This window comes from Phragmites australis, chromosome 23, assembly GCF_958298935.1.
Source record: "Phragmites australis chromosome 23, lpPhrAust1.1, whole genome shotgun sequence".
Taxonomy (NCBI): domain Eukaryota; kingdom Viridiplantae; phylum Streptophyta; class Magnoliopsida; order Poales; family Poaceae; genus Phragmites; species Phragmites australis.
Genome location: NC_084943.1, coordinates 18,747,665 through 18,886,962, shown reverse-complemented (window position 1 = coordinate 18,886,962; position 139,298 = coordinate 18,747,665). Strand labels below are relative to the sequence as shown.

Here is a 139,298-nt window from a genome sequence, read left to right as displayed (position 1 = left end):
TGAGATACCAAATTATGTATGAACAGAAAAGCCATTTACCAACACTCTTTGAAGTGCTCGATCAGCACATGAAGTCCTCATTAATTTATTTAATGGTGTTAGATATTATGTTTTAAAATTACCAATAGAGTCATAATCAGATATGTCCAATAAGCGTGTGCCGGTTGGACGTATCTGATTATGTTAGAATATATAAAAGTCTATATCTAACAATTACACTTATCCTTAGAAAATATATATCTAATACCAGTAGATTCCAGGTCTGATGACTAACATATTCTAAAACTAAATCTGATGGCTACCCTATGTGGTTTGTAAAAAAAACTAAGGTTAGGCTATTTACCTCTAACACTTATGAATTATGGCATGACTTCGCCATATCATTCGTTGAAAGAGTGACAGGCTACCTCTTGCCCTTCCAACGAGCGATAGGTAGGTGGCATCCAACATGGCCTTGTTTCCCCGTCCAAGGTCGTTGACACCACATGTCGCTCGTTTGAAAGGATCGAATGATCCAAGAGATAAGGTGAATTGAACCCTAATTAAAAAAAATTCAATCAAACTCTAGAACAAGTAAATAACCTTATCCTAGATAAATAGTAAAGCAACTATAATTACTAAAATTGATAGAATGCTAAGCAAGAAAACATGTAATCTATAACAAGAAGAGAGTTGCAAAACATTAGCTTGTAAGAAAGTAAATGAAAAAAAAAAGAGATAGGCAAGAAGATACTGAATTTTTTTCCAATGTATCAAGAAGTTGGCACTCCCATCCTAATCCTCGTTGGATCATTCACTAAGGATATCACTCCCCCTTGAGTCACCAAGACTCAAGTACTCTCTAGTGATAGCCACTTCTCCATCTCTAGATTAGTGGGCTTCAAACCAAGCACAAAGTTTCCTTTCAAAGCTCACACAAGAACTCTAAAAGCTCAGCAAGACACCTCCAATCATTAAGACCAGCTAGGTATTGTCAACCACCAAAAGTAACAAGCCAATAATTTCACTTAACCCAAATCAAGCCTAGACTATAGTCAGATGCACATTTGCTACTCTCCTTGCACTAATGATATCCTTATCTTCAATTATGAAATTTACAAATCACTCTAGTGCACTCCCTTGCCTCTTGATCACACACTAAATATTTCAACACTTCTGAATCGCAAGGTGCAGCACTGAGATGAAATGAGACTAGAGGTCCAAAACTAGCCATTGCCCAACCACTCATATTTTTCGTAAACGCCGGATGATCCAGCGTGCATAGACTCTAAACACCGGACCATCCGGTGTGAATCGTCCACCAAAAACTAGCCGTTACTAGCCACTACTTCACTAAATGCTCCGACGAAGCCTCCGATGTATACACCAAACCATCTAGCGTGTATAAGTCTATTTTCCAGTGAACAGAACCTTTGAACTTTACTTCGACGAAACATCTGATGTATGCACTGGACCATCTGACGTGTATAAGTCTGTCTTTTAGTGAACACAAAGAAATCCTCTAGACTTTACTTTGGCGAAGCCTCTGATGGTACGATGGATCATCTGACGCGTTCAACTCGAAATCCCTCTTTTGAAAAATACTTCGACGCTACCAACTTCTCTTCACTGGATCATCTGGTGTGTACAAGAGTACTGAGATAAAAGCTCTGACATGTACAACGCCTTTACCACCAGACCATCCAGCGGGTATAGAGTTTTCAGAACTTACCAATTGGAACCTTTTAAGTCCTATCTTCACTTTAACTCATTCATAGGCTTCTCTGAGCTATCTAGTGCAAGTATTTTACGAGTGTGCATCTAACTATATCTAGATTTAACTAGGTCAAACTACTACTCTTATCCCTTCTTTATAATACGATCAAAGAACAAAAGAGAGCATATACTACTCTAAGTGTCATTCATCTCCTTGTGACACTTAGAACTAGAAGGTCCTTAATCTTGACGTTTACATCCTTTGATTGCTCAACTATACAATTAAAGGACCAAGATCACGCAACAATAATGTGAACCAATCTTTTAATTATCCTTCAAAATAAACTTATTAGTCACAGTGATATGGTAGTCATTAATCACTGAAACACTTATCACTTACCTAAGAGTCTAGATGCTACACCATTGGAAAGGACAGGTAGTCTATATTGCTCTTCCAACGGGCGACGGGAGTACAGAATTGCAAAATTTTAAAACGAACATATATATTTATAATTTTTTGATTTAAAAAATAAAAAAGAAGATTAGTAAGGGTCTGTTTGGTACAGTTTTTTGGATCTAAATTATGTAGGGGAAGGTGATTCTCTGAAAAAAATAATTATATGGTTGAAATTGATTCTCTAGGGTAAATTTTATGGAGTAAGTAATTCTATAGTGGAAATGAACTAGTATAAATTGATTTTTTATCTTATAACATCTAGTTAATTTTAGAGAATAACTCTTACGAAATCGTATAAACTAAAAATTATACATTACTATTTAGTAAAGCTTTTTTTAATTTCAATCTAAGAACTGATTTCGAAACTATGCCAAATAAATCTTAATCTTGAGCGAGGCTAGGTTGAGATGGGTCGTCACAGTTTCACATCATCACATGGAGGTGTGGGGTGGGGTACGATGGGCAGTGCCAGGCCTTGGATCAGCCAAGCCCAGGATGAGCCTCGACAACATATCCAGTGTTCCTGCCCATTCATACGCTTCCGTACTCCCAGCTTCAAAACGTGGTGAAAATGGTCATGAAAAATTTAGATAATATTTTCTAAATTCAATCTAGAATGCAAAAAAAACAACTATAAACTTAAAAGTATGTATCGAGAAGAAAAAAATCTATTGAAAATTAAACCTGAAAAGAAAAAAGAAAAGAGAAAAAAAAAGAAGTGCTATTGTTCACTGACATTTATCTTTTTGTTTCTCCTAAAATACATTGTATTTGCAGTTCAAACTTTGGAAATATTTAATCATATCATCGACTATCTAACATAATTTTCTCAAATATTTTATAAATATTTCTACTATTTTTACAGTGTGTGAGCACAAGAACGCACAATATGTTTTTAGAGAGTTATATTTATATATAAGACGCGTATAATTCACTCACACCACATTCACATCCAACACTTAAACACGTAGATACCACGCTACAAACAAATACTTGTTAAAGATGCACTTATATATTCACCCTACTACTAAGAAAAAACCCCAGTAAAGCTCATGGGTCGATCCCAACGAGCAGACCAACCTCAGCACACGACATGTTCTCAAGCCTCCTCTAGAAGCATCATCATTTACCATCACTATACTCTCCAAAAAAAAAAAAAAAAAAAAAAAACCTATCACTCATGAATGTGCCATGCTGCCACTAGTATTTGGTTGGTTGCGTAAATTGAGTTCGTGCTTTAGCTTCAGATCCAATTCAGTTCAATGCTGTAAATCATCTCTGCCAGAACAATCTTTTTTCCTCACGAAAACAACAGAGCATCGCCGACCGTTGGAATAAACTAGTCGTGGTTCGCGGCCATTCCGAGGCAGCGTTCCTTGTTAACAACTACTACTGACGCGGACAAACAGGTCATGTGTTCCCTGCATAAACAAATCACAGTGTAACAAATCCACATGGCGCGCAGAATGATGGAGATTCTTCCATCAACAAACCACGATTTTTTTATTTTTTTATTTTGAAAATCAAACAATTTTAAAAATAGACATACATTTAAATTAATTACAGAATTAGCCTACTATCGCCCACCTTTACAACGGCCCATAAGTTTAAAAAATAAATATATCGCTCTTCCGATTGACCATATTTTTTGTTCTGCAATTTTTTCTGACACGCTTATTTTTGTGAATTTTTATTTTAAAAATATAAAAATAAAAAACTCAACAAATTACATTGCAAAAACTATTCCTGCAGATCGTGGATTGCCTAACTATTCAAGCATCGGCGTTGTTTCTAGAGATGGTCAAATGCAACGGCCTCAATCAAGAGATCAGCAGTATTAATCAACAACAAAGAACGTGGCAGTCACTAACCTTTGCTCCGAGAACCTTAAGCAAGGAACTGCGCATGGTAGTGACGTACATGTTCGTAGCACAGCATAGAAAGAGAAATCAGCAGATTGGATACAAAGACACATGTTCTTCCTTGTTCATGGTGACATGATGCACGGCACACACGTCCGTTCCATTCCATTCCTGCCAACAATGCAGGTGATGGATCAAGGCAAGAACGCAACAGACACCCAGATCTATCTGCAGATCAGTGAACAACGAGCAGCCTCCATGGATCTCCTGCCGACCAGGTGAAGAAAGAGATGGTTTGCTGCTCTAGATCTGCATGAATGTCAAGCAAAACCAGCACAGCCTTCCATCTCCATTTCAGAACAATAGCTCTGACCACCGATTAGCGAAGAAAACTCTGATTTTTTTTTTCAATCCAAGAACAGGACAGGCAGGAATCATTCAATCAAAAGAATAAGAGTATATCTTCATATTAAGGAGCCATGGAGGCACAAATCTCTGTTACTTTACACAGCACAAAGATCACAAATACAACAGCAGCAACAAACAAATCCATAGCTAGTAGTAAACAGCAGCAGTAGTAGTACCACTTCAACGACTTAAAGAAAGCTTATTTTTAACTCGGGGACGGCGGCCCGGCGGAGAAGCGACGAAAGATCCGGTCTTTCCCTGCTTCCGTCGGCGGATCCGGTGGAGGAGGAGGGAGGAGCGAGGCTCAAAGCTCAGCCGCGGCAGCGGGTGATGCGGGAGCAGCCGCGGTGGTAGGGGTTGGCCTGCGCGCCGGGGCGGCAGTTGTAGTAGCTGGCGCCGCGCCGGGAGCAGGGGACGGTGTCGCGGCGCAGTGCGCCGTAGCTGATGTACCGGCGCCCGTACAGCGCGCGCCGGTGGCCCTCCGCCGAAGCGGACCCGAGCTCTTCCTCCTCCTCCTCGGCCAGGCACTCGGCCACGGTGCCCCGGCACTCCCTCCTGCCGCCGCCGCCGCCAGAGAGGAAGCCCAAGTCCAGGTGGTCCCCGGCGCCGGCGCCGAGGGACGCCGCGGCGGAGGCAGATGCCGCCACGGCGAGGAGCAGGAGGATGGCCAAGGCGAGCTTAGCCATGGCGGGGGACTGCGGTGCTCGACGAAATGCTGGCGGCGGAGGGGCAGATGTAGGGGTAAAGCGCGTAGGGGAATGGGGAGCGGAGAAGCCTGAGCTGTCTTGGTGTGTTGTGGTGATGCGAGCCTTGCAGCACTGCTGTGCCCGTGTGCGCTCGTGAGGAGTAGAGAGATAGAAGGGGGAGGAGAGAGAGGGATTCGAGGAGAGATAAAGAGAGAGAAGCGTGTGGAGGTGGCGAGCAGGACGCGGCGCAGACGGCGCGGCGCGGCGCGGCACAACTGGACACAGCTCATCGACGAGTGTAGTCAAAGGACAGCGATATGTGGCATGGATTCAGTTCAGGTCGAGGGGCAATGGCGGCGCTGGCGCGAGCGTAACCACAGGAAGCGCCGCTAATCATCCAGATTGCAAAGGTGACCGACTGATTGATTGGTTAAGCTCTGTGTCAGACAACTCGGTGCCGGTGCAGGTGCAGGTTTGTCGTGTGGTTTAAGCTGTCAACCAGGGGCGGTAGGGCTGGTTGCCAGGGGAATGCATACACCTGGATTGTGTTTCAACTTTGAAGCGGATTCGGCATGGATTTTATGGGATTTGAACTCGTTTCTGTTGAATTATTAAGCAATTTTTGAATTAAACTAATACAGAAAAAATATTTTTTTAAGCAAGTTTGATCAAACAAATATTCCTACATATACTTAGATATGCTAGTACACTTAAATATCAGAATATTTCTAAACAGGTTATGAATCATCATTAAAATATTCTCCAACAGTCTAAGATATGCTGGTTTTTAAGACATAGTCAAAATAAAGTATGAATAGAAGGATTTCTAAGACATACGTTATGTTTGCAGCGAAGGTCGCATCGGTACTGCTGTTGACTTTAGTGGTACCGTTTGTGACACCTACCATAACGTAGTTGTTCGCTTGCTATAAAAGATGTAGCCGTATATTACGTGGTCGGTGTAGACGAAGTAGATGTATGAAGCTGCGCGTGAACAGATGGAGACAAACATGAGCAGTCGCGTGAAGAAGCGCTCTCCAAAAAGCTTATTCGGCTTCTCTCGATGTAGGATCTCAAAGACGGGGTTCCAGAGGCCTGCTCTCCCTAACTCCAGTGCACACCGAAACAGGGATGGAGAAGCATGTGTAGCAACATCAAAATAGTGAAATGATCGAGAAAACTTGGAAACAAATTTCTCTGTGCGCAGCACTCATCCTTATATAGGCGTAAGTAGGGAAGCCGAAGTGGTTCATCTCCTTGTAACTGATCGTAGGATTAAATGGGGTGACCCATTAATTTTGACAACCCCTTCATCTCCTTGTAATTGACGGGAGACGAAATGAAGGGCCTTGGTATTTTCATGGATTAAATGGGATGACCCATTAATTCCAATAATATCCCACCAGATCCCAAGGCACATTGAATTGCCTTCTGATCCACTGTAATGTTTGATATACCAGTGTTCCGATGGAGACCGGTTAAGATTGAACATCTACCTAGAACAAAAAATTACATTAATCTGCAACTGCACAATGGACTAAACCTTAAATTGACAGTTTTATGCAGATAAGTTTCACTTAAAGTCTTTACCAGTACTAGGCTGTCATAGGCTACCCCTCGGATTTAGTGCATATAAGTCGTACTCCTAGCCTTTCATGAGGTACTAGAGATTAGCCTATCACATAGACTGTGATTAGCAGACAGGCTTATATAGGTACAAGACTGTTTTGTAGGAAAGCATCTTTGTTTATAAAAGCCACATAACACATTAAGATAAAATTAACCTATCATATAGATTATGAGAGTATTGCATCACCAACAGGTTGGATTTGTAAAGATACTCTCCTCTAGTTAACCAATGGCTTGTTTTTCTTCTATGCTACTTCACGGGTTCTCCGTTCACGTAGTTTGAGTTGTCACCATAGTTAACTCACATGGGTCTTATACCCATCTCCCTTAATGCAGTGTTATCCCATTTCGTGACAGACCTTTTGTAAAGGGATCTGCCAAATTCTTAGTCATTTGGATGTAATCCAAAGCTATCACTCCGGGGTTCCTCAGTTTCCTGACAGATTTCACCCTTCTCTTCATGTGTCTGGATGACTTCATGTTATCTTTAGAACTGTTCACTTTAGCAATCACTGTTTGATTATCACATTTCATAAGAAAAACTGGTATCGGTTTTTCAACCACCGACATATCCATTATGAGTTCACGAAGCCATTCAGCTTCAACAATTGTTGTATCTAATGCTATGAGCTCTATTCCATTGCTGACCTCATTAAGATGGTCTGGTTGCAAGACTTCTATGAAATAGCATCACCTCCAAGAGTGAGTACATAACCATTAGTGACCTTGATCTCATCAGCATCAGAAATTCAGTTTGAATCACTATAGCCCTCCAGTACCCTTAGATACCCAGTATAGTAAATATGGCATAGTAAATACCATATCTCATTATGCCTTTTAGATAGCGCATAACTCTCTCAAGAGCATCCCCTGGATTGGAGATAAATCGGCTTAGTTTGCTCACAACAAACTAGATGCCAGGTCTAGTGGTGCTAGCTAAATACATAAGTGAGCCGATGATTTGAGAATATCTTAGTTGATCCCTGGCCATTCCCCGGTTCTTTCGAAGTAATACACTAGGGTCGTAAGGTGCTAGACAAGGTTTGCAGTCCATAAAGCCAAAACAACTCAAGACCTTTTCCACGTAGTGGGATTGCAAAAGTGTGATCCCACCATCTTCACCTTTCAACAGCTTTATGTTCAAAATAACATTCGCTACTCCCAGATCCTTCATTTCAAAATTATGAGATAAGAAAGTCTTGACCTCCTCGATGACATGAAGGTTGGTACCAAAGATCAGTATGTCATCAACATACAAGCACAGAATAACTCATTTGCCCCAACTATGGTGATAGTATACACACATGCCAGCTTCATTCGCAGCAAAACCTCAAGATGTGAGAGTTTTGTATATGCTTCTGAAATAGTCATATGAGTATCATCCACAAGATTTACAATAAAAATCATCACCAAAAGACTTTATGGTCCTTTGTCACTTTCTCCTTCTAGGAGCTTCACTGTTTTTCTCCTCAGTATTTTCCTCAAGCATTTGTTCAACATATTCCATTGGCAGGTTCAAAAGTTTGATCAGACTCCTAACTAGAACTTCTAGCCTTGTTTTTCATAGGAAAAATATCCTCAATGAATGTAGCATCTCTAGACTCTATAATTGTACTGACATGCATGTCAAGTATTCTAGATTTTACTAATAAAAATCTATAGACAATGCTATGGTGTGCATAGCCCAGAAAGACACAATTCATGGTTTTTTGTCCAAGTTTGCGTTTCTTGGTAATCGGTATATTGACTTTCGCTAAGCAACCCCAAATGCGCAAGTAAGAGAGTGATTGCCTTTTCTTCTCCTATTATTTGAATAGTGTTATCTCTTTATTCTTTGTAGGAACCATGTTTAGATATGATAAGAATAAATAAATTCATTAAAAAATTACTCTCCACTACGATCTAATCTAACCCTTTTGATTTTTCTTTTAAGTTGGTTTTTAACTTCTGCTTTATAAATTTTAAAGTAGTGAAAAGCTTCATCCTTTGAATTTAACATATACCCATAGCAATATCTATTAGAGTCATCAATTAAAATCATAAAATATCTCTTTCCACCTTTCGTCAATATATCATTCATCTCACAAGTAAAGAGAGCTATTTGTCTGGTTTTATGGTACAGGTCCAGGGGCCAAAATGAACTAGAACCGGAGTACGTGTATCCAGTGTGAACTTTTTTCTTTTTAAGATCATGTTTATTATTAAAACCACAAGTTATTACAACTGCATGGTTATTAGTCACACACCATTCTAGTTTTTGGTCTTTATAGTTTATTTACCTAGTTACTAACTTCCTATTTGGTAAAGCTTTAACTCTAAAAATTCTTAGAACTAATCATTTTTAGCTCAGAAATTCTGGGAACTGAGATTAAGGGTATTTAATTTAGGTTTTTGGTTCTTATTTTAGATTGAAAATAAATATTTAAACCTTTTTTATTTTATTCTACAAACTCCAAATCCTATATAGATCTCGGAGCTAGAGCTCACCTAAACAGAGTTTAAAGAAAAAACAGTGCTATCATAGAGAAAGGAGAGTAAAAGGACACCATATGGAATATGAGATGATTTTGAGTGCAACTTTGAGTCTCTTGCATGGCACGGAGTCATTGTAGACTCCTCTTTTTTCTCCAAGAGGTTGTAAACTTTTTGCACGAGTGTACATGAAAGTTTTTAAGACCGCGTTTTATAAAGCCAACTTTACATATTACTGCTCACGCACTGCACTATTTTTTTCCCTTTCGACAGAATTGTATATTTGCCATTCCTTCGATCCTGAACTACATATTTGCTGTTATCAATATATATATATATATATATATTAAAGCTCCGAGAATTGAAGTGACTGTCCAAGTTACTGTAGCTACTGTTCATGGCACTGTGCTACTGTCATGTTGGCTCTATTCCTGTACGTATGTATATGTACATATACATATATGTGTACATATACATGTATGTATGTATATACATACATATATATTTACATGTATAATATAATTTTTTGAAAATTCCAGAAAATAGTAAAAGGTATAATAGTTATATTGATAAATCGGTTGAAATAATCTAAAATGAACAGAAAAATGTCTAAAACTCAACAAAATATGAAACAAATTTTGTTAGGTTCGTAGTACTGTCGTCTACCTATTAAGATTATGTGCATGCATAAAAATAATATTATTTTCTCCATAATTAAATGAATCTTAAATATTAATAAATTTATAAATAAATATTGAGATGCCCAAAATTGATGAACATAATATCTTTACACTTCTTTTGTCATATTCTGTGTAAAAAAAACAGATGTGGCGTATGCGTGCCAATCCGCCTACTAAGAACTTAAACTGCAAAGAGTCGTCCCTTCTGTTTGCCGCTGCTTGGTCCTACCATTTAGAATTGTTACAGCTTGGGCACAAAAATAATTTGTGAAACTAAAAAGAAAAACCAGAGAGATGCAAAGACTGAATAGCCCATATCCTCATTCTCGATCATTAGCTGAGCTCTCTCTCTCTCTCGAACCCACTTTTGTGCACGATGTAAACTAGCTTAAGCCAATCATGCATGTGTCACATAGGATTCATATCCTATTATGGTTTAAATAACCTTGCAACTTACAAGCACATCTTGCATGTTCATATATCGCCTCCAATAGTCAGCTCTGGAATAACAAAGCACATCTTTCAGGAATTGGTCTTGCATAGAGGTGAATTTGTCTTGTCGAATGCGACAATCGATGGGCTAAAGCCCAAATAAAAAGTTCAAGGGCCTTGTTTTGGATGCCTCCAGCTATTTCCGCATAGATAATGGATTGGATTCTGAGATGTTTCCACCGCCCACAAGAGGATCAAAGCCCAAAATTTTGTGGTGATTTTTTATTTTTAAATAATTTTTAAATAAAAAATTACAAATATATACACCCGTTTTGAAAAATTGCATTTAAAAAAAAAACGACGATAAGAGTCTATATTTGTAATTTTTCAAAATATGCGCATATTGTAATTTTTTATTTTAAAAATCCATCAACATTACTGAGTTTTGGTTACTAATTCTTTAAAAGAGAAAAGAAAAACAAATAGCTAGTGTCCTCTGATGCAAAGGTCAGCAAAATCTAATATTACCAACCCTGTTGCTGATACTGCTGATTATCATACTAAGATGATGAACCGGTGTTGTTGGTTAAACCAAAAATGGTACTTTCCTTTTATATACAATTTTGGCAGCCCTATCACAGGGATAACGGTGGGCCCAAAATTAGAAATATGTCTCTGGCACAAGACATCAGGATGACGTGGCAGAAGAGAAGTTAAACTTGTGGGTGACTGGGGCCAAACATGCGAGTGACAATCAAATATTCAAATATTTGATTGAAGCTACCACATAGACCACAACATCATTCATTTATATAAAGATTTGTTTTTTTGTTCAGTAACATTTTTGGGAGTGGCAAGGGTGCTAAACAAGATATGATCCATTGCTGAGATCATTGGCCAGCTGACCCTACAAGTTTCTAAAGTTTCAACAAATCGAACAGCTTAAAAATATTTGAACGGTTATCACTGGAAGTAAATTGAAAATCCTGTATTTCTTTTTTTAACAGTGAACTCTATTTTCACAATTTTTTTAAGATACGGTCGAACGAGACCGCTCCGTACATACCTATTTTATACATACCTATACGAGCACTCGAGCTCAAATATAGGCTGACTCGAGCGCTCACACCATACGAGCGTGTTCTTACCAAACAGACTAGGGTCCGGATGCTAAAAACCCTGTATTTCTCGGGCAGTAATTTTGGTAAGCCCTGAACCTTATCGTTGTAGTCAATGGTCCTTGCACATTTTCAAACCTGTGACAACGATTGAATGCCAAGGCGGCCATGACTTTAACATCCAGTTGTTGTTGTGCATGAAAAATGGACACGACAGACAGGTAGAATAAGGTGGCTCGAGCGTCGAGGTGTTCATTGTTGATCACAGCTGGATTTTCATTTTACCCATGTGTTTTTTCTAAAATTATACGAGCAGCTCTGGCGTTCACTTAAGAAGAAGTGAGTGGGCACGCGAGTTTGAGAAAAGGTGTGATGCTCGATGGCACTTTTACCAACCGAGAAAGCGTGTGTGCTTACGGAAATATTGTGTTGTCAGTGTATCACCTCACACCATTCATTTGATAGATAGTTGCGAAATGAAATTCTTACCACCGCACTACCACAACCGTACAGGTGACTTTTGCTCATACTTATCCATTCAACAGCTCAATCCCATGTAAACTAATGAAAAAGTGACACATGGCATTTGTAGTTCATCCGGAAAAAGGGAAATCCTCTTGTATAAAATAAGGCTGGCATACAAATTAAATACCATTACAACTTTACCGTTTTGAAAAATATTATTATAAATGTTGAAATTAAGTCGGTGTCATTAAAATTTGTCTCTAATTTGAAATATACCATCATGTAAAAATTTAAAGAATAATACCCTCATCTTCTTCTCCTCCTGCACACAAATCAATAGCCAAGCTCCTCCTTCAGTGACTCTATATGTCTTCACTCGTCTCTCTCCCGCTACTCAAGCTCAGCACCTAAGGAGAATGGTGTCATACCCTGCGTCGATGGAGATGGAGCTCAACTACAACAGCCGGATCCAGCGAGCCCTTCACTCACCAACTCTTGTCATACTTGAGGAGAAGGGATGCCCGAGGGTGACCTGATCTGGAGGCACTGCACTCAGGCTATCTCTAGAAAATACTCTAAAACTTCATCTACTATAACACTATTATAGCATCCTCTAACACTATTATAATATTCCTTTTTTATCTCCAACAACTACCCTATTTCTTACATTTCATTACTCTTCTCCTCCCTCTTGACACACAATTATCCTCTCACTACAGTGTTGCCGTAGCTCTAGACCATCGGCAAATTTATCATTCCTCTCACTAGAGTGATGGACGCATGCATCACTATAGCACTCGAAAACGCCTCCGCTGGAGCGCGTTTGCAGGCTGCCCGATCAGCAAAAAGGATGGTACAGTGATGCGGGCGTCCATTTGCGGTAGCTGTTGGAGCTGTCCTCTGGACGGTTGCATCTAGTGGTGATGACCCTTGCATGAGCTGGAGGTGCCAATCGGAGGTGAGGGTGCACGGGTATTGCTGCCGTCCTCCATGCGGACAAGATTAAGATGACATGACAAGCTTGGTGTGGCGTGCCAGCAAGTAGCAAAGGTGGTGAAGCTCCGCCATAATGATGAGGAGGGCGAGGAGGAGGGACACATTGGAGAGGTGTTGGGGAGGGCAGCTAGCGAGCTCCTCTAGGCCGACGCGCGCGAGAGAGAGACACACAAGGGGGTCGCTAGAGGCAGGAGATTTTGTGGGGACAGCCACATAGGAACAATATAGATTCTACCCACAAATCCCAACATTAACTCGCTAACATACACAACATACATAAAACAATAATTTATCAAATTAGACACCACAATATCCAAAGTAAAAGATAAAATATGCTTAGATGCTTATCTTGTTGCTTCGGCGCTTTGCTCACGTACACTTCTGGTTTGGTGTCGGCCTCGACCGCTTGAACCGTTGACGTGTCACTCCTTAAATAATTGAAGAACGCATCGAATGAACAAATAAATGAACAAAAATGTACACTTATGATGCATGATTGTGAATGAGATGCAATGCGTCATATTACGAAAATGTTTGCAAAAGAACGCCGAAGCGATTGGGTTAGAAGAGGTTTAAACCTCCCACGAGACAACCTAAGGTCAAAGGGTACTGAGTGATTCGCGGTTAGAGTGGCCTAGATGTCTGTCAAACTGTGGGGGTCGAATAGAAAATAAAATGGTATTGAGTAGACCTGACGGTCAGACCGAACCTATGGCAGTCAGATCGGTCCTAGTGGCGGTCTGACTCATAACTATGGAGTTTGACTGAAAGTTTGATCGGTCAAGTCACAACTTGGCGATCAGACCCGCCCTAGTGACGGTCAGACCGTTGGGCTTGGCTAACGGCACCTCAGCATGGTCGTCAGCAAAGGCTCTGGCAATGCTTTCGATCAAGAAGTATACCAAAACACTCTACAAGACTAGAGGTGTTTCTTGGGTGGGTTGTGCAACATGCACGAGGCTAAACTCGAGGATCCTATGGATGAAGTCCATGACTTGGGTGGAGCTCGTGTCTAAACCAAATGGGGGCGAGTTAGAGCTCGGGAATGACGGGGCAATGGTAGGAGAAGTCTCACCTCGGCGTGAGGAAACTTTCTAGGGGTTGGCCAACTTCGGGGAAGCTTCAATTTGAAGATCGAGCTCCTGGGTGGTGATTGGCCTCGAGGTGGGAGAAATCTCGTGGAAGCATCTCCGATGAAGAGGACGACGGGACAGAGCTCGGGGAATTTTTCGGGAAGCTCGGGGAAGTCTTCTCCGTCAATTGTAACAGCGCAAATGGCTTAAGCATGTCATTAAGCATCATAAGCATCATTTGCATCTTGCTTAATTGTTTTGATGAATTATGAACATGCATTTTCAATTAAACATAATTTGTGAAAATCAATATTAATTGGTGCATTGTTAAGCAACTCACAATATTGCTATACAACATAGGGTTGGAAACAAGTTTAGAAATTAGTCCATGCAATATGAAAAATATAAATAAATTTTCCCAAATTATTGGAGATGGTTTTGAAGGCATAAAAATTACCACAAGTTAGAAAAGGTGGCATTTTTGGAGAATTTTAGTTTGAAATTGGCTTAGGCATTATGGGTCAAACTAGTTAAAATGGGTTTCACATGAATTGTAGTTTCACACAAAATTTGTCCCATAATTTTTTAACCACGGTAAGGTGTCCTTTTGAATTGAAGAAGTAGAGATGATATTTTTCTTTAGTCGGTCACTGTTCATCGGCCCCACCCGTCATCCTCTCTTTCTCTTGGTCTCTCCCTCTCTCACCGAGCTTTGTGTAGAGGGCGACGCTAGTTTTGTGGACTTTGGAGGCCAGCCACATCGCTGAACAAATTGGAGCACGGCACTGAGGCATGGCTGCTGTCCTTATCCTCTCCCTACCCTCGCTCTCTCTCTCTCTCTGCTCACTCCTCCCTCTCTCACTTGGCCTCAAGCACAGAGAGCAGAGTGCCACAACAGCGTCCGCCTCTAAATCCGCAGTGCCCGAGCATGACTCCGTCGAGCCCGAGTCACAAGAAGCAAGAGGGAGAACCCAAGGAGCATCACCGACCGCCTCTCACAAGGATTCCACCCTTCCTCGGCCGGATTCACCGCGCAGGCATCGTCTTCCTTGGCTCCGGTATCTCCACCCCGCACCTCAACGCCGAGCCGCTGACCCACTGCCTCTCTGGCCCATCTTCCTGCGTGGTGAGCTCATGCCCTCGTATAACTAGTGCGCGCGCCGTTTTCTTTTTTACCTGTCCCTGACGCGCTTCTCCGCGTGAGCCGACCGCCGCAACCACCTCGGCGCACGTTGCCGGCCGGGCCACCGTCGGGCCCGTCGGAAACTAGCCACGCCATTGAGTCCACATGCCTGCGTAGATGCTGTAGGAGTGCTCGACCGGGTCGATTACGCCACCGTTTGGCCGCCGGCGTGCTTGATCGAGCCGTCGCCGTTGATTGCCGCTGTTTGCCGTTGATGGCCGCCCTCCGGTCGTCGCCGGTGACCACAAGACCCTCAATCGAATCCCCCGTGTCACGCTGGTGCTGTCGGTGTCCTCCACTGATGCGCCGTGCTGCCGTTCGCTGCCGGCAAGTTCGCCCATGCCGCCGGCACTGTGTGCCCTGCGCGCGGGTCGATTTTGACCCGTGGTCAAATGTGCCCAGGCCCGCTATTAGCCTCAGTGGCTAGCCGGCTGGGTGTGCAAAGAGTATTGCGGGCATTTTAATAATTGGGAAATTCCAGGAAATGCAAATTAGAATATTCGTTCAACTATTAAATCGGCTGAGATTTGTAAAATGCATAGAAAATAGAATATTGCTCCAAAAATAGTGAAACTAATTTTGTTGGGTTTGTGTGAGCATAATCTACATGTTAAAAATACTTGGAGCTATGAAATATGTATCTAAATCTCATGTGTTAATAAAACGGGTTTGATCTTCATTAATCCATAATAAATTATTGTTAGCTCCAAAATTGATGAAATCGATATTGTAAATCTTGTTAATTTATGCCGTTCAGTAAAAATATACACACTCATGCTAAGCATAGTTAATTTTCTAATTAGAGCTAAGCTTTGTTTTAAGCTTAATTAATCCAGAAAATAGTAAATGTTTAACGATAAGTAAAGTTAAGGAAATTGTTAATGCTTTAAACTCATATCATGAAGCATTGCACCTCCTTCATGCTCATCATTGCACGCGTTCTTCATTTGTGAATAAAGGTCCAGAGCATGACGCGGGTGTGATCGAGGGTGACACCGAGGCACACCACTTGTGCAAGTTCTGTTTGGGAAGTATCGGGCAAACCCCAGAGCAGGCAAGCATCTAAGTATACTGCACCCTTTGTTCAATTTAAATAGAGTCTAAAATTAATAAATTATGCTTTATATATGTTTGCATGTGTTGAATCCAACGTCAGGCTGATATGGATAGAACCTATGTTGATGCATTATATCTACCTTGACTTATTGATAAATTCTTATCCTTGTAGCCTTGATGATATAGTTGTTGTCTAGCTTCAAGGTTTATTCGAAATGCTTAGCAATGCTTATGTCCTCGGTAGAAGTCGAGCAATGGTGCTGCCGTTGTTCGCAAGCTTAGGGCTTAATCACTGTTTACAGATACAAAGATGAGGTTGAGATGTGAAATTGAGGCGAGATGTGGGCGGTGTTAGGGGTATCTTCTGCCCAAGAGGAGTCCTCTGGGTAGTTCGGGAGAGGAGCACGAATGCCATAGACTGCTTGCATCGTTTAAGGCCGTCCGTCAGTACAGTTGGCTCTAGCACTTTCCGTAGTCACCACATTGTTATCTAATGGTAAGGTAAGCCGATTATTATATGCCGTGCCAACACTTGCCTTGCGGCTCTATGACACGTAAGAGAAAAAGAAAAGGAAAAGCTAGGTGGCAGGGAGCTAGAGATGTCCGGGACACGCTCGCAGTAACCCCGGTGCCATAGGGGCATTGCAAGTGGGTGGTTTCGGGTCTGAGAAAGGTTGACACGAGTACCCCGTTGTGTGTACTTTCGCGAGTAGCACAAGTCGAATAGTCCTTGAGTCGTGTGGGTAAAGTGGTACCCCCTGCAGGGTGTAAGAACAATTCGAATTGCCGTGCTCTCGGTCATGAGCATGCTATTGTTTCATTTGTATCGGTTGTAGAGTTTACGAATGTGGGATAAGGTTATGGTATGATGGATTTTGTTGGTAGTTTGTTGGTTAGATACTGTGGTTGCTATACATACATGTTCAAGTTGTGGTTTACAGGGTAGAAATGTAGTTGTTTTTGGAGTTAAGTATAGATGCTCACACATATGTGTCTAGGTTGCTTACCACATATATTTTACTTAACCTTGTGGTCTACTCTTGCTAACAGCTCAATGCATAATCCTTGGAGTCGAGCTACGTATATGTGCTCTTTATGGTCTAAGTCTTGCGAGTACATTCGTACTCATGCCTGAGCTTTCAGGTTCTACTGGTGAGGGTGAGGCGATGTTTGGCTACTTCGTGCCCGCCGATGCAGGTGGTGGGCAAGAGTAGTGCATCCTACTCTGATGAGGCGTAGCTTTTTGGGTGGAGCCTAAGGGCATATGACTCCACTCTCATTTTGTTGTTAAGGTTTTAATTTTTCGTTGCGTAGTTTCTCTTTGTGTAAACTGTTGCAAATGGTTGCATGCTTAAGAACTTGTAATGTAACTTTAATTACTCGCTCTTTCTTAAGCTATGTTGTGATGTAGATGTTGGAAAGGCATGTGTTCCGATCTTGGGTACAAAACACGTACCGGGACTACCGGGATGACATTCTGGTTAATCATTGAGGTGGTATTTTATGAATGATGATCCTCCTGATGATTAATTAGAATATTGTTTGGACGGTTCCTCACATCGATCTTCGGCCATCGTGGTGGTCAAGGTGGTTTCCTCTCTCTCGATTTGGTGAAGAGGAAGCGAATGAGGGAGTGAATGAATGGGAGAGCAAGTGAGAGTTGTTCGATAGGTTTAAGTGTGCCTCTGCGCTCTGACGGTCAGACCATGACCATAGGCAGGGCCCACGTGCTGAAAGTCTTATTTCTTTTTCCCGTTTCTTCCCTTTTCTTTTTCTTCTCTTTCCTAAATGACTTTTGCATATTCCTAATTATCTCTAAACAATTTTCACTCATAATATATATGGTGAAAATGCACATTGATCAATGACGTAATATTTTTTAAATATGTTTAAATACTTAAAACAAAACCAAAAATATAAAGCATCATGCGTATGCATGCTTAATGACTAGATTAGGATTTTAGGGTGTGACATTACTTGTCGGTGACACAGGAACCGGGGGTCCCCGAGTCCTGAGGCCAGGACAGCAGAGTGCCACGTGGCATCCTCCCTCGGGGATTATCTCCTCAAGGTCCGAGAAGACCAAGTTCCGGGAGAGGATGCTCGGGGTTATGAACAGTGGTCCCCGAGTTCCCGAGTTCCTCGATGACCCGAGAAGGCCAAGTTCCGGGGGAGGGTGCTCGGGGTCATGAACAGTAGTCCCTGAGCACCCGGGTTCCCCGATGACAAGAGAAGTCAGTTCCGGGATAGAGTGCTCGGGGCCGAGAATAGTGACCCCCGAGCACTCAAGTTCCTCGAGGACCCAAGCAGTCAAGTTCCAGGAGAGAGTGCTCGGGGCTATGAATAGTGGTCCCCGAGCACCCGAGTTCCCCGAGGACTAAGAGAGGGTATTCTCGAGAGAGAGTGCTCGGGGCTGTGAGCAGTAGTCCCCGATCACTCACAGTTCCCTGAGGGCCTGAGAAGTCTTTCGCCGGTGGTCCCCCCAAGGGCTCAGCGGTAAGGTGTCAATTGGTGAGAGGCTCGATGCCGCATTTAAGAAGGCGCGTGGCCTGTCACTTCCAACCACTCCCCCCACGCTTGTTGTCAGCCCCTGCCACGGTCTGACAGGGAGGCGTGGGGACATTTAATGCGCGAGTCCCATCGCGCGTCATCCGGCGCGCCTCGGGATAGCTCGCAGTGCTCGAGGCGCGATGCCTGCTGCCCTGCTGTGTCAGACTCGCTCTGACCAGGTGGGCACGCGAGGCTGCTCGGTCGCTGCCTGGCGGGCCCTCCCCGCTGCCCCCGCTGAAAAGGGGAATGATGACGACCAAGACCGGTCGGGAGCGCGTTTTCAACCCTCCCCGTCACCTCAAGCAACAGCCCATGATGGTTGCTTTCCATTTATGACGCCTTGGAACTTGCGCTGATCCTTTCTGGGCACGCCACCCGCCCCGACGGGTATAAAGGAGGGGCGGGCTCCCCGGAGAGGAGAGGAGAATGAAGGACGAGTCTTGGAGAAGACAGAGAAGAAGTCTGGAGAACACACCGAACAAGCTCAGAAGGCAAGCCGCCGAAGAACAAGGAGCACGAAGCTCTAGACTTAGACAAACATTCTTGTAACACAGCAGATCTTCAGAGAGACATCCTCAGAGCATTTATAGCATACACATAGGAGTAGGGTGTTACGCTCAGTGCGGCACGAACATGTCTAAAAATCCCCTGAGCATTTACTTTCTCCTGCATCTGATTATTCCGCTCCATCTGCATCTCATTTGCTCCTATTTATTTCACATACGAGGCGGGTTCAGAATCATCCCCTAACCGAATCTCAAAGGGGTCCCCCGGATCTCCGCTTGAGAAGTTCACCCTCCGACATTACTTATGTCCAATATATGCATGAAAAAACATGTATATCAATGGCATGTTTTAATCTAGTGGTCTATTGTAATGGCACCGAATTTTGACTTTATAATGTCATTTTCCAAGTGGTCAAAATCGTAACGGGATAGATCTAATCAACCTTACAAATTACCAATCAAACATCCCAGTGGAATATGTTCAATTACGCCAAAGAAATCCGTACATATAACAAGGCTCGCCTCCGAATTTACCTGTCAAACTTTCTTAATCTGAAGCTAGTTTAGACACAAATAAGCGCACCAGAGTAGTGCTAAGATTCCTAATCAACATAATTTATTGTATGTTTCACGTTGAAGTATCACTCGTGTAAAGATGCAATCATGCATAATATCCATGGTGGCACCAAAACACGAGCTAGCACATCTGGGAGACCAAGACATAAAATACAAAGGAGGGTTATGATGCAACATGGCTGTAGGGTCTTTGGTTCAACTTTACCTGGACATCCCAGCATGGCAAGCAAACCCTGCATTGAGATTGAAAATTGAGCGACAGTAAGTGGCCATTGCAAAGTATAAACGCCTCGGGGGTTTTTCGTTGCGTGAACACGGGCCAATGCTGAATTGGAAATACTAAGGTCACTCCTAAAGGCTTGGTTTTTTAGTGATGTTTAAAAGAAGAAAGATTAAAAATTTGATATCAAAAAATAAGCTTCTAATAGATACATATGTTTTTTAAAAAATTTTGAAGATCTTTTAAAACAATTTATTATTTCACAATCACCTATTATTGCTCAGAGAGCTAGTTTTTTTTTATAAGAAACAAGCTCATTTTTTTTTATTTTTAAATTATTTACTTAAATGGATATATAATTAATATCTAAGAAACTAGTAATAGGATTGGCCTTTGTGTTTGCTTGGATTGCAACTATATTTGCCACACATAAAGTTAGTCAAGTGTGGCTTGTCATTAAAAAATATGGCTAATAAATTCTTAGTCACAAGTGTAGCACAGTTAATAAAAAATTGAATGTATAATATGTGAATCATAAACTAACAAAATATGGCTTATTATAGTTATGATAATCAATCAAACAGTTACATAAAAATCTATAATGTAACCAAACTTATACGTGATAAGATTAAATCACCTCTGCTCGCTTGCTACCTGCCATGATTTTAAAAAAGACGTCTCTCTAAGCAGTTATAGATCCAGAATCATAAATTAGAGACTCTCACTCTTCCTCTTTTTCTCTTTCTCTCCTTTTTCTCCTTTCTCTTCCAAACCAAAAATTAAAAAAAGCTTGGAAGGCTCTAGATGCACCAAAAGGGTAGGGTGCTTGAGTCCCCTCCATCCCACGATGGATTCACCGTGCCCTCTAAACCCAGCAATGGTGAAAGAACCTCTGAAGCTAAATCCTCTGCTAACCTCGCCGGTGTTCGTTGACTGTTCAAATCACGGTTTTGAATGGCGTGGAGTGTAGGAAAATTGACAAGGAAATCACTTCCACATAATAAAACCCAAAATACCATGTATATACGCGTCAAATACCTCCCGTATTTACACGTCGCAAGTACAACGCACCGTTAAAACTAGGATGTCCAATCCAACCCCAGCTCCAAGAAGGGCTCCCAAAGCTGACCCTCCAGAATACCAAGAAATCTCACTCCTGTCCCCCTCTCTCTCCTCCCTCCCTCGCCATGGCCGGCCGCCTCCTCCTCCGTCTCCCTCTCCTGCTCCTGCTGCTTCTCCTACCCGCGCCGGCGCCGGCGGCTGCGTCTTCCCGCGCGGAGGCGTCTGCGGCGGCGGATTCTGGTCGTCGTCCGGGGCTGGAAGATGGGCTGCCGCCGTTCGCCGGCGCGCTCCGGCACAGCTGCCGCGTCTCCGCGGAGGGATACCCGGCCGAGGAGGTGCGTGTGTCTTCGAGTTCTGTTTGGTGCGGTGTGGGGATTGGTTGGGCGCAAAGATTTGTTCTTTCGGGAGGGCTCCTCCGCTCCTGCGTGAATAGGGCGGTTTGGGGGTACGGTTTTTGGTGGATCTCTCTCTCACCCTCTCCCTCCCTCTCTCTTTCTCTCTCTGCCGCGCGTAGAGCTTCAGTTGGGAGTCCGATGCTGATGCCAAGAATTTTCTGTTCTGTTCGTACTTCGTGATGCTCTTTTCATGTATTCTTTTTTCTCTTAACTGATTTTTTAACGGATTATCTAAGCGAGACTTGGGTCGAAATTTCATGTTCTTGAAGTTTTGCTGAGACGATTAAGTGAATAGGTGTACATTAATTTTCAGATTCCGTTTGGTAATTTCCTTCTATTCTTTTGCAAGCAATTTTACTTCTCTTGTATTTGGGAATAATATATTTTTGTTTATTTTTCATGTAAGCTTACTGTTAGTCAACGCTACGGTATCAACAAAGCTAGATGTGTAGCTTATGCTCTTGGCCCTTCATTTAATCGTTTTATTCGGGTTTGCCGAATCTATCTGTCTTTGCTAGTACTACCTCCGTTGTTTAGGACATGGACACGGTATCAATACATATGTTTATTTTTTATAATTATTTCTTAATAAAATTTGTTAAATATATAGTCATATGAAAGTATTTTTTAGATCTACTCATATCATGTGCATATGTCGAATCCTAAAAAATCTTGTCTATTAATGTCTAAGTTTTTGAAGTTTAATTGTACGCATTCTAAAATAACTAGTACTACCTTTGCTCCTGTTCTTAAATTTTTTAGCCTTCAAGACATTCTCGTTTTAGTATGTTTTGCATATTTGTTTGGTTAAGGTGCCAACTTTGGAACAGTTCAGATATATTTCTTGTAGCATTTGCATGTTTTTCAGTGGCTTAGCATCCACTTTTCTATAGCTTTAGCTTATAATGCTTATGGTCCTAGTTGGCATGACTCAAAAGGTAATCTAGTAGTAGTAATTGGAAATTCGGAAGTAATTTAGAGTCAGAGAAGTAGTGCTGCCATGGAGATGCTTGTATACATACGTTCTTCTGTCTAGGACCAGGGACAAGGAAAGATGTATTTCCCAGCTTCAGTAGAACTTAATCGTTTACGAATTGGATTGGGTGGCGCTAAACTTTGCTCTGCATTCAGGTTTGTGCTAGAGGCTTAAATGTGGCAAGTGAGTGTGTCTGGTGAAATTCGGAAACTGGTAAACCAACTTGTAATGTTCTGATAATAAATCTTCAACTATAGGGAGATACAATGGATAGTTTGCAACAGCTTAAGATGGTCAATCTGTTGTTTTGTAGGGATTTCTTACAAATGAGAATGTGAAACTACCTTGTAACTTTTTGCTGTGTTGGCTATTGCTGTGTTGGCTTGGAGTTTTATCTTGTAACTTTTTGCTGGGTCGGCTTGGCTATGTGGTGTTTGATATTAAGCTCGCCTGGAAAATTTTGGCAGGTTAATGGCGAGGAACTTCTCAGGGAGTTGGCTGGCAAGGAAGAGTACACTGCTGTCCTTTTCTATGCATCATGGTGCCCCTTCTCTCAAAGAATGAGACCAGTCTTTGATGATCTAAGCTCAATGTTTCCACGGATTAAGCACTTGGCTGTCGAAGAGTCCAGTGTCATGCCTGCGTAAGACTTGAATATGCTGTAATGTAGTTATTATCTTTCATGGGCATTAATATGGCCAGCATCCTTAACTAAAACCTCATTTCTTTCATGGTTTGCAGCATTTTGTCGAGATATGGTGTCCGTAGCCTGCCTTCTATAATCGTAGCACATGGATCATACACATTCTGGCCACTTGGTGCTGAAGATCTTGACTCACTGGTCGATTTTTACACTGCTGTAACAGGTACATTTCTTGATGCGTATATTCGAATCTGTGGTTACAATCTTGCAATACCTATTACTCGATATATGGTTTTGTAGTATCAAACACCAGTCATATCATACTGTATTGTTCTTTTGTATCTCTGTGGTCTGGGGACGTTAAACCCAGTCACCAATGTCTGCTTTTGACTTGCCCTCAAAAAAGAAAAGGTCTGCTTTTGACTTGTACAAAACCTTTCACAACTGCCTGGACAGATAGCTCGCTTGCTCACTTGTTCTAATCATGCAACTCAAAAGATGGGAAAAAAATTAAGGATAAAAATGTATAGCTATGTCCAGTGGCAGAGCTAGACACAAAAGTAAGAGGGGGCGATTTTTGTAGATGGGATATCAGTACCGCTTCCACTGCCTGGAGGTGGAATCCGAGCACCGCCGGGCACTCCCTCTACCCCACACAGCTGCTGGCTTCTCTTCCTATCGCCGGTCGGGATATGTGGGACGCGCGTACCTATGGCCACCAAATCCACATTGTTTTGAATATATAGATGGGAAAGAAGAAATCAAGTGATGTTAGTTTACTCAACCTAAGCGAGAGTTGTTTTGATGCAGGTCAAGAACCAGTCGCATATATTGGTCCACGGAAGTGGAGTACATCTCAAAGCACACACTATGCTAAGCTTGGGAATAGCTCAATTAGTGAAGCAGTGAAGAGAGAACCCTACCTAGCATTCAGTATCATGTTTATTTGCCTAAGGATATTCTTGTTCTTCTTCACCAAGTTCTTCGCTCTCATCAAAGGCTTCTGGATCCAGTACTTCCGGCACATCAACCTTGGAATCCTTGCCAAATTGACCCAGCTGCTTGAATGTGTGCCACATGCTGTGGATGTGAGGAAGATGTGGAGCAAGTGGAGGCTCATGGTTGGAGCTAAGAATGCCAGGGTTTGGGCGTCATCTCTAACTTCTTTGTCGTTGGGCGGGCAGTCTTCTCCCCGAGCTGCTGTTCTGGATTGATGCGCTCGACCCTTCAACGGCGTGGAGATAGTGTGCTGGTTCTTTGAATTGCACTGGATGCAGTAGCTCCTGTAACTCACATGAGCATGTAAAGACAGATAAGATCTCTGCTCAGAAAGATACATCTTGTTTGTAGAATGTAAATCTTAGGGGTACTGTTGAGCCTTTGTAAATCACATTGTAACATTAATCCTGAGTGTCCGTTGTCAAAGATCAGGCTGTCTCAACCTTTGAGCGACAGAAGAAACAGCATGAAAGCCCCCCCCCCCCCCCCCAAAAAAAAGAATATGCCCGATTTTCCCATGTAATCTGCAATGGGCATCTTGTAGTGCCATTTTCTGTGCCATCATTTGGCAGAGTACATTATCAACAGAAGAGCAGCATCTTTTCGCCATATGCCATTTCATTTTCTGCTTTGGTGCATGCATGCGTTGTGAGGGTTCCATTGACTCTATGCAGAAGGTCACAATTGCTCTTTCTATGCCATAACTTGCTTCGAAGGCCTCACATTTGTTTCTTCATAAATGGTGTGTTATGTTGAGATGTTATACGGCATTAATCGTCAGATCTACGGGAATAGCTAGCATGCTTTGGAATTACAGATGATATGGCCAGGATCTGCTGAACTATTTTACGAAATTCTTAGTGACCATGTTTTCTTTTATTTTGTACTATGCCATCAAGACAAACTAATTCTTTTAGTCACATTCATTGAAATCTATTGCTCTCCTGTTCAATATATCATTTGTTCAGTCCGTTGGTTTCCATGGGTGGAGACAGTACAATTTGACTGTCTTTTTAGATGATTTGACTGTCTTTGATGCCTATTTGGTGAAGACAGTACCATTTTTTTGGTCCCACCTCACCTTTGTGCGAATTTTTTATTTATATATATATTTAAATATTTGTAAAATTATATGACTATTTTAAAAAATTACAATAATAGATGTCTATTTCTAAAAAGTTTATATCTAAAAAGGCTACGTCTGAAAAGACTATAGTTGAAAATACTACTTTTGAAAAAGACTAGTTCTGAAAAAGGGTACTAATGAGAAAGCTAATTCGAAAAATATTAGGTCTGAAAATGGAGTACGTGTTTACTAATGTGACCAGTTCCAGTGGAAACCGTTAATTTTTTTTTATCATAGTTGGATGTGTGCGGGTAACACAAAGTTGATACTAATATTACATTAATGCAGATAGGAAAAATGCTTCTATTGGGTGTAACCAGGATGTCTCTCCCTTCGTTGATGTGCCGCTTCACACTCAGCCTCTTCTTGCCGGCGTAGTAGTGCTTCATGCTTTGTAGGTGTTCCTCACATTTTTGAAGCTCGGCCTCAAGCCTCCTTAGAATTTCCTATCGGAAACGATGTTCCTCCTCACGCCTCTGAAGTTCCTCAGTTTGTCACTTGTGTTCTTATTCTCGGCGTTGGCATTCTTGTTGGCGCTCATGCCATACCTCCTGCCGTAGTCATGCTTTCTCCATCCTCTCCTGTCTAGCAGTGCTTCCTCAAACCTAATCTCATAGTCGTTTCAGCCTCTCTGATGTAGCCTCCACAGTATGGTGGTATGATAAGGTCGATCCATTCCTTGAAATGACAATGTGTTACACCCGATTTTAACGAGCAAAATCAAATACGGCTTATATGTGTTCAGGGTGTTTAACACATAAGGACGTCATAGGTGAAATAACAAAAGCAGTACTTTTATAGAATAAATATTTAACTCTTACAGTAATTGATATATATTGTCTACTATATAGATACAGGTAGTGGAATAGAAGCACTGGTACTCAACAACATTACATGCAATCGATCAGGAGACATACACCTAGAACGTCACAACCTCATCTTGATAGTCTTTACCATCTTCACTCACTGAGCAACATCACACATATCGCATGGTATAAAAAAATAGCAAGTATGAACACATAACGTGCTCAACGAGTGTATAGGAAAAATAATGATATGCAAGCTTACATCAATGATAAGCTAACTCAAAGGTTTATTTGTATAAATGCAGACAATAAAAGATAGTTAAGTAAAAGTATTAAATTAAGTGAAGTTTAACCCAACTTCCCAACAACATCACCACTAAGGGTAAAATCTTGAGTAAAACCTTCACCAATCATACCATATAGTACCATCGTAACCACATCTATGACCATACCAAAACCATTCCACCACCAACTAATCATATGAGGATCCAAGTCTCTCACGCCCGTGAGCACGACTCATATATCAGATTTTATACTCTGCAGAGGTTGTCCAGTTTTTCCCACGAGATGTGACATCACCTGCAAGCAAGTAATTAAAGTCTCCATTTGCCAGTGTTGATCATGCACATTTTACAATACCTAAGGTGTGCGGCCAGGAGATCACTACAAGACCGTTACAAATTTTACTCCAAAATGTGCATGCCTGCTAAGATTTCACCGCTGTCAAAGTGGAGTTATATCACCTAGAAGCCATCTCTTGCGCCTTGTATCTCCAGAAAGAATCATTCTTTCCTTCCTACACCACCATTATCACTAGCCAAATTGTTCTAGCTCAATAGCCCTCCCCACATATCCACTCCCACCATTTGGCATACACAATCTAGAATCCACTAATTAATAGATCAGGCCCCCCAAAAGAGCTCGTGGTTGGTACGGTACTTCTTAGGTTGTCATTCCATAAACCGGTCCTTACTTAGGTTACTTAAACAAACACTAAGCTAACAGCATAAATATGATCATCATCAACACATCTTTGCTCAAGGCCTAAGGTTCCTATGAAAGGCATCATTGCTGTATAAGTTCATTAATCAAGTATAAGACACTTTCCAATATTCTTGACACCAGGGCTAAGCAATTATACCCGTAAAAGACATCTAACCATAAATCATTTAGGCTCCAAGGAACGATAAGAAAATATCTAGGTAAACCTTAACAAAGGTGACTACCCATCAAATTGACATTGCATGTAATTTTATAAAACAAAACAGTTTAAAACATAGGAGCAATATGATCAAGAAGTACACTTGTCTTTTATCCAATGCTGCTCAGTGATGTCAAAATCTTGGTCTTAAAGTTCCTCAAACTGATCCGAAATGTTGTCGACTAATCGCGAGAACTAACGACAAACAACACAAAAGAAAAAACTAAGAACAGCATAACAAACATCATTAAAATATTTTAAAAATACTATGGTTGGATAGGTATGATTTTAGAAAAATTTAGACGTTAGAATCGTCTAAATCAGAATTAGGATGAAGCAGGACATGCTTTCGAAAGACGAACTAGGTTGAAAAGAAAATATATGCAAGAATCGTCTACATCTACTACCTTAGTTATGCCTACATATATATAAATTCTATATCTAATACCTAATATATGTCTAAATAATACATCTAATTTCTAAAATATACGTACGAACATAATCTAATTGCTAAACTATGTCTAACTATAATTCTAAACCTAGATCTACATTCTAACCTAAATCTAGTGATGATTCTACCGAGTTTATAAAAAAATCATTCGTCTAAACTCTAATCTATGTCAAAACCTAGTACTACTAGTTATCCTACTGGGGTTGAAAAAAAAACAGATAAAAACCATACCCCTTCTTTCTGGTGGATTTCACCTCCAGTTAGTTTCTCCTCCCTCCCCTCCCCTCTACTCAGAGGCGGATCCAAAGGGTGGCACGGGTGGGCCATGGACCACCCTAATATTTTTCTGTGGCCCAAGGCCCATCGACGGATCCGTCCATTTTCGTTCGGCCCATTCATCCGTCTCCACTCTCCAGAGTCCAGACTGCAGCGCCGCCCACTTTCCCAGTCCTGGCGCCGTCGGCCGTCCGCAGTCTGCTCCGCAGCTCCGGAGTCCTGAGTCGGTGAGTCCTGTCCTGCCCCCGCCGTCCGGCCGTCCGCTGTCAGGCGTCAGCAGTTCGCTCCGCGCTCGGCGCTCAGCGCTCGCTGTTGCCGCCCGCCCTGAGGAGCCGTGAAGAAGCCGCTGCAGCCGAGGTTCATGACTGTTTTCTCTCCTCTCTTCAGAGCTCCGATTAGTTGATTAGCTTGATAGGAGAGAATGAATCGATAAAAGGCTTATGTGTAAGTCAGTTTAGTGCTCATGATGAGGATTGTTTTACATTATTTTGAGCCGGAATACAATGTCTTTTTTTTTCTTCAGATTTCAGATCTCAGTAATTCTATATTCTGATCAAATATAATGATATTTCCGGCGATCCTCACATTTGTTCAAATGAAGAGAGATATAGCAATTGTTGCATCGACACTTTCCAATTGACACATTTGTTCATATCAGCCTGAAGGCTCGCTGAAGCTGCAAACTAAGGTGATGATCGATTCAAGTGCTGACCAGTGAGTCTGTGAGTGTCTGAGTGATATGAACCAGCTCGACTGCTCGACCAGCTTGACTGCTCGAGGCGCTCTCCACCAAGCTCAAGGCCAAGAGCCCAAGACCATCCGGCCTGCGCTGAGCCGTATGAGCTATTCCCTTTGCTTTCAATCAGCTCGTTTTGCGCTCTGCCTGTATAAATTGCATGAGGCACCATCTCAGATTCCCCGTCACTCTCCGCCACCAGTTAAATAGATCTCCCAATCACAATTCACAAATGTATTATATGATTTACATAACCATCAATTTATGTCTGAATCTGATAAATTGAGTATTTTTATTGTAGAATTGTTGCAACATGAAGAGGAATGGAGACATTGCATCTCTTTTTCGGAAACATAGAGCAAAGAAGATTGCCTCTTCTTCATCTCCTTCTTCGGTTGGTGTTGTGGCAGAAGAGCAAACTCAAGAACAAGAAGGCACGCCAGAGCAAGAGAGAGTAATTGAAGAAATTGTGAATCTGATGCCATCTTCTCCACCATCTGTTCCACTTGAAGATGTCTCACCACTACCACCGATTTATGATATTAATCGCCTTCCACATGATCCCGGGGAAAGACTGCCCATTGTAAGTTATCCTATCAATGATCAAGATGCAATTCGAAGAGCATATAGTCTTAAAGGTCCATTCCAACCTTATGCGCATGATTTTGCAAAAAGAAAAATTGGAAATAGAGATCGACAATTCACTCCTTTATGGTTTCATAAATATCATTGGCTTGAATATAGTATCAAGAAGGAATCTGTATTTTGCTTTGTATGCTACTTGTTCAAAAACGAAAAAAGTAAGGGCAAGGGGACTGATGCATTTATTAAAGGTGGTTGGAGAAATTGGAATAGAGGAGAGGAAGCACTTGATAAACATGTGGGTGGTGTAACAAGTGTACACAATGCAGCTCAAGAGAGATACAACTTATTTATTAATCCTAGTGCGGCAATTGATAATCAAATTGTGAAGCTGAATAATGAGGATCTACGTCTTTACAAGATCAGATTGACTTATTCACTTAGATGCTTGAAGTTTCTTTTGCATCAAGGATTAGCATTCCGTGGACATGATGAAAATGAAGAGTCTAGCAATAGAGGAAACTTCCTTGAACTTTTGAATTGGCTTGCAGCAAATAGTGAAGAGGTGAATAAGTATGTTTTGAAGAATGCTCCAGGTAATTGCACCTTAACTTGCCCAGAGATACAAAAGCAAATTATTCAATGTTGTGCTATAGAAACTAGAAAGCAAATTATTGAAGAACTTGGTGATGAGCATTATGCTATTCTAGCTGATGAGTCTAGTGATGTATCACATAAAGAACAACTAGCTCTTTGCTTACGTTATGTTGATAGATTGGGAAGGCCATGTGAGCACTTTCTTGGAGTTGTTCATGTAGATGATACTACTTCTTTGTCACTTAAGGAAGCAATTCAAGCTTTACTTGTTAGTCACCATTTGACTATAACTCAAATCCGTGGTCAAGGGTATGATGGAGCTAGCAACATGAAAGGAGAGATTAAAGGGCTAAAAACATTGATCATGAAAGAGTCACCTTCTGCTTATTATGTCCATTGTTTTGCACATCAACTCCAACTAGTTCTTGTTGCTGTTGCCAAGGGAAATGATGATTGTGTGTGGTTTTTTGATCAAGTATCTCTCTTGCTGAGTATTATTGGAGTTTCTTGTAAGCGTCATGGCATGCTTCGAAATGTTAGACTTCAGAATATCTTGAAAGCACTTGAATGTGGTGAACTAGAAACTGGGAGTGGATTAAATCAAGAGATGGGGTTAGCTAGGCCCGGTGAGACTCGATGGGGCTCTCATTACAAAACTGTTGTTAACATTATTGCTATGTATCACATAATCTGTGAGGTACTCATAACTCTTGGAGAAGATACTTCACAAAGGGGTGATTGGCCAAAAATACATACTATGGTTGGAGTGTTTGAGTCATTTGACTTTATTTTCAGTGCACACTTGATGCTTGTCATTCTTGGATACACAAATGATTTGTCCCAGTGTTTGCAAAGAAGAGATCAAGATATTCTTAATGCAATGACACTTGTTAGTTTGGCAAAGAGTAGAATGCAACAATTGAGGTCTGATGGGTGGGATGCATTCATTCAAAGGGTCACTTTGTTTTGCAATAAACATGGCATCGAAGTTCCTGTAATGGAGGGTAATTATGTGCCTTATGGAAGATCAACACGGTTTGCTCGAAACCAAACAAATGATGACCACTTTAGAAGAGAAGTATATATTGGAGTGATTGATCAAATTAATCAAGAGCTTGACAATCGGTTTGATGAGGTTAATATGGAGTTGCTTTCTTGTATGTCGGCCTTGAATCCTGCCGACTCATTTGCCTCTTTTGATGCAGACAAGGTACATAGACTTGCTGAGTTTTACCCTAATGATATTTCAAGCACTGACTTGATAAGACTTGAAATGCAACTTGATAACTATATTGATGATATGAGGAGAGGTGATAGCTTCAAAGGCATAGACAACCTTGTGGACCTCTCAATTAAGCTTGTTGAAACAAAGAAACATAAAGTTTATGATTTGGTGTACTTGCTTCTCAAATTGGTATTGCTTCTACCGGTGGCGACGGCAAGTGTTGAAAGGGTATTTTCTGCAATGAGTTTAGTCAAGAGTAAGTTGAGAAATAGGATGGGTGATAGTCTTTTGGATGATTGTCTAGTCACGTTTATTGAGCGAGATATTTTCTCCAAAGTGAATGAAGATGATATAATCGAGACTTTTATGACTATTAGAAGGCGTAAGACCAACAAAAATTAGTATTGTAATCTTCTTTGAGACTTGTACCGTGTTTTTTATAGTCTTTAGATGGGTGATAGTCTTTTTAACGCAAATTTCAGACTTGTATGTTGGTAAAATTTCAGACTTGTATTGTGCTTTTGGTAAAATTCTATACTTATATGTTAGCACGTTATATTTGTGGTATTAAAAAAAGTTATATTAAGTTGGACCACCCTTAACCAAAATCCTAGATCCGCCACTGCCTCTACTCTCCTCCATCTCCTCATCTCCTCCCTCCCTCTCGGTTGGGTTGAAAGTAAATGAACGGCTAACATCATCAAGGTCGGCATAGCCGATTTAAATACCCAAACGGTCTTACCCACTATTTGAGCGATACCTTTTGGTGGGTCCGTCCGGCGTCCGGCGTCGCAACGAGAAAGATCTCGCATGTTTAGTGGGCAAAACTCTACGTCACTATATTTAATATTATCTTACCACCAAGGCTCACAAGGTCTTACCCGTTCATCGGGTGATACCTTATTCTCATCCAATGAATGAGCGATTATAGTCTATTATTATAATTTTTTAAGATGGACGTGTAATTTTACAATTTAATATATATATAAATAAAAAATCACCTTGGTGCTACACTGGGCCGAGCTGGGCATGGGCCAGCGGGACCTTCGAGTTGACGTGTGGGCGTAGCATTTATCAGTGTCCCGTGTCAAAATTCAGACTGTCACCTAGCTTTGAGCTGCACAAGACGCAGGAGAGCTCCCTTTTCTTTTTGCAGCATTATCTCTAAAAACGTTAGTTCACGTGTCACATCTTTCTCTACTTTCCTCTCATCTAATAAAAATTATTAAAATTTGAATATTTTATCAACTTTTATCATCCATTCCCATCTCTTCAGCGTCATGTTCCTGGCACCCCACCAGGCTCGAATCCGGTGTCCACCTATTTGTTAATAAGTGAACGCTAGAGCTCCTGGCATATTTAAAAAAAAAAGTTTCTAAGAATATGGCATTTCAAGCAATGCCTATGTTGCAATTTATATGGCCGTATTAGGACCATCCTCAGCATCAATAAAAAAAGTGTAGGATTGATGCCAATGGATTCAGCAAGAACTTATAAACAGACCACAGTCCACATAACAAGATATAAAATTTAATTTGCCGTAATGCTTTGATGGACATATTGACCTCTCTTGTCATCTACAAAGGAGTGCTAACAATAATGACAGGTGATACAAAATTACAGTGGAACTGAGTACAAACTAACAACAGCTATGCACCTTCTTGAATCAAAATGTGCCCAACTTCTCATGTCAGGGCTGTGACCGACATCACCTCCGTGCCAATCAGTTCTCGCCGAGGGTGTACCGGGCAAACCTCCGCACCTTAATGTTCTCCCCGAGGGAGGCGATCATCTCCTTCACGAGATCCTTCACTGTCTTGCTGTCGTCCTTGATGAAGGGCTGCTCCAGGAGGGCCATCACTCCGAGCCTCTTCGCTATCCGCCCTTCGACGATCTTCTCCCTGATGTTCTCAGGTTTGGACTGCAGGTCCTCCCTCTGCATCTCAATCTCCTTCTCCTGGCTGACAACACTCTCTGGGATGTCCTCCACTGAGACATAGTCAACCTGTGGGCATGCCACCACTTGCATCGCGAGGTCGTTCACCAGTTCCTTGAACTTCTCATTGCGAGCCACGAAGTCGGTCTCGGAGTTGACCTCAATCATGCATCCGATGCGGTTGTCGTGAATGTAGGAGCCAATCAGGCCTTCAGCTGCTATTCGAGAAGATTTCTTGTCTGCAGATGAGAGACCCTTCTTCCTGAGAAACTCTTGAGCCTTCTGAAGGTCACCACCGGTCTCAGCCAGCGCCTTCTTGCAGTCCATCATACCAGCACCGGTTTCATCTCGGAGTTGTTTTACCAATGCAGCTGAAACCGCCACAGCTGGCTTCCTGCAAAAATGTATGCCGAATATAAAAGCGGTGTTATCTCTAAAAAGCAAACAGAATCAACGTAGTTTTCAGTTAGAAATGCCTAAACACGCACTGATCCACATATTATGCACACACAAATAAACATTATCACACTCAAGCATGATGAGGCATGAGGGAGATTACTTCTCAGCAGTTTCTATTGTTTCAACAGGCTTGTCGTCGTTCGGAGGAGCAGATGGCGACGGCTTTGCTGCTGTCTGTGCTGCAACTTCAGCAGCAAAATCTTGGCTTTTCTTCTCCAACCCTTCACCGAGGTTGTACCGGACAAATCTTTTGACCTTCATGTTCTCTCCGATTGTGGCTATAGTTTGCTTGACCCATTCACTTATTGTGACCTTGTCATTCTTGATGAATGGTTGTTCAAACAATGCGAATTCTCCAAGCCTCTTCTTTACACGTCCTTCAACAATCTTAGACCGGATCTGTTCAGGCTTTGACAAGAGGTCCTCCCTCTGCATCTCCAGCTCTGTCTCCTTCTTCACAACCTCCACAGGGACGTCATCAATAGAGATGTACTGCACTTGAGGGCAAGCAGCAATTTGCATGGCAAGATCATCGACTAACTCTTTGAAGATGTCACCTCGGGATACAAAGTCGGTCTCACAATTCACTTCAATAAGGACCCCAATCCTGCTGTCATGTATGTAAGAACCTATTCTTCCATCAGCAGTCGCTCTGCCAGCCCTCTTGTCAGCAGCCGCCAGCCCCTTCTTCCGGAGGAATTCTTGTGCTTTCTCAATGTCACCCCCTGATTCTGCAAGAGCCTTTTTGCAGTCCATCATGCCTGCTCCAGTTGCCTCACGCAGTTGCTTGACAAGGGCAGGAGAAATAGTGGCTGCTCAAGTGCAAAAAAGACCATCAAAATCTTTCTTGTGCTGTCCTAGCAACAGTTTGGCAACGAATTGCAATATTCGGTGAACTTTTGCTTAGGAATGCAGTGTAGAGCATGTCCATAAAGAAGGAGAATGATGCAATTATATGAAATGAAAATTCGAATACAACAATTTTGTAGCATTGTTAATTTAAATCGCTTCATAAACAAGTTTGAGGACTATGTTCCAAAATTACATTGTAGAGTAAATGATAATTGATGGAAATAAACATTTGAACCAAGCAACTACTCATTTCAAGAAATGTAGTAATTGGCCAAGTTATAGGAGTTTATATGTCATCAGGAAGTCAGTCTTTCTTATTTTTAAACATTACTAGCAAGTAACGTATTTTTATTATAGAAAGTAATTTGTCGAGAGTATGCAGTTGACATGTCACAGAAAACGAAAATCAAAGCAAAATCGCAAATGTGGAGATGAATATGAAGTCCGGGAGGCTTCGGGTACTATGGATCCTCTGACTCCCGTGGAAAAAACGCTTGATCCTAAGAATAAAGTACTAGATGACGTGAAACTGAATTATTAATGATCTTCTACAGCCAATTAGGGGCAGAGCTTAAGGATTAGATAGGTGTTGAACCTTGGAGTAAACCAATGAGTGAAACAACAATGAAGAAAACAATAATTAACATGAGATGTCTGCACCAGTAATTGGCAAAAGCAGTTGCTTGAACAGTTTTCTTGCAATCTATTCGATCATCCCCTAGTCTAACTAGGCAGAGTTGCTTCTTCAAGAGGCTTTTGCAGACAAGGCGTGGCTTATCAGATTATTGCATGTCAAAGCCTTTAGGGGGTAAGGTCACTGACTTGCTGATAAAATTACTACCGACCTGTAGTGGTGCTTGCTTGTTCGACTCCAGCAGCAGCAGCCTCAGCACCAGTTTTCTCACTCGAGGCTGGTGCAGCCTCGGCGACAGCAGCTGGTTCTTTCTCCACACTGTCATTGGTTGCGTCATCCACTGACCCGCTACTTGCAGTTACAGGAACCTCTTCTACAGCTGAAGATTCTTCAAGATCAGCAGGTTTATCCTCAGTTTCTGGAACTGAAGAAACACTAGCGCTATCTGGGGCCCCATTGGAGGACAGTTCAACACCAATTGTGGGTGAGTTTTCAGATTCTACAGTTTGGTCACCAGCAGCGTCTGCCACAGAAGTAGAATCCTCAATTCCCTCCTGAGAAGAGGCCTCAGATACAGGGGCAGGAACATCAGTTGCTACTTCTGACACAGAGCTCAATGTTTCACCACTTTCCTCATCTGCCAGAGCAGCTTCCTCGACGCTAGAGGTGGCAGCTTCTATGGAAGAGCTACCCTCCTCTTTGCCTTCAGTTTCAGTTGCAGAAACTGAACTATCATCCTCAACTGATTCAGCCTTGCTTGTTTCGCTCTCCTTGTCCTGGCTTTGTTCACTGCCTACTTCATCATCAAGCACAGTGCCCACTGCTGCTCCAGCAGCTCCTTGTGCTTCTGGCACTTTTGTCCTTTCCCTCTGGTCCAAGAATGAAGAGATCTCCTTGTTCCTACGGAAAGCCAACTCAAACGCATTGGTCCCTCTGGACCAGTCCCGCTTAAGCTCCATGTTTAGAGTCTTCAAATCGTCTTCATCATCTTCCACCTCTTTCATCGTCAAAGTGACCTGACCTTGTGCCACATTCAATACTTTAACCCTTATCTGTTTACCAACTTCCATTGCAGATTGCCCAATAAGGGTAAACAATGCCACTGCTTCCTCTTCTCTGGGAAGGAAACCTTCACTCCCATCAGGCAGTGTCACAAATGTCCCTGATCTTGTTGTATTTTTCACGGTGCCATTCAGAGATTGCCCTTGTACAAACTTTGACTCGCCTGTTGCCTTGGATTCCTGCCTTTCCTTTGTTTGCCTTGGTGAGCTTCTGGTTGGAGTTGTGGCACTCCGCCCACCGCTTGCAGCCTTAGGTGTTTCATTTTTTGGCTTGACATAATCACCACCTTCCCGCATTGTCAGAGAGATGCGCCCTGTTTCCGTATTTGCCTCAAGCAATCTGACTGACACCTCTTGTCCAACAGTGAAGAGTGAAGATATATCTTTTACAAACCCATCACTTACTCGGGAGATGTGAACAAGGCCTTCCGTGAATGCTCCAATGTCAACAAAAACTCCAAATGGCTTGATAGACCTTACCTTCCCTGTAAAAGATGCACCAGGAACTAGATCCTCATCGTTCAGTGGAGGCATCTCACTCTTCCGTATGTTGCGTCCTAATTTAGGAGCGGAAGAAGCTTGGTCCGTGCTAGACTCAGCCTGCTCACTGGCTTCAGCAGTGACAGGTGCAGCCTCAGAGTTCTCATCGGAAGTTTCTCCTGTGGAAGATGGATTTTGGTCCTCAACTGTGACATCAGTCCCAACAGTTGCTGCTGATAAGGTTCTTGGCTTCTGGGCAGAGGACCAGCTTCTTCTTTTGTAAATACTGATCAAATGAAATGCTGTTTGTGGCTGCAGCAGTCTTCGAGATGATGGTGATACTATTCTTGAATACCTCGCTGAGCCATGGAATCTTCTTACTTGGATTTCCCGGGTGGCCCTGAAACTTCCAATGTGAAACAGGCTAATATTGCCGACAGAACAATGAATCACTTGCGTCATTTTGAATCAAGGGAATGAGGTATCCAGCAAATATATCAGAATCTTGATTCCTTCAGAACCCTGTGTAACAGAGTTTGCTCTTTAGACAAAAAGCAAGGAGATAGCTCTTAATACCAACGAATTAGATGAACAAAAAATAGTGTTGTAGGACATTGATAGCTATGCCATGCCAATTACAGCGATTGCTGAAAGGAAATACTAAACCAGAACTAAAAATTGCAGGGGTATATATTGAAAACTTTAAGCATAAGGCATCATTAGTCCATTGCAAAAGAGTAGCATATCAGGCAAAGCATGTTGAACCGTTCCCAAACAAGAAGGCTCTATTGGTCTATTTTCATGCTTGGATAGAACTAACTTATGTTTATCTGGGCAAGACAAGGCTGAAGTCAATCTACATCTCATCCCTAGAAACTTTCATAACACATCATTTGTAGTTTTGTACCTTGCAAGCAATAAATTAATCCTCACAGCTGAACAAAATATATTTCTGCTCCAAACACTGAACGACTTGGAAATCAAATGTCCGCGTTGTTGTAGAGTGAGGTTGCCGTATGGTTAACTTTGTACCCAAAAATCAACATTGAACCGACTCAACCATCACTACACTTCGAAATTTGACAGTCAGCGGCCTTAAATTTCTACATCAAATCGGCATTATTCAAAACAGAGCCTTCAAAAAAATGGAACCTTTTTTTTCTACGCTTGAAGCAACTACCGGCAACACGAACCAACTAATTCAGTGGAAAGGGAGCCACTGCTGCTGCTGCAGCAGAAGGGCACCAACACTCAGACACTACCGTAGAGACAGACACAGAGCCGCCGCGTAGCAGGCAATACCACTAAAGGCGCCGGTTGAAAGAGGCGACGGGAGCACACTGCACACCACCACCACATGGAACTATGGAAGGACGGACCGCGGGAGCGCTACCATCGCTAAGCTCGCCAAGAACCTAACACAGCACGACGCTGCAGCCAGAATTAGCAAGAAAAACGAAGCCATGACAACCGCCGCGCGCGCCTCCCTCCGGTACCAAGAACCCGGCCCGACACACGGCCACGCGCGCCAGCAGCCTACACAGCCTCTCACAGAGCGAGGAACGCGCCGCGCGCGAGAAACACGGCACGGGCCGCCGGCACAGGCGTATCCACAGACACACGCCCCCGCGAGCGCGGCAAGGAACTCGGCGTCACCTTTGTCATAGGACGCCGGCCCGGCGGCGGGGGTTGGTTGCGCAGCCCCGTCCTCGAGCGTCGCCGAGCGGGGGTGGGCCGGGGTGGAAGGAGGAGGGAGGGAGGGAGGGGCAGCGGGAGAGGATTACGATTAGCTCGGTGGATTATATAGCCTTATCTCGAAGCGGCTCAGGTCGGGAGGGAAGAAGAGCAAGGGAAGGGAGAGAGAGGGGGAAGCAGGGAGAGGCCATCAGGGCAGGAGGGAGGATGTGTGGTTCTTGGGTTGCGCCGCGACTCGTGTCCGAACTCCGAACGCCGCCGGCTCGGTGAAAATGGGAAGGGTGAAAGGAAGGGATACAATTTTTTTAGGATCTGATTTTTCACGAGATCCTCTCTCTATGTTTGACATGTGTTATGCATGTTACATACAAGAGCTAATGTACCTGACGTGTTGTGCAGTTGATGGAGGGAGAGAGAGTCTCGTAGGAGTCTATCCCCGTTGGGTCTTATAAAAATTTTCTCCGAAAGGAAGACCCCGGTTTATTGTTGTCTAGATAACAGCAGAATAGGGTTTTTGTTAGCCATGATTCGTCTTCCTACAAACTACGCTCTAGGGTCACGAAGAGAATCGTTTTCATATTGGCCTAGTGTCCAAAATGCATGGGTCTCTGCCTTTGGTTTTCCACCTCGCTACTTCATCACCACAAACTCCCTCTCTCCCCCTTTATGTTATTGTTCACCGCCACCCCTCTCTGTTTCTAAATATTGCTTCTTCAACCATCCCTAGTCACCTTGGACCGTTGGATCATATATGGATGGTCTGGATTTTATGCTACAGCGTACCATAAACAGTAAAATCGGAACAGTAAACTATAAGAAGTGATACAATACCGTTGCTACATTACTTTTGCTACGGTATTTGAAGTCGCGTTACTGTCCACCATCTCACATTTTATTGTTTATCTCTGACTTCACTGTAATGAGGTCAGAGGATTTCAATCCTATGGCGTCACCCTATTTGTCTTGGTATCAGTGTTGTCAATCCAGTACGAGTATTAGCATTAAATCATTGTACTGCTTAAGCTAAATAGCTGCAAATTCACCCAAAATTTTCCTTCCCCATGATGAATGCTAGAATTTATAGAAATCACACTAAGTGTTTTTATGTTTTTCTTGCAAAATCCGTAAGTAAGTCATGTATAAAAAAAAATCTGCAGACGGGTAGGTAACCCGATGGTAAAACCTCTAAGGTGGTAGTGAACCGACACGGGTTCGAGTCCCTGTCCCGCACACCCCTATTGAGGCATCCAACGAACGCCAGATAAAGGGTGACCCTGGTCTAAAAAAAATAAAAAATGTATAAAAAAAATCCCCTCATGACTTTGCATCCTCTTGTTCCTTAGAGGTTTTCACTAAGCAAGTTTAGGGCGCAAAATCTAGAGTATAAGTGTATAACATTTCATATCTCTACTAGGCTAGCGGTATGGTGCTCAAGCGGGCGACCAGTGGACCTAGCGTAGAATAGGGCTTAGGATTTAGGGTACGGATGGGTTTCGTCTCACTCCTCGCCTATAGAAATCGAGAGGAAGGCCGACATAATGGTGGACGATAGTAGGGCGTCATCGCCAGCGGGAGTCATTGGGGTGAGGCCGCGACGGGCCGCCAGCCGCTGGTGGTGGAAAGAGTGGCGCCGCCGCTGCCACAGCGGAACGACACAGGGCCAGCGAGAAGACGCACCTGGACTGGCAGCGCGTTTTCTCATGGATATGCCACACTCCGTTCCAAGTAGGCCATGGCTCCTGAACATCGAAATCGAGAGAACTAGTTCAAATGCAAAACGGATGCATTCAGGAGCGCAGATGCAAGCAACACCCGTCAATATTATGCAACCGGTTAAACAAATGTTACAACAATTCTGAAGGATGAACACTTGCGCAGTTGGGCCTCAGAAGTTGCAACAGCGTTCGGCAAGACTACACACTACGGGACAGAGCGTCAGAGCCATCACAAAGCATGGGCTCGTTTTCTTGTACAGAACCCTAACTCATCGCTGTTCTTGTAATTTCGACAGCGGAGCCATGAAAGAAGCGGGTCCAGTTACTTTGTTTCCCCCCGTGTTGATCTATTCATCGCTTGCGCTATCCTCCTTAGTAGCTTTGTCGTCCGTCCCAACTTCAGCAGTAGTTTCCTGCAACCATCGGAAATAAAATGGTCAAGCGGACTTCTAGGAAACAATTACCACTAAGAAACTCTAGTTCACTGCAGGGTACTGGAAATCAGAGCATTCAGAGTTCTATTCAAGCACTTGGTGCGTGCTTAATGGTTCAAAAGAACTGGGTATTCACCATTTGTTTGGAAGGTTGATCCAAAAGAGAGCAGCCCCCAAACCCAAGCACAGTTTACCAACAGGGAAGCAAAAGATGGCACGACTAACTCGTTCGCCTTCTCTTTTTTTCCTGGTTTAGTCTTAGACTACTACTGATCAGTCCCAGCATTCTAAAATAACATTTATTTTTGTGATACCAAATTTAGTCCCTGGATGACTGGATGGGTTTTTATTCAGATCAAAAGAGGACTGGGTCCTAGTATTGAATGTGATCTGGATGGCAGAATACATTTGGTACTTAGAATTTCTCACGGCATAGCCTCTAAACTAAAAGATAACATGGATCATGCTACATCCAGTATTACTGCGACACGCGTGTCCAGAAAATTTTCGGCAAGTCGACGCGTATCCGCGCATCAACTCGCATCTGACACGGTGCGAAGCGGATCGGACACGTCCGGCCGTGTCGAAGAAGAGGTGGCGGCAAGCGAAGATGGGCGGAGGCGGCTGGGGAGGGGAGGGGAGGCAGAGGCGGCAGCGGCAGCGGCAGCGACAAGGGCGGGGGAGGGCCAGAGGGGAGGCGACGAGGGAGAGGTGGTTGCTGCCTGCTGGGGTGAGGGAGGGCCGGAGGGGAGGCGGCATCTGGTGGGGAGGCGGCGGGGGAGAGGAGGCTGCTGCCTGCGGGTCAGGAGGCGGGGGCAGCTGGTGGGGAGGTGGGCTGGATGGGCTAGGGTTAGAAAGAAATGTAAGTTGAGCTAGGGTTAGAGTGGTTTTGTGATCTTGTTTGGTGGGCTAGTTCTTCTTTTCTTTTCATCTTATCTTTTCTCTATTTTTTTCATTTTTTAAATTAAAAATGATATATATTAGATGAATCCCCGAATCCTATTTTCTAGAGTTTGCTAAATCGGACACCCGCACCCGAGTCGGACACCGACACCCACACCCGTGTCCCAGTAACACTGGCTAAATCTAGTGAAACAAATATAAAATACCATGCTGTATTTCAGAATGTTGTCAACATTCTTAATTTTTCATGGAACTGGGAAGTATGCACCACACATCGTTTGAAATTCAAAATTTTGAAACAAGAGGAGCACTCATTGCTAGATTGTTCTAGTCATCCTTGTAATTGATAATTACTTACTGTCTTGACCTCCTTGGCATCTCTGCTTTCGTCAAGATTTTCAGAAGCAATGTCCAACTGAAAGAAGAAGAAAAATAATAACAGGTTAAGGCAACTTTTACAAAAAAAAAAATACATTTAAGTAAATGCAAATTATGCCATTAAAAAATATATTGTATGTTAGCAACTACCTAAGCCAGCCATTCTGTGAGCAGGTAAATTTAGCTATGAAGCTACTTACTTTCAAGTTCTCTAAGTTAGCTGACAGGCCCTCTTTCGTATTCTCCTCTCCACTTTCTTTGTTCCCATCATTTTCAGTAGCATCTTGAAGCTGAAATGAACAGATTTCAATATATAGCACAGAGGAAGTTCCCATACAACAGAAATTACAAAAACATGAATGCAGAAGGGAATTACCCCCAAATTCTTTAAGCTAAGTGACACATCTTCTTGCTGCTTCTTAAGGGTGGTCCTCAACTCCTGGAAGTCCTGGAATGGGAAAGGAGAAGAAAGATTTGTAAAAAGAATTAAATCTGGATATGAACACCAGAAGCTTTTTACAGAGTGCAGGAGTGATCCTTACTGAACGAAGCTGTTCTATTTCATTATTGAGTGCACTTTTGATATCAGAGAGTTCCTGCAAGACAGATAAATGGTAAATAAACAGCCATACAACAGGCAAGAATTGTGCTACAAAACTGGTGTTCAGCTGCTAGCTTAAGATCAGCATGACTTTGCTCAAGGTAGGTAATACTTTTAGCTTTACAAACACTGAACTGAATGAAATCATCAAGGTAGGAAATTGATCAGCGTAGGTATTAGTTCCTTCAGTCATCCCTACTAAAGGGGTCACACACAGCAGAAGGATGCATACACAACAGGCCTTTACTATCCTAAAAGATCTCTAGTAAAGTTTTCAGTTTTTATTTAATAATCAGCAAAAGAGACATTTACACAACCCAGTCATAAACGAAACAAAAAGGCAAGTTCTCACTGTAATTGTTAAAAGACAACTAATATTCTAAAGAGCAATTACAGATGCAATCATAATGCATATAATACAAGGGTTAGAATCAAATAAAGAAAATGGCATCATCACGAAGTGCAAAGAAACTCACAATTTTGTATTTCGTTACTTGGGTGTCTAAATTGCTTCTCCAATTCTGCAAATCCTGAAACACCACAAAACAAGATATTTTAGGTCGACAGTTTCGTTTGAGCACTCCACAAAATTCTAAGTGAAATAATGATAACAGTATGTTGAGCATGCTAACATTTGAAATAGAAAAAGGAAAGAAAAAGAAAAGAAATACATTGTCTCTACATTTGTAAGGAGTTTTCTAAAAAGGAAAGCATATGTCTCACGCAAATTTCCAAAAATTAGGCACTAGAAATGAACACCTCAACAATATAATATGTTTTCCTACTTCTAATGAAGCCAATCTCCTTGAGGCTGGTTCCAAATGGAATGAGCAAACTTGCAAATATATCAGAAGGTGTAAATATACTAACGAAAGAACTTATATACAAGGCACCTACAACTCATGCAGATTGAGATTGAACAAGTGATTCCCAAAAGCACATGATCCATGAGGTAATAAATTAAAACTCATCAAATAGAGTAAATCTAACATGTTAACAAAATTATAACACACCTCCTTGAGTCCTCGGAGTCTCCCTAAAAGCTCTGATTGCGATTCATTCAATTCCTGAAAACACAGAAGTTAGTTTTGTTTATTTTGGGGATCTAAAGATTACTCTGAAAGAATCTGCTCAAAATAACAAACTCAGAGCAGACACCTATTCTAGACAAATAAGTATGATCCACAAAGGACACACATGATAATGTATGTATAATATATAACTCGATAGCTACTTAGCAGACCAGCATGCAATACTGTGATCTAGTAGAGAGTTGACAATGCTCCTTCGTGCCTCTATTCAGAATATGAGCATTGAGCATCAGTGTCATCTTACTAAGGAAGCTCTGGGATAGTGGGTCAATGCATGAAACTCACATTGGTATGAGCTATGGAAAGTGGCACAAGTTCGAGCAATGCATAGGTTATCGAATGTTGCTCATAGACAGGAGAAGGTCTCATGTACAAACTCAAATTTCGTTGAGATTGGTCCTTGAACTGTAATTTTGTTATTTTTTGTACTTGGGATCTGGTGTTCTTGATCTATAATTTTGATACCATGTTCATGGTGTGACTTTAACAATGCGACTACATTGAAGTTTGCATGACAATGAGGCAGTTTTTGGAGGAAATCTCAGAACATTTTGCCTATTGGGATTTTGGGAAAGAGGGCATACACACATAACTAACTTACCAGCTGACCACAGTTCAACTACAGACGAATTTTTTCTTTAAAACAAAAAAGACCACATAACATTCCATTTCCCCTGTCACTAACATCCCAAGCATTTACAGCAATCACAGTTACTATCACGACAACAAGTGCATAGCTGCCTGACTGATTCTTGAAACATTAATGGCTACTTAGCACCGCGTCACACAGGCATTTAGTGGTTTTCCGATGGTTAGTGCTCATCAAGTCATCAGTGTCACACCAAACAAAATGAAACATCGCAAAGTATTTACACCGCAACGGCACACAACGAGCTTCCAAGTTCCAATAAACCCTAACGAATGCTTTATCAATCATAGTGCACATGTCAAGCTTGGCCGTACATAGCGAGCACACACACATACCACGAGATCCCAAGGGGAAAAAAAAGAGAGAGAGGGGGAAACAATAAACCCTAGGGCAGGACCGATGGATCCTCACCGAGATCTTCTCCCCCACGGGCAGCAACTCCTCCTTCCTCTGCAAAATCAAAACACAAACCAAAATCCCCACCAAAAAGAAAATGAATCAGAAACCGCTCGCTGGATCAGGGGAAACGAGACGCCGCGCTCGCGGATGGTGCTCGCGCTCACCGCCGGGGACGGGGAGTTCTCGGCCGCCGCGGCCGGAGGGAGCGGCGGGGACGCGTCGGAGTCCGACATCGGGAGGGGGCGGAGGACGCGGGCGCTAGGGTTAGGGTTTCGCGGGGAGCTGAGAGGAGGAGCGGGGCGTGGTGTGCGCGAGAGCGAGAGAGGACGAGAGATTTGAAATTGAAGGGGACGTGATGAGGACCGGTGATCGGTGGAAGATTTTATAAGATTTTGTAAGATTTTACTTATATTATTTATCTTATAATTTAATAATTAAGCTGAAAAGAAGAAAAATGGTAGACACATATCATCACATGATAGAATATTTTTCGTAAGATAAGGTCTTATAAAATTTGCCTCCAAGACTAAAGGAGCAATGACCGGAGCGATGATCTGGGCCATCCGATCTCAGACCTGTTTGATTCAGCTTTTTTTTCTACTCAGAAATAAAAAGTTAAACTAAATAATCTATTTATAAAAGTAACTTAAAAAATAAAATTAACAAAACTATCATTATTACTGGAAGGTAAAAACTGATCTGAAAAAGTTTTGTAGTTTCTGACGATATTATATATAGTATATATTTTATCCACATCAAAAGTTAGTTCAAAAACAATTTTTTTATAAACAGCTTTTCAACATTAGCTTTTGAAGAAAATCTCAACTCAACCAAATAGACCTGAGATCCACGACAATACGGTGTTCACTGTTTGGAATGCAAGATTTTCCAGGAACTTTCGGCGAATTTCTGCAGGAATTCGAAAAAAATCGCCGAGTTGCTCCAGAGACAAGAATTTCACATGAGATAATTTAGCTTCTCAAAACTCTGTCAAACATGGTGGCATACGGTTATTGCGCGTGTCGGAAAATTGTCGCTTTGGGACGAAGAAGCACGGATGCGAGCGAAAAATCCTCCCAAAAATGGAGTAGATGTGCGTAGGAAAATGGGAGAGGAGGGAGAATCGGCGGTCACCGTTAGCAACTCTAATCTTTTATAGTACTAGTATAGTAGCGAAACTACAAACAACATGTCAGCCGAGGTATTCTAGAAAACTCTAAAGATTGAATGCACGAAAAGATGTTCAGGAGAAAAGGTAAAAAAAAAAAAAAAGATATGGTTCAAAAAAAGTAAAAGAGAACAGTTCCGCGAGGCCAATGAAATATGTTTTCTATTTTGTACTGGGTGAGCAGCATAAATAAACAACCTAAAAGGTCACAAATGAGCAGTACTATATACCTATCCATTTAGAAATGAAAAAAAAATGTTTTTAATTACTACATATCTATATGTAGATTAACCTTTGTCCTACCCTAAAACACACTAGTAATCCAACTTACACATCATGTTTGTGTTTGTGCTACATTTTTCGTGTCGAGCTCATCGTCGCCATGGAAACACGCCGAAATCGCAGGGCGTGACCTCATCAGAAGTTCTCCTTGTGGAAGACGAACTTGGTGGTGGTCTTGCGCGAGAAGTCCTGCGACAGCCGCCGGAGCTCCGGCGTCAACTTCTGGTCGCCGCAGTAGAACACGCCGACGCGCTGGCCCTGGTGGTTGCACGCCACGCGCTTGAACACGTCCCGCCAGTTGGGGCGCGCGAAGTGGGTGCGCACGCGCGTGCCGGAGACGACGTCGACGCCGCTCTTGGCGTGGTGCAGCGCCTGCAGCATCACCAGCAGCGCCGACCGCGCGTCCCCTTCCTCGTACACGCTCGTGCAGTGGTTGTGCAGCTCCACCAGCTCGCCGCCCTCGTCCCGCTCCGCCACCTCGTTCATCACGCCGCGGAACCACTCGAAGGACCCTTCCTCGCGCGTGCACCAGTAGAAGTACACGCGCCGCGTCATGAACGCGCCGTCCCCCCTCGTCGGCGACGACGACGGCTCGTCAGAGATGTTGTTGAGGACGTCCTTGACGATGCTGATGAGCGGGGTGGCGCCGATGCCGAGGCCGATGAGGAGGAGCACGTCGTACTTGCGGTAGTCCTGCGCCGGCGCGCCGTAGGGCCCGTCGATCAGCAGCTTCGGGAGCTTGCTGGCGCTCTGCGGCGGCGCCATGGGCGACGTGAAGTCGGCCCTCAGGAGGCCGCTCTGCCCCACGGCCGGGGGGCGGCACACCTGCGAAAACAGGGCTCTGAAGCTGGTCGTCCAATCGCCGCGGCACCGGATGTGCATGCTCAGGTAGTCGTCGCCGGGCGCCGAGGTAATGGTGAAAGGGTGCCTGCCACAAATTCAACAACGATTTTATGAGCCATGGCGATCGCCGATACCGACACCGGCCGGCAATGATGGCGGCGCAAACGGAAGCCGGCTTACCACTCGAACGGCGAGACCTCGCCGCAGTTGACGTAGATGTACTGCCCGCTCTTGTACTTGAACCCGTGCGGCTTGCTCATGTGGATGGCGATGACGTTCCCGGGGTACACCGCAACCTGCACGATTTCAGATTTCATCCAAGAAATGTAGAATTCAGTATACCGACGTACCGAAATTGCACGGCGAAGAAGCTGTGATCGATGAGATGTGTACCTTCTCAATCCTCACGGTGGTGAGGCCATGGGACCTCAGAGCTCGGAGAAGGCGCTCGCCGGCGTACAGCAGGAGGGGGATGGCAAGGTACATCCATGTCTGAAATTTGCCAAGGAACATTCATGTGATCAGAAGAAAAAAAAAATCCGATTGCGCGTCGTCGGACCGGACTAGGATACTCGATCGGATAAGTTTTGGCCTCACCGTCTGCTTGTACCACGTCCGGTTGATGTAGAGGCACACGCCGTGGACGACGAAGGCGATGTACACGACGACGAACAGGTGGTGCGAGTACCAGAACATGTTGAACCCGCTGAGCCGCCGCAGCGGGTTGCCCTCGCTGAGCTTGCCGCGCCGGAACCACGGGTGCGCCAGCGTGTAGGCGATGACCATGAGCACCACCATGATGACGCCGGTGATCCCCTCGACGCCCTTGACGAACCACCAGTAGTTGGGCACCCTGCGCTGCCCGAAGTACTGCTTCATCGGCTCGTACGCCTCGTTGCTGGCGTGCAGCAGCCACGGGAAGTCGCACGTCAGGTGCGTCACCGCGTGCAGCAGGACGCCGACCGCCACACCCGCCGCGACAACCTACTCGATCAACCGCCGATGATCACCGGAGAGAATGTGTGAATGTGTGAAGCGAAAGGTGATGAGAAGCAAGAGCGTACCTTGTGAAAGTTGATGTTGTCGTTGAACGGTATGGCGGCGCCGAGCTTGGTCTTGGACCGGAGCCAGGTGATGGTGTTCCGGCACACCGGGAGGAGGATCACGGCCATGTTGAACTTGGTGGTCTCGGCGCCGCCCTTGGCGACGCAGACGCAGTACCCCATGACGTCGAACGTTGGGTTGCGCCGGTAGGCGAGGAACTTCCAGGTGAAGAGGCCGGCGTTGATGGCCAGCCACAGCGCCATGACCCAGATGCGCTTCCAGTTGTCCTCCATGAAGTACCACAGGCCCCTGGCGCAGCTGCGGAGCGGGTTCCATTCCGGCGTCGGCGCCAGCTTCTGGCTGATCAGCTGGCTGATGTTGGAGCTGTGGGTCACCGGCCTGCTCGGCGCCTGCGACGGTGGCTGCAGCAGCAGTGACTCCAGGTTTGCTATCTGTTTGGGAGGCCAATGTGAGATGAACAATGCTAGTGCAATGAACAATTGCCGACATCGTCGTGCCGGGTTGATGTGGAATTGAGGGGGCAAGAGTATGAACCTCGATGTAGCCGAGGTTGTCGGGATCGAGCTCCTCCATGATCAATGCGGTGTACTCGTCGACGCGCTCCAGGATCTTGGACAGCTTGTTCGCCGAGGCTGTCAGAGTGAGGACCTGGCAGTGCAGGAAATTCAGAAACATTCAGAGTTCAGGTTCTTCTTGGCAGAAGAAAGAAGGGACTAAAATCAAGCCAAACCATGTGGTCAAATGCTTTATTCCATTAATCAATACGTACCTCTTTGAGCTCCTCTTCGGTGATCTGACCATCTGCGTTTTTGTCAACCCTGCAACAAGTTCAGAGTACCAAGCAAAGTCAGACATCAACAGATTTCAACTTGCCGAGAAAACGTATCCAAGTCTGTCCCATACTAAAATTTAGAGATTACATTGCAAGGCTCAATGTAAAATTTAAGAAAAAAATCCGAGTCCGGATCGATACCGCCAACCAAACTTCGATTCTGGACGGTTTAATTTGAATGCACTTCGTACCAAATTGGGACTTGGAATTTAGTAGAACACATACATGTCAAAGAAGGTTTGAAGCTTGGCGTCAAAGCCTGGATCGGAGAGCTGCTCCCAGAACTCGCGGAACTGATCCTTGGTCAGCACCTGAGCTGTGATCCCTCTTCGCCGCGCAAGCGCGTCGAACGTCTGCGCCGCAAACTCCTCCGATCCAACCATTCCTGCAGCATTGGGTGCAGAGACGAATTTCAGAACAATAGTGCAGTAAATTTCAGAGCAAGTACAGTAGTAACTCTTCAGAAATTCAGATAGTTTTTGGACCAAATGGTTTCAGAGTTTGAGTGAAATGCAGGGCTCACCGATGCACTGGCCGAAGCGTGACCGGATGAGGAAGCCGTCGACGGCGAGCCGGTGGAACCGCTTCTCCACCACGGGCCAGCCCTGCGTCACGGCGGCTTGGTTCAGGAACTGGAGGCCCCTGAGCGCGCGCGCGGCGCCGGTCGTGCTCCTGTCCAGCCGGCGCCGGTCGCCGCGGAGCAGCGCGGACAGGGGCACGGCGCGCTTCGCCGACGTGACGCGCCGCAGCTCGGCCCGCGCGGCCTTCAGCTTCGACGACAGGCCCCCGGAGCCGGGCGGCGGGCGCTCCAGGAGCGCCACCTCCTGCAAGTCCCCGCCGCCGGCGACGTTCTTGACGCTCCGGACGGCGACGGCGTCGTCGTCCCCGACGTCGAGCGTGACCTCGACGTACTCGTTCTCGTCCTTGAACCGCGTGCTCCGCCGGCTCCCACTCCTGAGCGCCGGTGGCCCGGCTCCGCCGCCGTTCTCGGCCTGGCCCGACGACATGCCTACTACCTGGATCTGCTGCAAACCTGCAACGCACCGCCACGGCGAGAAACACCAGCACAGGTCAAGAACTCAAGATCAAGAAGCTCCATAGCGGCTACTTCAATTCCCACCACGCACGGAGCAGTACGTTCGTCAAAACAAGCTCAAATAATTCTACATGCAGACAAGTGAGACAGAAAGCAGAATGCGAGCGGTGCATGCAGCGCTCTCACCTTCACCTCCCTCTCCTCCCACCAAAGCTGCCAAGAAATCGAATGCTCTGAGCTCCACGAACACGACGGAAGGAGGAATGGAATGCCGCGAGTTTCTGAGTAACGCGCAGGATATATATATCGGCAGGGGACTCGAAGTGGTTAGTAGGCAATCACCAGCTCTTGGTTGGTGAGATTAAACTAATAACCAGCAGAATTTCTTTAACCGTTTAGAAAAGAATAGATTTCTCTAGGTGTCATTGTCTGCTAGTTCATGCTGGGTTGGGTGAGAAGCGAGCTCGAGTCAAGGCAGAGGATGGAGGCGGCAATACTGGGGGCGCCCCTAAGGTTTGAGCTGCAATCCGGCAGCTGGCCATGGAGGGCTTCAAAACCAGTGAAGGTGCTGCTGCCTGTTTCAGTGTTGGGGTGGTCTGTAGTACGTAGATTAGGTCCTTTTGGCACATGAGATACTCTTCTTCCTCCAATGTCCAAATGGTTTGAACTTTGAACCGTGTTGTATCCAGACGCGGTTACTCCAACTAACTACACGGGGTGATATTGTTACTAATTCTCAGTGTAACTCCATACGTTAGCGGCGACGTCACACGTACAGTTACATTAGAGGATCTCTCTCCTAGTATAGCAATACTTTTGTGTATGCGTGTGCAAGGGTAGATTCACCGTGAGGGCGCACACGAGAGCCCCGAAAGCCCCTCTCAATATTTGGTATGTAATAGAAAGAAGAAGAAAAGAATGAGGAGGAAGAACACGAAGACCTCCTACTTGGTGCCTTTAGATTCGCCACCGTGGGTGTGTATATTTGTGAAACTGATTCTGCGTGATCTTTCTCTCATCTCCGGTTCGACGCCTAGAATCTTTACCCAAACTACCCAAACTACGTTAGATTTAGAAAAGTGTTTTTTTCTTCTTCTCTGTGATACTCTGGGCTCTTTCTAGAACCCGTCGAAACGATTTCCTAGAAACAATCCTAAAATTTCCTAGGAACGATTTCATAGGAGACAAATACAGTACTCTAGGCACGTAACGTAAAGGCAACAATCCTAGAATTTGGCGGAGCCTGGTGGGCTGGAACACAAAAGTGGCCGGCTTAAAGAAACAGCAGGAGAGGATGGTGGTGTGGAAACCGGCAGCTGCGTCTCCTGTTTTTGAGTGCCAGTGCCACGGTTTGTTCTGCTCCTTGTTTCGCCTGCACGACGCGTGCCGAGCCCAGCATGCAGGGAGCCTCTGCTCTGCTATGCTCTGTTCATCCCTCAGTCTCCTGAGTGTTAATATGGATCATGGATTCTTTGTGTTAGTATGAGTGCCAACATTTCCAACATCAAAGGTGCAAAATTTTGGCGAGAAAACGTGCATGAAACAGGCGTCATGCAAGTATGTTTGGTTTCTTTTTCCACGCTTACTTAGCTACGTCGAACGAGGTTAGGTGAAATTTTTGCAATTTGGTCTTTTGTTAAAACTTTTTTCAGAAATAGACCCCTAGCGTAGCTATTTCTAGGAATAGATCTTTTTTACGACATCTTTTACTTTGGAGTTGGCGCGGTTGTATTGATACGTCGGATCCAACGTATAGCATGAGCTGGTGCTATAGAGCATGACGCTATTTTATTTAGCGTCATTATTAGGTAGTATAACATCAGATTATTTAGCGCCGTGCTTGAATAGCACAGCGTCAGACCTGTTGCACCCATCCCCTCCACACACACACACAATTAAGTGATGCCCGCGCGCCCAACTTGCTCCTCTCTCCTTCTTTGGTTACCCTCTGTTGGAAACAGGGAGGAGCCCATCGGTAGCAGCAGGCATGTTTGCCATTTCCAACGTCAAAGTTGCCAGAGAGAAACCATGTATAATTCAGTGTCACTAGCTAACAGACATGTTTGGTTTCTTTGCTATGATAAACCTATCTTCAAGGTTAGCGAGCAACAAGGCGAGCATGTTCCTCTCGCTTTGAATTCAAGCATGACTCAATGACTCATATCTTGTTTCCCAGTAAGGTTTATATGCATGAAACAGTAAGGCTGTTCGAAGAAATCATGCATGACACAGTTGACCGTCTGCAGGTTGTTATTAAGCACCGGGTAGGTAGCCACCATGCTCAATCATTTGTGCGAGGTCCTGTGCATGCCACAGTCCCCTGACTAGGAACAAGACAAATCAAAATCCTGTGGGCATTTCCCTACCTCTGCAGCTCCCCTTGTTTCTCTTTTCCTTCTCTTTCCCGTTAATAATTAGAAAAAGAGTTTAGCGTGCTGCATCCCTGTCTTCGTCATCGCCTCCGGCCGGCATCTCTCTCCGTCCTTGTCCTTCCTATCTATCGGTTGACCATGCATGGATGATCGATGGCACACGCGTACGAGCGCTTATGACCGGGCCTACGTTGTCCAGGCCGGAATCGAGTGTCAACGGTACTACGGTAGACTGTAAACTTCACCCGGAGTCGGGAAATTAGTTCGGTGATTCAGGAGCTGTTAACGAACCTCTGTTTACACTCTGCTATGTTTTCTGTTTTGTGCTTTACTTCTTCTGTTCATCCTTCTCCCTTTTAAGTATAAATAAGGGTTTGTTTGTTTTTTATTATGATTCTAACCATTCAAATTTTGATTTTTATAATTTAGAATCTGAATTATGCAATCTAAAACAAACAACATCAGATTATTATAATCTTCTTTCTCTCCCACCTCCTACCCTCAGTTCCTCGTCTCCCTTCTCTCTCAGCCACCCACACCGAAGCACAGAGGAGAGCAGAGCGCCACCGTCAAATCCACACCGCCAAGCTTGAATTGACCCCAGCCAAGCCCTGAGAAGCACGAAGGAGGGTCGCCAAGGTCCTCTCCAACCTATTCACAAGCGATTTCGCCCACTTCTCGACGAATCAAGCTGCTCCACCATCTTCTCCTGCGGCTCCGACGACAACCTACGCTACCTCACCATCACGCATCTATGTCTACAGCCCCTTCGCCCCAACCGAAGCCGGTGAGCATCACCAGCCCTCTTACGAATTTCCGCGTGTGCTCGTTGGTCCTCGGCCCGTCGTCGGCGTGGCTCTCCATAGGAGCTGAGCACCGTCGCATCCGGGCGCTCATCGCTGGCCACGCCCCGACCAATCCTGCTAGCCGAGGAACCCTCAACAGACTTCTGCTTCGCGCGCTAGATCTGCTGAGGCGAGGGGGATGTGGCGGTCGTGGGGAGAAAAAAGCGAACTGCTATTTTATAATGTCATGACGAGTAAATATGTGTCATAATTTGCTAGAAGTATCTTTTTTCTGATTGTGGATTGTGGTATAATCTGATTCCATATTGTAAATTGTGGTTTGTAGAATCGTCTTATTTATTTTAGATTTGCTTTTAGAAGTTAGAATCTACAATTAAAATAAAAAAACAAACAAACCCTAAATCAGACACTACAGGAACAAGATTATTTTTTGCAAAGCACAGCATCGACCTTTTTATCTCGCTTACATAAAGGTCACAACCTCTGTCAGATTGTGCTCAAGGATCTTGGACTCTTATGTTAGTATGCGTGTAGACATTTCCAGCATCAAAGGTGACAACATATGTAGAGAGAGAGAAAGAGAGTGTGTTACCTCTTGGGATTGACCGAGAAATTCTGCAGGTTGTTGCTTAGCACCAGGCATGCATGCATCGTGGTGAATCATTTTGGCGAAGGTCGTGTGCCTGGCACACACCCCGACCAGGAACAAATCAAATCCAGGATGCGTTTCCACGTCTCTGTTCCCTTGTTTCCCTTTCCTTTTTTCTTTTTAAAAACACAGAGCATCTTCCTGTCTTCCACTCCCACGGTACATACTCTCTTATCCTCGTCACAACACGAAGGAGCACAGGCTGTCGCCGCTGAAATGTAGCACAGGCCGCCTCCTTCGTCCTCACCGGCCTTGGTCTCAGTCCTATCTATCTATCTATCTATCTATTGTATGGTAAGTTTTTTTTCCACAGAATACTACATCTCTTGTAGCATCGGCTGACCATGCAGGGGGCACGGGCGGATCCAACACAAAATTTTAGGGGCGCCACGTTCCTCACCCGCGCAGCACCAGTAGCAGGCCGCCATGAACAACCGGTAGGCTTTGAGGAAGGCCACGACGGAGGCGCGTTTTAGGTCTGTTTGTTTCAGTTTCGGATTGTGGCTTTTGGCTTTTACAATTCAAAGCTGAAACAAACAGACAGTTTTTGGTTATAGCTTTTTAAAATCTGCTAGTTGGATTGTGGGAATCTGAGAAGCTGGTTTTTCTCAGCTTTTGATAGATTGTGAAAGTTCATTTTACTAAACTATCTATTAAAAATTTTTAGAATCTACAATCTAAAAGCTTTTTACAATCCAACTTTTTACAATTTAGCTTCTATAAGCTGCTTTTCAAAAAGACCATTAGCATCAACGACTGGTACAGTTGGGTCCTAGTGCCCGCCCATGAGCCACGCCTCTAGCCCCTCTGCAAAGCAATGCGCCAGCCTTTGCGCGGCGTCCCTCCTGGGCGAGGAGTGCTGCTTGATCTGCATAAGCAGCTCGTGCGCGCCACGGCGGTCGTCCATGGCCACCGCTTGTGCGTAGCGGAGCAACAATGTGTGCGGTTCCACCATCTCATCATTGTCACTCGTATGTTGTCTACGTCATGCCTTTCGGTTGGTCTAACTGCTTGTGGAGATGCCTAGGTGTTACACCCCCTTTCATGCAAATGTCATGTTCCTGGTGCATCATTTTATCCAATATCTCGTGCGCGCAGCTTCCTCTATCTTCGACATCATCAGCTTGGTGACCCTACGCTCCTCCACTTCCAACTCTTGAGGGTGTGAGGGGGGCATAAGGGGGTTTGAGTCCCTGCCCCCATGAATATCCACCGTTGGATGGGGGCACAAGTAGGTCACATTGTATAATACTTTTACACACTTGCGATTGAGTCTATCAACTAAATGTAAGAAGTGGAACCGTCGCTAACCTATGTACTATCATAATTGGAATGGATAGAGTACCAAATGTCAACTTCCCCGGAAAATCAGTCTGGTGATGAGGACATGTGATCCAGGAGCTGTAAGCAACCATATGGCCCAAGTTGCAGTAGTAAAATGGGTACATCATATGGATAGCAAAATTGATTATTGTTAAATTGTCGTTAGTGGGTAGCACATGCTCCATCATTTCTACTTCTCATGGTTAACCGATATGGTAGTTTTGAGATGCTGATCCTTGCAATAAAAAACTTGTGATTTTTTTTCCATCAGGTAAAAAAAGCTAAGAGGTGAGCGAGAGAGAATTAAAAAAATTGAAGGGTGAGTAAGAGAGAATTTATAAACCAAAAAATGCGCATCCGGGGAATCGAACCCCGGTCAGTACCGTGGGAGGGTACTATGATACCACTACACCAGATGCGCTTCATGGATTGCATTCTCATATTTATTAAACACAGACAAACTCGACCTCTGCTTTCTCCCCTACAGGAACCAAGACATTGGTGTGGTCCGGGACCAACTATTCACGCACGCGCAGTTAGGTATTGTTTGGTTGGGGAGGGAGGCCGAATGAGATAATTTTATTTATGTATTTAGAGATGAGATGTGATAGTTTAGAATTAAATGTTTGTTTTGTAGGTGGGATGGAGTGAGTTTATTTTGGATTTTGGGCCCACCGTCAGCGACCCGTCTTGAGTGGGACGACTACGTTCAGCCATTTTTTTAACAGATCCGTCTCGAATCTTTGAAGAATATTTTCTGATTCAGAACCATAACATCCCACTGAACTCCAACCAAACAGCTCAAAAACGGTATGGATCCGTTTCGTCCCACCCCGTCCTACTAACCAAATACTACCTTTGAGAACCAGCAACTTTTCAGACAACCTCTCTGTTTTTGAAATTTTTTCCCACCCATATCTTTTCATTTTTGAAAAGTTTCACAAATAAATTTTCAAAAAAAGTTTCTGAGCAAACTTTTATCGTTAACTTTTTCTCGTAACTTTTTCTTAAAATTTTTCTTGTTAATATTTTCGAAAAACTTATTAAAAAACTTTTCAAAAATACGGGAGGAAATTTTTTCCAAAGGGAGCACGAGCAGCAAAACGCGCGGGCACGTGCTGATCAGCTTTTCTGTCCGCATCGTGTATGACAAACCTCCAGCACAAAAACGGTGTAAGTTACAGAAAGGTTTTTACACAGGCAATAGCAGCTACAAGTTGTACCATGCTAAATCTTATATTCCTTCCATTAATTCAATTACTCAGGGATCATGAACCATCCAAGACAGGGGGGCTAAACTTGTGTCCGATCAAGTTCTGGGAAGCGAGTTTGTCCCCCTCACTTGCAGGACCTAAGCCGAGTTAGCAAAGGCATCAAATTGAAGTCTTCATCCCTGCACGGCATAAGCAGTTCAAAAATTCAGCCACTTAGACGACAGAAGATGCATAGATCCATCTATCAAGTATGTTACTCTTATTACGGAAAGAGATGAAGCCGGCCTGCTCCATTTGCAGTAGTTACAGGTTATCACCTACTACCAAGGTTCGCAAATTCGGTGGAGGATCGAAATTCGCAAGGTGGCGAATTCACGGTTTTCGCAAAGATTAGAAAATGCGGTGGAAATTCGATGAGAATTCGGCCGAATTTAACAGATCAAACTGGTTTGATCGAGGTAAAATTCGGTCAAATCGACTATTTTGGTAACCAACCAAATTCAACTAAAAACGACTGAATTCTATCGAAACCCGGCCGTATTTCGTTTGTGCTCGAAAACTGCTCGATTTTCCATTGAAAGCCGTTTGGTTTTATCAAATTTCAGTAAAGTTCAAGAAAAACAAAAAAAAAAATAGCTCAACCTTGTAAAATCAATAACTAATCCATCTGAGCTTCAAATAAAGTCAAACAAAATTATTGGTTTCCTTGTAACATGATATACATGATAAAAGTGTTTATACTCATGAAAAAGGTTGTATATTTGAGAAAATTTATCTACTAAACCTAGTTAAATGCATAGTTAATTATTTTCTAATCAAAAAATCATAAAACCAATTTTTAGTCTTCTTACATGATCCTATATCTTCTAAAAATACATGAAATAGTTATTGTAATGTGCATGATTAAGAAAATGTGTTACAACTAGATTAAGGGGTCGTTTGGTAGAGCTCTCGGAGCTGATTCCGCCCCAGAATCGGTGGGAGCGCTACCAAATGCCCTACCGCAGAATCGATTCCGCAACAGAATCAGAGAGAATCACTCCCACATTTTGTATTGCGAGGTGGGAGCTGAAAAATCTAGCTTTCACCGATTTCCGGTTGAATCTCCTCAATTTTAACACAATCTTCTCTTAGAAATCACTTCCACCACTAACATATCAAACGATTTTACAAACATAATCACTTTCACCACAGAATCTACTTCTACCATAGAATCACTTCCATCACAGAATCAGAAAGTTAGAGAGCTCTACCAAACGGACCTTAATTCATAACTAATCCATCACACCCCCAAAATTAGATAAACCACTTTTATTAGCTTACTTAAACAATTCTTTGTATAGGAAAAATAATAGTATGTATGAAAAAGTTAATTACAGTGTTTTTTCTTAACATGTTCACTTTATGCTTCTGAACTTTGCAAAATTCATGGAGAAATTAATAAAACTCTAAATAAAGTGAAACTAATTTTATAGATCCTCTTAAGGTACACCCTACACAAAAAATATATGTTTGTATGTTAATATTTTCCTTAACATGAGTTAATAAATGAGCAGCATGTTTTTTCTCCCCCCCCCCCCTCAAAACTTCCTCTCCATGAAATATGATGCATATGGAATTACTTTTGAAAAAAAATCACAGAAGGTATTAGAATTGTCTCTAGTATTTTTAGATTTTTTTTGTGATTTTTTAAATCAAATTTGAAAATCGGTCGAATTCAGAATTCGGTACGGACCGAATTGACCAGTTTTCAACGCATTTGCGAACCCTGCCTACAACATGTTGACCTGTTCAACACTTTCTATATGGCCAAACATGCATCAATACTGTCGAGGGTTAACCCCTGACAATGTATCCGGAGTATGTCGGACGATGGGTGCGTGATCAATGTTTCTGGTGGCTGTTGGTGGGTGTGTGTATCGAAGGAACTCAAGAACAACAGGACTTATCTAGGTTTAGACCACCCTTGAGATAATACTCCTACGTCCTGTGTATTTTCTTATGAGTTTGATGAACTTATTCAGAGAGTGTCCCTTTTTACAAGCCCGACCCTCCCTTTTTATACAGTAGGAGGTGAGGTGTAACGTGTACATGCAAGAAGACCGTGCCAAATACGAATGTTTCCCTGTGGCTAACGAAAACAGCTACTTCTAGATCATCATTACAAGGGGTGGGCACGCTCGACCCACCCTGATTGTCCTGCACGCCCTATCCCATCCGTCAAATGCCGTTACACTTACCTGTCAGACCACCCCGTAGCATTAAATGCTACAGGACGGGTCACGCCGTCTCTACCCGGCCCACGATTTCGCCCACCGAAAGGGTGTCTAGGGAAGAAAAACGCATGAGTGGATGTCATTAAATACGATTAGATTATTTAGGTGAGTACCTGCCCCACGACTAGCAAGGTCTGGTCACGGGGTTTCCATCTACGACCAGGGGACTGGTCACGCGAGCCTTGTTTGGTAGCGCGGAGGGGCCATGGTTTTGAAAATATTAACTGCCAGCTAGCATCTGCTGGTGTGGGCCCTCTTGACAGGGGACCCCTTATTCTTTACATCGATAGTAGCCTCCAAGCTCTATTGCGGATAGGGTGGACTGAGTGGTTCACCGTATAGTTCCGAGGTCGCTGGACACTATTTGGCCGTGGTCGGGCCTAGTCGAATCACTTGGACCCCGTGTGAACAAAAGTTCGCCCAGGGAGTGGTCGTCAAAGCAGCCGCTTTTGTGGTCGACTCAGGAAACCTTATCTTGAGTGGAGGTTTAAACGTCCGGAGAGAGAGAAATCGTGGGAGAGAGAAACATTAATTGCCGCTGGACCCGAGGGAATTTCGGTTCCCCACGCGCAGCCTTTCAAAATTTGAACCGGCTGGACTCCATGACGGTTGGGATATCACGCCAGCCCTATAAATTGGAAAGCCAAAGATTCCCCATGAATCCTTTCGCCACCTCCCATAGCCTCCAAGCCTTTGTGCTAAGAGCCCTTCTTCTCCATCCCCGTTCTTGCACCCGTAATGGCGTCGTGCACCGGCAACGAGACAGATTTCCCCAAATCCAAGTGCAACGCGGCGAGGATGAAGCAAATGCGTGACAACCAACAACTCCTTCGCCACCTTGCCGGCTGGGGGGACTAAAGGTGCTAGGATTATTTGCTCAAGCAACTTGGATCTAAGCCGCATCGAGTAGGGTCCTGACCTAATTAACATAGGGGTTAAAGGATTCGTTGAATCTAATTTCAGATGGGATCTCAGAATCAGATGGGCTCCCTGGACATTAACATTTGGAGTGTTAAAAACGCCACTATCGAGGCTCAGCTGCGGTCGAGTTGATGAACCCTTGTGATGGCCATCCTGAGAGAGTTTGTCCCTCGATCTCGGGATCGGTGCTGGTGGAGACGTGCCCACTAGAAGCCATCGTTGAAGACCAGGAGGCGTCAGTCCTCCTACGGTTTGTCAATGATCGATGGTATTAGGAGCATATAGAGCTCCAGCTGCGGATATCTCTGGCGGTATATCTATAGCATTACCGACGTTGGCGATCATTGTCGTTGGATCCTAGAGGATTTCTATGCCGTTATTCACCATGGTGTTTGGATCTGCCGTCATCAGATCGGCAGGTGGGACCCCGGCTCCTCCAGCTATAAACACGAATCTATTCGGCTACTCTGGCTGTCGACGGAGCCGTCAACATCATTCGCGTTGTTGTCGGTGTCCATAAACTGCAGAAATTTAGGCTCCTTAGGATCCCATTCAAGGTGTCCCACCTCACGGTATGCGTCCAATAGGCTGAATTCGAGAATACCGGTGTGGATTAATCGACCCTGATCATCCCAGCGGAAAACCATATTTCCAAACGTGATCTCTGATCTGATCGGGGGCGATTCGAAAGCGATTGCTGGCGACTCGAAACGGTCGTAGAAGCTGGCGTCGGAGAATCCGGTGCGAATGTGCACTTGAGACATAGTAGATCATGAAAAGCAGAAGTCCCCTACCTGGTGCGCCAACTATCGAGGGTTTTTTTTCCTGACAATATGTCTGTAAGAATAATAGAGTTGTCTTCGTGATTCATGAATCGAACATGAGACGAGGCACACGCGATATATATAGGTTCGGACCCCTAATCGGAGTAATACCCTACGTCATGTGTGGTCGATGATGTATCTGTTTTCACTCGAGTGCAAGCAATATATCTAGATCTATTACAAGGAGTAGATAGAATCTAAACTAGATTAACGAGGAAGTCATCGAGTCTCTCTTGTGGCCCTAGTGCTTGTGTCGAGTTACATATGAGTTGTCCTTCTCTGGGAAAAAAGTCTCTCCCTTCGGAGTCTAGGTCTCCATCTTGTATAGGAGTTTTGTACCGTAACCTATTTCGTCGTAGTTGATAGGGAGTCATTCATCTTGTCTACTAAGAAAGATCAGATGAATCTGATTGGGATGTTAGTGGTTCTCGAATTGGGTAACCAATCGAGACCTTTTTAGTATACGTCTACTAGATCTCCGGGAGCATCAGGTATCGCAAATTTGGTTACGTAATATTCGGAGTTGTTAAGTATACATATAATATACTTATCTGTATATGGTATACTTTTTTACGTATATACCTCATTGTTAGATATTTAACAATTATAGGATAAGAGCAATTTTAAATAGTAGTACATAAAGATGAGAACTTTTCTTTGACGTATCGATAATATTGATAACTTTCACGGGAATTGTCCCATTTTTGTATGACGTGAAAGCGGCTTACTAGTCGGGTTCGGAGCCGTGTGCCCCACGCCTTTATAAAGCCCGAGACCCGAGACCCACCTTTGCCATTGTCTCTCGCTGTCTTCCGGGACCCAGACGTCAGCCAGAGACAACCCCGAGGTTTAGCTGACCTAGACCGGCTCCAATCAATCCCGGGTGACGCCGCCGGCGAGAGAGCAAGGGAGATCTGCATGCGGCCAGCCATGGCGGCGGCGGCGGCATCGGCATCGGCGGAGCAGGGGTTTGACGTGAAGAAAGACGGGGAGGAGGAGCAGGTGGTGAACTCGTGGGAGGTGTCGGCGGGGAAGGGCGGCATCGACTACGACAAGCTGGTGGACCAGTTCGGCTGCCAGCGCCTCGACGCTGCGCTCGTCGACCGCGTCGCGCGCCTCACCGGCTGGCCGCCGCACCGGTTCCATCATTCCCTTCTTCGTTTCCCCATCTCTTCGCTGTCAATGACCAACTGCGGTGCCTTATCCCATGTGCAATAGACCAGGTACAAACATATCTTTGGTATGATGATCTTGACAGTACAACAAAGTTGGTTGTAGATTTACTTGCCAGTATACTTATAACGTATATCTAGCAGCACAAATTTTGAACTTAGATCCTTTTAAGTTCTTGGTTATTTCCAGCACTAATTTTGAATTGTCCCACTGATATATGTAAAGTATGGATACATTTATTCATTAAACTGTTATCATGAAAGCATATCAAATATTTCCATTAAAGATACTGAAATGTTGGTGGATGTGCGTGTTTTGTTTTGCAAGTTTGAGTTGCTTATTTGATTCATATTATATTTATGCAGGATCCTTATTTTAGGATGACTCGTGATGTTGCTCCGAGAATTGGTTATCAGAAACCATCACTGATCGAATCAAGATTTTTCCCTGCTCTTCAGGTACGTTTTCTTCTTTTGAAGAGAATGGATTTATAACTGAATATAAGCTCAGGCCCAGTTTGACTGCCTCTAGCTAATTTTAACTAGTTTGGTTTTCTTTTCCTTCTTTAGGTGCTTTATGTGACCTGCTTTATTTCTTTTTGACAGGGAGAGAACACAAAAATGTCGGCCAGTGACCCAAACTCTGCGATATATGTGACAGATACTCGCAAAGAAATAACAACAAAGGTTTGTCCTGAATTTTCTTTTTGAACTGGAAATAAAATGCTTACCCAACAATTACATGTTCTGAGTTTTGGCTATTTAAATTCCTGTGAAATGATTATTAGATTTAGGCAAGCATTGAAATGTAGGTATTTCTTGCTGTGCTTATAATTTATCTCCACCGTTTTCCAGGTGAATAGATACGCCTTCTCAGGTGGCCAGGACTCGGTAGAGCTCCATAGAAAACTTGGAGCTAACCTTAATGTAAGCCCTTTTTTACCTGTTATATCTGTGCACGTGTTAATGAATACTACACTAGTGCAGACAGCAAAATTTCTTCCATTCTCTAATTGCCTGAATTTTTTACCATTTTAAGTTCAAACATGCACAAGATTGTGAGATATTTTCATTTGTAGAATTTACTTGCAATATTCCTGTTAATTGCTGTACTTCTCTTAAGTAACACAAAGTCAATTGGTGACTTCTCATTGTGATATTAAGGTGGATGTCCCGATCAAGTACCTAAACTTCTTCCTTGAAGATGATGATGTGCTCGAGCACATAAAGAAGGTATTTTTTACAAATTATGCTACATACAAAAAATTAAGATGGCACATCCCCTTTTCTTATTGGAAAACTAAGTTGCACTTATAATTTTGAATCTCAACACCAGGAGTATAAGGAAGGTAGGATGCTGACAGGTGAAGTGAAGCAACGACTCATAGAAGTTCTATATGAGCTGGTTGCTAGACATCAAAGGGCCCGAGCTCAAGTGACCGAGGAGGTACATAGTTCATTAGATATGTCGTGTTGCACCGTATATTTTGAAGGACTATGAGCGGGCACAATTGGGTTCTTGCACCTCGATAACTATTTTATCTTCTTGCCCACACATACACCGCAATTCTTACATAGTATTTGCACATAGATGCACCCGAGCTCATACACTAACACCCTAAGTCAAACATTCTGACCACAAATGCCGAATTTGAACACTTAATGTATGCCTCATGTCCGTCAATATAAATTCCATGCATCGCTTTAACGATTTCTTGTTTGTACAGATGGTTGATGCGTTCATGGCAGTGAGGCCTCTTCCTAATATGTTTGGCTGAGCATCATGACAAGAACGGATGGACATTTTTGTTCCCTGGGAGAATTTTTTTTAGAATTATGGGATCAGCCTACCCTAGTTCCGTGATTTATATTTTCTGGGTTAATGTGAACCTGACCACCATCCTGTGTGGTGGCCGCTTGATTTTGTAAGATGAATGCATCATGGTTTCAAATAAAGTTGTCAATGTAAAAATCGAGTGTTCTATATTTTGCGGAGTTAGAAAATTTGTTATTTTTTTTTACATATCAGGACGCACGTAACCCACTCACATCACACACATGTCCACTCACATGTGTACAGGTTCTAAGCACACACTACCGACTGATACCTTTTGAGTTGAAGCAGTAGATGCTTGAATGAAAATACAATGAGAACCGAATATCTGGTTGTCAGTTGACCTATCATCAATGAGACCTCAGATGGGGAGATGTCCTCTCCTCGATTTCATGAAGTGTTGGGGACTTCCCTAAGTGTTTAGATGAGGACTCGAACCTGGTCGACTAGGTGGAAACTAGTAAACCCTAGGAGAGTCCTCCAGTTGGCCTAACAGTGTATGAAAAGCTACTTCTGGGATGTCATTTGTTAACCAGCATGGGCTTATGTCATCTTGTTTCCATACAACATGTAACAGGATATGGAGGAAAATAAATCATTTATGATTAAACCAGAAACAGAATTGAGAACAGTACTGGCGAATATAACTCAAATTCTGGAGACACATGAGATTCCTTTAACTTTTTAAAGTTCTTTGCACAGTCTTTGATTCTGTTCTTTACATCTAAAAATAGGTATATGCGTTCTGAGTATCATCCAAGAATTCATGTTGGATTCACTTAAAAATTTCGAGGATAGACCAAAAATTAACGAATGTGACTATAAAAGTGTCCTCTCTTCAAAACTCCAACATGAGGAGCTATCCATTCCATCTCCAGAAGCCCCCACCACGGGGCGGCTGGTTGCTACTTGAAGCTGCTTCTTCGGATGCTGCATCCATTTCACGGTGAAGTGATTCAAACTCATATTCTAGGGCATTCATCTTCTGTAGCCGTTGTTGAAGTTCTGAAATGTCATTCTGTCCGTGGGGCAAAGGGAAAACATTTTATCGTTATTTCAATCCCAGGGGTACTCCAATATTAGGTACATGAATAAATTTAAAACTATAACATTTTTTTAGTCGTTAAAGGGGCACCAACTGTTAAGAGATACTACAGTACTACACAATAATACCAAGCATTTGAGATAGTTCAAAGCTTCAAATTGTATGTCACTTTCATTACTTTGCTTGAATAACCATTTTTTGCATAAAAAAGACAAGGGTGCTGGTTACATAAGCTAGGTGGCTAGGAATGTGTTCTAATTGGTTATCAATGATCAATGATAGGATTTGCTTGTTTAAATTGTCTAAAAACATTCATGGCATAAGGAGTCAAAATGTCAAGAGCTATAATCTAATATGACCAAATCTCCAAGTGCTAGAGCATGGGCTCAGAGCCTCCAAAAAAGTTTTTTTGCCTACCTCGAGTTTGGAAGCCCTCACTCCTTCAGCAGAAAGTTGATCTTGGACTAAGTCAAGTTCCTGCGTAACAGACAGCAGAGCACAGAAATTAAACTTGATCACCAAGAGCCGAAAAGCATCCTTCTTCAGAAAGATAGCATCATAATGCAGACAGTTTCAACATTGTGTGCATTGATTTGATATGGATTATGTGATTTCGATCGGTAGAGCCTTAAATATTGCAACTTCAAATAAGCAGTCACAAGAAAACTCTTCCAATTAATTTTCTCCAGGGGTAATGGACAAAGAGATAGACACGTAAGTAGATGCATCACTTCAACATTGATGGTAGCACTACAAGGGAAAGGTATTGCCATCTTCTGAGAAATTTGGTAAATGTTATACAACTTGCCTTAGCAAGTTCCACATTTCTGTCCTCCACATCAGCTAGTTCCTGCTTCAAGCGGAGCTTCTGCAGTCGCTCTTGATAAAGTCCGTCTTCTACCTGGTTCCTCTCACCCTTAACTGCTTGCACCAAGGTTTTGCTAATTTTTGCCCTACTGCTACCCTGAAAGTGATAGATAAAACATAGGTTGTGAATGAACAGGTCATGGAAATCATCCAGAAATTGTGCTCATGCCTCAATAAATTATCAAGAGGGGGAAAAAAAAAATCCAAATTAGGCATCCAAAAGTTACCTTTTCATCTTGAAGTTCTTCGATTTCAAATATGGCTTTCCTGCTAGAAGTCGCACCCACAGATATGGGAGCAATGCCATTTGTCTCAGGTTCATTTATTTGCTGAGCTGGACCACTTGGCCTGAGACTTGGTTTGAGACTTGGCTTGAGAGCATAAACCTAAACAAAAAGAATTAGTCAGCTAAATTTAAGGATGCATAAACCGGTGAGTGTTCACGGAGAAGCATGCCTCATTACTATAGCGTCCACTGTATCCTCCAAATGACACCAGAAAATCTTCTCCACCGATCGTGTGCAGTACTAAACTTGAGCCCTGTGGTAAAGGAGTCCCTGGACGTCAGTAATAGCTTAAGTCCATAACAACAAAGTAGTGTGATTAATGAATATTATAACTACGGCTGTTTATTAGACTAGATGAATTCAATGTTATGGTATCCTTAATTCATATGTCATTACTTAGGTGAACTTGATTGAAATAAGCAATTTGAACTTAAGGAAGTTTTATGCTCAATCCAAGGTACTAAATAATGTCCAAGCGGACTGCTAGAGTATGCAGAACGTACATCCTGTCATGCAAAATGAAAATATCTTTTATACTTTACAAGAACAAAATAACAGCATAAATGAGCCCACCTCACTTGTTGGGGGGTTACGGCCTTCAATACTAGTAACAATTGACCATACATATGTAGACATGTTGAGTACAAGAGTATCTGAGACACCTGCAGTGGATTAGGCGCATGTGAGCAGGAACTATTTTATGATCTTTTTAAAAAAAACGAAAGGATATAACTCAAAGATCAACCCCCCCACCACCACCAAAAAAAAAGGAAAAATATATGATTGGTACACAATAGATGCGTAGAAAGCTATATTCAATGGGACATGTCTAATCCAGGGAAAATAGACAATACACAAAAGAAGGCACATTCGTGTCATAAATCATAATGCAATGTACACATCAGATATTTCAACCTTACCTTTTGTATTATTTCCACCCCCAGTAATAAACCAGTTTTCTCCAATAGTTACACCTGCATGCCCTGCTCTTGGTTCTGGAATAATACCCTGCTGCTCTGGTCTTGACCATTCCATCTATAACAACTGAGTGATTGATTTGGACTTCTGAAAGAAGTAAATACCAGCTTTAGAGAAAAGAAACAATTCTTACCACATGCGTGTCAAGGAGATGTAGGTCACTGAAACATGTAGAATGAGACCCCCCACCAAATATCAAGAGATACCGCTCTGCATAGCATGCAGCAGCATGCTCTGACCTTGGAGAAGGGAGAGTACCTCTGGAGAGCAAGGATATAATTTTACACAGTCAGATATCGATCCTGCAGCTCAAAGTTGAGCAAGTTAATGCTATTTACTACAAGTTTCATTTCATGCCCTAGACCAAATGTGATTACCAACTACGGGTGGCTTATGTAGTCACATTTTTCACATCAGTTCAAATTTGGGCCTCCACAGTTATACAAAATATCAAATTCAACATGCACAGTAAGGGCAAGAATCCCCATATAATCAGGACCAAGGAAAAATTTATTGGTAACAAAAATTTATCGGAGGTTAGCGATAAATAGGATTATTGGATTTATCAGAATTCTATCGGCGATAGATAAAAAAATTTGGACAAAATTTGAAAAAAAAGGACTCAATTTCTCTAAATAATCACATAGATTGTATCCAAACCATTTGATATAAAAAATAACACATAAATGAATTAGGATTGGAGGGGTGGTTTGGCGAGCTACGGCCATATGAGCCGATGTTTTGTTGCTCGCGTGTTGGATCCGGGAATCAAAAGACACCAAATTCAAAAATTACCGAAATTTTTGGCCGATAAGTAAATGTACTGGCCTCCGCTGATAAACATGATTATCGGGTTTATCGATTTTTTTTTTCGAGCGATAAATTTTTCACAGATCAGGACACCAAAATCCAATCCTTTCTACCAAAACAATTTGTGATGTCACTCATGCAATTTTTAATATACCAACTGAAAGCAAACTTTATTCATAGAACTTACGTAGTCTCAAATTCATCCCATGTCATGGTCTCGAGATCAAGAATGTGCAGGTCATTCAGAAGAGTTCTCCCAGCACCTTCACCACCAAACACGATTAAAGTGTTGCCAACAAGAGTCACTGATTGACCGCCACGTGAACTCTAAAGGAAGGGCAAAGTATCATCATAGATTTACAGACAAATAAAGCAAGCTTCAGGTAATATTTGTGGAGACTTTAGAAGCTTTCTGACAATATAAGTACTGAAGAAACAAGCTTACCGGTGATCTTCCATAAGTACGTAAAGTTGACCAAGTGCAGGTTCGTGGATCAAACTCCTTAACTGGCATAGATGCATCATATAAGAAATTAGGAACTAGTACACTAAGATATGAACAGAAAATGAGCGAAATATTAGTCTAACCACTGAGACTCTCTGTAGGATCTCTGGTGTGTCCTGTAAGAGACAAGATCTTGTTTCCCCATGGAATCTGCAAGATATTAAAAGCCAGAAGTAAATGCACTATAAAGTTGTAACCAATTGGAATTAGGGCCAGATTCACACAACTTGACTGTGACTAGTATGTGGTGATTACCAATGAGTGACCAGCACATGCAGCAACAGAAACTGTCTCAGCTGATTCTGAAAGTCCTGATTGTGATTTAGCTTCAAGCTTTGACCACAACAAACTTTTGAAGTCCAGAACCTTTGATCAAAGGACTCCAATGTTAAATGAGTAAGACTGGAAAAGACGCACTTAACCCCAGTTAGCGACCAATCAAAGTAACTAATTGCGGGGTTCTAGGTCTCATGTAAAGGTTTTAGTGAGAATTCCTGTCCATAAGTGCAAACCAAGAATACAACATCTAAAGGCACGAACTATTAAAAATCATGATGACTAATTTACCTGAATGTCACCAAGGTAACGGCCATTGTGGTTTCCACCAAAGATATACATCTTCTGCTGAACAACAGCTGCTCCATGCTGCAACATAATCATGGACAATATGTCAGTATAGCCAAGGAAAAACTGGGCACAGAAGAAGAATGAAGTTAGGCGGTCAAAGATATTAAAATGGACCTTATAGCGCGGTTTTGGAAGCTGCCCTGACACAGAGAGGGGCGTCCACTGATCGTAAGCACTTATGTAGCACAGGCCTTCCATGCTAACTTCCTTGTCCTGAATATCATTCGTCTTCCCGTTCTTTGCCACAACGGCTTTAGACTCCTCGGACGCAATGGTGTTGGGGATAGCTGATTCCAGGGGCATTGGTCCTTTTGCAGCCTAACAAGATTAAACCAAAAAAGACGAGGCGGTCAGATATTACATTACAGAGCAATAGTGATAATGCATCGAAACGGTCATAATAGTCAGCATGACAGCATATCCCTGTAAATCGTGTGGTGCACTGCCGCAGTCAACCAAATTTCATGGAACGCCATATCGCTAACCAACAAGCAACAACAAGCTGCAAGAACACTTTGGCTTCTTGCACGATGTAGGAGCAAGAGGCATCTAGCCATGCACTCCGCAGATGATCTGCCAACTCGACAAGCATCATCTCCGAAGCAAAAGCTCTTTGAGTTTGATCCAGCGATCGGCACGGACATCAACTAATCAGATGGTGCTTTTGCATCGTTAAACCTTGGATGGCCGCAACTTGGGATCACAGGTTAACAGGCAAGCGAGAGCACAGGAGGGGCTGACTCACCGCCATCTCGCCGCCCGGCGCCGTGCCGCGCCCAGAAAGGGAGGCCTCGAGATCCGGATGACGGGGAGGCGTGGGGGGCACTCTAGAAGGTTGCGGGATCCGGAGAAGCCTATGCGAGGGCGGGCACGCAAGCTTCTAGAAGGCTCGAGATCTGGTAGGGTGGGATTGTCTGCGGCTGCCTGCGCTCCGGCGACCCGCGAAATGAGAGAAGGCGAGGCGAGAAGACTTCCCAGCGGTGTGCGTCGTGATTCGTGCAAGTACTGATCCGAGAGGGATTGAGGCTGGAGGAGGGCCCTAGGGAAGTGCTAGACAGATTCTATCCAAAAAAAAAATTCACTTGCGAATGGAGGATTTGGATTAGCCATGTTCACGAGTAACCCGGTCTGAGGAAACCGATTCAGCCCGGTCTAAAAAAGCCCAATTTAGTTTGACCCGATCAGTGTATGGGTTAGACTCGGGTTTCAAAATATAAACCTATAGTTTCAACCGGGCCAAGCTTAGGCTTCAAAACAGATCCGAAACCAAAAAAACACGAAAACCCCAACCCAACTAGAAAAAAACCCGAGCCCGATAAAAAAAATCCAATGTTAGGCCGGGCTCGGGCTTAGCAACATGGCCCGACGTCAGGCTCGGGTCAGGCTCAGGCTTGCGGGTTCCCTTTCGGACTTTTCAAAGCTCGACTCGAAACTCGGCTCAGCCTGACGTTTGAATCGAACTAATTTGGATCTGATTCATACTTTTTTAAAATTTGAACTAAATCTTAAGGAGTTAGAACGAGATGCCTCCTATCCGAATAGATTCTGAAAGCTAAAAATTTAGAAAAATCTGGAGTTATATCGTATCTCTATTGTATAAAATATGAGTTGGTTCTCGTGTCACCTTTTCATGTACTTTTCTTTCATCTAATAAAAGCCTCTAAAATTCGATAGTTTACCCACTTTTACCATTCATCCTCATCCTTTAGCCTCCTCGTCTCGTTACTAGCTACAGATATGAGGCTCATTTTACTAATGAAAATAAATGAAGAAATTAGGAGAGAAATTAGCGGATAATCTTTCCATCTTTTTTGGATCCCATCTAAAATCAAATTACGGCATCGCTTTTAATGTATTAGTTTGGCGGTGCTTCCATAGCATATCCATATTCACATACCTTAAGTTTGTGTTTGATGTCACCACTTCTAATATTTATGTTTTCATTGCAACGCACGATATAGCGAAAATGACCCTATTAAGTAATAATTGTGATTTTAGTGATTAATGACAACATAGTCATTGGGACTAACATGTTTGTCAAGAATATATGTTAGTAGGTCTTATAGATGCAATACATCAAGAAGCCACCGCAGGCGGGACAAAATTTGATTGAATTGGAGAAGTCACAGGGGAATTGACCTCACCGAATGGTCAGGTGTTCAGGGGTTGAACTCATCGGAGTATTTTTGTTCCGAGGCAAAATGAAGGCTAATGACTTCACCGGATGGTCCTATGCTCTGTGTGTTGAACTCACCGGAGTGTTTCTGACAAAGGGGGAGAAGACTGAGGACCTCATCGGATAGTCTGGTGATCTACACTGGGTAACACCCGAGTATTTTCTGCAGAGAAGAATGCAAGTGCAGAAGATTAAAGATCAAACCACTAGATGATCCGGTGCTTAGTTTGTGCACACTGGATTATAGCACTGGATCATTTCTTACAGAGGCGACTACAAGTATTGAAGAATGAAGAATAATTCACCGGAAGGTCCGGTGTTCTGAAGATGAATGCACCAGAGAGGTTGCAAAGCTTTGGATGCCTCAAAATAACTCACCGGAAGGTCCAATGATAAATTTGAAGGTACACCAGAGTGTCCGGTGTTCACAAAGGCATCGAGTGGAGTTCCAACGACTGATTTATGAGGTTGTACTCACCAGATGATCCGGTGTTAATACTACTGTTCTCATCGGATCATCCGGTATTAACAGTTTTTCTGAGTCATTGGGAAAACAGTTAGTTGGCGGGTTTTAGTCTATAAATATCCCTCTACTCAGTTATTTGAAAGTGTGACATGCTGTTGGAGTCTAGAAGAAGCTCATATACACTTGAGAAGACCAAGCCACCAAAGTGCTTAAAATGATCATCTAAGACGATTAAGCACATGATTAGAAAGTGTTTAGTGCTTATAGGCTAGAGTGAGTTGTAGCTAGGTGCTATAGCTTGAAGAATGGATTAAGGAGTGAGCCTAGCTTATACCAAGAGGTACGTCGGCACCTTAGAGTCTTGGTGACTCGCCGACATCTTGGGTCTTGGTGGCTTAAGCTTGTAGACCCTCTGATTTGGTGTGCAACGGTGGCAAGACACGTGTACGGAGACGCGGAGATCCTTCCCTTGGTGGCTCGAGCTCCAAAATGATCACGACGGCAAGTGACCGAAAGAGAGGCTAGTGGTGAGACCTTGCATTGGTGGCTCATTGTATTTGAGACCTTATCTTGATGATTTGGTAGCTCAAGAGTCATGACGAGAAGAGATTTGATGACCGGGAGCATATCCTTGTAGAGCTCCAACGTGTACTAGGGGTGACATTCATGCTATCAATATCACGGGATAAAAATATCTTTTGTTAAGTTTATCTCTTTATCTTATTTACGTTTCCACATTTACATACTTGCAATTTATCTTGCTAGAGTATGTTGTAATCCTTCTAAGCGGTAGAGTAGACACACTAGATAAACCTATAACATATTTAGATAGCAATTAAAATAGATTTATCTTGTGAAATTTTTAGAGTCATTAGTTTGTAAATGTCTTAATTCACTCGCTTTTTAAGACATCACCGTTACTCACACACGAGCATTTAGCTAGTAGACTCTCTCTCTCTCTCTCTCTATATATATATATATATCACCCTGTTGCTTAAAAGTTCCACAAGTTCGCATCTCAAAATGAAGCTGGGCGCCTCTTCAGCTTGGCGCAGATTTTGCTTGTCACAGTGGTTGTCAGGAAAATGTTGTGTACAAAATGGCTTGAACATGGTGAAGCAACTTTTAACAAGGCTCAAAATATATGTTTTTTGCACGTAACTTTAGCGTGGCAAACTTAAACAACCAATCATCGAATGGCTCTACATTGTTAGAACTAGTGTCGCATGTTGTTGATCGATTATCCTCACAGGAGAAAACTAATGATTAAACCGAATGCCGCAATGGCACAAGAGCCTAAGGGCATCTTTGGAAGAAAGAAAAGCTTTGGTAAATTTTAAGACATGGTTCGAATTTGTACAAACCCTAGGATTTGGATCTTAACCATCACCTTCAGAAACAGGTCCCAAGGATGTTCTAGAGTTGCCATGCTTTATGAGTATAATCATTTGAGCTGCTAACATAGCTGCATAGAAAGCTAAAAGTAACAGTAAGCAATCATCACATTTGTATGGTTTAGATTTTTGATCCTGTTCTCCAGTACATAGTTCATGATGTTCACAAGCTTAAGCATCTCCATCATAAGCATGACAAGGCCTTCGGGCAAAACGCAGCCTGCCATCTTTATTTATGCAAGAAAACATGTGTATTTCCAATTTCCATCACCATCTCATCTCAGCATCAACAGCAACGGCAACAGAAAAAAAAACCTAAAAAGACTACGAAACTTGCATTTCCCGTATTTCACCACGCAGCGAACTTGGAAACTTGGACATGTTTTAGTGTTAGCCTGCAAGATCACTCGGACTCTCAGTGTTCGTCTTTCTTTTGATGTTTTCGTCCTGGGGCAATGAGACGAACTGGACGATGCTTTGGACAACAGAGGCTTCAACTCTAAACTTCGAGGCGATGTCGTCCACGCTCATCGGGCCAATGTGGCTACCTGACTTTCCTTGGTACAATTGAATGATCTCCTGAATATGGCCAACATTCAGGGCTCCTGCAGGTAGCTGCCTGCTCCCACTTTGTCCAGGTTCAGGTTTTGATGTTCTGACCTTTGGGAGCGGCCTGTCATACCGCTGTACAACGGAAGCCTGTAACATAGAAACCCGTGTTAGGAAATTTCCCTTGCAATGGGTAGCAACCCGTGTTAGGAAGCTTCCCTTGCAATGGGAATTTCGTGTAGTCCTTAAAAAAATGGGTATTTTGTGTAAGTGGAGAACTAAGGACACTACTTTATTTCATAGGAGCATGGTATTGTTGAATTCAAATAGGCTAAGGTAATATGATGGCAATAACATTTTTTTTAGATAGAATGATTGCCAAGATGAGCATGTGTTTACAAAATCAACATTTTAAAGGAAAAGACATAGATTTCTGATTTAGATGGTTATAATGATTGATTGATTGAAAGAATTTATTCCTACCTCATATACAAATCCATATCGCGGAAGGATTTCGAGCCTTCTCAGTGCCTCAGCGTCCTGTTCGCCAATTACGTCGCGCCGCATACCGGTCATCGTTCGTCGTCGGCCGCTCCCAAGGCACCGCGTGACGGTCGCCTTGCCAGCGTCCATGGGCGTGCGTTGGAGGCAACGCATGCCGGTTGCCTTGCTAGCGTCCATGGGCGCGTCGTGTCGTACGCGCTGCGCGTATTGGAGGCACCGAGCGCTACGCAACCCGTACGCGCAGCGATCGGCTTCCGTTGAGCGAAACGGGCCTCAGGCATCTCCTGCGTCCGCCGTTAGACGAAGCTATCAACAAAACGAGCCTGCTGTTTCCTCGGCGGTATCGTCGTCTCTTGGCTCGCCAGCGCGTGGCGCTCGCGTTAAAGAAAACGGTCGTTGGTTCCTCGGCTGCATCGTCGTTCACCGATCGTCTCTTGCCTCGCCGCCACGTGGCGCACACGTTAAAGAAAACGGTCGTCGGTTCCTCGGCTCCATTAGCGTCCGTCGCTCCAGCCACGTTAGAGGAGGCCACCGTACTTGCGTCTATCTCTTTGTGCATCGTTTTCTTTTTCCCCTCGCTGCCCACTCCGCCGTCTGCTCCCCTTCACTTATTTCCCTTTCTTCCTCAGTTAGCTCCGCTTGCCTGTCCTTGGGGTTTCCGCGGCGCCATGCTTTTCTTTCCCGATCTACTGTTCTAAGCGTTCCTACTCTTTCGCCTCCACGCTGTTCGGTCCTTGCTCCATGTTGGTTTTGTTGAATTAGTTTGTCGTATTCGCATTTCCGTCTTAATGTGCTTTTCCCTTGCTTCTTTAGCCTACACATTTCATTGCCCGGATTTGGTTTTGGGTTGGTTTGCCTTTTCTTTTGTGATATATTTGTCTGCTTTTCATTTTGGTTCCTTTCTTTTGATCTTCATTTCGCATTCCTATGCTTACGTTCCTCATGCTATATATTTCTTCCTCTTTATAAGGTTTAAACATACCCGTATTGTGGCTTCATTCTCAATCGAAAGACCCTGGCCCTGTCTTAGATCCTGGCCTGCATTGTCGCTTGACGAGCCTCTGCCGCTGTCTTAGCCGGTCAGAACAGGTATTTATATCTGCTACCAGTATTTCGTATCTTGCGATTCTGTATTTTTTTCTTCACTTACCTGCTGAGTTTGTCATATTATATTGCGTTCTTTCATACTATATTGCGTTGCTTTGTCTTTTGTTGATCGTTGTATTAGAGATTTTATTATGTTTTAGTTTAGATATTGTGTCTTTGTGTGTATACTGGATTATGTATTTTATTATTCCATGCTTCGTTACATATATACTGGATATTGTGTCTTACTTTATCTTCTGCGACTCTTTGTTCGTTACATTACTTTTGTTTAGTCATTGGATTAGGCAATTTGTTAGTCCATATCTCATTACATATTAACGTGTGTACTCTGGCCTAGGTTAATCAGTGCTACCGGTCTTCCGTGCCCTGGGATTCTGCATTTTTTTTTCCTCGTGCCTTGATTTGTCTTCTGTTGATCATTGTATTACTAATTTTATTATGTTTCGGTTTACATATACTGTCTTTGTATATACATTGAATTATGTATTAACCGATTCTATTATGTGTTATTTTGTCTTGTCCAGTTTTGTTTCCTCATTAGATTACCTTTGCTTAGACATTGCATTGGACAACTTATTAATTCATATCTCATTATATGTTAGTGTGCCTACTGTGGCTTGGGTTAATCAGTGCTAACGATCTTCCGTGTCCTGCAATTCTGCATTTTTTTTTGGTTAAATGTTCTGGCATCCTGTAATTTTTTTGTTCAGTTAACTGTTGAGTTTGCCATATTAGGTCCTGGCCTGCATTGTCGCTCGAGTAGCCTGTGGCAGTGCCTTCGTCAGTCGGAACATGTATTTATATCTGCTACCAGCCTTTCGTATCTTGCGATTCTGCATTTTTTTTTCTTCACTTACCTGTTGAGTTTGTGAGATTATATTGTGTTCTTCCATACTATATTGCCTTGGTTCGTCTTTTGTCGATCGTTGTATTAGCGATTTTATTATGGTTTAGTTTAGATATTGTACCTTTGTGTCTATACTGGATTATGTATTTTATTAGTCCATGCTTGATTATATACAAATCCATATCGATATGTCTGATCTGCCTTTCCTTATTGATTGGATTATCGACTCTGTTATGTCTTAGTTTGTCTTCTGCGGCCCTCTTTGTTCACTAGATTACCTTTGTTTAGACATTGGATTAGACAATTTATTAATTCATATCTCATTACATATTATCGTGCCTACTGTGGCCTAGATTAATCGCTGCTATCGTTCTTTCATGTCCTGTAAATCTGCATTTTTTTTTCTTTAGTTACCTATTCAGTTTGTGATATTATATTGCCTTTCTTTGTCTTCAGTTGATCATTGTATTAGTAATTTTATTATGTTTCAGCTTAGACATAGTGCCTTTCTATATACATTGGATTACGTATTAACCGATCGTATTATTTGTTATTTTGTCTTATGGAGTTCTCTTTCCTCATTAGATTACCTTTGTTTACACATTGGATTAGACAATTTATTAATCCATATCTCATTATATGTTAGCGTGCCTACTGTGGCTTAGGTTAATCACTACTAACGATCTACCGTGTCCTCCGATTCTCAATTTTTTTTGTTCGGTTAACTCTTCTATCATTCTGTAATTGTTTTGGTTTAGTTAACTATTGAGTTTGCCATATTATATTGCCTTGCTTTGTCTTCTGTTGACCATTGTATTAGCGATTTTATTATGTTTCAGTTTACATATAATGTCTTTGTGTATACATTGGATTATATCTTTTATTACTTCATGACTCATTACATATATGTGAATATGTTTGTTGTACCTTACATGGATTTGTATATTACAAATGTCATTGCTTTCTTATTCATTTATTCTTTCCCTTTTGTTTGACTGTCGTTATTACAATTTTGCTGTTTTGAGGCATGCGTCCTAAGAGAATTAGGCCTGTTCCTGTTACCTATTCAGTTTGTGATATTATATTGCCTTCCTTCATATCGTATTGCCTTGATTTGTCTTCTGTTGATCATTGTATTACTAATTTTATTATGTTTTGGTTTACATATACTGTCTTTGTATATACATTGAATTATGTATTAACCGATTCTATTATCTGTTATTTTGTCTTGTGCAGTTCTGTTTCCTCATTAGATTACCTTTGCTTAGACATTGCATTGGACAAATTATTAATCCATATCTACCTTTCTTTAGACATTAGATTAGACAATTTATTAATCCATATCTCATTATATATTATCGTGCCTACTGTGGCCTAGGTTAATCACTGCTACCGTTCTTTCATGAATTTGCATTTTTTGTTTGTTTACTTACCTATTTAGTTTGTGATATTATATTGCCTTCTTCATATTATATTACCTTTCTTTGTCTTCAATTGATCATTGTATTACTAATTTTATTATGTTTCAGTTTAGACATAGTGCCTTTCTATATACATTGGATTACGTATTAACCAATCGTATTATTTGTTATTTTATCTTGTGCAGTTCTCTTTCCTCATTATATTACCTTTGTTTAGACAATGTATTAGACAATTTATTAATCCATATCTCATTATATGTTAGCGTACCTACTTAATCACTACTAACGATCTTCCACGTCCTGCGATTCTCAATTTTTTTTTTGTTCGGTTAACTCTTCTGCCATTTTGTAATTTTTTTGGTTTAGTTAACTATTTTGTTTGTTATATTATATTGCCTTGCTTTGTCTTCTGTTGACCATTGTATTAGTGATTTTATTTTGTTTCATTTTACATATAATTTCTTTGTATATACATTGGATTATATTTTTTATTACTTCATGACTCATTACATATATGTGTGTGTGTGTATATATATATATAAATATGTTTGTTCTACCTTACCTTAATTTCTATTCTTTGTGATTCCCTGCGTTATATCTTCTCACTGGTTTGCTTTCTTTCTTTGGTATTATGTGTTACAAATGTTACTGCTTTGTTATTCATTTATTCTTTCCCTTTTGTTTGACTGTCGTTGTTATGATTTTGTTGTTTTGAGGCATGCCTCCTAAGAGAATTAGGGCTGTTCCTGAAGGCCTTGATTCTTCGTCCCCATCTTCTGGTTCCCAGCACTAGGCTGCATCTGGTAGCCTTCTTCGTTCTTTTTTATTTAATTTTTCCCTTCCATTTTTTGCAGACTCTTCTTTTGCACTGCCCCGTCGTACGTGCTGCGTTAGGACCCTTTTTCCCCTTTTTGCACTGGTTCCTTTTCATTGATCTTATTATTTCTTATCACTTCTTATTCTTTGGCTCACTAAACTATAGGCTCCCATTTCTATCCTATTGTTTCACGTTCTGAGTCTAACGAAAACCGTGCGAAGAGAATACGATTGAACAAGGAAAAGGCTACCATAAGGCAAGGTTCGTGCCCTATGTGCATGCCTGTTATGTCCTTGCACATGGCTTTGCTCAGAGTTGCCCATTTTAATTCGATACATTGTAGGTTCGATTCCTCGGGGGCCATCTATGAATCCCGTATTTTCATTTCCTAAGGAATTTGTTGATATGTTGAAAGGTATAGTTTTGTTTGTTCCTATTGTTTTGTTTGGTTCCTTTTTTTCCGACCCTCCTGTTTAGCCTTTTTATATTTGCTTGCATTGTTCCTATGTTTTGCTATTATTGTACTACAACGACATATAAGGATCGTTCTTACTATGGTGGACCCGATTATGTTTGCGATAACTGTTCGGCGATTTTCTGGTATCAAGAAAGAATTGAGAGTCAAAGCTCAATTGGTCAACGTCGAATAGTTTACAAGAACTGCTGTCGTGCCGGAAGAGTATCGTTGCCTATACATAGACCTTTTCCACCGCCATTACAAGACTTGATTCGTTTTAATGGTGGTCCTCGATCAAATGCTTTTATGCAGCTCATCCGTCAGTACAATTCTCTGTTTGCCTTCACTTCTCTTGGAGTTGATGTTGATAGATCTATCAATACTGGTAATGGCCCTTATGTTTTCCGCATCAATGGTGTCGTTCATCATCGTATTGGTTCTTTAATCCTAGTTGTTGGCAGTCATCCTGAGTATGCACATCTGTACATCTATGACACTGTTAATGAATTGCACAATAGACTGAACATATTCTTTGGAGAAGAGGGTGATAAACCTGATCCTCAAATCGTTTCTGAGCTTACTAATATGCTGAATAGGATTAATCCATTGGTAAAGAAGTTTCGAATGGCAAGAGATAGGCTGATATCTCCTAATGCACCTGATATTGCTATTAAACTTATCGGCTCTATAAAAAACCATGGTGATAGATACTCCCTTCCAACTACTTCTGAATTAGCAGGATTATTAATTGGTGGTTCTTCTGCTAATACTTCTACTTTCGATATTGTTGTTGAAGCTCAATCCTCACATTTCAAGCACATTCCTGCAATCCATCCAGCGCTCATGTCTTTACAGTATCCTCTATTGTTTCCGTATGGCGACAAAGGTTTTCATACTGATATCAAGTTGAAGGCAGTCGATTCAGAAGCTCTTGGATCTTGTGAGACCGTTTCTATGATGGAATTCTATTGTTATTATATGCATTATCGTAAGCATGAGCCTAATCCAGCCATTTGCTCTGGTCGGCTTTCCCAACAATTTGGTGTCAATGCTTATTCTTGTGTTGAAGCAAACCGCCTTTCTTTTTATTTCTTTAATCAGGACCTCCTTCGAAGTGAAACATATCAAGGAATTTCAGATGCTATATGTCATGGTGCATCCACAGGAAAGGATGTTGGAATTAAGATGTTGCCTTCTAGCTTCATTGGTAGTAAAAGGTACATGCAGCAGAATTATCATGATTGCATTGCTATTTGCCATGTATATGGACCACCTAATAAATTCACCACATTTACTTGCAATTCAAAATGGCCTGAGATTATCGAGGCTATTCGATTTGAGCCAGGACAGAAACCATGTGATAGATCAGATATGATAGTGCGTGTCTTCCACATTAAACTTCATGAATATCTAGATGATATTAAGGAAGGCCGTATCTTCGGCCCTATACGTGCAAGTTAGTTTGTTTACTCTAATTATTGCATTATGTATTCCTGTTTGTTCTATATACCTTCTTATTCTTAAATTAGCTTGACATTTATCTAAATGATATTATGTTTATTCTGTTATGTTTGCAGTTGCGCATACTAATGAATTCCAAAAGCGTGGCCTTCCACATTCTCATAATCTTGTGTGGCAGTGTAACAATGAACGAGAGCGATCCATTGCTGATGTTGATCGTTATATCTCTGCTGAACTGCCTGATCAAAACCTCGACCCATTGGGATTTTCTTTAGTCCACGAATTTATGATTCATGGTCCTTGTGGTGCTTCCAATCCAAATTCTCCATGTATGACTGATGGTAAATGTTCCAAAAGATATCCCAAAGATTTCCAGTCTGAGACTACCTTTGATCAAGATGGGTATCCTATTTATCGTCGCAGAAATAATGGGGCCAAAGTATGGAAGCACAATATTCAGCTTGATAATCGTTGGATTGTGCCACATAATCTTGATGTTTTGAAGAAGTACCAGGCTCATATCAATGTCGAAGAATGTAATCAGTCATACTTAGTGAAGTATCTATTCAAGTACTGTAACAAAGGCTTTGATTGTGCAAAGGTTGCTTTTAAGAAAAGAAGTCCCTATTCTGATCAACATACAGACAATAGTGAAGGCATTGATGAAATAGCAGAATATATAAGATCAAGATACTTATCCTGTTGTGAAGCCACTTGGAGGTTGTTTGGATTTGAAATTCATGGTAAATTCCCTCCGGTTACTGTATTCACCTTCCTGGAATGAACTTTGTTACTGTGCATGAAAACACGGCCTTGCAAGGAGTCATTGATGACCCTGTCTCTCAGAAGAGCATGTTAACTGAGTGGTTCACTACAAATCGTCGGTATCCAACAGCTCGCAGTCTGACCTATTGTGCCTTTCCCTCCAAATACACATGGGATGCTAATAATAACCTGTGGAAAGCAAGGAAAAGAGGCACCAAGATCGGTAGACTACGCTATGTCCATCCTACCACTGATGAAACTTTTTATCTTCGTATGCTTTTGATGGTTGTTCGTGGTGCCATGAGTTATGAAGATGTCAGGTCATATCAAGGCATTGTTTATCCAACATATCGTGAGGCATGCCAAGCTCGAGGATTGATAGGTGATGATACTGAGTGGGCCTGTTTATTTGATGAGGCAGTACTTTGGGCTACATCATACTAGCTTAGGAACCTGTTTATGACAGTATTAGTATATTGTGAGGTTGGCAATGTAAGATCTCTCTTTGATAGATACTGGAAGTATATGACAGATGATCTAGCATACAAACTCAAACTAGCTCTTCAGAACCCATGTTATGTCATCTCTGATGATGCTTTGCAATCCAGTTTGATAAAGGAATTATCACAAATGTTCTCCAACAATGGCCTATCCATAGCATCTTATGATCTTCCTGTCCCTACAAATAACTCTAACAGTGGCGATGGTAACAGATTGATTCTGGAAGAAATGAGCTATGATAGGGTCAAGCTTCGTCATGAATTTGAAGAATTCTCAACTGCTTTGAATTCTAATCAAAAAATCATCTATGATACTGTTATACATGCTATTTCACGCAATGAATCGTTTCTTTATTTTGTCTCTGGCCATGGTGGAACTGGAAAGACATTCCTTTGGAATGCTATTCTTGCAACATTGAGATCCAATGGACATATTGTTCTTGCTGTTGCATCATGTGGTGTCGCTTCCCTTCTGCTTCCTGGAGGGCGTACTTCTCATTCACGGTTTAAAATTCCTTTGGATATTCATGAGGGTAGTTTGTGTGGCATTGGAAGGGGCTCCATACTCTCTGCACTTATACAAAAAGCCTCTCTGATTATATGGGATGAGGCACCTATGGCTCACAAATATTGCTTCGAGGCGGTAGATCGGACGTTCCGAGATATATTGTCTATAGAAAATATGCATAATGCATTCAAGCCATTCGGTGGGAAACCAATATTGCTCGGTGGTGACTTTAGACAGGTTCTGCCTGTTATTGAAGGAGGAGATAAATCTGAAATGCTCAAAGCTTCTTTATTAGGTTCCTACTTATGGAACAGTGTTAAAGTCTTACGCCTCTCCATAAACATGAGACTGGCCAATCCTTCCCTTTCTTCAGAAGAAAAAACTGAGATGGAATCCTTTGCACAATGGGTCCTGGCCGTCGGTGAAGGCCAACTAAAACCCATCATGAGGAATGGTGAGACAACAAAGAATTGGATAAATATTCCTAATGATCTTCTATTGAGGCCATCTGGTATTAAAATACTAGCTATCATTGAATGGATATATGCCGATTTTCAACTGTTCTATTCCTCAATTGGATATTTAGCTGAAAGATGCATTGTCTGTCCACTCAATTCTATTGTTGATGAAGTTAATGCATTGATGACAGAAAAAGTGCCTGGCCTAGCTCGAGATTATTTCAGCTTCGACAGTATTGCCAATTCATCTGAGCAGCCCTCTGACTATGAAATGCTTTACCCACCTGAGTTCTTGAATTCAATTATAATTAATAATTTCCCACACCATCACCTTAGCCTCAAGATTAATGTGCCTATTGTTCTCCTCAGAAACATTAATCAGTCAATTGGCCTATGCAATGGCACACGTTTACTCATCGAAAGGCTAGGTGATCATATCTTAGAAGCTCGGATCATGACTGGGAATCATATAGATGACAAAGTATGCATACCTCGCATTGTCTTAAATGGTACAAGTCCAAAGTGGCCTTTCACATTGCAGCGCCGTCAATTCCCAGTCAGAGTATGCTACGCTATGACAATAAACAAATGTCAAGGACAGACATTACGAACAGTTGGGGTCTACCTTCGTGAGCCAGTCTTTACCCATGGTCAACTCTATGTTGCTATTTCTAGAGTGAGCTCAAGGAAAGGCCTGAGAATGCTAATAGAAGATGATGATGGAGAGCCGACATCAACAACCAAAAACATTGTCTATGAAGAAGTCCTTAAATATGTCTAGCTTTATTTTGATAGGGCTTTTTTTATCATTCCTGATGTTTTTTCTGTTCAGCAAAATTCCTACCTTTATTATTGTCACAGCTTTTGCAACCCTTCAATATATGCAAAGTTCTTCTGCAAGTTGTCATGTTTCCTATATATTGCTCTTATATTCTAACTTCATTTGATCGTTCTTTTTGTGTTTATCTGTTTCTCTGGTTCTTTGTCTGGTATATCTTTCAGCTCTAAATTTAGTGAATACTTCTGTTCATCTTTTCTTTACCTTGCTCAGTTTATTGATTCTATTCAAAGAACTAGACATCCTTTCGACTTTTCCATTCGTATTACCTTCTATTGTTACAATTAACTTCATTCCTGTTTACATATCAATCCACTCATATTTTTTAATCCTTCACTTATCGATTAACACATTATGGTTCTTTGCTTAGGTTTCTATTTTATATGTGCACAATGCAATATTCACTAATTAAGAAGTAACAGCCGATTCACATCAATGGCAAGTCAGAACAAGGGTAGTTCGATTCTCTGAATATGTCGACAAAGCTGAACCGACTAAAATCCTAAGACTTGATCTGGTACTTCTTGATGAACAGGTGACTAAACTTCCTTCTCATAATTTTTAGGGTTTCACTGCTGCCTTATCTATGTTACTCAATAATATTATAGGGAACTACCATGGAAGGTCAGATCCCACAAAATTGGGTTCAACAATTTAAACATCTCCTAAAAGAAAACTGTGTTTACTACATCCAATATTTCCAAGTACGACCTGCCCGTACAATGTATCGCCCCGTTGATCATGAATACATGATGCGATTCACAAAGTATACAAGGGTGACTCAAGTAAATCCTGTCCCACCCACATTTCCAATGTATGCATGTAAAATAGCATCGTTCAATGAACTTCGTGAAAGAATAGGTGTGCAGGAATTTTCATCAGGTATTGATTGATACAATATTTCCTCATATTCATATTTTATTCATCAACATCATTCTGATTCTTCTTTTTCCTGTCATTTCATACTTTGAATTATTTTCCAAAGTACAAACTTATTTGACTTGATTTTTTACTACTATTATTACATTGTGCAATACAAATGCTATTGGGATTTTTGAAGGCTGCACACATGTGATGCAACAAAACACAAAGAACGGTGTTAAAGCACTACGCAACATTCACATATCAGATGGGAGGTGCATTCTCAATAAATATTATATCATTTTCCTACTATAATCATCCATATATCAAACCTACCAATCGACTCTGCAATTTGTCTTTGATTTTTTCTTTTGTTCATCCTTTTTCTAATTATATTCTTTAGAGAAACTGTACGTGTTGCATTATGGAACAACCATGCCTATGACTTCAATGATGAGCAATATATGGAAATGGCTAAAACCAAATCATTGGTTTTCCTATTTGTTGCTGTAACATGTACATGGCATGAAGGTAAATATGACCTTTCTATATTCACACAGAGTATTCCTTGCTCAGCGTCTAATCCAATATGCCTATCCATCAAACTTTTCTTAATGCTCTTTATGTTTGGTATGTAGCAAAATTATCACTTCAAGGATCTACAATTTGCAAATGGTATTTAAATCCTGAACTGCCGGAAGCCGTTGCCCTTCATGACAGGTTTAATACATTGCCTGCATATAAACATCAAATTCCTTCATATATACTTCTTTTTTTGATTGGTGCTCTTCATGTCTAGCTACGGAAGCACACTTCAACAACCAATCTGGCATGGTCCTGCACCATCGCAGATTGGACCAATTGAGACTACTGTTACAGAATTATCAACATTAATAAACCCACATACTATCTATGTAAGACATTATATCACCAATCCATTTACTATACAATTTCAATAGCCCTGAATCATTTTTTCTTTCCTCTATCACAGGGCAACAGATACATTGTGACTGTTAAACTGAAAAATCTGGTGCCCAATCAATCCTGGTGGTATTTTGCTTGCCAAAAATGTAAGAAAACAATCCAGGCTCATGGTAACAAATACAAATGCACTGGCATAAAGTGTCCTAGCACAGATGGAGAACCCAGGTAGTCATACCTAAAATTTATTCTTATCTATAACATTATATTTATATAGACTGATCTAGCACACTTTAATTCTTTTTCCTCTATGGTATTGATTACAGATATCGCATCGCTGTTACTGCCATTGAACCAGACACAGCAACTACATAGCCCAATCCATCATCTATTGAATTAGTCTTCTTTGGTCCCGTAGGTCAAGAAATAGTAGGAATGCCGGCGAATGATCTAATTGTATTGAGTGGAGGCGTACAAGGTGTTGTTCCACCACAGATAGAGGTGCTCTTTGGAAAAGAATTCAAATTGCGGATTAGTCTTTCTCCTGCAGCCCTTCAAAGGCCAACCCATCTTATCAGGTTGACAGCATTGTCAATCTTGGCAAATTTGCAACTATTCAGCCTGCAACAATTCTCCCATGTAACTCAGCTCTGTCACCATGTCTAATTCCTGATTATTGAACGTTATTTTCATTTCATTCACCATATTAATAATACTATTGCTTTTCCAGCAGCACTGATGAAACAGCTGGATGCTCCGTCAATATTAACTCATACTCAAGCACAGGGTGCAGAATCATCTTCCCAACGGGCAATCGAAATAACAGCTCCTAAAGTTTGTTCTGTGTCCTCTCCTCAAATCTAACATTTCAAATTACATACTGCTTGCTGCTTTACCACAATCATTGAATTCTGTGATATAGGGAACATTGTCGACATCAACTCCACCTCCAATGCAGACACCGCCTAGCCCACAGGTAAACGACATCCATAATTAGGTCACATACAAGATTTCTTGAGCAAAAATATGATAGCCCAATGCTTATTGTTCTTCAATTCTATTTTTCTCTACTTTTCTCTTCATAAACAGAAAAGTCACAAACGAACTCGCTCTCCTGAGGACGATCATCAAGGAAAACCCGATGGCTCAAGCAGGTACAAATTCAATTCATACACCCATGATCTTATATTACACCGAATAATCATACACTGAAAAACAACTTTCTAATGAAATTCTTTCAATGATCAACGTAGACCGAACAAACGCTCTACAGCAAGGAAACTGATCCTCGATGACTTACCAAAGGAAACCTAGGTAACCTCTAATGAATAATCACTTCACACCATTCGTATTTTCCCATACCACACAATTCATAACAAAACATTCATAATATACATATTTTCATCTTCTCATGTATGCAGGTGGGAAAACTTAGAGATCAAAATGTCATTTTGCAACTGTCAGTATTTCCTCCTGTAAAATGTAGGCAATCCAGCTACAAACACTCTCCGCTCAATCGTCGCAACGCATGACACTACACCAAGTCATTCCCATCTGTTAATAAACCACATCTTTTGCAAACGTTTCACTCTTGCCTACAAGACTCAACTATGTATATCACAGCATTCCAATGGTATCTATGTCAGAACATCGTAGTACTATATGCACCACAACATGGCACCAAGAAACACCGTACTGTTGATATGTTACATTCTGGAACACCAGTGTTAAACAAACCGTTGTCTTTTCACTGCTTATGCTATAACATCAGACTTTGGTATATTTAACCTATGAAGCCTGCCTTCAGAACTTATGCTAGAATATCAGACTTATTATGATTACGTGATGAATCAATGTACTATTGTATTTTGTCTGCACCGCCCAATCATCCATTCCCGATGCATTACAATTCATCTTGATTGCTACTGATTGTTCTCAAAGGTCTAACATATGCCTCCTGTAATGATTGTACACCTATTTTTAAACCTGAAGACCAAAAGTTATTTAGATGTTATAACAGGTAGTACTCAAGCGTGCCAATGCATTATTTTAGCATGGGAGAACGTTTTGGAATAAGAGACTTACTTCACCCATTTCTGGTTTTCCTCCAGGCTTAGTAGTGATTCTCCCAACCATATGCTTAAGCATCTCGTCATAGCTTGGATCACGTTCCTCAAGTACAACATGAGCATTTTTTGTTGGTGCTGGGACATCTGCATTTCACTTGAAAGATTACAGAGCCATAAATTAAAAACATAGCTGCAACAATCTGCGTTCTGCATCATACTGCAGTTAACAGGAAAGTGAAATCGTGCACACAAACTCAGGTTCTAGACAAACAAGGAATTTCCTTTTAAACCACATGGTACAATTTTGGCAGGCTGTCAAAAGAAGTCATATCCAAAGGAGGCATAAAGTTCAAAAACACTCAATCACCCTAACAAATCTTGTTGGTACTGTGAAATCCAATTGACTTTTTACCTTAAAAAATATAAAGTGAAATTCATACAGCTCCTTGTGGCTCTCTTTTATTATACTACCTGAAGAAACATGCTTTTATAGGAAACTAATATAACATAAAAAAAAACTTAGATTTTTTTTCTTCAAAGCATCACCACACAAAGAAACTGGATGCCATGTAATGTAAGAAGGGGATACAACACCATACGTTATTGACTGCTAGCTACTTTGCCATCAGTGGTCATAGCCATGAACAATTGAACATCATAAGGTGTCTAATTCCTACTATCATAATACTGGTCCAAATCAGGTTTTCTAATATTCAGGAGCGCAGATCAGATAACAGGCCATTTTTGTCTAGTCTGAACTCATTAATGCTCTTTTATCTTCCTTTCTTTGATGTCGCATTGACACCAGTATCCAAAGTTAGCAGGATTCAGCATCAAATTGTACATAACAAACGAATCAATTGATGAAAACCATTATGTTCTAGCTCAATAAAATTTGGACTGCAGGATGTTGGATGCAACAGTGCTGATTTCCAAAGATAGGCTCAGCTTTACTATAAGTAGAATTTTGGTATATAGGATTCACACCCAAGAAAATCAAATAACAAATTAGTTACACATTTGTATGGCTTTAAGTACAAGAATTTAGAAGTAAACCCTAATTGTGTCCAAGGTTTTAAAACACATCTACGCCCCAGTTCACAGAGGGCTGCACCGCTCTTAACGGAGCAATGTGTTGTTTCGGAGAAGAGATCACATTTCCGAATTAGAATGTTATATGTAGGATTTGCATCCTACCAAATCAAACATTTTTGAAATGTTTTTGTGCATTGTGGGAAGTAAAACCCTAGCTGACCAAATGTCCTAAAACTGATCCAGATCCCACTTCACAGAGTGGTGCAATGCTCTACACAAAGCAATATTTTCTAAACCAGAAGACTGGAAACTGAGTGCTTAACAATGAAAACTACCAAGTGCATCAATGTATCAAATTATGTGATCAATAAGGTGATGAACAAACTGCTGCACCATTTTCTCATGGAACATTTTACCCACATCCCACATTGCACTCAGCTGAAAAAAGAAGAAGGAACTGACCACAAACCATGTTGCTTCAAGTAGACATCCAACAGAACAAGTTATCAAACATTTTATGATCTTGCTAAGTAGTGTATTGTAATGAGTCCCTGTAAAAGTCCGATTTTCAAACTAGCTGCAACTGGTAGGAAACGGCTGTTAAACGGGTCATTAGTGTTACCTGGACACCCGTGTCCAATTTCTTTTGCCGAATCAGACACCTTGAATCTGAGTCGGATTCCGAAGCCCGTGCCAGATTCCGAGTTGTATTTCACGTGTCTAATTTTTTTTTTCCAAATCGTACACCCGAATACGAGTCGGATTCTAACACCCATGTCCGTGTCCAGGTAACCCAACTCATACTAGGTTCGTTGAGCCACGCCCTAGTCTTCGCTTGGAAATTTCGAATAAGAAGGCAACTGAACTATCAACTATTTAATCCCACGTACACAATCCAGGAAAAAAATTGAAAAGGCTATGCTTTCCCATAATTTCCACACACCTAATTTCCACAAATCCACATCAGCTACACCCCTTCAGATAATGTAGTGACACTACCTACTTAAACAAGTCACATTTCAACAAAACAGTACGCAGAACATCCGGGCACACACCATGACTAAAAGAACACCATGAAGCAAGACCGCAATGTCTTGCTCTAATCATCCGCAGGTCTCACTCACATTCAATCAAAGACCTTGAACCCAGGATCCTAACAAGACAGAAGGGTTGAGAACAAGAATCAACTCATCAAGAACTAGCTTCTAAGTCCCAACCGACCCCAGTTCAATTCGAGATTTCGAGCAGCAAACCAAAGCCCCCCATTCCATGTCCTCAAACCTGCCACCAGCATTTCGCCTGAAACTAAACTACACCGTGAGGACTCGAGGACCTAAGAAAACGCAGGACCCAATCACCGGCAGCAAAATCGAAGCATCAAAACTAACCGGGGAGCACCAAGAAAAGCGGAACCCGGCCTCACCGTCACTGGAGAGCTCGCCGATCCGGTCCTGCGGCGCGCCGCCAGCGCGCCCGAGGCGGAGGCGGCCGCGCCGGAGGCGAGGGCGCGGGCAGAGGGGGCCTCACGCGCCCCGAGGCGCCGCGCAGTGCTTGGCCCATGCGCCTCCGCGCGTCACCGCCGGCGGGTTGCGAGGGAGGGAGGGAGGGAGGGCGATTCGCGAGGCGGCCGCCGCGTGGGCGAGCCTTGGTCGGCGGGGTTTGGGGCCCGTCTAAATAGCGGTGTTGGTGACCCGAATGTCATTTGCGTGGTTGATGCTTAATGTTTGATTCTTTGATGGTTTCATTGATCGTATCAATTCATCAAAATCTAGGGGTGAAAAATTAGTGAAATCCTAGCAACTTCAGACGCGTTTCAATCTAAGGTACAGTAATCCATACAAGTAAAAAATAAAGTATATTAAAAAAGATATTTATACACATAAAATTTATAACATAATCATATAATTTTAGAAGGGAGTAGAATTACGAGTATTTGTACAGGAGGGTAGAGGGGACTCTATCTTCTAGAGTTAGTCGTCTGCAGCAATATTGTGACGAGAATCAAGATACTGAATTTTGTGAGGAGATAAAGATAATTCTCAGATAGTACTTTAATGTAAAGATAATATGATAAAAATAACATCCATGTAGACAGCAGTGCGAGCGAAGTGTGAGAGACAACGTATGATCTGGAGAAACTTGGTAGTGAATGTATGAAAGATAAATATTTGGTGTTTAGATATGGAAGGCAAATAGTAAGATATTGAGTGTATTTTTAGAATGTGTGTAAGGTAAATATTAGACGTCTATATATAGAAGTAAAATAAGATATTGTGTGTTTTTTTTAAGAATGTGTAGAATGTAAATATTGGACGTCTAGGTATGAAAGTCAAATAGTAAGATATTGAGTGTATTTTTAGAATGTGTGGAATACAAATAATAGGAGATTAAATGTATTTTTAGATAGAGGAACGAGATCTAATTTTACATCATAACCGTTTAATCAATTTAGATTGATGGTAAAAATTGATTTAATCTGTAATAACTCATGTATTTTATAGAAGTATAGGTTAAAAAAAATGATATACTCTAGAATTGTCTAAGATCATCGTCGTTCAGGTAATCAAATCCTAACTCAAATCAAGGCTGCTAATAAGTGATATTATCATCTTTCTTACTTCATATATTTCATACTTATCCATCCCTTTCTTCATCTCACCTTTACCTTTTCCCTATTAACAAACTGTTTTTTCATAATGTTATTCTTTTTCCTATTGGTCTTTTAGAGTTTTAGTAAGTTATAGTATCTTTCTTTTTCTCGTAGTGATTACTCAAGCTGACCATTGGTTTTTGTTTAATGTGCAGATTTTAATGGAAAATTTTATTATATATCATAAAGTTTATCAACCTTTCATAATAGAGTACATTTCGCAAAACTACAGATTTTGATATAAATATCGCAAACTATAGATTTAGTGTCAATTTTATCGCAAACTACATATTTAAACAATACTTTTAGAAAACTACAGATTTAGCGTTGATTTTATTGTAAAACTACAAATTCTAGATGAGTTGTTCACAATCATGTTACCATGATGTCTGGATCCTGCTTACAGTCTCACAACAGCTGTCAGCTTATGAAATGAACTATCTGAGAGCTCATGAAACTACAGATACTTTGGCAAAATTATCGCAAATCGTAAAATTACAGATTTAAACAATAGATTCACAAAACTACATATTTAGCGCTAATTTTATCGTAAAACTATAGATTCTATCGCAGGTCTGTTAACTCGACAAATAGGCTCAACTATCATGGTAACAGGGTTGTAAACAGCTCCTCTAGAATATGTAGTTTTACGATAAAATCGACGCTAAATCTGTAATTTTATGAAATTATTGCTTAAATATGTAGTTTTGCGATAATTTTAACAAAGTATTTATAGTTTTGCGATACAATTGTCACAAAATCTTAGTTTTGTGAAATTATTGTTTATATATATATAGTTTTGAGATAATTTTATCAAAATATATGTAGTTTTACGAATTTACTGTTGATAATGTCCAAAGTTGATCATCAAATTTAATATTAGATAAGAAAGATGAAGGATAAACTTTATTACAAGCGAGTCCTCGGGAGACATGTGATAAAAAAATAATTAACTTTGAATATATTATTGAAGATTAATCAACTTTGATACTATAATCAAATTTCCCGATTTTAAATTACCAGCGTCACAAGAACAACAAGAAGCAACGAGATGTAGTCGAGTTTTTAGTTTTTTTTCCTGCAGTTATAGCATGTGCGTTTTATGTTTGAATCCCGAGCATATGAGTGGTGTCTCTGTTTGCTTTTGTCATAAACTGACTATTTTATTCGAGTGAATAGAAGGAGAAATTTCGTTTCACATTTAAGATCCGATTTAGACCCAAGATTGCTTGGACCTAAACAAGTCCTTTAAACAGCATCCGAGTGAATAGAAGGGTTTTAAACAAGTCCTTTAAACTTGCTTGGACCTGTCGATCACTGGACAGACAGACATGGTACATTTCGACAAACAGACATGGTACATCGATATCACAATTAACAAAAAATAAGAACATCACAATAATCATGTCAAATCTGGCTACGCCAGGGGTGTTTGTCGGGTTAGCTGATCCCGATAATTTTTGGTGAAATCAAGCCTAAATCACTATTCTAGCTGTGCATGATCCTGTCTTGTAAAAGAGAAGACCCCGGTCATCCGCTCGCCTGACTTCTCCCTTGACTAGACCTGCTTATGGTAGGCTGGCCCGACAACCTCACTCGAAAAAACTAGGTCGAGTTTGTATCGGGTCGAGCTTGAGTCTCAAATCTCAGCACAGAGTGATTTTTTCGCTTGGCTCAGACTTACAAATTCAATAGTCGGGTAACCCGATCCTATATTAGTAAGAGACATCACTAAAATACAGTGGTCCTGCCCATTAAGATGGCAGCCACATAAAAGCCTTCTCTTCTAGCCTTCTACTATCTAGCCATAAACATCCTACACCACTCTGCTGCACACGAGGAGTCTATGTTGCTTGCCTCTTGCCCTCTGTTGCCACTTGCATTCGACTAGAGAGTCCAGTGGTGGTGGCAAGTAGTGGGCATCTGAGCCGGGGGTCACCTCTGTCCGTAGAGATCTTGCACTATCGTACACACATGGATTCCTCGTCAGGATGCACGCACAAGGCCTCAATCAACAACTTTCCTCTGGCGGGACCTAGATTGGATGTGCGCAATCATACAGCCATCATGATATGTTTTTCTTTATTTTAGTTCAACATACTGTTAATGTTCAGGCTTTCGGGTCGGGCCTCAAGCTTCGGGTTTTTCCATTAGGCGTGCACGGGCTTGATATGTTCTACTTTTGCCTCGGCCCTCGGGTGGGCTTGAGCTTGAAGATATTTGATCAGGTATTTCAAATCCTGATATGGAACCCAGCCCGATCCAATCGGAGGTTTGAATAGGTCCAGTTTATACTGATAAGACATTTAAGTGATTAAAAATGTAAAACTTTTTATCGACCCATTGTATAGACATCCCTATTCTAAAATCAGTTTTGAATTGGATTTCAAAACTCTAAGTCACCTAAATTTGAACTAGATTTTATACCAATTTAGGGTTAGGGTTAGGAGATTTAGAGTTTGGGGATTACCTGAGTCTGGAAGGTTTAGAGGGATGGTCGGGAGGCAGACCGTCCTAGCGGTGGTGGCAAGTAGTGGGCAGGATGGCGAGGTGGCAAGAGCATCGTTGGCCATGGTGGCAGAGGACCGGCGATGGGTCGGGTTAGGTCGAGGCAGGGGCGCCTAATCTCTAATAGCTTAGCTAGTGGCAAGAGCCACCGGAGATAGAATAGGAAGGTGGGGCGGGAGAGCCTCGATGTTGAAGAAGAAGGTACGTGGTGGCATCCGAAGCGGAACATGGATGGTGGCATTGGGCTAGGATTGGTGCGACGTCGTTGTCTCCGATGTCCGCAAGGGTTATGAATCGGGCGGCGTTGGGAGGCAGCATTGTGAAGCGGGAGCAATGGGAAGAAACATGAGAGAGAGAGGGAGGGGAGGTAGGGTTAGAAAATAAAGAGTTGATTCAGATGGTTAAATCTAAATCTAATGGATAAAAAATATGATCGGGAAAGAATCAAAATATAGGTCACCTTAAATAGAGACTGACCCTTTTAGGATTGGTATTGTCGGTGTATCAGGAACCGGGGGTCTCCGAATCCCGAGACCGAGCCAGCCATCCGCCACATGGCGCCATCTGCGGGATCTCTCCTGCAAGATGAGAAAAGATTAAGTCCCGGGAGAAGGCGCTCGGGACCACAGTCAGCGGTCCCCGAGCACCCCAGTTCCCCGATGATCTACGAAATTCAAGTACCGGGAAGAAGGTGCTCGGGGAGGTGTGCGGTCACCCCCGAGCACCCTAGTACCCCGACGACTAGAAGAGATAAGTTCCGGGAGAGAGTGCTCGGGGCTGCGTGCGGCAGCCCCCGAGCACTCGGTTCCCCGAAGGTCCGTACAAAAGTGCTCGGGAGAGAGTGCTCGAGGCTGCGTGCGGCAGCCCCCGAGCATTCGGTTCCCCAAAGGTCCGTACAATAGTGCTCGGGGCTGTGTGCGGCAGCCCCCGAGCACTCGGTTCCCCGAAGGAGAGTGCACGGAAAGAGAGTGCTCGGGGAGGTGAACAGTACCCCCGAGCACTCGGTACCCCGACGACCCAGAAAGGCCCCCGAGAGGCCTGCCGATGAGGTGTCAGCCAGCCAGAGGTCCGAGGTCGCATTTAATGAGCGTGTGTGGCCTGACACCTCCAATTGCTCCCGCCGCGCTCAGCGTCAGTTCCTGCCACGTTTTGGCAGAGAGGTGTGGGGTCATTAATTGCACAGGTCCCGTCCCGCGCCATCCGGCTTATCTCGGGATAACGTCATGAGGATCAAGGCGTTCCATCTACCGCACTGCTGTGGCAGGAGAACAAGACAGGGCGAGCACGTCGGGTTGCTTTGCGGCTGCCCGGTGGGCCCTCTCCACGACACCCGTTGTCAGGATATTTATGGTGACGGGCGACCGGGCGTGCGACGCATTTTCCACCCCCGGTCACTTCACCTAGAGGAAATGATGACACCCTTTCCATTTATAGCATCTCGGAACTCGAGCCCCCTCCTTTCCGTTCGGGGCATGTCGTGACCGGCGAGTACTTAAAATAGCCGGCAACACAGAAGGGAAAGAAGAAGACAGATAACACCAAGAACAACACCAACAATAAGGAAGAACACAGCACAAGAGAGACACTGTGAGCAAGGTTGAGCACAGTTCCAGCTGAAGAACAAGAATCCTCAAGCTCTTAGTTAGGCCAACATTCTTGTAACCAGCAACATCCTTGAGGGATTTCCTCAGGACAGTTATAGCATGCATACAGGAGTAGGGTATTACGCCCCCGTGCGGCCCGAATCTGTCTAAATTCCGGTGCATTTACTTCTTCTTGCACTAGATCGACACCCCCACCACCGGCCGTTGCATTCATTCCCATTTATTTCTCCGATGAACTTATTCAGGATCATCCCCCGGTCGAATCTCTAAAAAGGGGTCTCTCGGGATCCCTGCGACAGGAGTTAATCCTCCGACAGCTGGCGCGCCAGGTAGGGGGGAAGCATCCCTGAACTTGTTTGTTTGTTTTCTTCCACAGGAAAAATGGCCGGTGGTCACCGTCTCCAGCGCTCCGGCTCCACTTCCAGCGGGGAAATGCAGCCCCTCGCACAGGAGGCCCCAGCTGCTGCTGCGTCCCAGCAGCAACCGCGATCTGCACGCGCGGCATTCCCCTCCCATGGGGACCAGGGCGCTAGACCCAGCAGGGCCGCCGCCGTCGCCGCCGGTGCACCATTCGACCCCCAGCTGGTGGTCAAAACTCCGGCCACCAGGTCCGCGTCTGGACAGCGCCGGGCGCCTCTCCGGCGTAGGCTCGCCTTCGGCGAGGCCAGCCCCGGGAGCGCGCTGCTTGCGGCGCACGCTCTCCTCAGGCATCCGCCTGTCCAGGCGACGGCGAAAACCCTGGAAGGCCGTTGGCTCCAAGAAGTCGCCGCCCTGGTCGGCATAGCCCGCCGCCAGGTGTTGGCCAAGAGTTCTCGCGCCACCACCCAGCGTGGCGTCGCCAGAACCGGCCCATCGTCGGGTAATGTTCGCACAGGCCGGGGGGCCTCCAGGCGGAGCACCGCCCCCCTGGCCGCGTCTGAAGCCCAGGACCTCCACTTGCATCTCAACGAGCGGAGGGGCCACGAAGATGCACGTGTCACTCTCGAGCGCCAGCGGGAGACCCGGTAGGAGGCTGAGGTTGAGGACCATGCTTCCTCTCTGCCGGTCCGTGATCGCCAGGATTCCCCGGCTCGTCGGCGTTCACCGCCAAGGAACGCCACCCACGCCACAGGGTACGGCACCGGATTCGCATGGCCGTAGAGGATGAAGAAAAAACTACTTTTACCACCCCGGTGGGGACTTATTTCTATTTGTCGATGCCCTTTGGTTTGCGCAACGCTGGGTCTTCTTTCCAGTGCGCTATCCGCATCACCCTTGATTCACAGGTTGGCCGCAACGTCGAGGCCTATATCGACGATCTCGTGGTCAAGTCCTGAGACCGCGCCACCCTGCTCGAAGACCTTACCGAGACTTTCAACAGTCTCCGCACTACCCGCCTAAAGCTCAACCCTGAGAAGTGTGTCTTCGGGGTACCCGCGGGCAAGCTCCTCGGTTTCTTGGTTTCCAGCCGAGGAATTGAGGCCAATCCAGAGAGGATCCGGGCCATCGAGCAGATGCGACCCCCGGCTCAACTCAAGGAGGTTCAGCGTCTCGCCGGCTGTATGGCGGCCCTCGGGTGCTTCATCTCCAAACTCGGGGAGCGGGGGCTCCCCCTCTTCAAGCTCCTGAAGAAGACCGGTCGTTTCGACTGGACGCCGGAGGCCAAGCAGGCCTTCCGCGATCTGAAGAAGTATCTTACCTCACCACCCATGCTGGTGGCCCCGTCCGAGGGTGAGCCACTGCTACTCTACGTATCGGCCACCCCTCAGGTCGTAAGCATGGTGCTGGTGGTGGAGTGCGATGAGTACATGGGGTCAGGTGCTGGGTCCCAGCTCCCAGCCGCCCCCGAGCACTCCCCAGTCCTCGCGGCTCCCCCCGGGGAGGGGGTTGAGCCCGAGCACTTGGCTCCCCCCGAGTAGGGGGTCGAGCCCGAGCACTCAGCTCCTCCCGACCAGGGAGTAGAGCCCGAGCACCCGACAGCAGGCCCCGACCTCACCGCCGAGCCTGGGGGCTGCAACAGCCCCTCGGGTGAGGCCGCGGCCCGGGCCCGCCGGGTACAACGACCGGTGTACTTCGTCAGTGAAGTTCTCCAGGAGGCCAAAACAAGGTACCCCCAGGCTCAGAAGCTGCTTTACGCCGTCCTCGTCGCTTCCCGAAAACTGCGCCACTACTTCCAGGCGCACAAGGTCTCGGTGGTTACCACATACCCACTGGGACCTATCCTCCGGAATCGAGAAGGCACTGGGCGTGTTGTCAAGTGGGTGGTGGAGCTGGCAGAGTTCGACCTACACTTTGTCAGCTACCAGGCGATTAAAAGCCAGGCACTCTCTGACTTCGTGGCGGAGTGGACACCCGTCCCCGAGGTCGCCCCAGAAGAGATTTCTGCGTATCCCGGGCACGATGCGCCCGGGTGCTAGATCATGCATTTCGACGGTTCCCTCTTGCTGAAAGGCGCGGGGGCCGGAGTGGTTCTCACCTCCCCAACGGGTGAAGAATTTCGGTACGTCGTGCTGCTGCAGTTCCGCGCATCCAACAACATGGCGGAATATGAGGGTCTCATCGCTGGTCTCCGAGCCGCGGTGGGTCTTGGGATTCGTCACCTCCTAGTCAAGGGAGACTCCCAGCTGGTAGTCAACCAGGTATCCAAAGAGTACCAGTGCACGGATCCTCAAATGGCGGCGTATGTGGAGGCAGTTAGGAAGCTGGAGAAGCGCTTCGATGGCCTGGAGCTGCGGTACATCCCGCGCCGCGACAATGCTCTGGCCGACAACCTCTCCCACCTGGCTTCCTCCCGTGCTCGCATCCCTGCCGGAGTCTTTGAAGAAAGACTCACACGGCCTTCCGTCCTGCCTGCCAAACAGGACGAAGGGGAAACCTCGGACTCAATTCAGGGGACCCCGGCGGCGCCCTCAGTGGGAAGCCCCGTCAGGGTGCCGCCGTCCGGTGAGTGCACTGCGCTTGCTGATTGTTCTCAAGATACCTCGTGGATGGACGACATCCGAGGGTACTTGAAGGAAAAGTTCCTTCCCGGGGATGAGGCGTCTGCCGAAAGAGTTGCTCGGCAGTCCAAACGCTATGCCATAGTAGATGAGGATCTCTACCGGCGTAGCGCAGGCGGCATCCTCCTGAAATGCATCACCCGGGCAGAAGGCGGCGAGCTTCTCACTCAGATCCACGAGGGCGAGTGCGGTGGCCATGCATCGTTCCGCACACTGGTCGGGAAGGCCTTCTGGCAAGGTTTCTACTGGCCTACAGCCCTCCAGGATGCTTCCGAGCTGGTTCGGTGTTGCACCCCAGTTCCTTGATGATCCACGGAGTCTAAGTACCGGGAAGAAAGTGCTCGGGGAGGTGTCCGGTCACCCCCGAGCACCCTAGTCCCCCGATAATCAGAAGAGTTGAGTTCCGGGAGAGAGTGCTCGGGGCTGCGAGCGGTGGCCCCCGATCACTCGGTTCCCCGAGGATCCGTACAAAGAGTGCTCGGGAGAGAGTGCTCGGGGCTGCACGTGGCGGCCCCCGAGCACTCGGTTCCCCGAGGGTTCGTGCAAGAGTGCTCGGGAGGAAAGTGCTCGGGGAGGTAAACAGTACCCCCGAGCACCCGGTACCCCGGAGACAAGGGTAGGCATTCTCGAGAGAGAGTGCTCGGGGACGTGAACAGTACCCCCGAGCACTCGGTACCCCGACGACTCAGAAAGGCTCCCGAAGGGCCCACCGATGAGGTGTCCACCAGTCAGAGGTCCGAGGCCGCATTTAATGAGCGTGCGTGGCCTGACACTTCCAACTACTCCCGCTGCAGTGTCAGTTCCTGCCATGTTTTGGCAGAGAGGCGTGGGGTCATTAATTGCACGGGTCCCATCCCGCGTCATTCGGCTTGCCTTGGGATAACATCGCGAGGATCAAGGCGTTCCGTCTGCCGCCCTGCTGTGGCAGAGGAACAAGACAGGGCGGGCACGCCGAGTTGCTCTGCGGCTGCCCGGTGGGCCCCCTCCACGGCTCCCGTTGCCAGGGCGTTTATGGTGATAGGTGACCGGGCGTGCGACGCATTTTCCACCCCCGGTCACTTCACCCAGAAGAAATGATGACGCCTTTCCCAGTCATGGCGTCTTGGAACTTGCGCCCCCTCCTTTCCGTTCGGGGCATGTCTCTACCGGCAGGTACTTAAAACAGCCGGCAACACAGAGGAGAAGGCGAATCGAAGAAAGAGATCCAGAGCCAGAGGATACACAGAACAACATAACGCACAAGGCACAACATCAACAAAGAAGAACGAGAGACACTGTGAGCTAGGTTGAGTACAGTTCCAACCGAAGAACAAGGAGCCTCAAGCTCTTAGTTAGGCCAATATTCTTGTAACCAGCAACATCCTTGAGGGACTTCCCAGGACAGTTATAGCATCCATACAGGAGTAGGGTATTACACCCCCGTGCGGCCCGAACCTGTCTAAATCCCGATGCATTTACTTCTTCTTGCACTTGGTCGACATCCCCCACCACCGGCCGTTGCATTCACTTCCATTTATTTCTCTGACGAACTTATTTAGGATCATCCCCCCGGCCGAATCTCTAAAAAAGGGTCTCTCGGGATCCCTGCGACAGGAGTTAATCCTCCGACAAGGCCCCAGGGGCAGGCTGTCGGTGCTCGGTCTGGTCTGTCATACCCGGGCGTCACCGAACCATGGGACCTCTGGGTTGTGCCTCTGTCTGCTCTTGTCCGCCGGTCTGGGTATTCGAGAGGTCTCGGGTCGAAAACGAGAGCAGTCTATAACAAGTACCGCACTAACAGAGCGCACCAAACAAGGAATTTCTCCATTTTCTCTTAAGTCATAGATCGACAATCAAAGCAAAAGCAGCTCGACCGCGAGGGCCTCGATGCCTAGGTCGCTGCTCGGCCCCAAGGGTCATCGGGTGGTCTTACCGCTCAAGCATGAGTGATCGAGATCACCTGATCCCGGGCTCCTCACGTGCCCCTTGGTGCTCGGGCGCCCCGACCATGGGAGCCAAGTCCCCGGGCACCCCGAGCTCAGAGCGCATACCCCTCCTGGATCGTTTGGCCGAAAGGCCGACAGCTGTCCGGTGAGTGGTTAAATTCGGACGAATTTACATTCAATAATATTTTATTCCCGAGTCGTCCTCGGGGGCCCCCGTATTCTAATCTGCCCGGTGAGATGGTCTACTCGCGCACAAAACCCTACCGTGTGCCCACTTTTTCCTAGAACGACATAACGGTCCGTAGAAAGGTGTACCGTACATGCGGTAATGTCTGATCGAAGTCTCTCATGGTGGTCGTGGTGTTCGGTCCGCTTTTAGGGCCCCGAGCACTACCGAGTCCCTGGGCGCCCTGGGTAATCCTATCGCTCGAGCCGCTCGAGTAGTCCGGAGCCTAGGCCTCAGGGGCAGGCTGTCGGTGCTCGGCCCGGTCCGTCCTAAGCCCGGACACCACCGAACCATGGGGACTCTTGGTCGCATTCCCGCCCGCGCGTGTCCCCGGTCTGCTGACTGAGTGGTCGCAAGATGGAAAAGTGTTCGCCGGTCATGGCGTGCTCCGCGCTGGATCGATCTATCTCCCGAGCAAGGAAGTTCGTGCCTTTGTCTTTTGACTTAGCCGATGCGGACTCGCGAAGGCTCGGGGGCTGAACGCACCGAGAAGGACAATCGGGACGACTTCGTTCTTGGGGAAGGAAATGTCGGGATCGGTCCGACTGAGTACTCCTCGGGGCACCAAGAGAAAACATCAGAAACAACATCAAGCACTCAGGAGAATACCGGAGTTGCGAACCCAAAGAAAGGCTTTCATTATATTCACAAAAGAAGGACAAGCGTTTCTGAGGGATCACTCCCATATTTACATCAAAGCAAAAAGGAAAGAAAAAAAAGGAAAAAGCTACTACAAAAGCCTAGTCGGAGTCGGAGTCAGAGCCTTCATGGCCGCTCCTCGGGACTGGGGGCGGCGGCACCTCCCGCTTGAAGCCGGCCGCCACCACGGCGACGGTGCTCTGAACTACCTCCGGGCAGCCTCCTCCTCGGCTTCGACCAACCCTTCCTGAGCCGGCTCCAGCGGGAAGTTCGGGTCTCGGCTCCGGTAGCAAGCCAGGACGTGTTCGGCCACTGCTTGGGCCAAACCACGCCCCTCCCGGGCGGCGAGTTCCTGGATAGCCCACGGCAGCGCCTCGAGGAGCTCGCAGACCTGCTGGAAGCCTAGGGCATGCCAGCCAGGGCCTCCCACCTTCGTCTCCATGATGAGTTGCCCGAGTTCGGCCACCGCCACGGACCGCTGCATCCACCGGAGGATGTCATCCAGCATCAGCTGCAACCTGGCCAGCGCGACAAAGGCGGCCTCGAGCTCCTCCTTCGCGATCCGCAGCTGCTCCTCGAGCCCCTGGCCCCCGACCGCGCCAGAAGAGCCGGAGACGGGTGCATGGCCGGCGGCCAGCTTCACCTGCCCCGCCAGCTCAGACAGGGCCCGCTCACGGGCAGACAGCTCCGCCTCGGACTTGGCGATCTGCTCCTTCCTAGTAGCAGCGGCCGCCGCCGCCTCGGCATCCTCCGAATCCCGACGGGCCAGCAGTTCCTCTCGGGCGCCCAAGTCCGCCGCCGTTATCTCGGCGTCGACCTCCCGGATTGCGACGTCCTCCTCCCAGCGTCGGAGATCCCCTTCGATGTGCTGGAGCTCCTCTGCCCAATGTTGGAGATCGGCGCGGGTCCGGTCGACCTCGCCCTCTTGACGAGCTAGGTCAGCCTGGAGGGCCTCTGCTGCCCTCTCGCGGTTCGCGACCGCCTCCTCCCGCTCCTGCACCTGCCTCTCCCTGGCAAGGGCCCCGGCAGCTTCTTGCCGCGATGCCTCAGCCAGTCGAGCGGCGTCTTCCCGCTCCTGTGCAACTTCCGCCTGGGTGTCCTCCAAAACCTTCCGCTCCCGCGTGACCTCCACGTGGGCCTCCTCCATAGCGCGCTGTTCGTCCTCGTTGGCAGCGCGCACCGCGATGAGGCGGGATTCGAAAGAGCGCCAAGCAGTGGTAAGCTGCGCTCTCTCCGTGGCCAGAGCGGCGCGCTCCGCCTCCAGTTGCGCCACCTCCTCTGCTACGGCCGCCTCCAGCCGCCCCATCGCCTCCCGGACGCTCCCCAGCGCGACCGGGAGGGGTTCGACGGGCTGGCTGGGCGGCGGCTGGGCGCTGGGTCCCCTACGAGCCTCCCTCGAGGGGCTCGGGGTCCCCGAAAGTTACCGCACGGTGGCCAGCACCGCGCTCGGCGTGCCAGGGGCGGGCTCAGACGGCGCCTGGTGCTCGGGCGGCGGTAGCATCTCTGTCTCGGCCACCGCGTCCGTCGGCACCCTCCCGGTCGCCACATCCGCCGGTCCCAGCAAGGACATCGCGTCCGCCGGCTCTGGCTCCGCCGCCGCGTCCGCCAGTTCCGGCACCACTGCCGCGTTCGTCTGACCCGTCTCCGCCGCCGTGTCTGTCTGCCCCGGCCCCATCGCCGCACTTGCCAGCCCTGGCTCCGCCGGCGCGCTCGGCTCGGGGGCTGGCGCATGCCTCGGCGCCTTCGGCCGCCCCTGGCCCTCAACGGCGCCCGTAGGCGGCCTGCGGGAGAAGGACAAAGATCAAAATCGAAATCCAGAGCTTAGTTCGGGCGAAGCACGCCCAAGAAGGAATGAAGGACTAGACTTACGTGGCTGTAGGCTTTCGGTACTGCCATTTGGCTGCTGGAATCCTGAACTTCGGGCTCGATGGCGCCAGGCCGGAGTCCTCCCTCCTCCTCTTCCACCGGGGGTTCGGCGGGGCTGCCGCGTGGTCTCCGGGCGCCGGATTGGGCCCCAGCTGAACAAGGCGCGACTCCAGAACTGGGAATGCCGCCTCCGTCGATGGCGACGGTGGGGACTCCGGCATGGGAGTGAAGAGCCGGGGGCGCTTCCCCCGGTCCTCCGGCGTCGTCGCCGCTCCGCTGTCGGCGGTGCCTCCTCCTCCGGTGCGGTGGCTGCTGCCTGCAGCGGCCCCACTGCTGGCCTGTGGCTCCCTCGCCGGCCGCCTCATCCAACCCGAGGATTTCAGCAACCTCGGGACTCCGGCTCCTCGGCCGGTCGACCAACCCCTGGGCGTCGAACTCTGGCAGCTTCGCCTGGATTGCCGCCCGCTCGGGATTAGCGCAGAGCGCCATTTCCTTCCACGGGAGCTCCGCCCAGCTCATCCCATCCATGCCGGTCACCACCCGGAGCATGCCCCTCAACTCCGCCGGGCCCAGGTCCCAGCTCGCGCCGATCTGGGTCCGGGTGATGTCCTCAGGCCTGGTGTAGAGCCAGCAGGGCCGGGCCCGCTCCCGCAGGGGCGCCAGGCGGCGGCGCAGGAAGTCCGCCACCACCATCACCGAGGTGAGCCTGGCATCGCGCAGGAACCCGATGCGCTCGAAGACCGGCTCCAATCGCGCGTCTGTCGGCGGCGGTACCTCCCAGGTTGCCTTCTGGGGCTCCGCCGCCACCTCCGGCAGGGCGAGACGGTCGTGGGGGTCGACGTCGACGTAGAACCAATCACGCCGCCACTCCTCCCACTTACTTCGCAGCACCTAGGGGATGTACCGCTCCCCCATACCGTCCCGCAGCCGGAGATTGCAGCAGCCCGCGACGTCCGCGGTGGAGTAACCCCTCTTCTTCCCGGCAGATCGCAGCGCGAAGAAATGCCGGAGGAGTGTCATCGACGGCGCCACTCCCACGAACATCTCGCAGAAGTGGGCGAATACCGCCAGGACGACGACCGAGTTGGGGCTCAGGTGCACCAGTTGAATGCCGTAGGTGTCGAGGACTTGAAGAAAAAACGTGGAGAACGGCGGCACCAGCCCCGCCGCCACGAAAGATGTAAACAGGACGATGCGCCCCGGGCGGGTCGTCGCCGGTGGGAAGCTCGCCGGCGTCACCACCAGGGCCCCCTGCTGGCCCTCGGGGACCAACAGCTTCCTGATCTTCCCCGCCGCCTCTTCGTTCCTCAGGCGAGACTCCGACGGCACGCTGTCTGGAGTCTCATCACGGTGGCCTCCTCCAGCTCTCTGCATTTCGTCGGGGGGGGGGGGGCGATGGTCTGAACGGTGGAGAAGGAGATGTGCTCTGATCGCCTAGGGAGATTCTAAGGGCTCAAGAGCGCGAAGGAAGCAAGAGCAGGATCACGAGATGGCGTAAAGAGGAGGGCGGTTCGCTCCTCTCCCCCTTTTTATACCTCAGAGAATTCAAATGTCTCCTGCCACGGCACACTCGGCGGGACGGTTTCCTAGATCGACGCAACTGCCAGGCGAATCTCCCACAGGTCGTGCGGTGCCAGCGGTTGCCAGGTGTATTTTTCTCGATCTGCGCGGCTGCCGCGCGTGCTGCCCGTCCCGTTGTCATGACCATCGGGAGTTGTGTGGACGCGTGTCCATTCATCTCCCCGTTGGGCCGTACCAAAGGCCCGGACCGAAGGGGCCACCTTCTGAAAGCTTGCCACGTGGCGTCCACGCCGGCTTCGGCCTCGTTCGCGACGAAGGGCCCATCCGCAGTCTCTGGGCCATCGCCTGCCAATGGGCCCGGGGGCTACTGTCGGTGTATGAGGAACCGGGGGTCCCCGAATCCCGAGGCCGAGCCAGCCATCCGCCACATGGCGCCATCTACGGGATCTCTCCTGCAAGATGAGAAAAGATTAAGTCCTGAGAGAAGGCGCTCGGGACCACAGTCAGCGGTCCCCGAGCACCCCAGTTCCCCGATGATCCATGGAATTCAAGTACCGGGAAGAAGGTGCTCGGGGAGGTGTGCGGTCACCCCCGAGCACCCTAGTACCCCGACGACCAGAAGAGATAAGTTTCGGGAGAGAGTGCGGCAGCCCCCGAGCACTCGGTTCCCCGAAGGTCCGTACAAAAGTGCTCGGGGCTGCGTGCGGCAGCCCCTGAGCATTCGGTTCCCCGAAGGTCCATACAAGAGTGCTCTGGAGAGAGTGCTTGGGGCTGTGTGCGGCAGCCCCCGAGCACTCGGTTCCCTGAAGGAGAGTGCACGGAAAGAGAGTGCTCGGGGAGGTGAACAGTACCTCCGAGCACTCGGTACCCCGACGACCCAGAAAGGCCCCCGAGGGGCCTACCGATGAGGTGTCAGCCAGCCAGATAAAGTTACCTATTTAAACATGCCACACTTCAACAAAACAGTACACAGAACATCGGGGCAGACACCATGACTAAAAGAACACCATGAAGCAAGACCGCAATGTCTTGCTCTAATCATCCGCAGGTCTCACTCACATTCAATCAAAGACCTTGACCCCAGGATCCTAACAAGACAGAAGGGTCGAGAACAAGAATCAACTCATCAAGAACTAGCTTCTAAGTCCCAACCGACCCCAGTTCAATTCGAGATTTCGAGCAGCAAACCAAAGCACCCCCTTCCATGTCCTGAAACCTGCCACCAGCATTTCGCCTGAAACTAAACTACACCGTGAGGACTCGAGGACCTAAGAAAACGCAGGACCCAATCACCAGCAGCAAAATCGAAGCATCAAAACTAACCGGGGAGCACCAAGAAAAGCGGAACCCGGCCTCACCGTCACTGGAGAGCTCGCCGATCCGGTCCTGCGGCGCGCCGTCAGCGGCAGCCGGCGACGCCCGAGGCGGAGGGGGCCTCACGCGCCCCAAGGCGCCGCGCAGTGCTTGGCCCATGCGCCTCCACGCGTCGCCTACGGCGGGTTGCGAGGGAGGTAGGGCGGTTCGCGAGGCGGCCGCCGCGTGGGCGAGCCTTGGTCGGCGGGGTTTGGGGCCCGTCTAAATTGCGGTGTCGGTGAGCCGAATGTCATTTGCGTGGTTAATGCTTAATGGTTGATTCTTTGATGGTTTCATTGATCGTATCAATTCATCAAAATCCAGGGGTCAAAAATTAGTGAAATCCTAGCAACTTCAGACGCATTTCAATCAAAGGTATAGTAATCCATACCAGTAAAAAATATAGCATATTAAACAAGAGATTTATATACATAAAATTTATAACATAATCATATAACTTTAGGAGGAGTAGAATTAAGAGTATTTGTACATGAGGGTAGAGGGGACTGTATCGATTAGAGTTAGTCGTTTGCAGTAATGTTATGATGAGCATCAAGATAGTGACTGATTTGTGAGAAGATGAAGATAATTCTCGTATAGTACTTTAGTGTAAAGATAATGTGATAGAGACAACTTCTATGGTAGATAACAGTGCAAGCGAAGTGTGAGAGATGATGTACCTCTGGAGAAATCCAGTAGTGAATATATGAAAGACAAATATTTAACGTTTAGGTATAAAAGGCAAATAATAAGAAATTGAGTGTATCTTTAGAATGCGTGGAAGGTAAATATTAGACGTTTATGTATGGAAAACAAATAATAAAATATTAAGCGTATTTTTAGAATGTGTGAAAAGCAAATATTGGATGTCTAGTTATGGAAGTCAAATAATAAGATATTAAGTGTATTTTTAGAATATGTGGAATACAAATAATAAGAGATTAAATATATTTTTAATGGAAGAACGAGATCTAATTTTATATGGTGACCGTTTAATCAATTTGGATGGATGGTAGATAACGATTGAATATGTAATAACTCTTGTATTTTACAGAAGTGTAGATTAGAAAAAAAAATACTCTAGAATTGTCTAAGATCATCATCGTTCAGTAATCAAATCTAGGCTGCTAGTAAGTGGCATTGTCATCTTTCTTACTTCATATGTTTCATACTTATCCATCCCTTTCTTCATCTCACCTTTACCTTTTTCCTATTAACAAACTGTTTTTTCATAATGTTATTCTTTTTCCTATTGATCTTTTAGAGTTTTAGTAAGTTATAGTATGTTTCTTTTTGTCCTAGTGATTACTCAAGCTGACCATTGGTTTTTGTTTAATGTGAAGATTTTAATGGAAAAATTTATTATCTGTCATAAAGTTTATCAACCTTTGATAATAGAGTACATTTCGTAAAACTACAGATACTATGATAAAAATATAGCAAAATTGTAGATTTAATGTTAATTTTATTTTAAAACTACATATTTAAACAATACTTTTACAAGACTATAGGTTTAGCGTAGATTTTTTTCATAAAACTACAAATTCTAGAGAAGTTGTTCATAACCTTGTTACTATGATAGTCGGACCCCGCTTATAGTCTCACAGCAGCTGCCAGCTCATGAAACGAACTATTCGAGAGCTCATGAAACTGCAGATACTTTGACAAAATTATCGCAAATCGTAAAATTACAGATTTAAGCAACAGTTTCACAAAACTACACATTTAACGCTAATTTTATCATAAAACTATAGATTCTACCACAGATCTGTTAACTTGACGAATGGGTCCGATCGTCATGGTAACTGGGCTAAAAATAACTCCTCTAAATATGTAGTTTTACGATAAAATCGACGCTAAATCTGTAATTTTACGAAATTATTGCTTAAATATGTAGTTTTGCGATAATTTTAACAAAGTATTTGTAGTTTTGTGATAAAATTGTCATTAAATCTTATTTTTGTGAAATTATTGCTTATATCTATAGTTTTGAGATAATTTTATTAAAATATATGTAGTTTTGCGAATTTACTCTTGATAATGTCCGAAGTTGATCATCATTTGACCGTATATCTCACAAGGCTAGTTTGTAATAAAATTTCATATTAGATAAGAAAGTTGAAGGATAAACTTTATTACAAGCTAGTCCTCGTGAGACATGTGATAAAAAAAATAATTAACTTCGAACATATTATTAAAAATTGATCAACTTTGATAACTATAATCAAACTTCCCGATTTTAAATGACCAGCGTCACAAGAACAACAAGAAGCAACGAGATGTAGTCGAGTTTTTAGTCTTTTTCCCTGCAATTATAGCATGTGCATTTTATGTTTGAATCCCGAGCATCTGAGTGGTGTCTCCGTTTGCTTTTGTCATAAACTGACTATTTTATTCGAGTGAATAGAAGGAGAAATTTCGTTTCACATTTAAGATCCGATTTAGACCCAAGATTGGCTGCTTGGGTTTTAAACAAGTCCTTTAAACTTGCTTGGACCTGTCGATCACTGGACAAACAGACATGGTACATTTCGACAAACAGACATGGTACATCGATATCACAATTAACAAAAAATAAGAACATCACAATAATCATGTCAAATCTGGCTACGCCAGGGGTGTTTGTCGGGTTAGCTGATCCCGATAATTTTCGGTGAAATCAAGCCTAAATCACCATTCTAGCTGTGCATGATCCTGTCTTGTAAAAGAGAAGACCCCGGTCATCCGCTCGCCTGACTTCTCCCTTGACTAGACCTGCTTATGGTAGGCTGGCCCGACAACCTCACTCGAAAAAACTAGGTCGGGTTTGTATCGAGTCGAGCTTGAGTCTCAAATCTCAGTACAGAGTGATTTTTTTTGCTGGACTCATGCTTACAAATTCAATAGTCGGGTAACCCCGATCAGATCTGTACTATATTAGTAAGAGACATCATTAAAATACGATGATTCTTCTCATTAAGCTTGCAGCCACATAAAAGCCTTCTCTTCTAGTCTTCTACTATCTAGCCATAAACATCCTACACCACTCTGCTGCACAGGAGGAGTCTATGTTGCTTGCCTCTTGCCCTCTGTCGCCACTTGCATTCAACTAGAGAGTCTAGTGGTGGTGGCAAGTACTGGGCATCTGAGCTGGGGGCCACCTCTATCCGTAGAGATCTTGCACTATCGTACACACATGGATTCACCAACAACTTTCCTCTGGCGGGACCTAGATTGGATGTGCGCAATCATACAGCCATCGTGATATGTTTTTCTTTATTTTAGTTCAAAATACTGTTAATGTTCGGGCTTTCGGGTCAGGCCTCAAGCTTCGGGTTTTTCCATTAGGCGTGCACGAGCTTGATATATTCTACTTTTGCCTCGGCCCTCGGGTGGGCTTGAGCTTGAAGATATTTGATCAGGTATTTCAAATCCCGATATGGAACCCAGCCTGATCCGACCCGAGGTTTGAATAGGTCCAGTCTATACTGATAAGACATTTAAGTGATTAAAAATGTAAAACTTTTTATCGACCTATTGTATAGACATCCCTATTCTAAAATCAGTTTTGAATTGAATTTCAAAACTCTAAGTCACCTAAATTTGAACTAGATTTTATGCCAATTTAGGGTTAGGGTTAGGGGATTTAGAGTTTGGGGATTACCTGAGTCTGGAAGGTTTAGAGGGATGGTCGGGAGGCAGACCGTCCTAGCGGTGGTGGCAAGTAGTGGGCAGGATGGTGAGGTGGCAAGGGCATCGTTGGCCATGGTGGCAGAGGACCGGCGATGGGTCGGGTTAGGTCGAGGCAAGGGCGCCTAATCTCTAATAGCTTAGCTAGTGGCAAGAGCCACCGGAGACAGAATAGGAAGGTGGGGGCAGGGGAGCCTCGATGTTGAAGAAGAAGGTACGTGGTGGCATCTGAAGTGGAACATGGATGGTGGCATTGGGCTAGGATTGGTGCGACGTCGTTGTCTCTGGTGTCCGCAAGGGTTATGAATCGGGTGGCGTTAGGAGGCAGCGTTGTGAAGCGGGAGCAATGGGAAGAAACATGAGAGAGAGAGAGAGGGAGGGGAGGTAGGGTTACAAAATAAAGAGTTGATTCAGATGGTTAGATCTAAATCTAATGGATAAAAAATATGATCGAAAAAGATTCAAAATATAGGTCACCTTAAATAGAGACTGACCCTTTTAGGACTGGTATCCTCTGACCGACTTGACTTTAGCCATCCTATCCACCGTTCAACACAACCGACGACTTCCCATGGACACCCGGGGCCGGACGGGAGGGGCTATCACGTGCCCAAGGTGCGGCACAAAGCCTAGCCCATGCGCCTCCGAGCCTTTTACTGTCACTATCGACGAGTTGCGAGGAAGGGAGAACGCGATGGCACAGTTCACAAGGCGATTGCCACGTGGGCGAGCTTTGGTTAACGGTAAGGCTTGGCCATGATGTGTTGAGTTTTGGGCCCGTACAAGCGGTGACGACCTTTATGGGTGAAACCGAGTCATTTGCAAGGAGTAATTGATATTTTATAGGTCTATCATGCAACTTAAGTTAAATAGAACAAGTCAATTCATTCAAGATATATGAGGGACTATTTTCCTTGATGTGGTTACTATTATTTTATTTATTTATTCCGCATCTGCGTAAATTACCTATGATTTCGTTTGGTAGCAATTTTGAAGAAAGCAATTCAAGTAAAGAAGACCGGAGCGGAACCCAGGGACGCCGCGTCATCTCGCTAAGCAACCAAACGTCAATCCCCACGTGACATCGACTCTACCCTGCCTCCGCCGCATCCAACCCCACCCCACCTCCGATCTACTCCGCCGCCGCGGCGACCCCTCCCCGCTCTCTACCGTCGAGCTCCTTCCGGGCCGCAGGCGATCCGCCCCCGGAAGGGCTCGTCCGTTCCTTCCCCGAGACCCGAGACCCACCTTTGCCTTCGCTACTCGCTGTCTTCCGGGGCCCAGACGTCAGCCAGAGACAACCCCGAGGTTTAGCTGACCAAGCCCGGCTCCAATCAATCCCGGGCGGCGCCGCCGGCGAGAGAGCAAGGGAGATCTGCCTGCGGCCAGCCATGGCGGCGGCGGCGGCGGCATCTGCATCGGCGGAGAGGGGGGTCGACGTGAAGAAAGATGGGGAGGAGGAGCAGGTGGTGAACCCATGGGAGGTGTCGGCGGGAAAGGGCGGCATCGACTACGACAAGCTGGTGGACCAGTTCGGCTGCCAGCGCCTCGACGCCGCGCTCGTCGACCGCGTCGCGCGCCTCACCGGCCGGCCGCCGCACCGGTTCCTCCGCCGCGGCATCTTCTTTGCCCACCGGTAGTGAGCAAAACCCTAGCTTTAAAAAAAAAATCTAACGCAGAGGTGTGGGTGCTAATGAATTTTGGTGCAGGGATTTGAACGAGATTCTGAACCTGTACGAGAGGGGGGAGAAGTTCTACCTGTACACGGGGAGGGGGCCCTCGTCGGAGGCGCTGCACCTCGGCCACCTTATCCCCTTCATGTTCACCAAGTAAGCGTTGCTTCCAATCTGCGGCTCTAGTCTCTCTGTTACTCTCTTGATTCATTGCGTTACATAATTGAACAATGGTGTGGCAGCGAGCGGTATTTTCACTAGAATAATCCACTTTGGATCTGTTGATGACTGCGAAAGTTATTCATTTACCACTAGATGGACCGAATGAGAATTATCCTTATTTGATTTTGAAATGTTCTTTCTGGTAGTTTATGTGGTAAGTCGGCTGAGGTATGGGATAAAATGGCGGATGTGTTGCATAGTCTTCGCAATGAAAGCTGTCCTGGAATATTTCATTTGACCATGTTCAAGGAAAGGAAGTCTGGGATGTTAGAACATTCTTTAAACCCTTGAGTAGCATGCAGGGATGGAATATGATGTATTCCATGATGTTCTCTATTTTCTCCATGTGGTATTTTATTTACACTAAAAAGCTATGCATTCTTTGATGAATCCCATATATAGTTTCAGTTCTGATTTTGTGAGTAACCATGAACAATTTTGATTAACCATCAGGGTATTTCTTCAGATATTTGCAGGATGCTTTCAAGGTGCCTTTAGTGATACAGCTAACTGATGACGAGAAGTTCTTGTGGAAGAACTTGACTGTTGAGGAAAGTAAAAGGCTTGCACGTGAAAATGCGAAAGACATAATAGCATGTGGTTTCGATGTTGAAAGAACTTTCATTTTCTCAGATTTCAGTTTTGTTGGAGGGTAAGATTGGTCTTCTTAATCCTAATTAATGTTTTAACAATTTGACTGATTTTTTTTGTTTATTATGTCACTGAGCAAGTGAAGTGCATGCTGTTTCTTGCAGTGCCTTTTATGAAAACATGGTTAAAGTTGCCAGATGTGTGACGTATAATAAGGTTAGAGCTGTTCAATTAAGAACAATGTTTTGAACACTAGAGAGCTTGATTACTTACCTTCAAGCATTATCGTTGACTAATATTTTTTACTCTTCAATGACAGGTTGTAGGGATATTTGGATTCAGTCCTGAGGATCACATAGGAAAGGTTAGCTTTCCTCCTGTGCAGGCAGTTCCATCATTCCCTTCTTCGTTTCCCCATCTCTTCGCTGTCAATGACCAACTGCGGTGCCTTATCCCATGTGCAATAGACCAGGTACAAACATATCTTTGGTATGATGATCTTGACAGTATAACATAGTTGGTTGTAGATTTACTTGCCAGTATACTTATAACGTATATCTAGCAGCACAAACTTTGAACTTAGATCCCTTTAAGTTCTTGGTTATTTCCAGCACTAATTTTGAATTGTCCCACTGATATATGTAAAGTATGGATACATTTATTCATTATCATGAAAGCATATCTAATATTTCCATTAAAGATACTGAAATGTTGGTGGATGTGTGTGTTTTGTTTTGTAAGTTTGAGTTGCTTATTTGATTCATATTATATTTATGCAGGATCCTTATTTTAGGATGACTCGTGATGTTGCTCCAAGAATTGGTTATCAGAAACCATCACTGATCGAATCAAGATTTTTCCCTGCTCTTCAGGTACGTTTTCTTCTTTTGAAGAGCATGGATTTATAACTGAATATAAGCTCAGGCCCAGTTTGACTGCCTCTAGCTAATTTTAACTTGTTTGGTTTTCTTTTCCTTCTTTAGGTGCTTTATGTGACCTGCTTTATTTCTTTTTGACAGGGGGAGAACACAAAAATGTCGGCCAGTGACCCGAACTCTGCGATATATGTGACAGATACTCGCAAAGAAATAACAACAAAGGTTTGTCCTGAATTTTCTTTTTGAACTGGAAATAAAATGCTTACCCAACAATTACATGTTCTGAGTTTTGGCTATTTAAATTCCTGTGAAATGATTATTGGATTTAGGCAAGCATTGAAATGTAGGTATTTCTTGATGTGCTTATAATTTATCTCCACCGTTTTCCAGGTGAATAGATACGCCTTCTCAGGTGGCCAGGACTCGGTAGAGCTCCATAGAAAACTTGGAGCTAACCTTAATGTAAGCCCTTTTTTACCTGTTATATCTGTGCACGTGTTAATGAATACTACACTAGTGCAGACAGCAAAATTTCTTCCTTCTCTAATTGCCTGAATTTTTTACCATTTTAAGTTCAAACATGCACAAGATTGTGAGATATTTTCATTTGTAGAATTTACTTGCAATATTCCTGTTAATTGCTGTACTTCTCTTAAGTAACACAAAGTCAATTGGTGACTTCTCATTGTGATATTAAGGTGGATGTCCCGATCAAGTACCTAAACTTCTTCCTTGAAGATGATGATGTGCTCGAGCACATAAAGAAGGTATTTTTTACAAATTATGCTACATACAAAAAATTAAGATGGCACATCCCCTTTTCTTATTGGAAAACTAAGTTGCACTTATAATTTTGAATCTCAACACCAGGAGTATAAGGAAGGTAGGATGCTGACAGGTGAAGTGAAGCAACGACTCATAGAAGTTCTATATGAGCTGGTTGCTAGACATCAAAGGGCCCGAGCTCAAGTGACCGAGGAGGTACATAGTTCATTAGATATGTCGTGTTGCACCGTATATTTTGAAGGACTATGAGCGGGCACAATTTTATCTTCTTGCCCACACATACACCGCAATTCTTACATAGTATTTGCACATAGATGCACCCGAGCTCATACACTAACACCCTAAGTCAAACATTCTGACCACAAATGCCGAATTTGAACACTTACGTATTCCTCATGTCCGTCAATATAAATTCCATGCATCGCTTTAACGATTTCTTGTTTGTACAGATGGTTGATGCGTTCATGGCAGTGAGGCCTCTTCCTAATATGTTTGGCTGAGCATCATGACAAGAACGGATGGACATTTTTGTTCCCTGGGAGAATTTTTTTAGAATTATGGGATCAGCCTACCCTAGTTCCGTGATTTATATTTTCTGGGTTAATGTGAACCTGACCACCATCCTGTGTGGTGGCCGCTTGATTTTGTAAGATTAATGCATCATGGTTTCAAATAAAGTTGTCAATGTAAAAATCGAGTGTTCTATATTTTGCCGAGTTAGAAAATTTGATACTTTTTTCAAGTGCATAACGCACATAGCTCACTCACATCACACACATATCTAGACATGTGTACAGGTTCTAAGCACACACTATCAACTGATACCTTTTGAGTTGAAGCAGTAGATGCTTGAATGAAAATACAATGAGAACCGAACATCTGGTAGTCAGTTGACCTATCATCAATGAGACCTCAGATGGGGAGATGTCCTCTCCTCGATTTCATGAAGTGTTGGGGACTTTCATAAGTGTTTAGATGAGGACTCGAACCTGGTCGACTAGGGGGAAACTAGTAAACCCTAGGAGAGTCCTCCAGTTGGCCTAACAGTGTATGAAAAGCTATTTCTGGGATGTCATTTGTTGACTAGCATGGGCTTATGTCATCTTGTTTCCATACAACATGTAACAGGATATGGAGGAAAATAAATCATTTATGATTAAACTAGAAACAGAATTGAGAACAGTACTGGCGAATATAACTCAAATTCTGGAGACACATGAGATTCTTTAACTTTTTAAAGTTCTTTGCACAGTCTTTGATTATGTTCTTTACATCTAAAAATAGGTATATGCGTTCTGAGTATCATCCAAGAATTCATGTTGGATTCACTTACAAATTTCGAGGATAGACCAAAAATTAACGAATGTGACTATAAAAATGTCCTCTTTTCAAAACTCCAACATGAGGAGCTATCCATTCCATCTCCAGAAGCCCCCACCACGGGGCGGCTGGTTGCTACTTGAAGCTGCTTCTTCGGATGCTGCATCCATTTCACGGTGAAGCGATTCAAACTCATATTCTAGAGCATTCATCTTCTGTAGCCGTTGTTGAAGTTCTGAAATGTCATTCTGTCCGTGGGGCAAAGGGAAAGCATTTTATCGTTATTTCAATCCCAGGGGTACTCCAATATTAGGTACATGAATAAATTTAAAATTATAACATTTTTTTAGTCGTTAAAGGAGCACCAACTGTTAAGAGATACTACACAATAACCAAGCATTTGAGATAGTTCAATGCTTCAAATTGTATGTCACTTTCATTACTTTGCTTGAATAACCATTTTTTGCATAAAAAAGACAAGGGTGCTGGTTACATAAGCTGGCTAGGAATGTGTTCTAATTGGTTATCAATGATCAATGATCAATGATAGGATTTGCTTGTTTAAATTGTCTAAAAACATTCATAGCATGGCATAAGGAGTCAAAATGTGAAGAGCTATAATCTAATATGACCAAATCTCCAAGTGCTAGAGCATGGGCTCAGACCCTCCAAAAAAGTTTTTTGCCTACCTCGAGTTTGGAAGCCCTCACTCCTTCAGCAGAAAGTTGATCTTGGACTAAGTCAAGTTCCTGCGTAACAGACAGCAGAGCACAGAAATTAAATTTGATCACCAAGAGCCAAAAAGCATGTTTCCTTCTTCAGAAAGATAGCATCATAATGCAGACAGTTTCAACATTGATGTGCATTGATTTGATATAGATTATGTGATTTTGATCGGTAGAGCCTTAAATATTGCAACTTCAAATGAGCAGTCACAAGAAACTCTTCCAATTAATTTTCTCCAGGGGTAATGAACAACGAGATAAACACATAAGTAGATGCATCACTTCAACATTGATGGTAGCACTAAAGGGAAAGATATTGCCATCTTCTCAGAAATTTGGTAAATGTTATATAGCTTGCCTTAGCAAGTTCCACATTTCTGTCCTCCACATCAGCTAGTTCCTGCTTCAAGCGGAGCTTCTGCAGTCGCTCTTGATAAAGTCCGTCTTCTACCTGGTTCCTCTCACCCTTAACTGCTTGCACCAAGGTTTTGCTGATATTTGCCCTACTGCTACCCTGAAAGTGATAGATAAAACATAGGTTGTGAATGAACAGGTCATGGAAATCATCCAGAAATTGTGCTCATGCCTCAAGAAATTATCAAGAGGGGAAAAAAAAATCCAAATTAGGCATCCAAAAGTTACCTTTTCATCTTGAAGTTCTTCGATTTCAAATATGGCTTTCCTGCTAGAAGTCGCAACCACAGATATGGGAGCAATGCCATTTGTCTCAGGTTCATTTATTTGCTGAGCTGGATCACTTGGCCTGAGACTTGGTTTGAGACTTGGCTTGAGAGCATAAACCTAAACCAAAAGAATTAGTCAGCTAAATTTAAGGATACATGAACTGGTGAGTGTTCACGGAAAAGCATGCCTCGTTACTATAGCGTCCACTGTATCCTCCAAATGACACCAGAAAATCTTCTCCACTGATCGTGTGCGGTACTAAACTTGAGCCCTGTGGTAAAGAAGTCCCTGGGCATCAGTAATAGCTTAAGTCCATAACAACAAAGTAGTGTAATTAATGAATATTATAACTACGGCTGTTTATTAAACTAGATGAATTCAATGTTATGGTATCCTTAATTCATATGTCATTACTTAGGTGAACTTGATTGAAATAAGCAATTTGAACTTAAGGAAGTTTTATGCTCAATCCAAGATACTAAAGAATGTCCAAGCGGACTGCTAGAGTATGCAGAACGTACATCCTGTCATGCAAAATGAAAATATCTTTTATACTTGACAAGAATAAAATAACAGCATAAATGAGCCCACCTCACTTGTTGGGGGGTTACGGCCTTCACTACTAATAACAATTGACCATACATATGTAGACATGTTGAGTACAAGAGTATCTGGGACACCTGCAGTGGATTAGGCGCATGTGAGCAGGAACTATTTTATGACCTTTTTAAAAAAACCAAAGGATATAACTCAAAGATCACTCCCCCCCCCCCCCCCCAAAAAAAAGGAAAAATATATGATTGGTGCACAATAGATGAGTAGAAAGCTATATTCAATGGGACATGTCTAATCCAGGGAAAATAGACAATACACAAAAGAAGGCACATTCGTGTCATAAATCATAATGCAATGTACACATCAGATATTTCAACCTTACCTTTCGTATTATTTCCACCCCCAGTAATAAACCAGTTTTCTCCAATAGCTACACCTGCATGCCCTGCTCTTGGTTCTGGAATAATACCCTGCTGCTCTGGTCTTGACCATTCCATCTGTAACAACTGAGTGGTTGATTTGGACTTCTGAAAGAAGTAAATACCAGCTTTAGAGAAAAGAAACAATTCTTACGGCGTGCGTGTCAAGGAGATGTAGGTCACTGAAACATGTAGAATGAGACCCCCCACCAAATATCAAGAGATACCGCTCTGCATAGCATGCAGCAGCATGCTCTGACCTTGGAGAAGGGAGAGTACCTCTGGAGAGCAAGGATATAATTTTAAACAGTCAGATATTGATCCTGCAGCTCAAAGTTGAGCAAGTTAATGCTATTTACTACAAGTTTCATTTCATGCCCTAGACCAAATGTGATTACCAACTACGGGTGGCTTATGTAGTCACATTTTTCACATCAGTTCAAATTTGGGCCTCCACAGTTATACAAAGTATCAAATTCAACATGCACAGAAAGGACAAGAATCCCCATATAATCAGGACCAAAATCCAATCCTTTCTACCAAAACAATTTGTGATGTCACTCATGCAATTTTTAATATACCAACTGAAAGCAAACTTTATTCATAGAACTTACGTAGTCTCAAATTCATCCCAAGTCATGGTCTCGAGATCAAGAATGTGCAGGTCATTCAGAAGAGTTCTCCCAGCACCTTCACCACCAAACACGATTAAAGTGTTGCCAACAAGAGTCACTGATTGACCGCCACGTGAACTCTAAAGGAAGGGCAAAGTATCATCATAGATTTACAGACAAATAAAGCAAGCTTCAGGTAATATTTGTGGAGACTTTAGAAGCTTTCTGACAATATAAGTACTGAAGAAACAAGCTTACCGGTGATCTTCCATAAGTACGTAAAGTTGACCAAGTGCAGGTTCGTGGATCAAACTCCTTAACTGGCATAGATGCATCATATAAGAAATCAGGAACTAGTACACTAAGATATGAACAGAAAATGAGCGAAATATTAGTCTAACCACTGAGACTCTCTGTAGGATCTCTGGTGTGTCCTGCAAGAGACAAGATCTTGTTTCCCCATGGAATCTGCAAGATATTAAAAGCCAGAAGTAAATGCACTATAAAGTTGTAACCAATTGGAATTAGGGCCAGATTCACACAACTTGACTGTGACTAGTATGTGGTGATTACCAATGAGTGACCAGCACATGCAGCAACCGAAACTGTCTCAGCTGATTCTGAAAGTCCTGATTGTGATTTAGCTTCAAGCTTTGACCACAACAAACTTTTCAAGTCCAGAACCTTTGATCAAATGACTCCAATGTTAACATGAGTAAGACTGGAAAAGACGCACTTAACCCCAATTAGTGACCAATCAAAGTAACTAATTGCGGAGTTCTAGGTCTCATGTAAAGGTTGTAGTGAGAATTCCTATCCATAAGTGCAAACCAAGAATACAACATCTAAAGGCACAAACTATTAAAAATCATGATGACTAATTTACCTGAATGTCACCAAGGTAACGGCCATTGTGGTTTCCACCAAAGATATACATCTTCTGCTGAACAACAGCTGCTCCATGCTGCAACATAATCATGGACAATATGTCAGAATAGCCAAGGAAAAACTGGGCACAGAAGAAGAATGGAGTTAGGCGGTCAAAGATATTAAAATGGACCTTATAGCGAGGTCTTGGAAGCTGCCCAGACACAGAGAGAGGCGTCCACTGATCGTAAGCACTTATGTAGCACAGGCCTTCCATGCTAACTTCCTTGTCCTGAATATCATTCGTCTTCCCGTTCTCTGCCACAACGGCTTTAGACTCCTCGGACGCAATGGCGTTGGGGATAGCTGATTCAAGGGGCATTGGTCCTTTTGGAGCCTAACAAGATTAAACCAAAAAAGACGAGGCGGTCGGATATTACATTACAGAGCAGTAGTGATAATGCATCGAAACGGTCATAATAGTCAGCATGACAGCATATCCCTGTAAATCGTGTGGTGCACTACCGCAGTCAACCAAATTTCATGGAACGCCACATCGCTAACCAACAAGCTGAAAGAACACTTTGGCTTCTTGCACGATGTAGGAGCAAGAGGCATCTAGCGATGCACTCCGCAGATGATCTGCCAACTCGACAAGCATCATCTCCGAAGCAAAAGCTCTTTGAGTTTGATCCAGCGATCGGCACGGACATCAACTAATCAGATGGTGCTTTTGCATCGTTAAACCTTGGATGGCCGCAACATGGGATCACAGGTTAACAGGCAAGCGAGAGCACTGAAATAATCCGTTAATCCTCAGGAGGGGCTGACTCACCGCCATCTCGCCGCCTGGCGCCGCGCCGCGCCCAGAAGGGGAGGCCTCGAGATCCGGATGACGGGGAGGCGTGGGAGGCGCTCTAGAAGGTTGCGGGATCCGGAGAAGCCTATGCGAGGGCAGGCACGCAAGCTTCTAGTAGGCTCGAGATTTGGTAGGGTGGGATTGTCCGCGGCTGCCTGCGCTCCGGCGACCCGCCAAATGAGAGAAGGTGAGGCGAGAAGACTTCCCAGCGGCGTGCGTCGTGATTCGTGCAAGTACTGATCCGAGAGGGATTGAGGCTGGAGGAGGGCCCTAGGGGAGTGCTAGACAGATTCTATCAAAAAAATTCACTTGCAGATGGAGGATTTGGATTAGCCATGTTCACGAGTAACCCGGTCTGAGGAAACCGATTCAACCCGGTCTAAAAAAGCCCAATTTAGTTTGGCCCCATCAGTGCATAGGTTAGACTCGGGTTTCAAAACATAAACCTGTAGTTTCAACCGGGCCAAGCTTAGACTTCAAAACAGATCTGAAATCCAAAAAAACACGAAAAATCCAACCCAACTCAAAAAAAAAAAAAAACCCGAGCCCGACAAAAAAATCCAATGTTAGGTCGGGCTCGGGCTTAGCAACATGGCCCGACGTCAGGCTCGGATCGGACTTAGGCCTGCGGGTTCCGTTTCGGACTTTTCAAAGCTTGATTCGAAACCCGGCTCGGCCTAACGTTTGAATCGGACTAATTTGGATCTGATTCATACTTTTTTAAAATTTGAACTTAATCATGAGTTAGAACGTGATGCCTCCTATCCAAATAGATTCTAAAAGCTAAACATTTAGGAAAATTTGGAGTTATATCATATCTCTATTGTATAAAATATGAGATGGTGTCATCTCTTCGTGTACTTTTCTCCCATCTAATAAAAACCACTAAAATTCGATAGTTCACTCACTTTTACCATTCACCCTTATCCTCTAGTTTCTTCGTCTCGTTACTAGCTACAGATATGAGGCTCATTTTACTAATGAAAATAAATGAAGAAATTAGGAGAGAAATTAGCGGATAATCTACTCATCGTTTTTGGATCCCATTTAAAATCAAATTACGGCATCGCTTTCAATGTATTAGTTTGGCGGTGTTTCCGTAGCATATCCACATTCACATACCTTAAGTTTGTGTTTGATGTTACCACTTCTAATATTTATATTTTTATTGCAACGCATGATATAGCGAAAATGACCTTATTAGGTAATAATTGTGATTTTAGTGATTAATGACAACATAGTCATTGAGACTAACATATTTGTCAAAAATATATGTTAGTAGGTCTTATAGATGCAATACATCAAGAAGCCACCGCAGGCGGGACAAATTTTGATTGAATTGGAGAAGTCACAGGAGAATTGACCTCACCGAATGGTCCGGTGTTTAGGGGTTGAACTCATCAGAGTATTTTTGTTCTGAGGCAAAATGAAGGCTAATGACTTCACTGGATGGTCCAGTGCTCTGTGTGTTGAACTCACCGGAGTGTTTCTGACAAAGGAGGAGAAGACTAGGACCTTACCGGATAGTTCGGTGATCTGCACTGGGTAACACCTAAGTATTTTCTGCAGAGAAGAATGCAAATGCAGAAAATTAAAGATCAAACCACTAGATGATCTGATGCTTAGTTTGTGCACACCGAATTATAGCACTGGAGCATTTCTTGCAGAGGAGACTACAAGTATTGAAGAATGAAGAATAATTCACCGGAAGGTCCGGTGTTCTAAAGATGAATGCACCAAAGAGGTTGCAAAGCTTTGGATGGCTCAAAATAACTCACTGGAAGGTCCAGTGATAGATTTGAAGATACACCAGAGTGTCCGGCGTTCACAAAGGTATTGAGTGGAGTTCCAACGACTGATTTATGAGGTTGTACTCACCAGATTATCTGGTGTTAGTACTACTGTTCTCATCGGATCATCCGGTATTAACAGTTTTTCTGAGTCATTGGGAAAATAGCTAGTTGATGGGTTTGAGTCTATAAATATCCATCTACTCAGTTATTTGAAGGTGTGGCATGATGTTAGAGTCTAGAAGAAGGTCATATACACTTGAGAAGACATCCAAGCTACCAAAGTACTTAAAATGATCATCTAAGACGATTAAGCACATGATTAGAAAGTGTTTAGTGCTTATAGGCTAGAGTGAGTTGTAGCTAGGTGTTGCAACTTGAAGAATGGATTAAGGAGTGAGCCTAGTTTGTACCAAGAGGTACGCCGGCACCTTAGAGTCTTGGTGACTCGCCGACATCTTGGGTCTTGGTGACTTAAGATTGTTGACCCTCCGACTTGGTGTGGAACGGCGGCAAGACACGTGTACGGGGACGCGGAGATCCTTCCCTTGGTGGCTCGAGCTCCGAAATGATCACGACAACAAGTGATCGAAAGAGAGGCTAGTGGTGAGACCTTGCATTGGTGGCTCATCGTACTTGAGACCTTATCTTTATGATTTGGTAGCTCAAGAGCCGTGACCAGAAGAGATTTGATGACCGGGAGCATATCCTTTGTGGAGTTCCAACGTATACTAGGGGTGACATTCATGCTATCGATACAACGGGATAAAAATCTCTTGTACCGAATCTGTTTCTCTATCTTATTTACGTTTCCACATTTACATATTTACAATTTATCTTACTAGAGTATGTTGCAATCCTCCTAAGCAGTAGAGTAGACACACTAGATAAACCTATAACATATTTAGATAGCAATTGAAATAGATTTATCTTGTAAAATTTTTAGAGTTATTAGTTTGTAAGTGTCTTAATTCACTCGTCTTTTAAGACGTCACCGTTACTCACACACGAGCATTTAGTTAGTAGACTCTCTCTCTATATATATCGCCTTGTTGCTTAAAAGTTCCACAAGTTCGCATCTCAAAATGAAGCTGGGCGCCTCTTCAGCTTGGCGCAGATTTTGCTTGTCACAGTGGTTGTCAGGAAAATGTTATGTACAAAATGGCTTGAAGATGGTGAAGCAACTTTTAACAAGGCTCAAAATGTATGTTTTTTGCACGTAACTTTTAGCGTGGCAAACTTAAACAACCAATCATCGAATGGCTCTACATTGTTAGAACTAGTGTCGCATGTTGTTGATCGATTATCCTCGCGGGAGAAAACTAATGATTAAACCGAATGCCGCAATGGCACAAGAGCCTAAGGGCGTCTTTGGAAGAAAGAAAAGCTTTAGGAAATTTTAAGACGCGGTTCGGATTTATACAAACCCTAGGATTTGGATCTTAACCATCACCTTCAGAAACAGGTCCCAAGGATGTTCTAGAGTTGCCATGCTTTATGAGTATAATCATTTGAGCTGCTAACATAGCAGCATAGAAAGCTAAAAGTAACAGTAAGCAATCATCACATTTGTATGGTTTAGATTTTTGATCCTGTTCTCCATTACATAGTTCATGATGTTCACAAGCTCAAGCATCTCCATCATAAGCGTGACAAGGCCGTCGGGCAAAACGCAGCCTGCCATCTTTATTATGCAAGAAAACATGTGTATTTCCAATTTCTATCATCATCTCATCTCAGCATCAACAGCAACGGCAACGAGGAAAAAAAAAACTAAAAAGACTACGAAACTTGCTGTTCCCGTATTTCACCACGCAGCGAACTTGGAAACATGGACATGTTTTAGTGTTAGTCTGCAAGATTACTCGGACTCTCAGTGTTCGTCTTTCTCTTTGACGTTTTCGTCCTGGGGCAACGAGACGAACTGGACGATGCTTTGGACAACAGAGGCTTCAACTCTAAAGTTCGAGGCGATGTCATCCACGCTCATCGGGCCATGGTGGCTACCTGACTTTCCTTGGTACAATTGAATGATCTCCTGAATATGGCCAACATTCAGGGCTCCTGCAGGTAGCTGCCTGCTCCCACTTTGTCCAGGTTCAGGTTTTGATGTTCTGACCTTTGGGAGCGGCCTGTCATACCGCTGTACAACGGAAGCCTGTAACATAGCAACCAGTGTTAGGAAGTTTCCCTTGCAATGGGTAGCAACCCGTGTTAGGAAGCTTCCCTTGCAATGGGTATTTCGTGTAGTCCTTTAAAAAAAAGGGGGTATTTTGTGTAAGTGGAGAACTAAGGATACTAGTTTATTTCATAGGAGCATGGTATTGTTGAATTCAAATAGGCTAAGGTAATATGATGGCAATAACATTTTTTTCAGATAGAATGATTGCCAAGATGAGCATGTGTTTACAAAATCAACATTTTAAAGGAAAAGACATAGATTTCTGATTTAGATGGTTATAATGATTGATTGATTGAAAGCATTTCTTCCTACCTCATTTTATTACAATGGCATAAGCATCTGAAGGAGTGCATTATTTTAGCATGGGAGAACGTTTTGGAATAAGAGACTTACTTCACCCATTTCTGGTTTTCCTCCAGGCTTAGTAGTGATTCTCCCAACCATATGCTTAAGCATCTCATCATAGCTTGGATCACGTTCCTCAAGTACAACATGAGCATTTTTTGTTGGTGCTGGAACATCTGCATTTCACTTGAAAGATTACAGAGCCATAAATTAAAAACATAGCTGCAACAATCTGCATTCTGCATCCTACTGCAGTTAACAGGAAAGTGAAATCGTGCACACAAACTCAGGTTCTAGATAAACAAGGAATTTCCTTTTAAACCATATGGTACAATTTTGGCAGGCTGTCAAAAGAAGTCTTATCCAAAGGAGGCATAAAGTTCAAAAATACCCAATCACCCTAACAAATCTTGTTGATACTGTGAAATCCAATTGACTTTTTACCTTAAAAAATATAAAGTGAAATTCATACAGCTCCTTGTGGCTCTCTTTTATTATACTACCTGAAGAAACACACTTTTATAGGAAACTAATATAACATAAAAAAACCTTAATTTTTTTTTCTTCAAAGCATCACCACACAAAGAAACTAGATGCCATGTAATGTAAGAAGGGGATACAACACCATAAGTTATTGACTGCTAGCTACTTTGCCATCAGTGGTCATAGCCATGAACAATTGAACATCATGAGGTGTCTAATTCCTACTATCATAATACTGGTCCAAATCAGGTTTTCTATAAGTAGAATTTTGGTATATAGGATTCACACCCAAGAAAATCAAATAACAAATTATTTACACATTTGTATGGCTTTAAGTACAAGAATTTAGAAGTAAGCCCTAATTGTGTCCAAGGTTTTAAAACACATCTACGCCCCAGTTCACAGAGGGCTGCACCGCCCTTAACGGAGCAATGTGTTGTTTCGGAGAAGAGATCACATTTTCCGAATTAGAATGTTATATGTAGGATTTGCATCCTACCAAATCAAACATTTTTTAAATGCTTTTGTGCATTGTGGGAAGTAAAACCTAGCTGACCAAATGTTCTAAAATTGATCCAGATCCCACTTCACAGAGTGGTGCAATCCTCTACACAAAGCAATGTTTTCTAAACCAGAAGACTGGAAACTGAGTGCTTAACAATAAAAGCTACCAAATGCATCAATGTATCAAATTCTGTGATCAATAAGGTGATGAACATACTGCTGCACCATTTTCTCATGGAACATTTTACCCGCATCCCACATTGCACTCAGCTGAAAAAAGAAGAAGGAACTGACCACAAACCATGTTGCTTCAAGTGACATCCAACAGAACAAGTTATCAAACATTTTACGATCTTGTTAAGTAGTGTATTGTAATGAGTCCCCGTAAAAGTCCGATTTTCAAACTAGCTGCAACTGGTAGGAAACGACTGTTAAATGGGTCATTAGTGTTATCTGGACACCCGTGTCCAAATTTTTTTTCCGAATCAGACATCCCGTATCCGAGTTGGATTCCGAAGCCCGTGCCGGATTCCGAGCTGTATTTCGCGTGTCTAATTTTTTTTTTCCAAATCGGACACCCAAATACGAGTCGGATTCTAACACCCATGTCCATGTCCAGGTAACCCTTCTCATACTAGGTTCGTTGAGCCACGCCCTAGTCTTCGCTTGGAAATTTCGAATAAGAAGGCAATTGAACCATCGACTATTTAATCCCATGTAAACAATCTAGGAAAAAAATTGAAAAGGCTATGCTTTCCCATAAGGATCACACACCTAATTTGCACAAATCCACATCCGCTACACCCCTTCAGATAAAGTTACCTATTTAAACATGCCACACTTCAACAAAACAGTACGCAGAACATCCGGGCACACACCATGACTAAAAGAACACCATGAAGCAAGACCGCAATGTCTTGCTCTAATCATCCGTAGGTCTCACTCACATTCAATCAAAGACCATGACCCCAGGATCCTAACAAGACAGAAGGGTCGAGAACAAGTATCAACTCATCAAGAACTAGCTTCTAAGTCCCAACCGACCCCAGTTCAATTCGAGATTTCGAGCAGCAAACCAAAGCACCCCATTCCATGTCCTCAAACCTGCCACCAGCATTTCGCCTGAAACTAATCTACACCGTGAGGACTCGAGGACCTAAGAAAACGCAGGACCCAATCACCAGCAGCAAAATCGAAGCATCAAAACTAACCGGGGAGCACCAAGAAAAGCGGAACCCGGCCTCACCGTCACTGGAGAGCTCGCCAATCCAGTCCTGCGGCGCGCCGCCAGCTGTGGCTGGCGGCGTCCGAGGCGGAGGCGGCCGTGCCGGAGGCGAGGGCGCGGGCGGAGGGGGCCTCACGTGCCCCGAGGCATCGCGTAGTGCTTGGCCCATGCGCCTCCGCGCGTCGCCGCCGGTGGGTTGCGAGGGAGGGCGGTTCGCGAGGCGGCTGCCGCGTGGGCGAGCCTGGTCGGCGGGGTTTGGCGCGACGTGTTGGGTTTTGGGCCCGCCTAATAGCGGTGTAGGTGAGCCGAATGTCATTTGCGTGGTTAATGCTTAATGGTTGATTCCTTGATGGTTTCATTGATCGTATCAATACATCAAAATCTAGGGTTGAAAAATTAGTGAAAATCCTAGCAACTTCAGACGCGTTTCAATCTAAGGTTAATCCATATATAGCATATTAAAAAAAATTTATATACATAAAATTTATAATATAATCATATAACTTTGGAAGGGAGTAGAATTACGAGTAGTTGTACAAAGGATAAAGTGAACCTTATCGTCTATAGTTAGCTGTCCGCAGCAATATTGTGACGAGGATCAAGATAGTGACTGATTTGTGAAAATGAAGATAATTCTCGTATAGTACTTTAGTGTACAGATAATGTGATAGAGATAATATCCATGGCAGACAACAGTGCAAGCGAAGTGTGAGAGACGACGTACCCTCTAGAGAAACCCGATAGTGAATGTATGAAAAATAAATATTTAACGTTTAGTATAAAAAGCGAATAATAAGATATTGAATTATTTTTAGGATGCGTGGAAGGTAAATATTAGATTTGTATGGAAAACAAATAATAATATATTAAATATATTTTTAGAATGTGTGAAAAGCAAATATTGGACGTCTAGGCATGAAAGTCAAAAAAATAAGATATTGAGTGTATTTTTAGAATGTGTGGAATACAAATAATAGGAGATTAAATATATTTTTAGATAGAGGAACGAAATCTAATTTTATATGGTGACCGTTTAATCAATTTGAATGGACGGTAGAAATCGACTTAATCTATAATACCTTATGTATTTTATAGAAATATAGATTAAAAAATATAATATACTCTAGAATTGTCTAAGATCGTCGTCGTTCAGGTAATCAAATCCTAACTCAAATCAAGGCTGCTAATAAGTGATATTATCATCTTTCTTACTTCATATATTTCATACTTATCCATCCCTTTCTTCATCTCACCTTTACCTTTTCCCTGTTAACAAATTGTTTTCTCATAATGTTATTCTTTTTCCTATTAGTCTTTTAGAGTTTTAGTAACTTATAGTATGTTTCTTTTCTCGTAGTGATTACTCAAGCTGACCATTGGTTTTTGTTTAATGTGCATATTTTAATAGAAAATTTATTATATGTCATAAAGTTTATCAACCTTTGATAATAGAGTAAATTTTGCAAGACTACATATACTTTGATAAAAATATCGCAAACTATAGATTTAGTGCAAATTTTATCGCAAAACTACATATTTAAATAATACTTTTAGAAAACTACAAATTTAGCGTCGATTTTTATCGCAAAACTACAAATTCTATATGAGTTGTTCACAACCCTGTTACCATGATGACCGAACCCGCTTACAGTCTAACAGCAGCTATCAGCTTATGAAACGAACTATCCGAGAACTCATAAAACTACAGATACTTTGACAAAATTATCGCAAATCGTAAAATTACATATTTAAGCAATAGTTTCATAAAACTACACATTTAGCGTTAATTTTATCGTAAAACTATAGATTATATCGCAGATCTATTCACTTGACGAATGGGCCCGACCGTCATGGTTACAGAGCTCAAAACATCTCCTCTAGAATATATAGTTTTACGGTAAAATCGGCGCTAGATCTGTAATTTTATGAAATTATTGTTTAAATATGTAGTTTTGCGATAATTTTAACAAAGTATTTGTAGTTTTGCGATAATTTTAACAAAGTATTTGTAGTTTTGCGATAATTTTAACAAAGTATTTGTAGTTTTGCGATAATTTTAACAAAGTATTTGTAGTTTTGCGATAAAATTGTCACTAAATCTTAGTTTTGTGAAACTATTGCTTATATCTATAGTTTTGAGATAATTTTATCAAAATATATGTAGTTTTGCAAATTTACTCTTGATAATGTTCGAAGTTGATAGTGTATATCTCATATGGCTAGTTTGTAATAAAATTTCATATTAGATAAGAGAGTTGAAGGATAAACTTTATTACAAGCTGGTCTTCGTAAGACATCTGATTAAAAAATTATTAATTTTAAATATATTATTACAGATGGATCAACTTTGATACCTATAATCAAATTTCCCGATTTTAAATGACCAGCGTCACAAGAACAACAAGAAGCAACGAGATGTAGTCGAGTTTTTAGTTTTTTTCCCTGCAATTATAGCATGTGCATTTTATGTTTGAATCCCGAGCATATGAGTGGTGTCTCCGTTTGCTTTTGTCATAAACTGACTATTTTATTCGAGTGAATAGAAGGAGAAATTTCGTTTCACATTTAAGATCCGATTTAGACCCAAGATTGGCTGCTTGGGTTTTAAACAAGTCCTTTAAACTTGCTTGGACCTGTCGATCACTGGACAAACAGACATGGTACATTTCGACAAACAGACATGGTACATCGATATCACGATTAACAAAAATTAAGAACATCATAATAATCATGTCAAATCTGGCGACGCCAGGGGTGTTTGTCGGGTTAGCTGATCCCGATAATTTTTGGTGAAATCAAGCCTAAATCACCATTCTAGCTGTGCATGATCCTGTCTTGTAAAAGAGAAGACCCCGGTCATCCGCTCGCCTGACTTTGCCCTTGACTAGACCTGATTATAGTAGGCTGGCCCGACAACCTGGCTCGGAAAAACTAGGTCGGGTTTGTATTGGGTCGAGCTTGAGCCTCAAATCTTAGCACAGAGTGATTTTTTTGCTTGGCTCAGGCTTACAAATTCAATAGTCGGGTAGCCCGATCAGGTCCGCACTATATTAATAAGAGACATCACTAAAATACGGTGATCCTGCCCATTAAGATTAAAATGACAGCCACATAAAAGCTTTCTCTTCTAGCCTTCTACTATCTAGCCATAAATATCCCACACCACTCTGCTGCACAGGAGGAGTTCATGTTGCTTGCCTCTTGCCCTCTCTTGCCACTTGCAGTCGGCTAAAGAGTCCAGTGGAAGGGAGCTCCCTACGGGCATCCGAGCTGGGGGCCACCTCTCTCTGTAGGGATCTCGCACCAGCGCACACGCATGGATCCCTCGTCAGGACGCACGCACAAAGGTCCTCACCCACAATTTTCCTCTAGCGGGACCTAGATCGGACGTGCGCAATCATACAGTTGTCATACTACATTTTTCTTTATTTAGTAATACTGTTAATGCTCAAGCTTTCGGGTCGGGCCTCAAGCTTCGGGTTTTTCCATTAGGGGGGCGTGGGCTTGATATGTGCTACTTTTGCTTCGGCCTTCGAGTGGGCTCGAGCTTGAAGATATTTGGTCAGGTGTGTCAAAGCCCGACATGGAATCCAGCCTGGCCTGACCTGAGATTTAAATAGGTCTAGTCTATACTGATAAGACATTTAAAGAAGTGATTAAAAATGTAAAACTTTTTATCTACCTATTGTATAGACAACCCTATTCTAAAATCAGTTTTTAATTGGATTTCAAAACTCTAAGTCACCTAAATTTGAACTAGATTTCATGCCAATTTAGGGTTAGTGTTAAGGGATTTGGGGTTTAGAAGGTTTAGAGGGATGGTCGGGAGGTAGACTGGCCTAGCGGTGGTGGCAAGTAGCGGGTGGGATGGCGAGGTGGAAAGGGCACCGCTGGCCATGGTGGTGGAGTACCAGCGATGGGTCATGTTAGGTCAAGGCAGGGGCGCCTAATCTTCGATGGGTTAGCTAGCGGCAAGAGCCACCAGAGACAGAATAGGAAGGCGGGGCAGGGGAGCCCCGATGTTAAAGAAGAAGGTACGTGGTGGCGTCCAAAGCGGTACGTGGATGGTGGCATTGGACTAGGATTGGCGCGACATCGTCGTCTCCAGCATCCGCAAGGGTTATGAATCGGGCGGTGTTGGGAGGCAGCATTGTGAAGTGGGAGCGATGGGAAGAAACATGAGAGAGAGAGGGGTGAAAGGGAGGTAGGGTTAAAAATTAAAGAGTTGATTCAGATGGTTGGATTTAAATCTAATGAATAAAAAATATGTCTGGGAAAGAATAAAAATACAAGCCACCTTAGATAGAGACATACCCTTTTAGGATTGGTATCATTTTACTGACTTGACTTTAGCCATCCCATCCACCGTTCAACACAACCAACAACTTACCATGGACGCCTGGAGGTGGATGGGAGGGGCTATCACGTGCCCGAGGTGCGGTGCAAAGCCTAGCCCATGCGCCTCCGAGCCTTTTGCCGTCATCGTCGACGGGTTGCGAGGAAGGGAGACTGTGATGGCACGGTTTACAATGCGATTTCCATGTGGGCGAGCTTTGGTTAACGGTAGGGTTGGGACGCGAGGTGTTGAGTTTTAGGCCTGTATAGACGGTCGAAAAGTCATTTGCAAGGAGTAGTTGATATTTTATAGGTCTGTCAAGCAATTTAAGTTAAATAGAATCAGCTAATTCATTCAAGTTTCAAGATATACAAGGGGACTATTTTCCTTGATGTGGTTACTATTATTTTATTTATTTATTCTGTATCTGCGTGAATTGCCTATGATTTTGTTTGGTAGCAATTTTGAAGAAAGCAATTCAAGTAAAGAAGACCGGAGCGGAACCCAGGGACGCCACGTAATCTCGCTAAGCAACCAAACGTCAATCCCCACCGTCGACATCGACTCCACCCTGCCAGCCCCCGACTCGCCTCCGCCGCATCCAACCCCACCCCCCCTCCGATCTCCTCCGCCGACGCGGCGACCCCTCCCCGCTCTCTACCGTCGAGCTCCTTCCGGGCCGCAGGCGATCCGCCCCCGGAAGGGCTCGTCCGTTCCTTCCCTCGCCGCCGCTCTCCCAACCCCCCTGCACGGCGCCGCAGCGGCGGTGCGATCCATGGACTCCCGGTCCATCAACTTCCGCGGCATCGCCGGGAGCGCCGGCAACATCATGCAGGTGAGCCCTCGCGCGCGCGCGCGTCCTGAACCGAGCCCCGCCCCCGCTGCGGCGGCCCCTGGGACGAATTGCTACTGGTGACTCTAGGGCATCGGCTTTTGGATTTCGGCGCGGAATGCTTTACCTCAGTGGAAGTGGGTGTGGTGTGGCGATGCGAGAAGTTCATCGGGCCGATTTGATGTGTGTTCGCTTGCCTTTCTTCGCAGGGAATGGGGAAATTCGTTTTCGGCAACGAGATGTCCGAGTCCAAGGAAGATAGGTAGGTTTGGTTGCAAATTGGCGTGTTTTTTACTTCACTCCTGCTGTAATATGTCTCTTGTTAATTAGCAACGAAAACTAGCAATAGGTTGGCGTACACCGGTTATGGCAAGTAATCCTCTCATTGTGTCGCATGCTGCAGCTACGTCGAGAGATATCTCGACCGGATATGCAATGGCACGATACCCGACGACCGGAGGTCTGCCATGACCGAGCTGCAGTCGCTTGTGGCGGAGAGCCGCTCGGCACAGATGTCGTTCGGTGCAATGGGTACCTTGTTTCTCTCGGCACCATGATATTTGTTCTCCAGCTGATCTAGCGAGAGTGGCCCATGATGCATTTCTTGCTATTTTGCGAAATAGGTTTTCCTATACTCCTCAATGTTTTGAAAGAAGACCGTGAGGATGTGGAGCTTGTGAGAGGTGCCCTGGAGACTTTTGTGAGCGCATTGACTCCTATTGAGACATCACAAGGGCCAAAAACTGAGGTTCAACCTGCATCGGTCAATTCCGATCTGCTTTCTCGAGAAACAGAAAATATCGCCCTTCTTTTGAGCTTACTGGTGAGTGCACATTCTTTGCCTTTAAAGCATGTAAGTGGCCTCACCTCTTTCATGTGTCCTGATTTATCTGTCCTTCTGTTTGGTTTGAAGTCTGAGGAAGACTTTTATGTGAGATACTACACGATCCAGCTTTTAACAGCTCTACTTACAAACTCACTGAAAAGGTGCCCAGTAAGTCTTTTTGTCCTGTTGAGATGCCATTACTACATTTGAATCCCATGTAACTGCTTTTCTTTTGGTATTTCAGATTACAGGAGGCAATTCTATTGATTCCTCGTGGTATAACAGTTCTAATGGACATGCTTATGGATCGTGAGGTCTGAACATTAAGGCCCCCCTGCCTTTTGCCTCACTTTCTCTGAGCAAGAACATATGCTATTCATGACATTTTTTTATGTTTTTATTGTCTGTCCTTATCTATCTAAGTTAGGACAGTTTGATGTTTTTGCGAAACATGTATACTGATTTGTATGAAAATCATTTGTGCCCTCAGATAAAATAAGGATCAGTTATAGTTATTAGCTAGAATGACTTCTTAAATGAATGGTATACAATCAATTTAGTCTGGACCTTTATCTATCCTTTCCTGAAGGAGCTGATACATGTGTACTCACAAATTATGCTAATACTGAAAAACACTGTTACTCACCTAATTATCATAGACTCCAGTATAAATTAGTTTTTTTTTTGGAAAATGCAGTTCTTTTGTAAATATAGTAATATATTACTTTCTGCCGGGGTGCATTATTGATAATTCATCGTTTAGACCCCTAATTTTCATAATAATATATCACCACCACTCCTTTTGGTATTTTGTTTCTCATGTGCTTGCCTATTTTGGTTATACCTGGCAGGTTATAAGGAATGAAGCACTGTTACTTCTTACATATCTGACCCGGGATGCAGAGGTTACACTTTTCTATATTTGCTGTTTCTTTGTTACATTATGGATCCATTTCTCAACACTCCTTTGATAAATGAATAAGTTGACTATCAATGCTCTCTATTCCAGGAAATTCAAAAAATTGTTGTATTTGAGGGTGTGTTTGAGAAGATATTCAGCATTATTAGAGAGGAGGGATATTCTGATGGAGGCGTTGTTGTCCAGGTGATTATCTAGGAACACCATGATTGGATTTTGGAAGATATGTGTTTTCGCTGTTCCTTACCAGAATTTGCTGAAAACTTTCTTTACCCATTTTGATGAGACCATGTCCATGGCCACCCTCATCACAATTCCGATTTAAAAGTTGTTTCTATAGGTGTATAAACTTTTATGTGTGCTAATATGTCCTTTCCTTGGAGCAGGATTGCCTTGAACTTCTAAATAATTTAATTCGACACAATGCGTCCAATCAGGTTCATAATTCTTCCCGAGAATCTTTTTGAAGTGTTAATTTGTCAGATTTTTTTGTTGACGCTACTTCTTTACTTTGTGCTGACAATTAGATGCTTTTGAAAGAGACAATGGGCTTTGACCCATTGATATCAATACTAAAGATTAGGAGAGGAAGCGCATTCAATTTTACCCAACAAAAGGTATGCTGTTCGTTAGTTCATCTATCTGTTCTCGCTGATAGGTTACTTGGAATATATGTTAAGTTCTGTCCTAGTTTGAATTAGCAACATTTTGCTCAAGTTACAAACTGTCTCTCTTTAGACAGTAAATCTTCTCGGTGCTTTAGATACTGTTGAATTGCTTTTGATGGGGGGCCCATCCAGTGAACCAGGTAAAGATGCTAACAAGATTGCCAATCAAACTGCATTGGCTCAGGTATCCTTTCTCCCTTCATATTGTTACGTGACTGCCTTATAATGTGGAACTAAGCTTCATGTGTGTCCCTCAAAACTAGAAAAATATTCTGGATCATCTTCTATTGTTGGGTGTTGAAAGTCAGTGGGCCCCTGTTGCTCTCCGCTGTATGGTAAGTCCCTCAGGACCATGCACTCCTATATATCATTAATAGTTTTATTCGTTTCTTATATTTTTCCTAACTTCTTGTGAAATGCTGCTATCTTGTTCGGTACTGACCACAATTTTTTTCTAGGCATTGCGATGTATTGGCAATTTGGTGTTAAGAAATCCTCAAAATCTTGATACTCTTGTGAACAAGCAAGTTGGAGAAGAGCCGCATGTTCAGCCTGCACTGAATGCCATCTTGTCTATAATCTTGCGGACCTCTATAGCACAGGAATTTGTTGCTGCTGATTATGTCTTCAAGTGTTTCTGTGAGGTGGTTATCTTCTGATATTCATTCTGGCTTTTGTAATCATGCCTAAACTAGCAAGTTCTAAGAAGTTAGGGAATCACAGAAGCTGATGTTCAGCTCATAATCTTTTATCATCTGGATCATTCTCTAATCATATATTTTTTTTAGCACACATGTACTTTGGAAAAAAAAATGAAAAATGGTAATGAAAAACCTAGCATAAAAATGTGTAACATGAAAGACAAACAAGCAATGGGCCTAACTTGCCGGAACTCAAAAGGCAAACTTTTGTTGTTTTTTGTTCAGTAATCCAGGAATACTTGTTCAATATTCTAACAATTTTGCTTCTCAAGTCTTAACATGAAATTATTGGCTAATGTAAACTATTGGGCTTCCACATTTTTGTATGAAAGTGCATAACAATCTGTACTTTGCTATTTGTGGAACAGAGAAATCCCAATGGCCAGGCATTATTAGCATCAACTATTGCTCCACATCCGAACCAAGGAGCTACGCATGGGGCTGCTAGTGACATGCCATTTGGAAGGTTGGTCTGTGGGTTGTACATAACCTGCATCTTATATTACAGGAAACAGTAGCCTTTGTTGGTTCTTCCTATGTTTATAAATTAGCACTTGATCAAGGCTGAAATAACATGTATCAATATTTGTGGGAAGATTATTATTTCCATTAGTATTGATATCAATATATATACAGCATATGGACCAAGATACATGGGCCTCCTAGATATATCCTTGACAAGATAATCCTGCCATTCCACTTCGCGTTTCACTGTTGCTTGTGCCACACTTACGTGGTTCATTGTAGTATCTATTTCATCATTCATTGAATTGCACCATTGACTTATGTTGCTATTGTAATGGCAGTATACTTCTGCAAGCTCTGGTTTCAAGTGATGTTAATGGGGATATGGAGGTAATGTCTTGTAAACCTAAAACACCTTCTTTACAGAAGATTTCTGCAAATGGTTTTTGTTTAGCTGTGTTCTAAGCTGTGTTCTCTGACATTCCATCCTAAAATATGCAGGCGTGTTGCAGAGCATCTAGTGTTCTTTCTCACATAATCAAGGACAACTTGCAATGCAAAGATCGTGTATGTACCTTCTATTTTCAGCGTCTTTTTTCCTGCATATAAAGTTAAGTAGAGAAGCATCTACCCAACTGCAAAAATTGACTATTGAGTGACTCCACTACTGTTGTTTGTAACTTTAAAAAGCCAATATCCTACCGTATTGAACAAAGTTTTTTCTACAAGTATTGTGGATAGAACCAATGATATGTTTCCTTGCTTTTGTTGAGAATATCTATATTGGCTGACTATCATGTTATGATTCTTCTTGATCTTAAATTGATTAATAATTACTCATGTTGTTTTCCTTACTCCTATATTATTCTTGGGCTTCAATGCCTGTTTTTGCCAATTGCACGACTCCTATAAGGCAAGCTATGATAGGGTGTCATCTGCATGTTGCTTTTTACATCCCCTGCCTGTATAACATATGATAGAAGGGTTTCCAATAACTTTTTTTTTCAGGTATTGCAAATTCAGCTTGAGACACCTACACCATCCTTGGGGCGCACTGAGCCGCTACTGCATCGAATTGTTACATGTTTGTCCATTTCAGGTTCCACAGAAGGAGAAAATGACCAAAGCACCCAACTAGAAGAATCATATATTCAGCCTGTTATTCTCCGGTTACTCATCACATGGCTTGTGGATTGTTCAAATGCTGTCAATTGCCTCTTGGAATCAGCAGTACATCTGAAGTACATAATAGAGCTTGCTTCAAGTAAACGTTACACTGCTTGTGTTCGTGGATTGGCTGCTGTTGTTCTAAGCACTTGCGTCCTGTACAATGCTAGCCGTGAGAAGGGCCATGATGCCTTTGCTGTTGCAGATGCTATAAGTCAAAAGATTGGCCTCACAGCATACTTTTTAAGGTTTGATGAATTGCGGAAAAGTTTGGCACATCCATCGTCAGGGCAGCTGCACCGCAAGCAGCTTTCCAGATCAAGTGCAAATAGCATGTCCGATTTCCAAGAGATTGAAGAGGAGGAAACAAATAAAGGCAATCAACATCCTGTCCTCTCAGAAATTTTGGACCTACAGTTCATTAATTCCGTCAGTAAGCTTGAGGCTGATATTAGAGAAAACATTATGGATATATTTAGTAGGACAAAAACTGCAACTGCAGTTCTGCCTGCTGAGTTGGAGCAGAAGAATGGGGAGGTTGATGGAGAGTATATCAAGCGATTAAAGTCATTTGTAGAGAAGCAGTGCAATGAGATGCAGGTTAATTTCCACTTATTGCCCTCTGAATAATTTTTTCCCATTTATCAAATTACTTCAAAATTTCCAATCTAGTAAGTAATCTCCTCATGCATTGCCAGAAAAAGAAACCTGACAATAGTTTATAGTTCACTAACATCAATCTTTTAATCCAAAGTAAAGCTTCATCTGTTAGCAAACATCAGGAATCTTTTGGCATGATCTCATCAGCAATTGATTTTTCTTAAATTAGGTTATTCAGTATGTTATATATCCTAGTGTTATAAAAAGAACATAATCCTATATTTTCCATTTCGTAGAGCTTGCCCCTTAAAACTCTATTGTACCGTCAACCAATGTTCTGGCCTGCACTGGGCTAAGTTGTCTGGTACTCTAATACCAGAGTACCTTAGTTTCCAGGTAAGGTGGACAATTGGCTGAAAAGTAACCAATAACGAGCTGATTCTTGCAAACTCAGTAGACTCAGCAATTTCAAATACTTCTCCTTTTCTAAGGAATATTTAGGTAACATCGTTATCTGTCAGACAGCTTGTGAATCACCCATTGGTAGTACATCTTGGTGCAAATGACCATAAATCCTAGTTTCTAGATTGATGGTTCCTGAAACTGGTCAGATATGGGTTAACTGGTTGATGGGTGGCTGTTGTTGCTAGTGGTTTTCAGACACTGCTCTACCTGATAAAGGAAGAAGATAACAATGATATTGTTAACTGCGTTTTTCAGGACTTGCTGGCTCGAAATGCAATGTTAGCAGAAGACTTAGTGAGAACTGGTGGTGGTAACACTGCAGATACTTCCCAGCAACCGAGCAGTGGCCGAGAAAGGGTACAAATTGAAGCCCTCAGACAAGAACTTATGGGAGCAAAACGACAGATAGAGGCACTCAAAATTGAGAAGGTTCAGATTGAAGCTGAAGCTAACAACCAGCGAAACCTTGCAGTAAAACTGGAGTCTGATCTCAAGAGCTTGTCAGACGCGTACAACAGTCTAGAGCAGGCCAACTACCGCTTAGATACCGAGGTGAAAACCCTGCGGCAGGGAGGCGATGTGCCCTATCCTGACGTGGAGGCGATAAAAGCACAAGCTAAGGAAGAGGCTGAGAAGGACAGCGAGGCCGAACTGAATGATCTACTCGTCTGCCTTGGTCAGGAACAAACTAAGGTTGAGAAGCTGAGCGCAAAGCTGGTGGAGCTCGGTGAAGATGTGGATACCCTACTGCAAGGTATTGGCGATGACGCTGCCATACCAGATGACGATGATGAAGAGTAATGTCTTTCTGTTACGTTCTTGTTTTATGGTGTAATCGGCCCACATGTTGGGTCAGATGTTGTGATGGAAAATGTACAGTGGATATTATGTAGACGAAAGTATCATTCCTTTGTAAGTTATTTGTGGATGATGAAACTAAACTGCAGACTTGCCTCCTGGTTGAATTTGGTTCTATGAATAAATTATATCACCTCTAGTAGCTGAGCCAATGTTATATTTTTAAGGCCAGTTGTTGAGCATAGTTTGTGATATTTCTTTATCGCATATTTGCGCATAACAAACCTAATAATGCAACATTTCTTTTCACTTTTGGTCGATGACCTTGCAACGCGTGCTAAACTGACTTTGTATGAAACACGTGCTAAACTGACATTGTATGAAGATACCATCCGTTTTTGATATCCTTCATACAATATACATTTGAAAGACGGTAAAAGATTGCGCTTAATCCATTAGCTACTTATAGTTTTATGATATCTCCGCAAATTACAGATCAATATCAACTCATGTAACATAGCAACACATCTAAACCTATTGTCACATAAGCACTCACTGCGAAAATGATTTACAAAGCGGTGTTACAAACTCGTGACAATTGATGTCCAGAAATGTAAAAAATATGTGACTACTACAGATTATGATGTTGTTTCGTCGGCGTTCCTGATCTTCCCTCTAGTATTTGCAGCCTTTGCTTGAGATGGAACACTTCAACCTGGCAAAGGGCATGGTCAATTGGTCAACTATCAAGTTGGTTTGTTGAGTTGCATGATATAGACACTAGATGCTAGCTATCATCACTTAAAAAGAGGGGAAAAAGAAATCAGAAATCATGGCTGCAGAAAATTTAAACGCTTTAAGCACTAGAGACACAAGTCCTGTAGTGCCACAAGCATAAAACATAGAGGGCATCCGCATGAATAGATCCCGGTTCGATGGATGCGTATAATTTCAAAGAAAAGAGTGTTTGGTTGTTCGCATAGACTATTCCAGTTTAACCCAATGGATATAGGCGGGACTACCCATTAGTGTCACAAAATCACCTTCATACGAGTAATCAATTAGAATCTCAGTTCTTACATCCGCTCATGCGACCTTAGATTTAGTCAACTAAACAGAAATTCAGCTCAATCTATCCAAACAGAAATTCAGCTCAATTTATCCAAACAGATACAACCAAATAAGCATAACTCTGCTCAGTCTGCTTCCCCTCAACCTATGTATACGGTCCATGTAGACAACATCACATACGGATGACCAATCACACCCATAGCGGATGAACACAAGCACGAAACAGTTCATTTGTGTCACAGCTTCCTACACTACGCAAACACGGTGGATGAACACAAGCATGGCACAATGCATTTTAGTTCATCGCATCCATAAGCATTGAAGGAATGACTTTGGGCTGACTTCGGGATATCTGAAACATGGTGTGCAGGTGATGGATGCAACTTGGCAATCGACGGTGGGATGATCAGGGTCAAACGCAATGCTCGGTGCCGGATGATCAAGGAGGTCGGACAGAGTAAAGGGTGATTCTAGCTGAACATGTGGAGGTCAAGTAAAGTATGGAAGTCGGATGGAGACGGTGTGTTGACGAAGTCAAGCGAAGAGGATGCCGGTGCAAGTGACAAGATGGCTTGAGGGATCAAGAGCGGGAGAGGCTTTCCGGCAGTCAGGATTGCATGACGGAGTACACGCGTCAATATCGAAACGCTTGTTTAAGCTGTAAGCAAGGCGGCGAGTCACGCTTTGAGAAGTGTGTAGGCGGTTTCGCGGTTTGGCCTCAAAACTGTAGCAGGACTGGAGGAGTACGTGGCACCATCCCGAAGCTTGCGTCGAAGTGAAGCTAAATCGTGAAGGCGCCGCAGCCGTTCAATGAATGGAGAAGAAAATTGATCAAAATACCCTCGGTGGTAGGTAGGAGTGTACTACAAGAGAGGGGTATTTTTGAAAAAAAAAATAGAAAACTTAGGAGTCAAATTTTCTAGATATATAAATAGAGAGGTAAGGTTATGAGAGAGTTTGAACCAACCACCCACTTAAGCCCCTTTGTACCACTCATTTGAGAGCTTAGAGCTAGGATTTTAGAGCAGACAAGGATGGATGCTTAGTCTATGTAATAGGTGAGAGTTTTGAGAGATAAATTTTCGTAATCTGCATAAAATAGAACTGACCCCTTTGAGTAATGAAGTTTATGTTTTTGCATATGCTTGAATTTCTCTTCTTCTAGTTTCTCTCTATTGGTTCTCTTGCAAGTTTGCAAGTTTTTCGGTTTCCGATTTTGATTTTGATTTTGTTTTTTTAGCTGAAATTTCAGCAACTTGTGAGGTCATTCTTCTTGTTGCTACAGGTATAAAATTCGCATACACATGCTTATATGATGAGTCTTGAATTCCCTTACCTCTAGACAATCAACTTGAAGAGTTTTATTGCTCAGTGTTCATCTTTTCTTGCTTCTTTGTAAGTTATGATCTTTAAAGTGCTAAGACACATTGATTGATGTTAAATGGAACATATAGTTTATATACCATTTGTGAA

At 43.5% G+C, this 139,298-nt stretch overlaps 13 protein-coding genes, 1 non-coding gene and 1 pseudogene across 19 annotated transcripts; 5 read left to right on the top strand and 10 right to left on the bottom strand.

Moving 5' to 3' along the window:
• Positions 1–4,451: 4,451 nt before the first annotated feature.
• On the bottom strand, positions 4,452–5,345 carry LOC133906338 (rapid alkalinization factor-like). Its single transcript, XM_062348211.1, has one exon. The coding sequence runs from the start codon at positions 5,106–5,108 to the stop codon at positions 4,734–4,736; it is 375 nt and encodes a 124-aa protein (XP_062204195.1). The 5' UTR covers positions 5,109–5,345; the 3' UTR covers positions 4,452–4,733.
• A 15,797-nt stretch (positions 5,346–21,142) lies between these two features.
• LOC133906271 (5'-adenylylsulfate reductase-like 6) lies at positions 21,143–24,611 on the top strand. The gene is made up of 4 exons (XM_062348129.1): positions 21,143–21,461; positions 22,965–23,140; positions 23,239–23,363; positions 23,951–24,611. The coding sequence occupies exons 1-4, from the start codon at positions 21,252–21,254 to the stop codon at positions 24,352–24,354; spliced, it is 915 nt and encodes a 304-aa protein (XP_062204113.1). The 5' UTR covers positions 21,143–21,251; the 3' UTR covers positions 24,355–24,611.
• A 3,413-nt stretch (positions 24,612–28,024) lies between these two features.
• Positions 28,025–31,592, top strand: LOC133905803 (uncharacterized). Of its 2 annotated transcripts, none has more exons than XM_062347570.1 (4): positions 28,025–28,356; positions 28,658–28,835; positions 29,037–29,318; positions 30,710–31,592. In XM_062347570.1, exons 3-4 carry the CDS (start codon positions 29,248–29,250, stop codon positions 31,539–31,541), a joined length of 903 nt encoding a protein of 300 aa, XP_062203554.1. In that variant the 5' UTR covers positions 28,025–28,356; positions 28,658–28,835; positions 29,037–29,247; the 3' UTR covers positions 31,542–31,592. The 2 variants fall into 2 exon arrangements, with proteins under 2 accessions (XP_062203554.1, XP_062203555.1); XM_062347571.1 differs by having other exon boundaries at positions 28,523–28,835; positions 29,037–29,913.
• A 1,061-nt stretch (positions 31,593–32,653) lies between these two features.
• LOC133906244 (polyprotein of EF-Ts, chloroplastic-like) lies at positions 32,654–38,365 on the bottom strand. 4 transcript variants are annotated; one of them, XM_062348090.1, is made up of 4 exons: positions 38,346–38,365; positions 35,232–37,083; positions 33,635–34,346; positions 32,654–33,469 (listed from the first exon to the last, which is right to left on the bottom strand). In XM_062348090.1, exons 2-4 carry the CDS (start codon positions 37,021–37,023, stop codon positions 32,863–32,865), a joined length of 3,111 nt encoding a protein of 1,036 aa, XP_062204074.1. In that variant the 5' UTR covers positions 37,024–37,083; positions 38,346–38,365; the 3' UTR covers positions 32,654–32,862. The 4 variants fall into 4 exon arrangements, with proteins under 4 accessions (XP_062204074.1, XP_062204072.1, XP_062204071.1 ...); XM_062348088.1 differs by having other exon boundaries at positions 38,218–38,355; XM_062348087.1 differs by lacking the exon at positions 38,346–38,365 and adding an exon at positions 37,469–38,194.
• Positions 38,366–40,056: 1,691 nt separating this feature from the next.
• LOC133906665 (uncharacterized) lies at positions 40,057–44,790 on the bottom strand. 2 transcript variants are annotated; one of them, XM_062348631.1, is made up of 9 exons: positions 44,591–44,790; positions 44,412–44,477; positions 43,301–43,354; positions 42,764–42,817; positions 42,229–42,282; positions 42,063–42,134; positions 41,887–41,976; positions 41,667–41,723; positions 40,057–40,384 (listed from the first exon to the last, which is right to left on the bottom strand). In XM_062348631.1, the coding sequence occupies exons 1-9, from the start codon at positions 44,657–44,659 to the stop codon at positions 40,319–40,321; spliced, it is 582 nt and encodes a 193-aa protein (XP_062204615.1). In that variant the 5' UTR covers positions 44,660–44,790; the 3' UTR covers positions 40,057–40,318. The 2 variants fall into 2 exon arrangements, with proteins under 2 accessions (XP_062204615.1, XP_062204616.1); XM_062348632.1 differs by having other exon boundaries at positions 44,439–44,477.
• A 939-nt stretch (positions 44,791–45,729) lies between these two features.
• Positions 45,730–50,232, bottom strand: LOC133906759 (respiratory burst oxidase homolog protein B-like). Its single transcript, XM_062348758.1, has 10 exons — positions 49,839–50,232; positions 49,140–49,649; positions 48,842–49,001; positions 48,554–48,602; positions 48,319–48,432; positions 47,784–48,215; positions 47,317–47,703; positions 47,113–47,211; positions 46,900–47,015; positions 45,730–46,804 (listed from the first exon to the last, which is right to left on the bottom strand). Exons 2-10 carry the CDS (start codon positions 49,621–49,623, stop codon positions 46,012–46,014), a joined length of 2,634 nt encoding a protein of 877 aa, XP_062204742.1. The 5' UTR covers positions 49,624–49,649; positions 49,839–50,232; the 3' UTR covers positions 45,730–46,011.
• Positions 50,233–55,152: 4,920 nt separating this feature from the next.
• On the bottom strand, positions 55,153–55,223 carry TRNAG-CCC (transfer RNA glycine (anticodon CCC)). Its single transcript has one exon. It is a non-coding gene; the product is annotated as a tRNA-Gly (tRNA).
• A 5,956-nt stretch (positions 55,224–61,179) lies between these two features.
• LOC133906274 (tryptophan--tRNA ligase, cytoplasmic-like) lies at positions 61,180–63,195 on the top strand. The gene is made up of 7 exons (XM_062348135.1): positions 61,180–61,260; positions 61,576–61,668; positions 61,816–61,896; positions 62,065–62,136; positions 62,374–62,442; positions 62,546–62,656; positions 62,937–63,195. The coding sequence occupies exons 2-7, from the start codon at positions 61,591–61,593 to the stop codon at positions 62,985–62,987; spliced, it is 462 nt and encodes a 153-aa protein (XP_062204119.1). The 5' UTR covers positions 61,180–61,260; positions 61,576–61,590; the 3' UTR covers positions 62,988–63,195.
• Positions 63,196–63,693: 498 nt separating this feature from the next.
• LOC133905846 (acyl-CoA-binding domain-containing protein 6-like) lies at positions 63,694–69,191 on the bottom strand. Its single transcript, XM_062347623.1, has 15 exons — positions 68,908–69,191; positions 68,277–68,480; positions 68,103–68,180; positions 67,791–67,901; positions 67,619–67,685; positions 67,476–67,537; positions 67,218–67,357; positions 66,354–66,480; positions 66,163–66,277; positions 65,816–65,904; positions 65,412–65,495; positions 65,183–65,341; positions 64,897–65,052; positions 64,506–64,565; positions 63,694–64,061 (listed from the first exon to the last, which is right to left on the bottom strand). The coding sequence occupies exons 1-15, from the start codon at positions 68,911–68,913 to the stop codon at positions 63,903–63,905; spliced, it is 1,617 nt and encodes a 538-aa protein (XP_062203607.1). The 5' UTR covers positions 68,914–69,191; the 3' UTR covers positions 63,694–63,902.
• A 3,397-nt stretch (positions 69,192–72,588) lies between these two features.
• LOC133906037 (uncharacterized) lies at positions 72,589–88,879 on the bottom strand (annotated as a pseudogene).
• A 12,387-nt stretch (positions 88,880–101,266) lies between these two features.
• On the bottom strand, positions 101,267–101,933 carry LOC133906036 (predicted GPI-anchored protein 58). The gene is made up of 2 exons (XM_062347832.1): positions 101,716–101,933; positions 101,267–101,627 (listed from the first exon to the last, which is right to left on the bottom strand). The coding sequence occupies exons 1-2, from the start codon at positions 101,931–101,933 to the stop codon at positions 101,267–101,269; spliced, it is 579 nt and encodes a 192-aa protein (XP_062203816.1).
• Positions 101,934–109,272: 7,339 nt separating this feature from the next.
• Positions 109,273–113,149, top strand: LOC133905847 (tryptophan--tRNA ligase, cytoplasmic). Its single transcript, XM_062347624.1, has 11 exons — positions 109,273–109,891; positions 109,965–110,084; positions 110,617–110,802; positions 110,906–110,957; positions 111,061–111,213; positions 111,521–111,613; positions 111,761–111,841; positions 112,010–112,081; positions 112,318–112,386; positions 112,490–112,600; positions 112,855–113,149. Exons 1-11 carry the CDS (start codon positions 109,647–109,649, stop codon positions 112,903–112,905), a joined length of 1,233 nt encoding a protein of 410 aa, XP_062203608.1. The 5' UTR covers positions 109,273–109,646; the 3' UTR covers positions 112,906–113,149.
• A 376-nt stretch (positions 113,150–113,525) lies between these two features.
• LOC133905848 (acyl-CoA-binding domain-containing protein 6-like) lies at positions 113,526–118,741 on the bottom strand. Its single transcript, XM_062347625.1, has 15 exons — positions 118,425–118,741; positions 117,783–117,986; positions 117,609–117,686; positions 117,296–117,406; positions 117,124–117,190; positions 116,981–117,042; positions 116,723–116,862; positions 116,263–116,389; positions 116,072–116,186; positions 115,726–115,814; positions 115,322–115,405; positions 115,093–115,251; positions 114,809–114,964; positions 114,415–114,474; positions 113,526–113,973 (listed from the first exon to the last, which is right to left on the bottom strand). Exons 1-15 carry the CDS (start codon positions 118,428–118,430, stop codon positions 113,815–113,817), a joined length of 1,617 nt encoding a protein of 538 aa, XP_062203609.1. The 5' UTR covers positions 118,431–118,741; the 3' UTR covers positions 113,526–113,814.
• A 3,370-nt stretch (positions 118,742–122,111) lies between these two features.
• LOC133905890 (uncharacterized) lies at positions 122,112–125,149 on the bottom strand. The gene is made up of 3 exons (XM_062347680.1): positions 124,999–125,149; positions 122,814–122,941; positions 122,112–122,396 (listed from the first exon to the last, which is right to left on the bottom strand). The coding sequence occupies exons 1-3, from the start codon at positions 125,144–125,146 to the stop codon at positions 122,112–122,114; spliced, it is 561 nt and encodes a 186-aa protein (XP_062203664.1). The 5' UTR covers positions 125,147–125,149.
• Positions 125,150–129,878: 4,729 nt separating this feature from the next.
• On the top strand, positions 129,879–136,953 carry LOC133905832 (golgin candidate 6). The gene is made up of 18 exons (XM_062347605.1): positions 129,879–130,148; positions 130,355–130,407; positions 130,549–130,676; positions 130,769–130,968; positions 131,059–131,132; positions 131,216–131,285; positions 131,823–131,876; positions 131,981–132,076; positions 132,277–132,327; positions 132,418–132,507; positions 132,629–132,742; positions 132,822–132,893; positions 133,017–133,202; positions 133,628–133,725; positions 134,066–134,114; positions 134,226–134,291; positions 134,733–135,491; positions 136,212–136,953. The coding sequence occupies exons 1-18, from the start codon at positions 130,089–130,091 to the stop codon at positions 136,755–136,757; spliced, it is 2,766 nt and encodes a 921-aa protein (XP_062203589.1). The 5' UTR covers positions 129,879–130,088; the 3' UTR covers positions 136,758–136,953.
• The last annotated feature ends 2,345 nt before the right edge of the window (positions 136,954–139,298 follow it).

Bases quoted from the DNA above. Each gene is read 5' to 3' on its own strand.
- LOC133906338 (XM_062348211.1), bottom strand. From the start codon at position 5,108: ATGGCTAAGCTCGCCTTGGCCATCCTCCTGCTCCTCGCCGTGGCGGCA.
- LOC133906271 (XM_062348129.1), top strand. From the start codon at position 21,252: ATGGCCGGCCGCCTCCTCCTCCGTCTCCCTCTCCTGCTCCTGCTGCTT. The intron at 23,141-23,238 runs GTAAGACTTGAA...CATGGTTTGCAG, and splicing joins GAGTCCAGTGTCATGCCTGC to CATTTTGTCGAGATATGGTG. The intron at 23,364-23,950 runs GTACATTTCTTG...GTTTTGATGCAG, and splicing joins TTTTTACACTGCTGTAACAG to GTCAAGAACCAGTCGCATAT.
- LOC133905803 (XM_062347570.1), top strand. From the start codon at position 29,248: ATGTCTCACCACTACCACCGATTTATGATATTAATCGCCTTCCACATG. The intron at 29,319-30,709 runs GTAAGTTATCCT...CTTTATTTTCAG, and splicing joins CCGGGGAAAGACTGCCCATT to TGCACACTTGATGCTTGTCA.
- LOC133906244 (XM_062348090.1), bottom strand. From the start codon at position 37,023: ATGACGCAAGTGATTCATTGTTCTGTCGGCAATATTAGCCTGTTTCAC. The intron at 34,347-35,231 runs GTCGGTAGTAAT...GCACTTGAGCAG, and splicing joins ACAAGCAAGCACCACTACAG to CCACTATTTCTCCTGCCCTT. The intron at 33,470-33,634 runs GTAATCTCCCTC...ACATTTTTGCAG, and splicing joins ACAATAGAAACTGCTGAGAA to GAAGCCAGCTGTGGCGGTTT.
- LOC133906665 (XM_062348631.1), bottom strand. From the start codon at position 44,659: ATGTCGGACTCCGACGCGTCCCCGCCGCTCCCTCCGGCCGCGGCGGCC. The intron at 42,818-43,300 runs GTGTGTTATAAT...GTGGTGTTTCAG, and splicing joins GACTCCGAGGACTCAAGGAG to GATTTGCAGAATTGGAGAAG. The intron at 40,385-41,666 runs GTAAGTAATTAT...CGATGGTTGCAG, and splicing joins ATGCCAAGGAGGTCAAGACA to GAAACTACTGCTGAAGTTGG.
- LOC133906759 (XM_062348758.1), bottom strand. From the start codon at position 49,623: ATGTCGTCGGGCCAGGCCGAGAACGGCGGCGGAGCCGGGCCACCGGCG. The intron at 48,603-48,841 runs GTATGTGTTCTA...AACTTGTTGCAG, and splicing joins CTTCAAACCTTCTTTGACAT to GGTTGACAAAAACGCAGATG. The intron at 48,433-48,553 runs GTACGTATTGAT...CTGCACTGCCAG, and splicing joins CCGAAGAGGAGCTCAAAGAG to GTCCTCACTCTGACAGCCTC.
- LOC133906274 (XM_062348135.1), top strand. From the start codon at position 61,591: ATGACTCGTGATGTTGCTCCGAGAATTGGTTATCAGAAACCATCACTG. The intron at 61,669-61,815 runs GTACGTTTTCTT...TCTTTTTGACAG, and splicing joins GATTTTTCCCTGCTCTTCAG to GGAGAGAACACAAAAATGTC. The intron at 61,897-62,064 runs GTTTGTCCTGAA...ACCGTTTTCCAG, and splicing joins GCAAAGAAATAACAACAAAG to GTGAATAGATACGCCTTCTC.
- LOC133905846 (XM_062347623.1), bottom strand. The intron at 67,538-67,618 runs GTTAGACTAATA...CATCTATGCCAG, and splicing joins TCCTACAGAGAGTCTCAGTG to TTAAGGAGTTTGATCCACGA. The intron at 66,278-66,353 runs GTAAGAATTGTT...CAGTTGTTATAG, and splicing joins ATCTCCTTGACACGCATGTG to ATGGAATGGTCAAGACCAGA.
- LOC133906036 (XM_062347832.1), bottom strand. From the start codon at position 101,933: ATGCCGGAGTCCCCACCGTCGCCATCGACGGAGGCGGCATTCCCAGTT. The intron at 101,628-101,715 runs GTAAGTCTAGTC...CTTCTCCCGCAG, and splicing joins TACCGAAAGCCTACAGCCAC to GCCGCCTACGGGCGCCGTTG.
- LOC133905847 (XM_062347624.1), top strand. From the start codon at position 109,647: ATGGCGGCGGCGGCGGCGGCATCTGCATCGGCGGAGAGGGGGGTCGAC. The intron at 110,085-110,616 runs GTAAGCGTTGCT...GTATTTCTTCAG, and splicing joins ATCCCCTTCATGTTCACCAA to ATATTTGCAGGATGCTTTCA. The intron at 110,958-111,060 runs GTTAGAGCTGTT...CTTCAATGACAG, and splicing joins GATGTGTGACGTATAATAAG to GTTGTAGGGATATTTGGATT.
- LOC133905848 (XM_062347625.1), bottom strand. The intron at 117,407-117,608 runs GTAAATTAGTCA...ATTTGATCAAAG, and splicing joins GTTACCTTGGTGACATTCAG to GTTCTGGACTTGAAAAGTTT. The intron at 117,191-117,295 runs GTAATCACCACA...AATATCTTGCAG, and splicing joins CATGTGCTGGTCACTCATTG to ATTCCATGGGGAAACAAGAT.
- LOC133905890 (XM_062347680.1), bottom strand. From the start codon at position 125,146: ATGGGCCAAGCACTACGCGATGCCTCGGGGCACGTGAGGCCCCCTCCG. The intron at 122,942-124,998 runs GTGAGGCCGGGT...AGTGAAATGCAG, and splicing joins TGGCGAGCTCTCCAGTGACG to ATGTTCCAGCACCAACAAAA. The intron at 122,397-122,813 runs GTAAGTCTCTTA...GCTATGTTACAG, and splicing joins GAAAACCAGAAATGGGTGAA to GCTTCCGTTGTACAGCGGTA.
- LOC133905832 (XM_062347605.1), top strand. From the start codon at position 130,089: ATGGACTCCCGGTCCATCAACTTCCGCGGCATCGCCGGGAGCGCCGGC. The intron at 132,328-132,417 runs GTTCATAATTCT...GCTGACAATTAG, and splicing joins GACACAATGCGTCCAATCAG to ATGCTTTTGAAAGAGACAAT. The intron at 133,726-134,065 runs GTTGGTCTGTGG...TTGTAATGGCAG, and splicing joins AGTGACATGCCATTTGGAAG to TATACTTCTGCAAGCTCTGG.